The 121896-nt window shown below is 37.6% G+C and overlaps 9 protein-coding genes across 17 annotated transcripts; 5 read left to right on the top strand and 4 right to left on the bottom strand.

The window, feature by feature from the left end:
- Positions 1-340: 340 nt before the first annotated feature.
- LOC105388704 (carotenoid isomerooxygenase) lies at positions 341-7197 on the top strand. Of its 3 annotated transcripts, none has more exons than XM_048624776.1 (14): positions 341-478; positions 677-787; positions 1185-1296; positions 1918-2064; positions 2398-2508; positions 2643-2743; positions 2868-2948; positions 3033-3113; positions 3246-3370; positions 3724-3900; positions 4305-4461; positions 6041-6102; positions 6203-6301; positions 6599-7196. In XM_048624776.1, the coding sequence occupies exons 2-14, from the start codon at positions 685-687 to the stop codon at positions 6773-6775; spliced, it is 1533 nt and encodes a 510-aa protein (XP_048480733.1). In that variant the 5' UTR covers positions 341-478; positions 677-684; the 3' UTR covers positions 6776-7196. The 3 variants fall into 3 exon arrangements, with proteins under 3 accessions (XP_048480733.1, XP_048480734.1, XP_048480735.1); XM_048624777.1 differs by having other exon boundaries at positions 406-478; positions 680-787; positions 6599-7197; XM_048624778.1 differs by having other exon boundaries at positions 449-464; positions 6599-7197.
- A 1418-nt stretch (positions 7198-8615) lies between these two features.
- Positions 8616-20731, top strand: LOC105388703 (T-complex protein 1 subunit delta). The gene is made up of 11 exons (XM_038119146.2): positions 8616-8835; positions 9158-9210; positions 9301-9390; positions 13667-13834; positions 14125-14266; positions 14634-14842; positions 15240-15379; positions 15702-15906; positions 16329-16611; positions 19863-20068; positions 20478-20731. The coding sequence occupies exons 1-11, from the start codon at positions 8730-8732 to the stop codon at positions 20493-20495; spliced, it is 1620 nt and encodes a 539-aa protein (XP_037975074.1). The 5' UTR covers positions 8616-8729; the 3' UTR covers positions 20496-20731.
- Positions 9627-11452, top strand: LOC119691518 (putative nuclease HARBI1). The gene is made up of 4 exons (XM_038109152.2): positions 9627-10038; positions 10128-10414; positions 10538-10758; positions 10974-11452. The coding sequence occupies exons 1-4, from the start codon at positions 9833-9835 to the stop codon at positions 11343-11345; spliced, it is 1086 nt and encodes a 361-aa protein (XP_037965080.2). The 5' UTR covers positions 9627-9832; the 3' UTR covers positions 11346-11452.
- On the bottom strand, positions 10803-13597 carry LOC119691468. Its single transcript, XM_038109002.2, has 7 exons — positions 13019-13597; positions 12672-12915; positions 12540-12590; positions 12039-12104; positions 11884-11958; positions 11367-11631; positions 10803-10922 (listed from the first exon to the last, which is right to left on the bottom strand). The coding sequence occupies exons 1-7, from the start codon at positions 13240-13242 to the stop codon at positions 10873-10875; spliced, it is 975 nt and encodes a 324-aa protein (XP_037964930.1). The 5' UTR covers positions 13243-13597; the 3' UTR covers positions 10803-10872.
- Positions 20449-22876, bottom strand: LOC105388689 (mediator of RNA polymerase II transcription subunit 8). Its single transcript, XM_048624574.1, has 4 exons — positions 22617-22876; positions 22286-22531; positions 21845-21941; positions 20449-21499 (listed from the first exon to the last, which is right to left on the bottom strand). The coding sequence occupies exons 1-4, from the start codon at positions 22779-22781 to the stop codon at positions 21264-21266; spliced, it is 744 nt and encodes a 247-aa protein (XP_048480531.1). The 5' UTR covers positions 22782-22876; the 3' UTR covers positions 20449-21263.
- A 2268-nt stretch (positions 22877-25144) lies between these two features.
- On the top strand, positions 25145-28316 carry LOC105388688 (histone H2A-beta, sperm-like). 2 transcript variants are annotated; one of them, XM_011559642.3, is made up of 3 exons: positions 25145-25311; positions 25463-25676; positions 28078-28314. In XM_011559642.3, the coding sequence occupies exons 1-3, from the start codon at positions 25290-25292 to the stop codon at positions 28259-28261; spliced, it is 420 nt and encodes a 139-aa protein (XP_011557944.3). In that variant the 5' UTR covers positions 25145-25289; the 3' UTR covers positions 28262-28314. The 2 variants fall into 2 exon arrangements, with proteins under 2 accessions (XP_011557944.3, XP_037975075.1); XM_038119147.2 differs by having other exon boundaries at positions 25157-25223; positions 28078-28316.
- A 1550-nt stretch (positions 28317-29866) lies between these two features.
- LOC105388702 (cilia- and flagella-associated protein 44) lies at positions 29867-50002 on the bottom strand. Its single transcript, XM_038119166.2, has 41 exons — positions 49824-50002; positions 49142-49304; positions 48661-48815; positions 48182-48345; positions 47829-47959; positions 47511-47615; positions 46980-47129; positions 46707-46766; positions 46270-46512; positions 45742-45915; positions 45435-45626; positions 45193-45335; positions 44982-45109; positions 44697-44877; positions 44370-44535; positions 44137-44240; positions 43864-43966; positions 43599-43771; positions 43272-43481; positions 43062-43172; positions 42323-42491; positions 41764-41937; positions 41400-41597; positions 41079-41205; positions 40826-40925; positions 40509-40611; positions 40001-40120; positions 39407-39605; positions 38919-39075; positions 38474-38612; positions 38062-38264; positions 37511-37739; positions 37149-37253; positions 36869-36970; positions 33849-34003; positions 33086-33235; positions 32435-32576; positions 31781-31955; positions 31399-31509; positions 30876-31018; positions 29867-30666 (listed from the first exon to the last, which is right to left on the bottom strand). The coding sequence occupies exons 1-41, from the start codon at positions 49982-49984 to the stop codon at positions 29938-29940; spliced, it is 6747 nt and encodes a 2248-aa protein (XP_037975094.2). The 5' UTR covers positions 49985-50002; the 3' UTR covers positions 29867-29937.
- An 872-nt stretch (positions 50003-50874) lies between these two features.
- On the top strand, positions 50875-51723 carry LOC105388687 (electron transfer flavoprotein regulatory factor 1). The gene is made up of 2 exons (XM_011559641.3): positions 50875-51065; positions 51157-51723. The coding sequence occupies exons 1-2, from the start codon at positions 51024-51026 to the stop codon at positions 51364-51366; spliced, it is 252 nt and encodes an 83-aa protein (XP_011557943.1). The 5' UTR covers positions 50875-51023; the 3' UTR covers positions 51367-51723.
- A 2178-nt stretch (positions 51724-53901) lies between these two features.
- LOC105388686 (synaptotagmin 1) lies at positions 53902-77727 on the bottom strand. 6 transcript variants are annotated; one of them, XM_038119063.2, is made up of 11 exons: positions 77475-77727; positions 71163-71285; positions 67302-67418; positions 66287-66429; positions 66112-66204; positions 65699-65893; positions 65446-65622; positions 61190-61298; positions 59809-59942; positions 54773-54981; positions 53902-54666 (listed from the first exon to the last, which is right to left on the bottom strand). In XM_038119063.2, exons 2-10 carry the CDS (start codon positions 71281-71283, stop codon positions 54787-54789), a joined length of 1284 nt encoding a protein of 427 aa, XP_037974991.2. In that variant the 5' UTR covers positions 71284-71285; positions 77475-77727; the 3' UTR covers positions 53902-54666; positions 54773-54786. The 6 variants fall into 6 exon arrangements, with proteins under 6 accessions (XP_037974991.2, XP_037974988.2, XP_037974989.2 ...); XM_038119060.2 differs by having other exon boundaries at positions 61190-61307; positions 77475-77725; XM_038119061.2 differs by having other exon boundaries at positions 66112-66210; positions 77475-77723.
- Positions 77728-121896: the final 44169 nt, after the last annotated feature.

Here is a 121896-nt window from a genome sequence, read left to right as displayed (position 1 = left end):
ATTTAAATTAAATTTGTTACGTACTTTTTCCATGTTCTTTCGGCTTACTCATAGATCATGCCATTTTATTGCGATAGTTGCGATACCTGTATTCCTAGATAAGTACAGGAATATCTACACCGATCTTCCTCTCAGTAGAGAAACATAAGCAACATTAGTTAAATGCACTTGCATCACTAAAACGATTACACTCCCATTCGTTAATAAATCATCATTATGGCAGTCACCTGGGAGATGCTATAGGTAACCCTATACATGAAGCATGACGGCTTAGTGCACGGTGAAGGTCCCTCGGTGAAGGTCACGTTGTGGGGGGGAGGCTCGTAGCCAGGGGGAGGGGAGGGGAGGGGGGCGACCCCCCGTGCTACGAACTGCTACGCGGCTACGAACCCGCTACGAGCGCCAAGCCCAAGCCAGACGACTCTCGGTGCTCGACAGTGTTTGTTTGTGCCATTTTTTGCTAAGTAAATAATTTATTGTGAGTATTTATTGCGGTGGTTACTCACGTGTCCAACTTTTAAAAGTAGCTATAGAAAAAAACAAAGATATTTATATACCTAGCCTAGTTATAATTAAAATTGACGTGAAAGTATCGAGTTCACTTGTTTTTAAAAAAACTTCCTGCTGAAACATGAAGCTGTAGGTTGTTTCATCTTGGTTCTCCTGGTTGCTTCAGCAGCAGCCATGGCAGAGGAGGCGGTGAAGCTCTACCCCAACTGTGACCCCACGGTGTGGCTGCGGTCCTGCGAAGAGGAGGTCAACGACCCTGTCGAGGGTACCGTCACAGGTAAACTCGAACTTACAACAATATTTCAACTATTGCATAAAATAGAATGCTAGCTGTTATCATTAGATTCCTTCTGCATTGTTTAAATGTTAACGCGATAAGAATGTCTATTTAAAACTAATGGAGAGATGAGTCAGCACAGCAGCAACTGCATGAAAGCAAATTATGAATGAACCTGGATTCACAAAAGCAATGCTTAGGAGTTTAGTTAAGTTAGATCTTTCCAAAGTCAACAATATTATTTGTACGGAGAATCTTGAAAATAAATTAACCCCAGATGACACCCTGTTCATCTACGAGACACATCTAGGGGTTGTCCTATAGCCGCAAGTGGCCGCAGTTCGGGTAGGTAGGGGACTTGGCTTAGCTGTAAATCCTGAAGTATCTTTCCTTACAGGAGAGATCCCCGCGTGGCTGAACGGGTGCCTGATCCGCAACGGGCCGGGCTCGCTCAAGGTCGGAGACATGACCTTCAGGCATCTCTTCGACAGCGCCGCCCTGCTGCACAGGTGAGGGAGAGGAATCGCAGGTGGATGTGAGTTCGCAGTTCTTGATTGACGCTTCCAGAAAATCCACTTCCTACTTAATGCATTCGGACTTTTCGGACGTTATTTTTTTTTAAATTAATTATACTTTTTATACATATACCTAGTTAATTAATTACTTACCTACTCCTAATAATAAAAGTATAAGTATACTAAGTACTTATAGACCTAGATATAGTTAAGTAATATATAATATCTAGGTAGTTAGGTACCTCAGCGGTGAAACTTTAGAATCTAGGATTACATGTCTAACCACTACTTACCAACCTTTGTCATGCAATGTACAGGAGCTCTACCTACTTATAATTATAGTAGAAGCAGATGAATCGACGCATCATTGAGGGCGGTACCGAATCATTATAAATTACAGTCATGTTGCTTCAAGAATACCTATTAAATACCTACCTGTTACTAGGTGGTAGATAATAGGTAGGTACCAACAAGTCCAACTACATCTACATAAGTTACATACCTACGTAACTAGGTATGTAGAGTCAGTCAACACCACGGAAGGGAAGCGAACGCGGGACATTTGCCTGTGAATCCAGAGGGTTCACTTTATGAACATCGTCATCGTCTGTGCAGGTTCAGCGTGTCGGGCGGCGGCTGCTCGTACCAGTGCCGCTTCCTGCGCTCGCGCACGTTCCAGCGCAACCGCGCCGCCGCGCGCATCGTCGTCACCGAGTTCGGCACGCGCGCCGCGCCCGACCCCTGCCACACCATCTTTGACAGGTACCTAACTACCTACCTATTTACATGGACTTCGATGACTCTAATGTCACCCTTAACCAATAGTTAGTTGTCTGTAGGTATACTCATTTCAAAGTGAGAAGATCGAGATTTAACATTTTAACATTATAAATGGTACACTAGGATGTTCATTTGAATGTTGTTTCTTACTAATAGTCTATAGACTGCTATTTATTCAGTTTGCCTCTATGAGTATACTGTTGCCCTCTTCCCCTGATTCGTATAAGAGACAAACGTTAGGTTAGAGGTCACCAAGTTTGCCATAAGTACCACCTTATGTACTAAATCGATACTGACTGTACTGTTGTATTTCAGGGTCTCAGCACTGTTCCGGCCTGGTGAATCCATGTCAGACAACGCCATGATCTCCGTGTACCCATTCGGAGATGAGCTGTATGCATTCACCGAAGGACCAGTCATTCACAGGTAAACTGCCGTCGTAGGTAACTATAGTATCATGATTGCCTATAGGTACATGTACGGATATCGTATGCCCTAGCCATCGTCAAGCGAGGCTTGTTCACAAGGGTCCATAAGTACTAATAAAAACTTCATCCCAGGATTGATCCAGTGACCCTGGACACGTGTGAGAGGAAGAATCTGATGGAAAGCAATGTGGCTCTCGTCAACCACACATCCCATCCTCACGTCATGCCAAATGGTAAGTAGAGATGTGATGGTTCACCGATCATCACCACATTAACTAGCTTATTAATTGTTACAATATTACCTAACTATACTTAGCTTAAGATTTTCACTAAACTTGATTTTGACTTACATTACAGGTGATGTCTTCAACGTGGGCATGTCCGTCGTAAGGGGAAGAATACGGCATGTTGTGGTTAAGTTTCCTTTCGTCGAAAAAGGTCAGTAACTAGTTTAACATATTACGAATCACCTAACCTTTAACTACTTCTGAATATTTTCAGACAAAGCATTTTCATTTTCAGGAGATATGTTTGAGAATGCACAAATAGTTGGCAGTATAAAACCACGCTGGGCCCTTCATCCAGCCTACATGCACACTTTTGGTAAGTTTTGTATCCACCTCCAGAAATTTTACTGAATTGGTGCAATGAATGTGTTATACGTAGGTACTTGTACCTTTGCTGAACCCCATACATACTTACAATAGTTACAGTCTTGCATGTCTGTTGTTTCAGGAGTGACCGCCAACTACTTCGTGATAGTGGAGCAGCCTCTGACAGTGTCGCTGTGCGCCCTGGTGCGCAACCAGCTGCAGGACAAGCCGCTCGCCTCCAGCCTCAAGTGGTTCGCTGATCAGGAGGTAAGAGGACGTTCAACGTCTTCGATTTGGCTGGATGATCGTTGCTTTTATTTATTTAAACTTTGCGAGGGTGGTCTTTCAGTCCCATATAATCCTGTAAGTAATGTAGTGAACCACATCCTTCAGGGATTACTCGGCGATACGGCTCGCTAACTACCTATCACCTACGTGAGTGCAAAAACGCACAACTTTATTATTAGAACTTATTAGATTAGAGAGGTGAGCATAATTATGTATGTATATTATGCAGCTAGAGGTATGTGGACCACATCTGGTGGGCAAACACTAACCTAAGACATGCTGTTCAGTCTCCGAACCGCCCACTGCAGGCTTATAATGTCTTCACCTCACAGACGCACATAGTTCTCATCAGCCGCGCGGACGGCACGGAGCACAAGCGTTACCGCACGGAGAGCCTGTTCTTCCTACACATCGTGAACGCGTACGAGCTGGGCGACGAGCTGGTGCTGGACCTGTGCACCTACCGCGACCCGCAGGTGCTCAACGCCATGTATGTGGATGCTATGGAGGTACGTGTAAAACACAGTCGAACTATACATAAATAAGTAGATGATAAGGCTACGAATGTGTGTAGATACCTAACTGACTGTAAGAAGTGACTGAAAGATACTAACTAGATTTCCACGAACAGACGAAGAACATAAAAAATCTAGTAGGTATGTTTCAGTCACTTATTAGAGTTAATTAAGGAGCTTCTTGGCTCCGCTTGGATGAGTTCTATGGCCAGCTGTGGAATAATATTATATTCTTATTTACCGTGTCGGTTAAAGTTTACTTATGATAAAGCTCCTTGGCGCCCTATTGGGCGAGCCTGCCAATGTATAGCAGCTAACATGATTGTCGGGTAACATGCGGCTAACATCCTCTTTTCCTCTATGTCCTATAGCTGATAATATCTTGTAACATTCCTCAGAACATGCAGAGCAACGCAGACTACGCGGAGTGGTTCCGCGGACGGCCCAAGCGGCTGCGGCTGCCGCTGCAGGCGCCGCGCCTGGCGCCCGTCGCCGCCACGCTGCTGGCCGACGTCGGCTGCGAGACGCCCACCATACACTACGCAATGTGCAATGGTAGGTTGATGCAGATGTTGGTGTGGGATGGCATGGGCGTACCCAGGTAGGGGCAGGGGGGGGCAGCTGCCCCCCCCTAGCCCTTTCGAACCTTAGATTTTTTTCTATCATATGTTAAAAAAATGCATAATACCATATGAGATGCCTAAAAGTGTTAGGGAAAAATAATTAAAAGAATATATATTTTCCGTTTTCCCCGAAAAGTCGTAGCGCATTCGTGCTATCTGGGTTTCAACACCACCAACACACGACATTTGTGCATTACGATATTTTACTTAGGATACCTACTTGCCTGAAATAAAACTCAACAGAATATATTAATTCATCACTTTCTTAAATCAATCATTGCAACTAGGTATATCATAAAAACAAAAATTTAATTCAGAAAACTTAGCTTTTTGACTTATTTTTTTATTCTAATGATATAGTTTTGACTTCCATCACATAAATGACAACTTTAAGGGATGAAATATAAAAATAAAACATTATTAGCTGAAATCTTCAGTTTCAGTCTCTATTATTAGGTATTCTATTCTATTCTTTTCGCTTTCGGGGTGTAAGTACCTAGCCTTTACATAGACTTCCAAAAAAATACACGGGATCCAGGAGACCCAAACTTCACCAAATATCACCAGGAGGGAGGGGGCAAAAAATGAGAAAAACGACCTCACGTATTAATGGACGGCTCCTTGGACCATTTCCCACCACGCTGGTCCACTGCGGGTTGGCGGGTTCACATACCTAGATGTGCTAAATCTAGATATGCAGGTTTCCTCCTGATGTTTTCCTTCACCCTAATAGCATTGGTATACATTGTACTTAAATTCAAAGAACTCATTGGTACATGTCAGCGCCGGGATTCGAACCGCGAACCCTCATCTCTGGCGTGAGAAGTGGGCGCTCCATTTACTGTGTCTACGTACACCCCCTGCCTTTTTATCGGTGTATGAAATATATAGGTCAGACATAAGCCATAGTCCTACAAAATAACATTAATTTCTTAACTCGCCCGGTGTCAGGATCAACGCCGGCATTTTCGTCGCCTGCCACAAGCAAACTGACTTCAAATATCAACGACAATTTTTTTAGGCATTAACAACAATATGCACAAACGATGCGTTTCGGTTCGAAGCGATAAAAAAAGGTAAACCCTAAAAAAAAGAACAAAATCGAGCGCACATTCGTATCACTCAGGTTCGAAAGGACTAGAAGATAAAATAAACGTAAATTTTCATACCAAGTGGGAATTAAAAAAGTGATACCTAATTACCTACTCTGCGCAAAATGAAACAGGTATGACCTGCCCCTCCCTAGCTGAAATCCTGGGTACGCCCTTGTGGGATGGTGTGGTGGGATGAATAGTAGCGCCTACTCTGAAACTCTCTTTGTCGAAACGAAATCTTCAAATTCATATAGCTGTTGTTCAGTATCTAGTTTTTTTTAGATATTAATTTATAGCTATCCGATCATTAAAACTTTCAAAGTTTTTACTATCGACTCCATCATGTTTAACAATACAATACATTAATCAATATCTTCTAGGTATTTAAATTGAATCTGATTTTGATTATGATTTCAGGACGACCCTACCGCTATTTCTACGCAATCAGCTCCGATGTGGATGCGGAAAATCCGGGAACCGTAAGAATGCGGAAATTCACGCTTTACTTAATAATACTTTTAAAAAAAGTTTACTTACAAGTTTCTTTACCCTACCTCATATTAATTAATGTTGTTTCAGCTGATAAAAGTGGACACTAAAACTGGGGAGATGAAGACTTGGTGCGAAAAGAACTGCTACCCCAGTGAGCCCGTGTTTGTGCCTGCCCCCGGTGGCACGGTAAGTTTACTCAGCATTTCAAAAGTACGAGTATAGTTGCTAAACAAGCCTTAAGGTGATGTTCCACCGACGCGACGAGACGAAGCAAGACGAGGATTGAATAGAAATTCGTATGTATACACGAAAACATTCAATGCATTCCAAGATTTTTTCAAACAAATGACAATTCAATTCTCGTCTGTCTCGTCTTGCCTCGCCGGTGGAAAACCACCATCATAACATCTAAAATGGACCATCATAACAATTGATTATAAAATTACTTAGGTAACCTACCAAAATCTCCCTTTTAATTAACAGGAAGAAGACAGCGGCGTCCTCCTCTGCGCGCTGGTGTGGGGCGGCGCGCGCGACCGCGAGACCGGGCTGCTGGTGCTGAGCGCCGCCTCCATGGAGGAGCTGGGCCGGGCCGTCTTCGCCACGCCCTCGCCCGCGCCCAAGTGCCTCCACGGCTGGTTCCTGCCGCAGCATACTTAGAGTGTAGTGGGATTAAAGGATTTGATTTGTTAAGGCCAATCCAGGTTCTGGATTGTAGGATGCGTTGAGGCTGGTGAGAGGCAGTAGAAAATGGTATGTCTGTTTAGAAATAGTGGTTCAGCATCGAATTAACGCGTTTTTCGTAAGTTTGTACCTAGGTAAAAAAATGGCAAGAATGAGCCGATCAAGTTTTTTCAGTTAGAAAATTATATATTAGTTAGACTAGTTAGTTATACCAACCTATCTAAAATAATACAATATTTATATTAGGTATTATGTATTAATCATGTGAATAGCAGATCGGAGATAGTTATAACTAAGTAGGTTTTTATTTTTAGAAAGTAAGAATTTGTCGCACTTGATCACCAAAATAACGTAAGAAGGTTAGGGTAGGGTACCTACCTACCTTACCTTCAATTTTATTTGTAAATGTCCAGTACATGAATTTTGTAATAAGTCTAATAATAAGCTATTTTCAGCAAGTACTTTAGTAGTTAGGTACTACCATAGAATAACATAAGTACCTATAGTTATTTACTTGTTGTTCTATGGTGTAAGGTAGGACGTAGGTAAGGTAACTAGATAATAGTATTAATTAGGAGAATATCAGGTAGATTGGATTGGTTTGGTACTCAACTAAGTACTTATGCTTACTACCTACTTAGTATATTGTATGTATGTACAACAGAATAAAGGTAAGTAGGTACATTTTAAGCACATTAGAGAGAAAAATAAGATTTACATTTATTTATCGTATAAGTACCTAAGTTACTGATATCAAAGTAGGCACGACATTAAAATGATTAAAATCGTTATCATGTGATTGTATCTTTAAGTAGAGTCATCAATTCGCCATGGAAGTGATGAATTAAGTACAAATCCAGTCTCTTCACAGTAGGTGTTAGTGGTGTTATTTAATTAACAGTTAGCAGATCAAGTAATGGGAACAATGCATTTATTGCACACTTGTTTTAAAGTTTGTCCTTTCTAAATTTAATGCAGTGATCTCAAATTAAAATAAATATGAATCTGGAAAATTCAATGTTTTTTTTTAAATCTATTTTTATTTAGGGACTTTTTTTCTATAGAAAACATGTCAGTCCCATCATACCCTAATACAAGATAACACAGCTTACACTATTTTTTAACCTTAAACTAAATCTAACAAAGCTAAATAGTTTTTATTCTTATTTTGTTGTTTTGCGCGTTGCCGAGACTAAAAGATAACTCAACACACTGTAGACTACTCCGAGGATACACATTGGGTACATCACACTTTGAGCGGCGTAGGTCGGCGAGGATTAATGGCTTGTTTGCAGAGAAACCCTTGAAATTAAAATAGACTAACTACCTAGTTACCATCAGTATATGCGTTAGAACGAGTTTGTCATTGTGGCGAAAGAACACCGTTCCGCTCTAGTGCAAAGGCATCCTAACGATTGTCGGGGCCATGCACAGCGGGGACGCACTTTTCATGCACCTCATACTTTAAAGTTTAGATGCAGTTATTATTCTGAGAAAATTCTGAAACTATGATTTGTTTAGTAATGCTACTCGACACTAGATGGCGGTAAATAACATATCTTATAAGCTCAGAATAATAACTGAAATTGAGCAGTCTTTTCCAAACGATGTTAACGATGACTCTTGAGGTCTTTAAAAATATTGTACTGTTGGTTCGGTTTCCATTTAGGCCGCTGCCGTACCGCCGTGATAGGCTTTCTTATCTGTGCCGCCGTTAATATTTTCAGTTATTCATATTTATTTTATTTGTGAATGCTGTTTTAAGCCATAGACAAAGAAATATGTCAGCTGACAAACGTCATTTTGACAAATGTCAATGTCAAATATTTCTCTTCGTTCATTTGTTTACAGTCGGAAAATAAAATATATTTTGAAATCGGCTTTTATCTTTGTAATCCAGTGAATAAAATATAAATATATATTCTTAAAAATGGCTCCCAAAGCTGGTGGTGATTCTGCTAGAGTTAATTCGTCAGTATACAAGGATAAAAGCAAGCCTACCGATATTCGGCTTAGCAACATAGCTGCCGCAAAAGGTATTTTACATCTGTTATTTGTTTACTGATTTATTCTATAAAATACACCGTATATTTGCAAGGAATGGTACATAACGCTTCCTAATCTTAAAATAAATAAACCTTCATTGATAAATTTCTGAATTATTGTGGAAAAGTTCAGAATATAAACATTTTTCCTTAGCCTCTGGGCTGTCAAAATTTTTACTAGCACAAAGCAGTATGACTAATACTCCGTATCATTTTAATACGACTTCTCTATTATTCATTATGTGTATGAAGTATGAAAATCGCTTTGGGAATCCTACACCTTATGCCTAAACAAGTTTTTTTATTTTTTCAGCTGTATCAGATGCTATTCGCACAAGTCTGGGCCCAAGGGGCATGGATAAAATGGTAAAATCTTATAAGTTTACTTATATGTATCACTAGTAACAAAAATAATGACTGGTGGAAAATCTAAAACTATGTTCTATGTTCTTCTAGATCCAAGCTGCAAATGGTGAAGTAACAATCACAAATGATGGAGCTACCATTCTGAAACAAATCAGTGTCATCCACCCAGCTGCTAAAATGGTAAGTTCATCTCTTAAATATGATATAAACAAACAACCATTGAACACCTACACAAAATTCAGTTGGATTGTTAGGGAAAAACATGAACCATTCTATTTCTGATTACATGAAACTTAGAGTAACAGGAATGAAGTCCTTAAGTCCACCTGATTGTACATAATTACTTTTGTATATTGTGCCATAAAGAATAAATAAATGAAAAACTAGAATTATGCTCTGCATAAAAAAAGTAATATTGATGCCCGTTTTCACCAAGACATCCTAAATTTTAGGAAACTTTTAACTCATTTTAAGGATCTCCTAAGCGTAGAATGGTTTTCACCACTGACGAACTGTCACTTAAATCCGTTAGGGACTTCCTAAATTTAGGAGGTGGAATTTCGGCCTCATAAACGTTAGGTGACAGTTTTTGTGTTCGCAAAATATATTTTATAGCTACAAAATGAGTGATTTTATCGACACTATTGAGGCTATCGAATTGATCACAGATCGTGTATTATGGGATCGACCACGTATATTCCGTGAGAGAACGGATTACTTCCAAAAATATGACGACTTGGACTTTTTTAGAAGGTTCAGGTTAACTAAAAGAAGTGTCCTTTTCCTGCTAACAAAAATCGAATCAAAAATTGAGTTCCAGGAGGATAGGTAAGATTCTGATCACCTATAATACCATCGTGATTTTGTGAAAAGATTTACTTGATGTATATTTTAACATATTTATTATTTAATTACAGAAACCACTCTATTCCACCAATTAATCAATTACTCATGACATTGCGCTACTATGCCACTGGTAATCATTTACTCGCAATCGGAGATCTCGGAGGATTCAGTGTAGCCTCATGTAGCCGCATAGTTAAACGAGTCACTGAAGCCATCGTAAGCCTACGAGCAGAATTCATTAAATTTCCAGAGTCCGAAGAAGAACAGAGAAAAGTCAAATGGGATTTCTTTAAAATAGCAAAGTTCCCTAATGTGTTAGGCTGCATAGATTGTACACACGTAAGAATACAATCACCTGGTACGTAATGATGATTAATTTAATTATTACTTATTAGTAATCATAGAGAAAATTATTTTATTCTGAAGACAAATCAAACTTACCTTGGACTTTCAAAGACTTAAGAATATTTTTTTCTTTCAGGAGGCGATGATGCTGAAATTTTCCGTAATAGGAAAGGATACATGTCCATTAATGTTCAAACAATTAGCACTGCCCAATTATTAGTAACAGATGTAGTGGCACGATGGCCTGGATCAACCCATGATTCAGCTATCTACCAAAACAGCAACCGATACAATAAATTTGAAAGAGGAGACTACGGCTGCGGCTACTTATTGGGAGACAGTGGCTATCCTCTAAAGGTAAATTGTAGTAATAAAATGAATTAAATCAAACAAATATTTATTAAAATTAAGTACAAAAAATTATTCATCTCTAAATCAAACAAATATTTATCAAAATCAAGTACAAAAAAATTATTCATCTTTCTTCTTGCCCATAATGTTCTCAAGTGATAAGCCGCCTCCTGAAAATAAAAAAGCAAGACTTAATAAAAGTTGTTTTCTCCCATTTTCAGTCACATCTCTTAACACCACATGTACATCCAATCACGCAAGGCCAACAAAGATTTAATGAAGCCCAAATTAAAACTAGAAATGTTGTGGAACGACAGTATGGAGTCCTGAAAAGAAGATTCCCAGTTTTAGCTGTTGGTATCAGACTGAAACTGAAGACTGCAGTGAATGTTATACTGGCCTGTTGTATCCTGCATAACTTCTGTATATTAAACAGGGAGCCGGAACCCGCCAATGAAGGTCTTCTCCAGAACTTAAATGAGTTAATAGATAATGGGCAGATACATTTCCCATTAGATGGTGTTGCGGACCCAATTTATGGATTTCGAAGAGACCAAGTTACGGAATATTTTGAAAATATTGATAATAATTAAATGTTAAACTTTTATACTTACTTTGAATTTGTTTTAGTATTTCTACTTTTATTTCCAGCTCCTTTTCAGCTGTAGTTAATTGTATTTTGTACAAGCTATCTTTAAATATTTTCTCGTCCATCAGCAATTGAACTTTCAATTGTTCATAGGTCAATTTCTGCTGCTGAACATTGCAAAAGCTGGAGGTTATATTTTCCAGCGCCTCTGTTCTCTCATGCCTGGCACCCATTTGAGGTCGACGCCGTCTTGACCACAATGGTTGGCCTGTAGTTGTATTTTCTTGATCCTAAAAAAATATGTATTTATTAGTAAAAAATCATCATCATCATCACGACCCATCACATACATCCCCACTGCTGGGGCACGGGTCTCCTTTCAATGAAGGAAGGGTTTAGGCCTAGTCCACCACGCTGACTGTGCCAGTTGTTGCTTAACCTCAGTAACCACTTAAGATCACTAAAGCTAGCTCGACTATGGACACGTCAGTAAAAAATATCATGCATTAAAAATATTTGCAATGCTTATCTTTTATGCTTACCGGGATGTCTGTTAGTGGCATTTGTTGAGTGACACCGCTTGGACCAGGAACAGCATCTGGGATATTCATATTTGCCTGAAACAAATGAAGAATCTATTCAAGAAGGATGCTTTTTCTACTGTGATATTTTGTGTGTACTGAGCTAGGTTACTTACAGGAGTTGATTGAAATTCAACCAGGCAGCTGGGACCAGGAGCAACATCCTGTACAGTCATATTCTCCTACAAAAAAAAATAATAATTATAATGTATAAGTATGGGAGCGGTGGTAGCTCAGTCGGGTAAGCGCCCGCTTCTCACGCAAGAGATGCGGGTTCGAATCCCAGCGCTGATACCAATGAGTTCTCTTAACTTAAGTACAATGTATACCATCGCTCTTACGGTGAAGGAAAACATCGTGAGGAAACCTACATATCTAGATACGTGGACCCACCAACCCGCAGTGGACCAGCGTGGTGGGAAATGGTCCAAGCTTAGGAAGGCAGTTTAGACCTTGGGGATATGCACAAAGGTTCCACTCGAGTGAGCCAGGTGCAGGTACTTACACCCCCACAGAGAATAGAATGTATAAGTATGGATATTGTCAAATATCCAAAAAGAGATGTGCTGATGATGACAATGTGTAAAAAGAGATTAATCATAAATAAAACAACTTACCATTGGTACATCCTGCTCTCCTTCTCTTTCATATATCTCAACTTCTGTGGCCTGGAACAAACATTTATGTTAAGTTTACTGACCAGAAATACCCATCACCTAATTATTCAAATACAATTTTTAGTAACTTACAATATCATGAAACATACTGCTTTCTAGTGCCCCACTTGTAGGTATATCAGCATCACTGTCATTGACAGCTAGCATGCCTGAGCATGCCCTCCCCAGCAGGTCGCACGCCTGGTCCAAAACTGGATCGGATTTTACCGTGGATGGTCCACCTCCTGTGCCCATTACACCTTTTTTATTTTTTCCGTTATATATTTTGGCCTCCGTTTTTAATTTGTCCCACTGTTTCACCAGTGAATCTTTAGTTCTAAAACATACACAATTAAGTTTAAAAAAGTTAAGGAAAATTATCAACAAGGTTACAGCTTCATTAAGTTGCATTAGCGAGTAGCAGTAGTAATAATACACACCTGTAAGTTGAGCCACAACTATTAAATTTATTCGTTAAAGCATTCCAGGCTTGCATCTTCGCCATATTGGTGGTACCGTCCGTTTTTTTATTTAATATTGTGGACCGATACTGTGCTAATAACTTTATTAGTCTGTCCTTCTCTTCCATTGTAAAATTTTGTCCGCGTTTCTTCTTTTCTGCCATTGCTTTATTAAATGCTTCTTCTTCTACAGTGTGACTCATAAAGAAAATAACACGTGTGACTTGACCAACTCTCTATAACTCTCTTTTACTAACTAACTACTGTTTATAAACAACCAACTTTTGTTTATGAACAAAGTGTCAAAAGTGTCAACTGTCAACATCACAGATAATATTTATTTTTAAAAGCATAGACAATTGACAAGCAGCCATTGTTGACAGCAAAATGAATGAATGAAATTGAATCGGTAAAAATATAAAAAAATACATCACTATTATTTAGGTGATGGATTGCTAGGAAGATTCTAGCTTGGTGAAAATGAATTTACGTAGGAGGTGGATTCATGGAGTCTCTTAGCTTAGGGAACTTTTACATATGAGACTGTTTAGGATGTCTTGGTGAAAACGGGCATCAATGTCTTACTTTTATTCCAACATAAATATGATACATAAATATTGGTTGCAGCTGGTGGAGCTGTCAAGAGCCCAGGACATTGAGGCTGGGGACGGCACCACCACCGTGGTGGTGATTGCCGGGGCACTGCTCGACGCTGCAGAGAAGCTGCTGCAGAAGGGCATCCACCCCACCGTCATTTCAGACGGATTCCAGAAAGCTCTTACATCTGCTTTACAGGTAAAATTACAGATTAGATTAAATTTGTCGAGATTCATTAAAGAAAAATTATACAGTCTTAAGAATGAATGTGATCACATTCTAACCAGAACAAACATGATGTGTTATTGTATGTGTTTGTTGTTTTGAAAGATATTGGGCTTAACCTTGGTAAAGTTTGTAACACCATTTTTGATTTTTTTTACTTTGCTATTACCACAATATCATCATCAGCTCATAATCATCCACTGCTGCCCCTTGGGTCAGGGCAATGTTATTCAAGGCACTAATTCCATATTGGCATATTCCAGGTGATTGAAAGCATGGCCACACCTGTGGACTTGTCCAATGAAGAGGTTCTGCTGAAGGCGGCGGCCACATCTCTGAACTCCAAGGTGGTGTCCCAGCACTCCACTCTGTTGGCCCCTATCGCTGTCCAGGCCATCCGTACTGGTATGTTAACCTGTTATTATGTAAATTTTGTGTTATGCCAATTTTATTCCTATATAGACCAATTTTTAGGCTTTTTACTGTGTATTTTAAGCTATGTTGGGGCACAGCGTGCCACATTGTCATATTAAATACATTCATGCGATTTTCTGAGTGTGGCCCTGCATAATTTTTAGGCTTTTTACTGTGTATTTTAAGCTATGTTGGGGCACAGCGTGCCACATTGTCATATTAAATACATTCATGCGATTTTCTGAGTGTTTAATTATGATCCCATAGCCAAACCAATAATACAGTTTCCACAAAAACTATACACACATACAAGTAAAGCTTGATAGCCAAACAAATAACCAATACACCCCTATTCCAGTGATGGAGCCGATCGTGGGCGGCGTGGGCGCGCGCGTGGACCTGCGCGACGTGAAGGTGCTGGAGCGCGTCGGCGGCACCGTGGAGGACACGGAGCTGATCGCCGGCCTCGTCATCGGCCACCGCGCGGCCAACGTCAGCGGCCCGCACCGGCTGGAGAAGGCCAAGGTGGGCCTGATACAGTTCTGTATCTCGCCGCCTAAGACCGATGTGAGTTTGATGCTATTTTATTTTTGAGTGCATAAAATTAGAGGAGATTACGACTTTTTCGGGATGTTCATAATTGTTGAAATTGTTTATTCACTAAAATTTTACAATTATTTGTTAATGGTATTATTATTTATTAATATTAGTCTACCTCCATTTCAGAAAGGCATGTTTTGTCAAATAACGCTTATTACGCTCATACTTTTTTCAGGGGCTAGCCATGATAGTGAAGTTATTAATTTCATCTTTCCTGTAATGGTTGTAGTTATAGCATTGCTTCTATACCCGGAGGTCCAGAGGAATATCAATCTCTTGTTGCACCAAATTACAATTAACTTGGGTTTTTTTAAACCACCCACTGGTCTTTCATTATATTAACCGAGTTGTGCCCCATTACCAGATGGACCACAACGTGATCGTGTCGGACTACGCGGCGATGGACCGCGTGCTGAAGGAGGAGCGCCAGTACATCCTCAACATCGTGAAGCAGATCAAGAAGGCCGGCTGCAACGTGCTGCTCGTGCAGAAGTCCATCTTGAGGTTACTATTGCTTTTATATTAACTTAGTATAAGTATGGTTGTCTAAACGTGACCATGAAGCATTAAAAGCAAGCGTGCCGAGCCGTTCTACATAACTGGAGCTAGGCCATGAGTATGAGTGCAACGGAAGAAGTCCCGTGAGCCTTTGCATGGAGTGACTTAGATAATAGTACACTTTCACACCATATCTTACTGTGAATAGGAAAACTTAAAACCTAGCAAAGCCTTCGACGCTGATATCAGCTTGCATTTCCATACATTTTTTTTACACACACCATTATGAATTACAAATAGCCTTATGTTTATGTTACCAACATTACAGAGACGCCCTGAGCGACCTGGCCATCCACTTCCTGGACAAGATCAAGTGCATGGTGATCAAGGACATTGAGCGCGAGGACATTGACTTCGTGTGCAAGACGCTGGGCTGCCGGCCCATCGCCTCGCTCGACCACTTCACCGCAGAGAACCTGGTCAATGTCGACCTCGTCGAGGAGGTCAGCGAGCCCAGCGGCAAGTACATCAAGGTATGTGGTTACATGTCTACAGCATTATTAACAACTTTATATTCCTTAGATTTCATTCAAAGCAAAATGTAATGTAGCCCAATGACCGATTGCCTTAGGGCCAGTTTTTTGATCCTTAGTTAACTCAACCATTGGTCAAAAATGGCGACCATTATTAGTTAAAAACCGCTCAAATTTGTATGCAACTGTCATGCTTGACAAGTGACTTGACTAATGGTTAAAGTTGACCACGGATCAAAAAACTGGCCCTTAGAGAGCCATAGTGGTCATATGAAAAAGGCATAGAACACGGTATTATGGTGCTTATGCAGTGTTTCAGAGGTCTATGAGCTGCAGAACACGTCTTGTGTTGGCTACTTCCTGTTATGACTACTGGTCACAAGCAATCAAACTCCCCATAACCAAATCTTCTCCCTTCCCAGATGACAGGCATCCAGGGCGGCGGCAAGACGGTGTCCGTCGTCGTCCGCGGCACGTCGGGCGCGGTGGTCGCCGAGGCGGCTCGTTCTTTACACGACGCGCTGTGCGCCGTGCGCTGCGTGGCGCGCCGGCCCGCGCTGCTGCCCGGCGGCGGCGCGCCCGAGTCCGCCGCCGCCGCAGCGCTGGCTCGTGAGAGCATCTCCGCTCCTGGTGCTGATCATTACTGTCTGAGGGCGTATGCGGATGCGCTGGAGGTCGTGCCGTACACGCTTGCTGAGAATGCTGGTGAGTTTTGTTGGATTTATGCATGTATTTGTCGGATAATTTATCTAAAGCGGCAGCAGTAGAATTGCGTCCTGCACATACCGCGTGTTGTTGACGCACCTTTAGGGAAAGTGTCCTATAGGTCGAACTCTTGTAAAACCTAAGGGCCTTACCACAAAAACTTAACAGTATTTAACTGGTGTTTAGCGCTGTCAAACGCCTACAGAATCTGTCAAATTTCGTTTTAAACACTAGTTAAACATTGTTTAAAGTTTTTTGTGGTAGCACAGTGAAAGTCTTGGCACATTAAGGCCTAATTTCACACCATTCGGTTAGGTTAAAAATACCTTGGTTTGGTTACATTTTGGACCGTTAAAGTTAGTGAGTGTCCCACCATGCTAAATCACGGGGTTAACTCCCTTGATCGGGTGATAAACTTGATTGCTGCTGTGGGGTTCCGCTAAGACTTGGTTAAGACCGGTAACCAGGCAACGGGTTGTTTACTTGTGACTCATTCTGTCAAGATTCAAGATGGAAAAATGAACAGAGCCTTTGATAAACAATATACGAACTAGATGTTGTGTGACATAAAAAATGAAGCGAAATACTGTCTGGGTTTTATATAATGTCAAACCGAGATAAAGGATTTAATTTAATGTCCTAACCTAACTTGGAACCGCAATATAGAAACACAAATTGATGGCCCTACCTGGAAATCGAACCCGGGATCCCTGTGTGATGAAGCTGATCTTTCTACCACTAGACCACAGAAGTAGATATAAGAAGTTAAACCTAATGACTTAATGAGAACTATTGAATTAAGTGAAAAATCTTCTAACAAAATATTTTAAAACAAGACCTTACTTAGAAATTGAGGTGTTATTTGTTGAGTCCTTTCTTTTGCACTGACACTCCATCTAGTTCGTTGTATTGTTTTTCAAAGGGCATGGCGTAATGATATTATTTTCAATGACGGATGTCAAAAAACAACCTCGATAGAAATAGTAACCATGGCAACCTCAAAACCAAAAAGTTTGGTTGTTTGAGGTTGTTTGACATTATAGAGACATAGACACCAATTTCAATGAATATGACAGAATATTGAATGAAGTGTGAGTGAATGATTCACATAATGCTTGATTTATGAATGGTCTATTAGATTTTTGTCATGGGACTCATCCAATTAACAAGGGTAATAATCCTTAAACGCGTCGTCAGCAAATCCGTTATTGAGACTGTAACTAACAGAATCATGAGAAACCAGGTCTAAGGCCTAATTTCACACCATTCGGTTAGGTTAAAAATACCTCGGTTTGGTTACATTTTGGACCGTTAAAGTTAGTGAGTGTCCCACCATGCTAAATCACGGGGTTAACTCCCTTGATCGGGTGATAAACTTGATTGCTGCTGTGGGGTTCCGCTAAGACTTGGTTAAGACCGGTAACCAGGCAACGGGTTGTTTACTTGTGACTCATTCTGTCAAGATTCAAGATGGAAAAATGAACAGAGCCTTTGATAAACAATATACGAACTAGATGTTGTGTGACATAAAAAATGAAGCGAAATACTGTCTGGGTTTTATATAATGTCAAACCGAGATAAAAGATTTAATTTAATGTCCTAACCTAACTTGGAACCGCAATATAGAAACACAAATTGATGGCCCTACCTGGAAATCGAACCCGGGATCCCTGGGTGATGAAGCTAAGCTTCTACCACTAGACCACAGAAGTAGATATAAGAAGTTAAACGTAATGACTTAATGAGAACTATTGAATGAAGTGAAAAATCTTCTAACAAAATATTTTAAAACAAGACCTTACTTAGAAATTGAGGTGTTATTTGTTGAGTCCTTTCTTTTGCACTGACACTCCATCTAGTTCGTTGTATTGTTTTTCAAAGGGCATGGCGTAATGATATTATTTTCAATGACGGATGTCAAAAAACAACCTCGATAGAAATAGTAACCATGGCAACCTCAAAACCAAAAAGTTTGGTTGTTTGAGGTTGTTTGACATTATAGAGACATACAGTGAAACTATAAAGTCCTGAAATTAAATGAGGGCACTGCTATCTTTCATGTAGCAACCCTATATAGCGAAACATAACTGACTTTGATACTTGAAATTTTGACTGTTAACTTCCTACCTATTTATGTATTTTAAAAACAACTTACCATCCACAAAAAAGCTCTTATACAAGCTAGAAGGTGTTAATATGAAGGCTAATAGTGAAACCAATAAATATTTATTTAGATAAATAACGTTATTACAACTGTATAAAAAAACTGGATCTGTTGACGAAGGGCACACATAGTAAAGACATCAATATCTCTTTTTGGACGGCCAGTTCTGTTTCTTCCAGGAGTTAGAAATATTCCATATTTTGCCCTCTTTGGCACGCTGGTCCGATATAACTATAAAATAAAATAAAATAATCTTTTTGAGTTATACAATGCCCCCCAAATTCACACAATGTGAATTTAGTAAGTAAACAAAAAATATCTTCAAGTATCAAAATGTTAAGGTTTGACTCAACTGAAACCAGATGAAACCTACAATCAGTGGTATGTAAACAATGTTCGACTTGGGCTCTAAACCTAGGTTTATCGATAAATGAAGCGTTGGTACTAATAAAAAATTAGTAATTTCAATTTTTACAATGCTACATACCCGTCATAGACGCTGTACGAGCGTAAACATCCTCCAAAATCGACAAAATGTGTCCAGCTTGATGTTCCGCTAAACATTGTATTAAAACTCGATAAATAACTTCACTAGCTTAACTACGAATATTTTTCTTCATCTTCCTAATTGCAACCAAGCGTAAATTGTTGCTTTTATTTAGATTATCCTTATAATTAATAAGAAAATTCAAAAAAACAGCCAACCGCCTATTGACATAAACAATTGTTATGACTTTTATGTTTCTTTTCTAATGGTGCCAGGCTCCTGAAAATTTTAGTTCCTCAAACATTAATTTCAGGACTTTATAGTTTCACTGTAGACACCAATTTCAATGAATATGACAGAATATTGAATGAAGTGTGAGTGAATGATTCACATAATGCTTGATTTATGAATGGTCTATTAGATTTTCGTCATGGGACTCATCCAATTAACAAGGGTAATAATCCTTAAACGCGTCGTCAGCAAATCCGTTATTGAGACTGTAACTAACAAAATCATGAGAAACCAGGTCTAAGTTTCAAATATTTTGCTACGCCGTTGCTGTTTTACCCAGTCTGCTCAATTTGTAATGTCACCTTTCAGGTCTGAACGCGATCGAGACGGTGACGGAGCTGCGCGCGGCGCACGCGGCGGCGGCGGGCGGCGCGGCGGGCGCGGGCGTGAACGTGCGCCGCGGCCGCGTCACCGACATGCGCCAGGAGAGCGTGCTGCAGCCGCTGCACGTCACCGCCTCCGCGCTCGCGCTGTCTACTGAGACCGTGAGGGCTATACTCAAGATTGACGATATCGTGAGTATTTTCTCAAAAACTCATTATTTCCTGGGTTCAGAGCAGTATTTCACCTACCTTTATTGACCTATTGATAAAATACTACCAATAGTTTTCTGAATAAATATTGTATTCTATTCTGAAATGCTTAAGATCACTGGTACTGTACGGACACTGTGAGAGCTATGAGTCGTAGCTTCCCGCCTGAAAAGGTAGGTATATTGGCTACAGCCGCGTCACACGATTTCTGCAGCCGCTCCTACCCTCTCCGCTCTAGCCCTCTCTAAGTATCTCTAGCTAGATAGTAGTTAGCTCTTGCTCTTGGTTTGCCGAAGAAGCCACGGTCGCATATATTTTATGTAATTAACCACGTTCTCTTCATGCTATTTGATTGAAAATATATTTTAATATGTATTTTTATTTGTTTCAGATAAACACCTTGAACTAACCGGATTCTCTCGCTTTTTTGTTAAAAGTATTAATATTTTAGTTTTCACACTATACGAGCTTACAATATTAACAGTCTCCACTCCATTGCGGGCTCAATGAATCTTGCAAAGCTACGAGTATCTCTACACTATGCAAAATGCTATGTGATGTTTTCACAATTTTATTCTTTAGGTTATAGAATGCTAGCCGTTAACTTATATTGTATGGAATTAAATAAATAACTAATAAATCTAATTTTTGTTTTTCTTCTTATTCCTGTAATACCTAGGGAATACAAGCTTGCAAAATTAACTTTAAATGTGGTTGAGATTATATAGGTGGGTATTTGTATTATCTAAGATACTACCGACCACAAGGATAAAGCTACAAACAGGTGGCTTGTATTGAAAGGTTTTTTTATCTCTTATGTTTATTTACTTCTATCATCATCATCAGCCAATATTGATCCACTTCTGGACATAGGCCTCTCCCAAGGAGAGCCACAACACTCCGTCCTCTTTTTAATCCGTCCTTCTTGGGCCATCTAAATAGCAACTTTTCCCTAGATGTCGCGGGGAAGTTATAGAGAAAATAACATACATGTAGTGCTGAATTCTGTCAGGTCATGATATGCAAGACGCGTCTCATAAACGCTCCTATTGCTATGTATGCTGCCAATGAGGCTCAGAAAGAAAGAGATGGAGTCATTTACAGTATACAATAATATTTTATGAATCAAACTTATTTCTAACAGATTTTTGTTGTTGTAGGTACTTATATATAGATTTTATCGTTGGTATGGATGAATTTGATTGGCAGCTTTGATGTTGGTCTTGATAGTGGAAGGAGCCTTGGGCATAGTCTGTGAGGAGGGCCCCATCTGAGGAGTGGGCACTCGGGGGCCCATGCCGGGACCACCTACTCCTGGTACTATGGCAGGCATACCCAGGCGGAGGCCTTTGCCAGTTCCTACAGCAGTCACTAGCGCATGGGTGTCAGCCATGTTGTGTGTTGGTTGTATTCCTGAAACATAAAAATATATTATTGAATAGTTTGAAGTGAAAGTTAAGATCAATAGGTTTATGATCATATGCGAGATGTATACTACTCACAACTACTGAGTAGTGAGTAGTATACATAATTACATAGTGCAAAAGGAGAGTGCAAAAGGAGCCTACCCAAGTGATGCCCAAACGTTGTTGGGTGCATCCCTGGCAGTCAGTCTCTGACTACTGACCTAATCTGACTGGCTTTTTACCATGGTGAGAAACATTTAGTGTTTGTCATAGACATCCTAAGAAATCAGATATGAGGTATTACATGATTATCTACATAAGCCATAAGAATATTGCAAGAACATGAACTCACCAGATGCCCTCATGGATTCTCCTTCCCAGTTTTCTCTTTCTTTGGATATAATTTCCCAAACATGACTTACAACCTTTGTAAATTGTGCAACTTGTTTCTGAAACAATAATACAGATTTTAAGATCAATCATAAGAGATTTTAAGATCATCAATCATTAATAATACAATACAATACAATACACTTTATTTGCACCAAGAACAAAAATTACAAAAAAAACAAAACTTAAAAATAAAACAGTACAAAGAGGCGGCCTTATTGCTTATAGCAATCTCTACCAGACAACCTTTGGATGGAAGTGAGTGAGTCTATAATATTGATGAAGGAACCACAGATTGTTAACAATAACAAATTTTGGATTTAATTGAATAAAATATGGACATGAGTTGTCTTTACAGCTGCTATTTTTCAACAGATCTATGAACAAATCAAACTAAGCCTACCTGGGCTGTATCATAATTGAGAGTACTGGCTTTATGGTTGAACTGTTGCAGGCGTTGCTCCGCCTGGGGCTCGGGCTTGGTCCGCAGCAGGTCAGGCACCAGGTCGTGCGTGCAGGCCGGCACGCGGCCCTCCGTCATCTGCGCCAGCTGCTCGTCGCGCTTGCAGCCCAGCTGCAGCGGCAGCACCACCAGGGAACGCAGCTGAGGCGCTATTTCTGCTTGCAGAATCTTACTCAGCCCTGTTAGCTGTTAAAGTCCAGATTTAGTTAGTACACGGGAAACATGTATTTCCATTGATAGCATAGGAGTAGGTTAGCATTAAATTACTTACATGTCCTGATAGAATAGCGTAATTATCAAGAAAAGTTGGCCAATTGATAGTTTCATATTCAGTTTCTAATTTCGTAATAAGGGCTTGTATTGCAGTTTTCAAATCATTGACTCTATTTAGAATCGCTTGCAGTATAGCCTCCTGCTGCTTTTCTTCTCTCTGCATTTTTAGATAGGTCTAATTAAAATTTTAACGACGTATAAAAATGAAAACAACTCGACTCGACTCCTTTCGCTTTCGCTTTCGCAAATGTCATGAATGATTTGAATGAATGAAATGTCAATAAAAAAAATACACAACACACAGATTACTTGGAATACTTTTTAAGCCTATGGCACACCCTCCACTTATTTATTATAATAAAAGTTTTAATTTTGTGCTCTTAAGCAATAATGCATTATTATATTATAGGTAGGGTAAACTACCCTATTGTTGACACCCCTCCATTTATTGACACAGCGCGGAATAATTAAAGAAAACAAGACAACGCTTCGTTCTATTTAGTTATATTTATCTTTGAATGCAGCAGTAATAGTTATTCTGTAATGGTAACACTCGGCAGTCATTTTTACAGCAATGGCTGACCAATAAAACATAGACAATTCGTGCCTCTCCGTTGCTTCTTTAAATTCCGCCATCTTGGATCGCTTTTTGCAAAGGACAGTGGCTACTTTAGGAATAAATTTGCCAGTATTCATAAAAAAAATTGTTAAATTTGTTATTTGGATTGAAAAGGGAACAAAATTCCTTTTCCATTTCTTACCTCAAAAACCACTTATTTTCGGTTTTAACTTCGAATTTAGGTGGTGTCAATTATAGGTAGCCCTTTTGGTATATTTTCCTAATATTGACATATTGGGTCAATAATTGGAAGGAATGTTTTTTGTTTTCATGCTAATATTTTAGCTTTTTCCGGTAGTATATCCTATAATGATCACGTTGACAATATTTAATCATTTATCCCACACGAATTTCCAATTCATGACACAGTGTCAATACAGTGAAATCCAATTATCGACATAGTGTCAGTAATCTATTTCCCTATTATTGACATGTCTATATATAGGCAAAATGTCAATAATTACGCTCATAAACGATAAATATTTTTATGGGAGCTTACCATAAAAGTGGCAGTGAGAAGTGAAGCAGAAAAAAAACTTTTTCTACTTCACTTCTCACTGCCTTTCTGCAACCTATATGAAGTCGTCTGACTATCAGGTGGCCTGCCAACTGCTCTACGTCCACCTGTCATCATTTTGCCTGGCCAAAAGTGTCCTGCACACTTCCCACCCAGCTGAATCCACCTCGTAATCTGTTTAAACTGGGATTCTGACCCGGCGGGTAAACAATTATCAAGATTCACAAAATTTAATGATATCCAGCTGTATCGTTCGTTTCGATTGGGACACTGGACATTACCTTAGTCTTGAACATGTTTATCTACAGGCCAACCCTCAAGGATGCTACGTGTAGTTCTGCGAGCATAAACTGGAGATATCAGAGGCATATTCATGATTCTTCATCAAAATAAAGATGCGACAAAGCTACACCACACTTTTTCTTTGGCCTTTCTCTTCCAGCAAGTACTTACCAGGTCTAAGATCAGCCTCGGTTCTGACGGCCAAAAAGCATGCTATGTCACGCTTGCCTGTTCGTTACCTTCACTCGAGAACTCGATTACTCCAACTGTCTTTCTTCTTGGGTGGCTGGCCTATTGGCATCTCACATTGGATCTCTGATGGATTTATTACACCAGTTCAGTCCGCATTACGACTTTATATCGGTGGACCTGTTAGCCCAGCTGTGACCACGTTTCAGAACCATACGGCATCAGCAGCAGGACGCACTAGCTGGAACCTTTGAGAAATGCCCAGGAGATCTATGATCAGGAGCCTAACTCAGTGGCACTAGTCTGCTAGCATTAGCATTAGATGCAGTATATATGGTATGTCAGATAACTAGCTGATGACTATGGTATGTGACACTTATGGTGTTTCAATATATCACCGTGATATACCAAATAGAGAACCGGACCCATGGTACCCTCCCAAAGGTTTAATTCCTGTTTAAAACGGTTTTTATTACCTAATATCAAGTATGTCAATAATTGGTACAGGAGGTGTCATAAATTGGAAAACCCGTGTCAATAATTGGGAAATAGGGGTTCTTTCAAATTTATAGCTGATAATAAAAAACTAAGACTATAGGGTCATTGTTTTGACAAAAATATTATAAATGAATATACACCTGAGACCGCTACGGAAAAAATACCACAATACTAATATTTTATGCGTATTTATGGCCAGTTTTGCAGACGACTCGTCTTAAAGTGTCAATAATTGGGTAGTTTACCCTACAACATGCGAATCCGCGCTGCAGCGAATCTACAGCCACAGAGTACATTAATTATCTACAGCGCGCTGTAGATTCAGCAAATCCAGCTGTGACATTGTTCAAGTTGGCAGCACTGATAGAAGGGCATAAACAAAAATAGTATGAGTTTAGTTTCTCTATGGACTTATGGACAAACAAAAACGGCAAGAAATTCAAGAGAAGAGGTTGTTTTAAAATTTAAAAATTTATAGTTAGTCCTAGTCGTCCTAGTTAGTAAGTGGAATTATACAGATTTAGAAATAATACTTTATCTTAAATATCAATTAAATCTTTATCAAAATGACTGGACGTGCAATGCCCTGTAAGTAAAATATTGTTTAAAAGTACCCACATTTATGTATATTTAGAGAAACGGCTTCATCGTATACTGTTATTGGCTAAAGTTTTATTTAGAAGCTGAACTGTTAAACTCACTGTTTATTAATAAATATTTTTTATTTACCACCCTACAGTGAAGTCAAAAAAACGGGCCAAGCCCAAAACCAAAAGTGAAAGATCAGGGTTGATGTTCCCAGTGGGAAGAATCAACAGGATCCTACGTCATGGTAATTTCGCCCCTCGAGTCGGCAGCGGCGCTTCAATATACCTGGCAGCCGTGCTGGAGTACCTGGCTGCTGAGATCCTGGAGCTGGCTGGAAACGCAGCTAAAGAAAACGGCAAATCTAGGTGAGAGCCATTTTGTTTACGCAATCAGTACAGGTTCGTGCCCTTCCGATTTAGGGTTTCGTTTTTCCCGACCTTTTTCTGTTCCCGGGAAACGGGATTTTTTTTCAAGATTTCCCGGGAATTCCCGGGAAACGGGAATTTATTTTAAATCCTTGGTTTTGCTATTTTCGGATACAAAAAGTCAATTAAAACACTTACAATTAAATCAAATATACTTTTATCACTCGTATAGGTAGAAAAAAGCAAAAGTCAGATAAATTAACTTCTTTAACATGCCAAATCATTTGTTTTTCTTAATTGTAAGTTAAACAATAACAAAGGTATTATCATTAACGGTTTGAAAATAATATTATTATGACATATATTATAATTAAAATATAAAATTAATTACACATGTTTTAGAAAAATTAATTCATTCAACGATTTATCGCTCAACCTACTTCTTATTTTCGTTTTTTCTATGCGTTAGTAATTTTATAAAAAATAAACGCGGACACGCGGACACAAAACGGGGACATAAAAAAAATATGACAGGCGTCACACTAGCGTTAGCTTTTACATACTCTTGGTCACATATGTAAAAGCCTGTAAAAGCCGATCAATTGTTTAGTTTTAGGCAGGCGGTAGGACCAACAGATAAATATAGATGAAAATATTGAGTCAGGAAGACGTGAAACAAGGTGATGTAGATGAGTCATTTATCTTTGCAATGCAGCTGCGCTAAATCAATAACACGTATTATTTTCCAATAATTTACAACAAAACCGAGTTTCTGATCGTAGACGACAAGCCTACCGATAATTTTTTTTTGGTTTAAGGTAGGAGAAACAGATAAATAAAGATGAAAATATAGCATAGAATCGATTAAAAATCAAACCCGGGAATTCCCGGGAAGACGGGAACGAAACCCTATTCCGATTACTTCTGGCTGTCACTCTTGGTCACTCTGGCTGCTGGCTATTCATTTCCAATGGGGACTACCGTTTTTTTGCTCACCAGTTGGCGCCACTGTCGACGCAGGTCAAGAGGTCTAGCTGTCAAACTTATCAAAGGCGACTTTATCTATTACTTATACTGTTTATATTATAAAATCTTGAATCTCATAAGTTTAGAAGCGTCCGTAGCCGAGCTGGCTTCAGTGATCGTAATTGATCACTGAGGTTAAGCAACAACTGGCACGGTCAGCCGTTGGATGGGTGACCGATTTCAAGTGGTTCTTTTCTGGACGCTTCCGTGCGAAGTCCGAAGACTGTACGTTAAGCCGTGGGTCCCGGTTGCTGCTTCGGCAGCAGTCGTTAAGCCTAGTCAGAGGCCTTCATCATCATCATCATCAGCCAATAATCATCCACTGCTGGACATCCTCTCCCAATAAGGAGCGCCACAACACTCGGTCCTGGGACTTTCTCATCCAACCACTACCAGCTTCCCGCCTAAGGTTGTCAATCCAGCGGGCAGGAGGGCGTCCCACGCTGCGTTTGCCTGTTCGTGGTCTCCACTCGAGAACTCGTCTACCCCAACGGTTATCGGTTCTTCGGCAGATATGAGCAGCCCACTGCCACTTCAGCTTGCATATTTTGATAGCTATATGTCGGTAACCTTAGTCCTCTGACGGATAACCTCATTTCTAATACGATCCATCAGAGAAACCCCAAGCATAGCTCTCTCCATAGCACGCTGAGCGACTTTAAATCGGTGGACCAGTCCTACCGTCAGTGTCCACGTCTCTGCACCATACGTCATCACTGGCATGACGCAGTGGTTGAAGACTTTTGTTTTCAGGCTCTGAGGCCTACGGGCAGCTTGAAAACATCTGATAGTCGGGTTGCCCACTTACCCTAGAACTTCAGTGCATTGTACTTATGTACTGTATTCAAAAACGGCGATACAGCTCGTGACCTATCACGTGAGTACAAATGTACAGCGAAAAGCGGGTGACTGGCTTGCGAGTCACCTCGGACTACCCCTTCGGGAATTACAGCCGTGAGCATATGTATGTCATAAGCTTATTAATTATAAATAACTATCATCATATCGATTTACTATGCCGCAATGTTGTGCAGTTCCGCTATGTTCGGAAATAAAAGGAGGACACGTCATGTTTTAGGGCCTCTTTTCCTTAATTCAGCTTTCATAGGGTGCATATTCATCGACAAATATCTATATTTGCGATAATTTCGCGAAATGAGATCACTTTTCAACAGGGAAATGAACGAAAATGTAATTTATTACGAAGCCCGCCAATTTATACGAGTTAAAACTAGTGAAAAGTTAATGTCACTTGACCTCAGTCGACGCCAGCGCCCCTAGCGGCAAAATCACACGCGTTACCCCCCATTGGATATCTATACCTACCCCATGATGTAGACATAGGATTATTACTAAAAATTTGTAACCGTTTCAGAATAACCCCACGACACATACTGCTGGCGATTCGCAACGACGACGAGCTGGACTTGTTGCTGAGCGACGTCACCATATCTACAGGGGGCGTGCTTCCTCACATTCAACCTCAACTGCTGCCCAGAAAAACGTTAAGAGAACATCAAAAAAGTCAACAACAAAACACTTCGTCCCAGGAATATTAAACAACATTAATTAATTAATCAGAAACAAGAATCAGAATCAGAATTTATTTAATAAAAAGAAATTACAACAATTAATATAATGATAAATTCGTAAATATATTTTATTATTATTGTGGTATTATGAAAATAATTTATTGAAACAAATTAGCTTTAGGTAGTTAAGTATTATAAATTGAATATATAATGTTTTAAACATCTCAATTTTTTTATTATGTAGCTCCTATTGTGATTTACCTTCGTATCCCCAACTCCATTTAGGTATTAAATAGGCTACTTGACGTATATCAAATTTGGCGCTATAAATGAGTATTTGCTGTAGTACAGTAAGGGGCAGATAAACTGACCCCCCTCAGAAGCATTGTTAGTATGAGAGGGGGGTCAGGTTTCTTTGCACCTGACCGTACCTTACAAAACCGAAATATATCGATTTCAGTACCTGCACCTTTTCACCAGCTGGCGTGAGCCAATAGAACCTTTTGTTCATGCCTTGGGTTTGCTAGACCGCGATCCAATGCTCGGTTTGTATAAAAGTACCGTCGGTGATGACAATGCAAATCGAGCATTGGATCGCGTTCTAGTAAAGCCGACCTCCTGCGGCCCTCGCCGAGGCGTGCGACGACGGGTGGATACCAAGTGGATACGCTGCTATTGGGTATTATAATGCGTTTTCGACGCCATCTAGTATCGAGTAGCATAACTATTAAATTACAATCGAGTGATTGTACTATAGTGAAGTGGTACATCTCTATCTCTATTTAAAGATCTTACAGTGCCACAAACTTATCTCTGGGTGAAGGCGCCTATCGGCGCCTCCCCCACAGTTAGGGTAAAGCTGAATAAGTCCCTTATGGCCGACTTCAGTAAATAGGTTTCATTTAAAAAAAAAAAAAAAAAAAAAAAAACAAACTTATCTGTTCCGGTGACACTGACAGCTCACGTAAATGTGTAATATTTCTCAATTCTATTAGATTTTAAGTTTGCCAGTAGTGGTAATTCGCTTTTGTTGTTTCAATAAACCCGTCTAATCTATATCAATATCTAATTCATTAGTAAATAATGAGTTATGGATCAATTTAGTTCGCTCTCACTGGAACAGATAAGTTTGTCGCACTGTAACTTAGAATAAGGTGTCCAACTTCCATTGCATTGGCCAACTTACAGACAATACGACACTACAACTTGTAATTTTGGCGATATAGTTAGGTGTATGGAAGCTTGGATAAATACCTAAAACGAATAGCCAAGTGAGGGAGCCGGTGGGGTACAGCATCAGACTCAACACATGTCACGTCTGTATGTGAGGGCCCCCTAGTGTTAATCCCGATTTACATTTATAATATCTGGTGTACATCTCGGACACGGCAATCGGACGAATAGTTACTACCTGTAATACGGTTGTTGTTTTGACCGGAACTGTATTACACTAGTATTAATACCTAATACAGCCGTTCATAAGTAAGGGCCACTTGACCAAAATATTAAATCTAGATTTAGTGAAAAATCTCTATTTATGGCATAAAAATTTATATGGACTGACGTCACGTACCTAATGATAGTGTGATAATAATTTGAAAACATGGTGAAAGCTAAAGCAAAAATATTGCATGATTACAAACTAAAATACTGTTTATTCGGATCATTATTCAAATTACCTACAATAATAAATAAAATTAATCTTAGTGAAATTCTTCGCCTCCTGACTCGTCATGCCCGGAGGCCTGTTGTGTTGCGGTATGATCTTCTTTAGAGGCCTGTCGGCTTGATGGCTGATCTTTGGATGCCCTTCGGCTTAGCGCATGATCTGATGTCTTGGAAACCTGTCGGCTTAGTGGATGATCGTCTTTAGATGGTTGACGACTTAGTGAATGTTCTTTAGAGGTCTGTCGGCTTAATGGCTGCTCTTCTTTGGATGCCTCTCGGCTTAGCGCATGATCTGATGTCTTGGAAACCTGTCGGCTTAGTGGATGATCGTCTTTTGATGGTTGACGACTTAGTGAATGTTCTTTAGAGGTCTGTCGGCTTAATGGCTGCTCTTCTTTGGATGCATCTCGGCTTATCGCATGATCTGATGTCTTGGAAACCTGTCGGCTAAGTGGATGATCGTCTTTAGAGGGCTGTCGACTTAGTGAATGTTCTTTAGAGGACTGTCGGCTTAATGGATGTTCTTTAGACGCCTGTCGGCTTATTGGATGTTCTTTAGACGCCTGCCGGCTTATTGGGTGTAATTCCTTTGAGCTTTGTCGTGTTGGTGGATCTACTTGCTTCAAAGATGTTCGGCTTGACGGATGATCATCCTTGGACGACCGTCGGCTTGGTGGTTCGTCTTGCGTGGAGGACTGTCGGGTTACTGAAGCTCTGCGGCCGTCCCCCGCGAGACTGCTGGCTCTCGATAACGACTTCACTGACTGCATGTGAAAAAGTTTATTATTAAATGGGTAGTTATTTAAAAAAAAACAAATTTAACGATAGCCTCCTTCCTTGATGTGATCACAGGTTTTTTATCGGTGAGATTTCGGAAGCAGCCAGCCATAAACTAAAGCAACTTTTCATTAAATGGGGCTGGTTGAGGTATCTTAGTGGGTAGTTATACGAACAATGGAAAGCGTAAGCATACCTCAACTTCTCGGTCCATGGTCTTCTGTACCTCTTCATCAATGTCCCTCGTCTCTTCCGGAGACAGCACCTGGGCCTGGAGGCTGCCCACGGCCATCGCCACCAGCCGGGCGAGGTCTTCGTCCGGAGCGTCGATGCCGCACTCTGGTGACAGAAATAATTGTTGTCTGACTGAAGGTATAGTCAAATGCCTGTAGTTTATGTTGTCGAGAGCTACAGTCACTATAATTATATCACGTAGTTTAGAAAACGGGTTGCTTGTTACTATGTAATACGGTGGCATTACATGCTGAAGCAAACATGATGAGAGCTCGCAGGAGTTTTCGGTTCGTACTTTTTTTCCTAAACAAAGTGGAGCTTAGTGTAACATAGCTTGTATTTATAGCGGAATAGCAGAAGTAGGCTGTCAAGGATAATTAAACCACAATAGATGAATATACTTAGACCTTCTTACGATAGAATGGTATCTACGCAAAGATAATATTAACAGTCATGTCAAGGTAGTTAAATATTTAACAACTCACCCTTGATTTCGCTCACAATATCTGGAATGCTAAGTTTATTCACAGATTCTGCATCCAATCCTTTATCACTCATCAATGAGTTCACAAGAGTCGTCATTGTTTCTTCAGTTTCTGAAAAAAATATAGGAAGTAGGTAAGTATTTAAGTACTTACAGGGTAAGATTCACGAGATACAATACTGGGTTTAGGGTTCCGCGAACGGCAACCAAAAATCACCTCATCTCTGCTGTCAAATAAAATGCAAATTCAGCAGGCTTTATATCTAGTTCTGCAGGTTTCCTTAGCGACTACTTGGCATGATTCTGCTTAAATTCAAGCTCTGGCGTCTGTCAACAACACAATAATAAATAGAAGAAGATCGAGAAACAGACATTAGCCACACCTATATCGGCCTGGCTGGCGGAGTGCAGCAGCGCGGCCAGGCAGCGCGCCAGGCGCACGCCCAGCCCGGTGCCCTCGTCCTCCGCGCCCTCGCCCGCCACGCCGCGCAGCGCCGCCTCCAGCTGCTGACGCAGCTCCAAGCTCATCTGCTGCTCTTCGCCTTGCACCGCCTCTACCTGAGGACAACAACTTATGTCATCATTACGACCCATCACGCCCCCACTGCTTGGGCACGCGTCTCATTCCAATGAAGGGTTTTTACGTAAGGGCTGTTATGTAAGGGCTGAATAAAGAAAGAAAATTGACTACTGCTCATCGAAGCTGATTAGTTTCATACGCTGATAAGTGTGTGAGAAATAGCCATAGAAAATGTGATCGGCGCCAGTAGCTTTTAATAACTAAAGCGCCGCCACCGATCTGACAGTTTCAACAAGATGGTCAGGTACTGAGGAATGTGTGCACCTAATTATAAAGTGCTATTAGCCCGGGGCGCTGCTAACCAATTAGGCTGTCTTTACGTGTACGTCTACTCAATAAGGCTATGCACTATTTTTTATGCATAAGTGATTCAGGATTATGATTACTTATAGAAAGGACGGTTGACAAGTATTCAGTATATCACTACTAATGTGGCCTTAGCCAAATCTCCACTAACATGGTCGTGGATAAGCCTGTCCAGCAACAGGGCGAGCGCGTCGAAGGCCTTGGTCTGCTTCTTGTAGCCGGCTGGGTCGCCGCCGCGCTTCTGCAGCCATTTCTTCACCAGCGCGTCTAAGACCTCGTAGCGTGTCACGTTTCTACACAGATACAAATATCATAAGTTCTAGATAGATTTGGAAAGTGGAAAAAAAAAATTAACCATCCCAGCGATGTCGGAGGCCAACATACACTTTGGGTCGCTGAGCCAGTGAAGTAAGTAAGTAGATATACATTGGCGCAGTACCAACCTCTGCTCTAATATTTTCCTCAAGTCCGCAATGTCCGTGAAAAACGCGTGAAAAACAAATCCTTGAGCATTGAGTAATTTGTCTCGTATGGAGCAGTACATTTATGCGATTTCAGAATGGGTCTGATACAGAATTTTACTCAGTCCATAGGGTAGGTACATTGACCTCAAAGAGAACGTCACTGATAATAATATTATGATAATACCCTCTAAACATTATGTATACTTACTCACCCCCTTATTCATAGAAAAGCTACAGAACGTTGTCAAATTGTTCTTTGACTGAGAGGGACAAAACATTTAAACAACTAAAACGTTCTTTAACTTTTCTATGAATAAGGGGGTAAATTTAAAACTCACCCCGAGAGTATGTCCGGCAAGGCGGCGGTGAAGTCTTCGAGCAGCTCGGGCGCCTCGGCGCGGTCCAGCCGCATGAGGTCCAAGCTGTCGTGCAGCAGCTTCACGATGGTCACGGACTGCTGCAGGTTCGTCGAGGAGCCCAGAGGCGTTCTGTGGGGTTACCATCACCAGACATTAGCAATTAACAATCGCTCGCTTGACAAGCGATCTGACGTTACTTGTACGTATCTGACACATGTTTGCCAGGCGACACTGCTTATGGATTTTTACGTTACGGAAGCTGATGAGGGAAGAATAAGTGAAGCATTCCCAACAGATTGTAGATGTTTTTGACTGTGGCCAAAATCTAAATTGGATCAGACAACTGCGAGTCCAACCAATTGACCAATTCATGCTCATACAACAGCGAAGTAGGTATCACATTTAAAGATTAGGTGACCATCCTTCTAAGTACTACAGATTTCTAAGAACCTATCCACTAACAATCATTTTCTATCAGTGCACGCAAACCGGCATAATCACGTGCACCTGAATCTCAAATCAATGATTGTTGTTGTTGACCAAAACATTGGGTATTTCCAATCTTATCGGACAGAAAGACGCCAATGACGATAATGTACAGTCACCTGCATAAGTAGCTATACACTTTTGTACCATGTCAATCTACCTTATCAACAAACCGCCAATGTGTGAATGAATGAATGGTGAGTTTGACAAAAGTGTATAGTTAATTATGCAGCCGACTGTACTAATGACGTCATACATGGGGAAGTATCTCTTGCCGCGGTACAGGCGGCGCGGGGGCAGGGCCAGGTCCACGGGGGAGGGGTCCAGGTCCGAGGGGGAGGCGGCGGGGGGCGGGGAGCTCTCCTTCGTGAGCGGCTTCACGCGCAGGCCCGTGATCTCGTCCTTGATTTCCTGAAACAAGGGTTTTGATAGCTGTATTATTTTATTTGTTTTGTTATAGTGTACCTATTCCTATTAACTAGCATATGCTATTTCTATTAGCCACCATTACAAATGTAATTTGTAATGGTGGCTGCTTCTAAAAATTACTTCCGTGAATTATACTCTCCTTATCTTAAACGTATGTCTTGAGTACCTAAGCAATTATTTTGGTATTTAAGTAAATACCAGATTTTTACATAAATTCATTTACTTATTTACTAACTAGAACTAGAAATACTCCTCGAGGTGCTCATCATAGTACCTACCTACTATGTTTTATAAAAAAGTCTCAACCCGGTAATACGAGTATAATAATTTTCCAGGTAATTGGGATTTACCAGGCATCTTTTAGGAACCACATCTCTAAGAAATTTGAAAGATCAGTATCTTATCGTAGGCATCAAGATATTGTCATTCTCATACGAGTAGTTTATCCGGAAGGCCTGCTATGGTGACATGTTTTTCATCTGATTTCAAGATTATGTCATGCGTCATGCAGATGGACTTGGCAGTGTGTGATTTACTAAATAAAATGTTTACACTGACTTAGTACGCACCTGATGGTGGTCAGTGCAAGATATATGAGCAGTATTCGTTTGGTTAAGGAAAAGTGCAGTTGTTAATTTTAAAACATGGAAATCAAAACTATTGACAGCGTGAAGAAAAAAAACGTGTTGCGCAAAATATTCAGTAAGAAAACACTGAACAGACGTTTGCCGATCACAAAATGGATCACTGAATCGTATAAATTATCCACATTTATACAAGACTTATTGGCTGGAGTGACGGTGGGAGCGACGGCGGTGGCGCAGGGGATCGCCTTCGCCATGGTGGCCGACCTCTCGCCGGAGTATGGACTCTACTCCCTGATAACAGGAGGTTTCATCTACACCTTGTTCGGAAACTGTAGAAATATGTCTGTTGGGCCCACAGCTATTCTATCAGCATTGACGGCGAAGTTTGTTCGTGGATTATCATCAGATTTCGCGGTGCTGGCGACCTTCCTGGCGGGCCTGGTGCAGCTGACCCTGGGCATCTTCCAGCTCGGCTTCCTCGTGGAGTTCATCTCGGGGCCGGTCATCACGGGGTTCATCACCGGAGCAGTGTTGCAAGTGAATTGCGGACAACTGAAAACTCTTTTTGGAATGTCCGGTGACGCAGGAAACACCTTTGTAGAGGCAATTGAAAATTTATATAGAAACTACAATACTTTGAATATTTGGGACACTGTTTTAGGGGTAGTAACGATGGTTATTTTGTTATTATTGAAGAAGCTCGGCGATGGCTGTAGCCGAAATGATTCTTCCCTTAGAAAAATAAGATGGTTTGCTTGTTTAGCCAGAAATACTATTGTTGTAGTAATAGGGATAGTGGTTGCTTTTATATGTTATTTAATATGGGGATCTGGCAGTGAATTGACAATCATTGGCGAAATTAGAGGAGGGATGCCATCATTTCAACTACCAGCCTTTAGTACGACAGTTGGAAATCAAACTTACGATTTTAAACAAATGCTTGAAACACTAGGACCTCAATCTATAGTTTTGCCTTTGATATCTCTTCTAGAAGTAGTTGTTATAGCAAAAGCATTCACACCGGATTCAAACTTTGATACAACTCAGGAAATTCTTGCTGTAGGCCTATGTAATTTCTTAGGTTCCTTTTTGGGCAGCATGCCAACGACAGGTTCATTTTCTCGATCCGCCATATTGAAATCTACCGGAGCGCAGACGCCCTTAGCTGGAGTGTTTGTGAGTCTCATCATCATTTTGTCTTTAAGTGTTTTAATGTCATTGTTTTATTTTATACCCAAATGTGTTTTGGCTGCGTTAATTATACTATCAGTAGCATCTTTATTGCACACAGAAGAAATGATAAGTATGTGGAAGACTAGCAGAAAAGAGTTTTTCGTAATGTTTGTGACAGTGATTGTATGTTGCACTGTTGGGTTAGAATATGGTGTAATTGTGGGAGTTGTATTAGATATGCTTTTTATTCTCTTTAAAAGTGCCAGACCCAGAATCAATGAATCAAGGATGAAGATTAATGGAAGAGACGTATTAGTGGTAGCACTGCCTGAAACAGTTTCATATTGCTCCGCTGAATACATTAGAAAGACTATTTTAAGAGCTACAGTAAATTTAAATATAAACTCCTTTATAATCATTGATGGCACAAACACATTGAGTGTTGATACCACCGTTGCGAAAAATATAATGGATGCATTTACAGACACATATGAAAATCATTTTCAAATTGTGTTTTTAAATTTTAATCCTGATATTGTAAAAATGATGTTGGAGCTGAATTTCAGACAGAAAAGTAAATTTGTAAATGGAATGACGGTAGAGAAATTGATAGAAAATTCACCAGGAAATGTTTAGTTCAGATTAACCACCAAAATATTGAATTTTAATGGTAGATATTATAAATCGCTGATAAGATCTGATCGAATGTGAAAGGTTAACTTAGACCTAGGTAACATAATAATTTATTTGTCGCATTTTGAACGTAGATGGTTCAGGAATAAAAGTTTTGGTGCAGCTATAGTTTTAAGCGGTTTATTTCTTCCCTCCATAACCTACCTACTAAAATGTTATAAAAATATACTAAGCGTTATTGATAAAATCCTCTTGTGGTGTGAAATAAGATAAGAACGTAAACGTATAAATAGTACGATAGTTTTATTATGTTACTAGTTTAATTCTAGTTTAACCTATGTTTAATTATTATATTAATAAACAAAGAAATTAGTGTTTTAAATCAAAAATACCTAGTGCTTGTATTACTTCAATTTTAAAAAAAGTATATTGAAATGTTTCATTGTTTACTTACCTGTATATGGTGCAGCTGCTGCGCGCGCACTATGCGCAGGCGCACCACGTCGCAGCGGTACTGCTCCGGGCTGTACGCGCCCACCGACGCCGACGACAGGGGCTGCAAATACGATTAGATTTATTATTGTGTGGTTGAGATCCGGGTTGTGATTGAGTGTGTTTGAGGTTTTATGGCAAAAACTTACAACCATTACTTAATTTAATATTATATGGTTACACCATAATCTGCGATGGAAAGATTCTATTATCAGAACGTAGCTATCGATTATTTTAGTTACCTTATTCGGCATGACGTCAGCTTGTATAGCGGCAGCTAGCCGCAGCCGTTCCGCTGATTCTTCCAAACACTTGAAATATAACTTTTCTTGTTCCGAGTAGCGTTTCTGCAAGTTACCAAAATTCAATTTGATATTACTTACAGTATGTGAATGTAACCAGGTACAAAATGCACCAACTAATTTGAGTGCTTAACAAAAACGTGATGCAGCATCTTGTGACGCAATCATGTCCACGGATGGACCTGCCACTATCACTTCAGTTATTTAGCAATTTAGTAAGTTTTCACATAACTTCTGATGCTATCATTCCAAAAGCCCCCGAGCGTCGCTTGCCTCACATCACAAGGAACTTTAATCGTTACCTTCCAATCCCGTATCTGTTGCAGCAGCTGCGGCACGAAGTCCATCGTGGCCATGTACTTGTGTCTTCGCGCCATTTGTTTCAGCAAGTCGTCCAGAGTCTTGTCGACTTTTCGCGGTTTCCCCAGTTTCTTCGTGAGCACGTCCTTCATCTGAGCTCTCAAGTCTTTGGCCGTCTCGTCCATCACCCGCAGGTCGATGTTCATGCGGTGCAGATGCGTGCGGTTGATTCTGAGAATGGTAATGCAATTTTATTTAGGATCTAGTCCTGCCTATGTAAAAAAATGTGACAACGACAAAGTAATATTGATCAACGACTGGGAACTACTTAGGTACAGGTTTCTAAGACCAATATAGAATAGCTTTGCTTTGCCGTAATAGCAGAATAAAACGTTCTATTCTCTGAACTACGAGTCATTTAGTTACAAACAAGCAATATTTATAGCAATAATTATAGCATTATTGCCTCGTTTTCACAAATATTTTGTGTTTTAACGCGAGTGGATTTTAAACATACTGTAATCGAAACAGAATGTTTATTGTCTAAACTGACTTCTGTCGTTCCTTCTGCAGCAGTATCTCCTGCTGCAGCTCCAGCACCCTGGACCGGAGCTGCTTGAGCACTCGCTGCGGGAACACCACGGCGCGGCTCAGCCCCTCCGGCCCCGCGCACTCCGCCAGCGCACGCGCACGGATCTGGTCGTAGCGCAGGACCACCACGGTGCTCACTTGGTTCAGGCAGTTTTGCTTCTCCAGCTGTATTGGGGATTTAAGTAAGTGTAATCATTAAGGTCAATAATAAAAGTTTCTGAAAAATAAGAGTAGCACTACGTTTTCAGAAATTCAAATGTTTCTTAAAAACACTATAGGGACCTACATAAAAACAAGTAAATTCGGATATGCGATGGGATTTGCGGGCCATTAGTATTAGTAGTCATTATAGGGCTATATTACCACATCCTTACCATAAATTCTTTTAATTCATTCTTTCTCTCTTCCAGTTGCACCGAGAGCTTCTTTTTCACTTTTTCATGAGCTTCAATATCTTTCTTTAGAAGCTCCACTAGACGATCATTTTCTATTATTTCTTGTTCTCGCTTGTGTCTGTTATTAGGAGGTACTTATCAATCTTTTGAAACATAATTTTGTTATTATTTTTAAATTAATTAGACATTCAAAAGTATTCAGTAGGATATATTTACAGACGTTACGCCAATAGCCGCGTTCCCACCTGTCGCAGGCCTCGGCGAGCGAGGCATGCCTCGGGTTTGCTAGAACGCGATCCAATGCTCGGTTTGTATGGTCATCACCAAGGGTTCTTTTATACAAACCGAGTGGACAATACTACGAACTTTAATAAAAATATCGATGGTTTTATTGAAGCTATGTCTAGTAAAATCCGACACTAACCTGCTGTTCCTCATGTCGTAAGTCTGATCGTAAATCTCTTGCTCGCAGCCCTCCGGACAGACCGTGGGGTCGAGCCGGATGGGCCCGATGTCGTAGCTGTCCAGGCTGCCCGAGTCCTCGTCCGACGATGATGACGATGACTCGGACTCTGATGTATCTGTTGAACATTAAAAAAATATAGTTAAGAATAACTAATTTAATCTATTAAACGTTCAATAATATCTACTGTAGAATACCTTTATAGGTAGTATAACTATGTTCAAAAACTTTCAGCTTCGATGGTTATTAGGTTGACTACCAACAACCCAATAAATAAGATATACTTATATGATACCGATATAAAATATACATAGGTCGATGAAAAATTACAATATGTATAACCACTACCATCAACCAAACGCACATTGTACCAACTTTCCGAGCATCCAGACTTGACAAACGCTAGTCCAGTTCTTATTTACGCCCGACAAGCAATACAGAAGACTAACCATCATCATCCAGGTCTCGCGGCGGGCGGTACTTCTTCTTGAAGATGCGTCTCAGGAAGTCGGCGAACTTGCTCTCCTGCACCAGCTTCTTGAACTGGTGGTGGATCTCCTCGCACTCAGCCTCCAGCCGCTCCCGTTCGTCTGCATGCTCATCTATGCGCTGCTCACAGTCTGCGATCTGCTCTTGCACTGCTCTCACCTAGAAGAAGGTTTGTGTATTCTGTGTGATTACATTTTCGGAGTTCCGTACCTCAAATCAGGAACCCTTTATGTTCACTTTGTCGTCCATCTGTCTGTCTGTCTTTAGCCGAGCGTCCACTGCCAGCTAAACCAAGTTAGTTCGCATTATTGAGGCAGTTTTTCATAAGTATTATGTGCGTCCACTGCAAACCATGCACTATGTATGAAAAACTGGCTCAACTATGAGAACTAAATAGTTTAGCTGGCAGTGGACTCTCGGCTTTTATCTCAATAACGCATGAAGTTGCAAAAGACACATATTTTGACTATTTTCATGCTCATTAAATTTTATACCTTCATATTTTTTCTTGACATCACTCATATTTCTGTCTTCAATCATGTAGCTATTCATACCTGCATCAGTTTCCCGTAGACCCTCTCGGCGAGCCGGTCCTCGTGCGCCTCGAAGCGGTTCAGCACGTTCATCTCCTGGTGCAGCTGGTACAGGTGCAGCTGCTGCAGCTCGTTCTTCTCCTGAAATACACCCAAAGGTTGTCTTGAAGAAATCGCTTTGAGTGATAAAACCGTCTTTTTGTACCTATGTGTTCGAATATAAGCTTTGTAAATTTTGTTCTTGTGTGTGTACAAATAAAGAATATTCTATCTATCTATCTACACCACACCAACAACATGAAGTTATGGAAACCAATCATATGAAAACGCGGACTCGGATGAAACCAATCGTACAACCTTTTTCTCCCGTTTCTTTAACCTTTTTAGATCAAGGTAGTGTGTAGGGAGAAATTAATCGGAATAAGGCACTCCTAATAGTTCCATATTAAAAATTATACGTGGCATTTTGAAATCAGATAGGTACTTGGGAAATATTTACAAAACATAAAATAATAATACAAGTACCTACCTGAACCCTAATTCGTTCCCGTTGCAATTGAACCAGCCGAGCATCAAACTCAGTAACTGCTGCTTCAGCATCTGCTATCAACATATCTTGCTCGTATAAATGCCTGAAAATAAAGAAATCACCGTAGCCAAAGCTTGCATGAATGGAATTTCAGGGGACTCATGAATAATTTTCATACATCATGCAAGGCAGTCATCCTTTCATATAAATCCATAGCACTAAATAAATAATACAATGCTTTAGCCATTATTTGGATCATTACTGAATTATTATAGAAGGTTAATTTTACAATTTTAAAGGATGTACAAATTAGGTACCTCTTTATACGCCGCTCCCGTACTTCTATCTCAACGTCCGAAAATTCTGCATCTGTTCTAGGCCTCAACATCTCCCAAGTGGCCGCCAGTGGTTTACTCTCTATAAAATGATTTGACTCATTGTTACCAATAAAATATAGTAAAGGAGTGTAATGTTGTTCGTACATGTGTGTCATTTGTGTCTACTTGTTAAGTAATTTCTATTTCTATATTTTCTAGAAGCAAAGAGGAAGTATAAGATACTGGAGATTACCCATAAGTGTGACAAATTTAGGAACTCTTGGCTCCTTTATTCTTGCCTGTGGAAACAGGGACTTTCTGCGATCCATTGAAGGTTTAGATCTGGCACCCATCGGTACTATTATCGGCTCTGGGTTCACCTGTAATATATAACTAGTAATATTAAACTATTATTGGACAGCATACTTAGCTTGTTTTAGCAGATATGCAAACTTTAATAGCATACTTAAAAGCGTATTTTAAAAGCTAAGTTAGTAAAAAAGCTCTAAGTTAAGTAAAGGCGAATATATCTTTGTCGCGCAAAAAAAACAGTCAAAATAATACATGTATATACCTTCAGATTTTTCTCTGGGAACTCCAATTCATAATCAATGGACGGCACAGGGGGAGGTTGCTTCACCAGTTTGGACGGTATTTCCGCCCTAATCTCCAGTAGGCGTTCTCCAATCTGCTTCATTTTAGATACCAACTTCACCTTGGCTTCTCGGAGCTCTAGAACCTTCTCGTTGAAACTTCTTTTGGTTTCGTAAACCTAGGGTGAAAGTTAACCATGCTTAGGAATTTGATTATAATCTATGTATATTCTAGGTTAACATATTGACATATTTATTGTGCCTAATATACAGGGTGTATTATTAACGTATTGAAAAAATAAATGCGGCAGCTTCTCTTTCGGCTTACTACAGCGTTTTGTATACCTCTTTCCTGGTAAGACACAGTCGCAACTGCGTGTTGTGTCCCGGCGGCGCCACGTAGTCGGGCTGCGTCTTCAGGACCCGGTTGCCGATGGTCGCCTCGGCCTCCCGCAGCGCCTCCTCGGCCCCGGGGGGAAGGGCGTTCGGGTCCGGCTTGCGGGACAGGTGCTCTTGCCACTGTTTACAACGACAGGACTTGGTAATTATTGGACAGAAGAAGTAAAAGTACTCCAGTAGCAAGAAAACGAGCTTAGCTTACCAATTAATAATATCGGATGAAATTTATAAATGCATATATTTATGGAATCTGTGGATATAACGAACACATGGGAACTAATAGGGCATCTTAACGAGATTAGAAATAGTGGCCTACAATTCAGACTAATAAGATAGACACATTATACAGGGTGCTTGTTTTTAAGTGGAGAGTTGGTCCCATAATGAAAGTTATAGGTACATTATAACGAGTACATTCACCTGCCAACGGGAAAGCCACTAATAAACAAGCACCCTTGATTTATGTAACTGGCTACTGTGTTGATTTAGAACTATAGGTAGTTACCTCCATGAATTGCATATGATGTCGATGTAGCCGCTGGTAGTAGTTGCGGATGGCTTTCTTCAGTGGATGTGGAGGCTTCGGGGGCAGCCCCAGCAGGAAGGACGCCGCGCGCGGGGCAGCCCAGGAGGGCCGCCGAGCCATCGGCTTGCGAGTTAATACGTCCGCGCGTCTACATCAACAAATACTTGTTAAAGGTGATTAAACCTATGGCGTACAGCAAAACTAGTTGCCCAATAAGCAGTTGTCATGCTGAATATTGTCATGCTGAATATTGTCATGCTGAATATTGTCATAGGCTTAGGTGGCCCCAAGTATCGCTGGAGAGATGAGGTGGAGAAGGATCTGCGCGAGCTCAAAGCGGACAACTGGCGAGAACTTGCACAGAACAGAGAGAAGTGGCGTCTTTTGGTAGCGGAGGCCAAGATCCACTTCGGGTCAACGAGCCATCAAGAGTGAGAGAGTGAGTGAATATTCTGAATATTGTCATGCTGAATATTGCCATGCTGAATATTCTAAGATTTAAGTGGTCGAGTGTCCGAACATGCTGTGCAACAAGCCAGTGCATGCAAAAGCCTAAATTTATGTGACTTACTTGGGGTCCTCATAGTTGATTAGATACTCGATGCTAGGCCTAACGTGGCAGCATGGAAATATACACAAATTATACAGTAAGTAAGAGGACGATGGGTCGAGGGATGTATTCGTAGGAAAGTTTTATAGATACTGGATTATTTATTACCGTCCTCGTAAAGCAGCCTCTGCCATTTTTTGGTGGACTTCAGCCAGTTGGTCTTCGAAATCTTTCGAAAGATTTTTTTGCCGCAGTGGTCGAAGTATTATACTGGGGTCCCTGAAATATGATGTTACACAAAGTTATGGTCATATAGTATAGAATAAGGAGGTACTTACGACAGTTTTGAATATGAAGCATGAGTTGCTTGTATCTTACCTGATAGCTGTAAGAGCAAAAGGGAACACATCCAGCATGATAATGTATCTTGAATGCATTTTATTCAACCCTATATTAGAGGCTTCCAGTTGGTGAGCTAATTTTCTTATTGTCAACGCTTTGGCTTCATCTAATTCATCTTCTTGTGCTTTCAAGGGTCTCGGATCTAAAGTTAAGTCAATTTGTTGCGAAACTGGCAGCAAACGGTTTCTAAAATTAGTAATTTATGTATTAAAACCATAATAATATGAATAGATAATTAATTAAATGATAAATTATGTCCCCGTCATGTTGACTAGAATTCAAACGGTTACATATTAAACTCACGCTTTAATAATTTTGTTGTATTCAAGGCTCAGTTGAGAGAGAGTATCTCGCATTTTTTTCTTGTGTGCATTAGCAATAGCCATCATTTTGTCATATTCTTCTTTTTGTTTTAACTCTTCATGAGACATCATTTCCCCATCCACCGTAGAAGGCTCTTGTGCTTTTTTGGCTGTCTGGAAAATATATTTAGCATAAATAGGAGTAACTATATCATAATAAATTATAATTATTAAAATCTAATTAATATAAATAGTAAAGTACTTACAATACTCTCAAAGCGTGGATATTCTTTTACTTCCACCAATGGCATTGGGAAGTTTACAGTATAGCTGAAAATATTACCATCTCTGCCGCAAGTGAAAAGTTTCCTGAAAATTAAAGGTATGCTTATTTATTACTTACAGTTTTTATGGTTTGATAATAAAAGATAAAATACTCTTTATTGCACACAAACATAGAAAAGAAAATAAATAGTACAATCGGCGGCCTTATTACTAAAATAAATGTTACTTAAAGCAGGATTTTTCATAAAACTTACCGGCCATCACAACTAAATTCCATTCCAGTGATACTACCTGTATAACGATCATGCATAGGAAGGTAGTAAGTATCAGTGAAGTCTATTCTCGGGATGGGCTGAGGCTGTAACATGTTATGAACGTAACATGTAAATATGTAAGTAGTTAGTAGGAAGATAAGTTGTTTAGAATGGTGAGATGTATCACCTACTGCCGGCATGACGTTGACTAACGTGATACCCTGATTGCCTACCTCTTCTTTGGCTAAACGTCTTCCTTTCAACTTCTTCATAAGTTTCTGCTTAGAAGCCACCCAGCTCTCGTAGTGGAATTTGGGATTATCCTCTTCTTTAGTTGGCATCCGTAGCATTCGAATGTAACCGTTATTTGTGCCCAACAGAAGATACTTCTTTTCACAACTAAAAGAATTACTTAAATAAATTTCATGTCCAGTTTACATAGAGTAGAGGTACCTACCTAATTACTTACTAAAGTAATTTTTTTAAGCCTGTAGCATTTCTTGATCTACATACTAATATAATATATACTTAATCAGGGAGAAATATAAAATATTTCTTACACAAAACGTAGAGTAGTGAGGTCGTCAGCCCAGGAATCTGGTATGGGGGCGTATTTGTGAATGTCAGGGTTTCCCGGCCTCACGAGCAGTAGTGCGCCGGTGCCTCGCTGCACCACCCACACACCCTCGCTACAATACTCCGCCCAAGTTACAGTTGGACCATGTTTATCCTCAGATTCCACTGAAATTTCAACAATTTCAAGCCTAAACCTTATCGAACAGTTATCGAATACTTTTTCCATATCGAACAGTTTTTTTTCCGCACCATAAAAAAAATGTTCTTACGAAGTTCAATTGGTCCGATCCATTCTTCATCATCATCGTCTTCTCTTTCAGCTTCATCTCTGGCTTTCAGGGCTTCTTCATCCAAACTAGCCAAATCTTCTTCAGTTGGAAATGGGCGGCGCTGCAAACTGTTAAACAAACACGCATGATGTAGTTAAATATAAGCGCCGTGCATGTTTGTTATAAAACATTATATTTTAAACTTACTTACATATGTTTTTTAATGATTACTTCCTTGTAGGAATCAAATTCCTGTTTGAAAGTCGTGATTTCGTCATATTCCTTTAACGGAACGTCTGGTAAAACTGCCTCCATAACCAGTCCTTCTTGGCCACATAGTAAAATGACTCTTTCCTGAAACAAATATTATACTTATTCATTAAAATGGTCACTTGAATTCATATAAAAACCAGTGTTTAGATTCTGTCTGCACATGTATTTCAACAACTTTACCTCTTCTGGTTTCCATGTCATGTGTTGGATATTTTTAGGGGTTTCAATAAACCCAAGTCGATGTAATTCAAAGGGCTTTCCCAATACTAATTGGTACATGAATATTGTGGTGTCTTCTCCACATGTGATTAGTAAAGTTCTTTGAAGGTTGATAGTTATTTGCGTTATTGCCTTTGAATGTGGCTTTAGCAGCTGTAAAATTAAACAACTAATTAATAACTGATAAATACTTATACGTAGACTATCTTATTATATGTATACATGTAAAGGTACAGTGAAATAATAAGGAAGAAAATAATATACGAACGGATATAGTTTCTATAACTCCAATATCTGTAGCGTCACCTATTATAGATCTATTAGAATGAATTGTGATTTCTATAAATGATATGTTATCGTGTATCCTTTCAGGGTGTAATAGTAAACTTCTCATGATACCATCAGCAAAACCAACTAGCACTATGCGAGACGATGGATCAACCTGAAAAATATAAAGGAGACCAATTAGGTCAGAAACAACAAAATGTTTAACAACAAAATACGTGTAGGTCTAGTTTGCAATCTGAATTCGTAGTGGGGTGGTGATATAATCAGAAGAAACGGTAAGAAACATTGGGTTTGAAGAGTTCTCTACAGTGGATATCAAAAGGCAAACGTAACGTGGACGCTCTCTAGCCCACTGGACTAAAGACCTTAGACAGGCTAGTAGGGAATAGAATAATGGAATGGAAAGGAAACGCAATTTAAAAGCTTAGCTGTGGAAGATTATAATATTCTAGTAGGTAATAATAATTAATAATAATATACTTATTATAGGTAAAATGAAAATGCTTACATCAACCGTAGGGTACAACAAGCACGTTATAGCCGTGGGGAACGTGTACTTCACCACCAGCGCATTCGTGTCTGTGTTGTAGGCGTGGAGACAGCCGTCCACCCCGGCGGTGAGCAGCAGAGGGTGTGATCTCAGGGTCGCCATGGCAACCACGGCGCCCGCGTGGCTCGTCATCACCTTCCGGTGCTCGCAGTGGATATTGTCAAGCTCCAACTCCACTGTCCAGATACCACCGTTGCCGTCCTGTTTGAAAGAAAATATGAAAAGAGTAAAGCATTGTGAGTGCAGCGCGGACACTCTCTAAATCGACGAACGCACAAGAATTGTGACACAATCGGCACGCTTCTATCTTCAATCTTTGCGACAATTCTTCGTTGATCGATTTAAAAAGTCCTGGAGTCGTAGTTGAATAAGTCTAAAAGAATTATTGGTCTTACTTGAGCGTACCAGAACATGTCTTTCTGGTGTTTCAGGCACATAATTTCACAGCCCGGGACCTGAAAAACATATCACTGAATACAACGTACGAAAAGTCCACAACATTTGAATGCAAGTCTTTGCAAAAGTTTCTACTGCCGCTATTCGGGTTCGTTATTGACGAAGATAAACGTCACTACTTAAAACGCCATAAATACGACGTTGGATTGGTGGAACGCGCTTTAAACGCGTTTATCGCCGTCGGTAACAAACCCGCTGCATTAAATCCTCACGCAAGTCTCCGCGACGGGGTTGAGTTCCACGAAGGGGTCGTCCTCGGGCGGGTCGGCCTGCTCCACGGAGTCCCAGTACCAGGCGCGCACGCAGCCGTCGCGCGCCACCGTCGTCACCTCGTCGCCGGCACCGCTCAGCATGAACTGCACCTGCGGCAATTGTAAAGGTAAATCGTATCGGACCAACTTTTACCAAACGAATTTTCATGGTATGGAGAAACGGCGTCGGCAATGCCGATGAAGTGGACGCACTTGTGTGAATGTCTCTACAAAGCATACGATGCGTCCGTTGCGTACGATGCCGAAATATGGACGTTTAGGTTAAGGGAACGTTACAGAGTAACCCAGTACTTAGAAAGTCCAATAATAATCATGGCTGCATGCACGCTACACTTTAATGAAACAAATGTCTGTATTAGCCCCTAAATTTAATACAGGCATGGGATTGGATATGGGAAAAATCACGGATATTAAATTTACATTACCTGAAAATATGGTAATGTAAATTTAATATAAATGTATGTAACATACGATAGGGGCTTGATGGCATGGCTTCCTGCCTCGCTGCGTGACTTCAATCTTCACGAGGCCGGCCTCCCACACCAACACGTTGCCCCATTCACAGCCTGAGAGCACCTAAAAAGATAACTATCATTATTATGCAGGTAGTGATTTTAGGTAAGGGGTAGGTAATAAAAGAGAATCATAAAAATACATAAAGTTCCTACTTTACAGGTTGCATATTCCGGTAAGGTATAATTCAATTAAGGGTGCATATCATAATACTTAATATATAACTTTTGTGAATTGAATTATATTTTAATAACTAGGTATCTGGTTAGAACATACCTTTTCATCGGGCATAGGATAAACACCAAGTACATCGCAGATTTCAGTCTTTCCAAACCTCCCCAGATCACCTTGAAGTTTTAGCCCAGTGAAAGTGTGCACCATTTTCCAAAACTTTATATGGCCTGCACCTGGAAAGATGGATTTTATGAATCTTTACCGTTCTTCTTCATAGATTGTCGATTACTGGGGTGCATCCAAAAAAAAGTGCATGCTTTTCGAATACATCCACTTAAGTAGTTTCAGTTCTAACATGTATAATATTATTAGGTATACATGATTAATTTTAAATTTATATTTATAGAAATAGATAATTTAGAATAAGTATACATATATGTGTACAATTAAATTACCAGCAGTCGTAAGTTGTCCAGGACAATACGGAGAAAAGACGACAGTATTCACATCGAAAGTGAAGGCGCTGGTTCTCAAGAGAATCTTGTGTCGCCTCCAGTTCCAAATAGTGATGTTGTAGTCTGGCTCCTTACCGACTGACGCTAGCAGTTCACCATTTGGGCTGAAATGTATAAACAAAACAGTCTCTGTATAGGCTTATTATAATATATCTGATGGTGATGGAGTAAATCACTTCAAAAAATACATTACCTACTCAAGTCAGTATAAGTTTATTTAAAACGATGAACTGCTTCTCTCTTCTTGGTTTTTATATCCTAACGACGAAAACTCTTTCAGACGCTTTTCTCTGCATGTGGAACTCGCGGAACTCAATGCGGTCATTCTCTAAATCGATGAACTCAATTCAATGGAATCCTTGTTCGTTGATTTGGACAGTGACCCCTTGACTATCAAACGGCGCTACAAATATGCTGACCTGAAATCCAGTGCCGCATAAGCGTTGGCCGTGCCGTCACGTAGAACCGCATCTATCTCCATCTGCGGCCACGTGTAGAGGAGGATGAGTGGCTCGCGGCGCCCCTCGCGGCCCTCCGCCACCGCCAGCCGGTAGTGCGGGTCCTTACGGTACGACTGGAGGGACGAGAGCGTGCTGGGTTAAGCTTTTGGTTGCCGGAGGGTTAGTAATGAACCGGCGAGTTGTTATGTCCCTTAGTATGCAGCATTTTCACCTTTAGAGGTACGGCAACAAAAAAAGGTGAAAAATAGTTTTGGGCATGTTAAATTATAGCTCTATCATAATCAGTATCAAGCATAACTATCAAATAATTAGAATTTAAAAAGTAGTAAAGAAGTAGATATTAGGTAAATTTGTGAATGCATTTATTTTGGCTTCTTCTCCATTCCGGGAAACCCAACCCCATCCCAACCAAACACCACCAACAAACAGCTCAACTTACAGCAATATATCCGATAGAGCCGCCGGTGGACGTGCGCCGGCTCCACGCCTGCCCGGTGCCCACGTCCAGGAAGCTGACGAGGCTGCCGGCGGCCCAGCACACCACGCCGGCGTCCGCGGCGCACAGGTTCAGCACCTTGCGGCAGTCGTAGCCGAACGAGTGACTGGCACAGGCTAAGGATGACTTATTTTTTTGGGAAAGTAAAAACTGTGTACATACTCTAAAGTGCATTGTATTGTTATTCTATGATTGTACTCATATAAAAACGGCGATACAGCGACCTATCACGTAAGTAGGAACACATGTGCAGTGAAAAGCGGGTGACTCGCACTATCCTACTATCACTATTCGTTTTTATAATGGCTTTTGACTCATGGGTCCAGCAAAAGACAAGTTTGTATCAAGATTGTAAGACGTCGGTAAAGTACCTAAGTAGGGAAGGTGGTAGCTATATCTATTGGACCTACATCTTTACAGACATTATAGTATAAGTTAAGAGGTACTTACATACGTATAATTAAGTAAGTGATAAAAATTTATAAGTCCAACGTCTTTTCTGCATATGAAAACCGAGAAACGAATTCCTATCTATCGGATCGAACTCAGCTAATAGTGAGGTTTCTCCTCCCAAGCCGAATACCCGGCTACTATTCTATCAATACCACCACTTAGCAAAGGATACTCGAACTCGAACAGGTCGTACGGCATGGAGGAATCTACGCTGGTCACGGCGCCGGACACGAAGTCTTCATCGTCGTACTCCGACAGCACGGACTCGCCCTCCCCTCCCCCCTCTTCTTCTAGGAACTCCTCGTGCACACTCTCGCCTTCCGTTGCCAACATGTCAGTGTCGCCTTCGCCTATATCGTGCTCATCTGCAATGTTGAAACAATCATAGTTTTTATAGAACTTAATATTAAGCGTAAGCGGGTCATCCCGGAACTTTTCTTATTCTTATTACTCTTCGACCAAACACTTAGGTGCAGTTTAGTGTTTTTTGTAGTACCTACTTGGATGGAAAAGTAAAGGGTTTTTTACTAACTTACCGGGTAAAGAAAGAAGCAACAGCAGCAAAGATTACGTGTTAAAAGTTTCTAGGTATGTAGGTACGCTACTCACCATCTCCATTAATAACTTCCATGATTTTAAAGTTTCTAGTTTTTAACCTTTATTTATTGACGCCTTGTTCGATATCGTAACTGATCGTAACATAAATAGCACAAATCAGTTGCTTAGCGACAGGGTCATGGGGGGCAAGGCAAAGGAAATAGTCCGGCAACTTTTTAACCATATTCTAAAGCTGCTTACAGCGGGTTTCGTTGACCTTCGTTGCTGCAATCTGCCCTGTATTAAGTATGATAAATATCCATTGTTGTGCGAACGTTGGGCGTTCGTTGGGTCGGTTGCAGCTTAAGAGAATCCATAACAAAGGAGAATCCACAATCCTGACAAGCTATAACGGCAATGATTTGAAAAGGATATACTTAGGTACTTACATAAGTTATTTAAGGTATAAAGGCCTATATTTACTGGAAGTTCAGATTTTGTTTGTCACATTTATATTTCGAGATAAAAAATATATCGTTAAAGTGTAAAGAAAAGGTTTTTAATATTATGTGATAAAGCGCCATCTTTTGTCGAGTAGCAAAAGCTAAGCGGTTATTAAATATTAAACGCTGGCAACACCAAACCTTAATCATAATCGATAGGTTTAATGTTGTTTGAAGGACATCTCTTTTTGACGTTTCAAAAGTTAAAATGTTGTCTGAGATTGTGTTGTTGTTTTGATAGTTTATTAATTTATATTTCTTTTGCCATCAGTGGACTATGAACTCTTAGAAAATAATATACACTATTTTTACCATCAGTTTTACAAAGTACAATGTCTCAACAAAGATCAGCTGTAATTAATTTATACAAGACGGTATGTAATCTATCCTATCCTTGAATTTATTGCGCAATTATCTACTTTCTTTAATAACAATAGCAATTACTACCAACTTATTATGTTTCAGCTCTTACACTTAGGTCGAGATTGGCCGCAAGGTTACGATCTATTCCGTAAGCGACTCCACAAAGTTTTTATAAAAAACAGTGAAGAAACTGACCCCAAGAAAATTCAAACCATGATCAAACATGGTGAATATGTAGTTAAAGAAATAGAAGCTCTTTACATGCTCAAGAAATACCGGACCATGAAGCGTAGGTACTATGACGAAAAATGACTTGAAAATTCAAACTGTAATTATTTTTAACATCTTGTAAAACCTAAGTTAGGTTCATACTTAAACTTGCCATGTAGGCGACCCTTTATAGTTTGTATCATTCCTTTTATGAATTCTCACAATTTGTTGAAATATCCTTTATAAATAGGTAATAATGCCTAGAAACTAGAGACCATTAGGTATACCTTGTTATGTTTGTATTAACATTAAGTATACTTGTAGGTAGGTAAGTATCATAATGTGATATTACATAAGAATCATAATGTGATATTTAAAACAACTAATTTGGAAATATATTAATTTTGTAACATAAATACTTGTAATGTAGCTAATAAACAAGACATATTGGCAAAACTATTTTTTTTTTCATTTTCGACAAACCCAGTTAAATTACTAACCTAAACTTATGTAATCCCTACATAAACCTATTTTTTTTATTTTAGTAAATATAAGAAATAAAACACGTTGTCTATTTAATTATATATTGTAGACATTTTTTATCGTTTACATAATTCATTACTATAATATGAAATCTCTTGTTAAAATAATTATATTTTATTTAAATAAAACATCTATATCGTATCTAAATTAATTGTAACGAAATGAGTGAATGATTTTTTAACAGGCGAGTGATATGACAATTTTTTATCAATCAATTCATAAAATATACATTAGACCTAGTAATTATAACAACTTTGTTCAATATTCGTTTAACACAAATTACTGTAACTCATCAGGCTATGTGTAATATTGTGTAATAGAGAGCTATTTGTTACACAAAACAAACTTCCGTCTATAGTTAGTAGTTAAATGGAATGCTTTATTCATAATCATAATTCATAACATTAAGGATTTTAGGATACATGGTAACAAATTTTTATTTCGGCAAAACTATTTAATATTATAAGATGTTTATAACAAACACGTTTTATTCTATACAACAGCTCAACACACCTACGCGCCGGGAACTCTCCCAACAGAGAAAACTCTTACCATTATCTTTTTATTATTAAAAGACCGTAAATAACAGCATGAAATATAAATATGGGTGCGCAATACCAAGTTTAACTTAATGTACCCTAAATATATTATTCATGTTTGTATTTCATGGCCTTAGGATTACAAATTTTATATTAAATAGCATTTGAAAAGTCTATATTGTCATATACTACTTACTGAGGCCTGACCGTAGGGTGGGGACGGTCTGAACGTTATATAGCATCCACAGGCAGACTCACAGGAGGTCCCTTGTCAAATATCAACCGGTTTCAAACCCTCAATTTACCTAAAATCCGTTAAGTTTGGGTTAAAATGGTACCTACGTAGACTTGTAGGTAAATGCCTATGACTTGGATGCTAAAAGCCCGATGACTTCACGAGTTTGCTAGGGCCCCTGTGAATCTGCCGAGTTACTTCTTATAGTACAATAGTTGAACGAATTATACCGAATCGTACTCTATAGCTACATGGTTCCGTGTGGTGCACTTCTATCTGTACTTGAAGCCCGACTTGTTTACTTTCTATATAAATATAAAGTGATCGTGAAATTTAACATGTGGTTACATTATATACACAGTTACACATACGATTGAGATCAACAACAGTCAAGCTTTAAATATTTATAATAGGTACAACATACGTTTGCTACTTTGTAAGTAGTCAGTGAGACAAATTAGTATGAGCCACAGATAGAGGACAGATTCACAGTTAAATTTTTATTGAAATAATTATAAACCAATATTTGTAAAAGATCCGTCTATTTTACTATGAATTCAAATTATTATCCATCCGTTGGATATCCAATTAGAGTTTTATTTATTTGTTCTAAACGTTACTATACAGTAACCTACACACACAGTGTGAGTGTGGTCGTGTATCGTAAACGATCATGCGAGATGAATTTGTTTACATATAATTATCGGTACAATGTGTTTTAATACTTTATTATGTGCTGACACAACTTTAAGATAAGTTCAACCTTTATCTTAGTGATAAAACAGCTTTATATTTAACTAAGTAGGTATATATTTTGAACATTCATAAAAATAGTTTATCAGATATATTTTATGTAGTCGCGCTGACCGTAACTTGATAAGGGAAGATAAACTTATCTCGTTACTTCAGCCACTGGTAATTATACCGTGGTTGATTGTTTTATTAATAAATCTACCTCCCTTATCACGCTAAGAAATGTTTTATGAAGGTGCAGCAAAACATTACGACTGAAAACATAATAACAAACTATTAAAATAATAGTCCTTCACGTACCTGAGTACGTCTTTAGGTTAGTAAATATCTAAATAGATATTTCGGTTAACATAGTTCAGACAACCTTTAAATGAAAGAAGGAAATATAAGTTATAAGCTACGCCTACCCACCTGACAAGGCAATACATTACAAGAGGTTCGCAGATATTGTGATGTAATCGGAGTTTTTTGTACATAACTACCTATTTATTCATAGTACTCACAGCTAGCATGACATAGGTAAGTAGGTACACAATACATCGCAAGCTGAAGTTAAACTTAACCCTTCTGATTTCATCTTTGATATTCCGGCATCCCAAGAGCAAAAAAATACCTAATTAGAGTTAAAAATAAATAATGTTATATTAAATATTTCAAGCACTGAATATTTTGGAGTCCCAATTCATAGCTGCCGTCTCAGAGACTGTAAGTCTGGGGACTTTCGAAGGATACCGATTGTCAATGTCTGCGACTGAAGCAAGGGCCATGTTCCTACTTCTACCAACACCTCACAACACATTAGCCTACGCTATATTGCCATCCGCCCTCTGGTTATAACGAGTATTGGAACAAACATAGAAACAGCGTAATGTCCCCCATCACAAGACAAAAATAAATAAGAATGAAAGCACACACCGCGCCTGAAACATCTTCAGGATTTTCCACATAGCAACATTATTAGGCAGCCAACTATTCCATATGAAATCAGCGTACAGCGACTATAACTGACTGTAATTGTAACTTCATAGGGTTACAAATGGATACATTTTCCCAATGTTAAATAGGATAAGTATTATGGTACAGTTGTGATGGAAGACATTTTAACTGTATTGAATCAAATACGGGGTAGTTTTCGCTAATGTTAAAGCTCCCTAAGATTTTCTGTAATAACAAATTATACTAAAATAAATAACACTTAAAGTTAAAATATTATTACACAAAGAAGCAGTAGTCGACGACCCGCGAACCGTTTGTGTAGTAAAATAAATATATTTATATTTGGTTCTTCGTTAGCAACGCGCCGCTCAGCTTTCATACGCCTCGTCCGATTAGCTACAAAAAACAACTGGAGTTTAATACTTTTAATTGAATATAGTTATCAATAAATATTTCAACTAAATAAAACAAAGCCAGTGAAAGTTCAATATTTAAAAAATACCTCATTGTGGACGTTTAATCCTTCTTCTCTCCATCTTCGGGGTCTTTGAGTGTGTGCCACTGCGCGATTGGACGACGAGGGCTGGCCAGCATGTCGGACCAATGGCGAAGCTCGGTGCCCGATGCGTTATAGCCGAGGCACACCTTTCCGATTGGCTCCGACGTTCCGATGCGGTCATAGTCCACCACGGTCACTACTAGGTTCACTTTCTGAAGGTCAAATTGTTATTTAGTATTATCAGGAAGTTAGTGTTAAAGGGTGCTGGGATTTATTGCTAAGGTTGCTAGTAAATATTAATTATTGCTAGTGATAGGTAAAAAACTAAGTTTTTATGCTTTTATAGTAAAAGGGTGTCTTTCCACCAGGGATAGTTGGTGCAAATTAACATGTTTCAGATCGACCGGTAGTGACATTAAACAGGAGCCTGGGAAAATTAAATGGGATGGTAGGTATATAGGTCTTCGCACATTATAACAATTCACCGGCGACTCGACTCTATGCTAGACATTGATATTTAAGCCCTGTGTCATATCTTCAAGGTTTAATTTCAAAAATGATTATAAAGTAGTGTACAACGAGTGGCCTACTCATCGTACACAAAGGGCGTCTTGCACAACAAAGTTAAATAAAATTTAATAGTTTTTCTCTTGCTCTGACAGTATAATGTCAGAGCAAGAGGTCATAGATTTAATTTTGATTAACTTTGTTGTGCAAGACACCCTAAGGGCGTCTTGCATAACAAAGTTAAATAAAATTAAATAGTTTGTCTCTTGCTCTGACAGTATAATGTCAGAGCAAGAGGTCATAGATTTAATTTTATTTAACTTTGTTGTGAAAGACACCCTAAATATAATTTTTTTAAATTAAACCTTGAACATATGACACATGACTTAAATATCAATGTCTAGCATAGAGTCGAGTCGCCGGTGAGTTGTTATCTCAGATCAACTACAAATAGATTCGCAATCGCCGTGTGCACTATTCTCTTTCTCACTCAAACCATAGATGTTGCCGACAAAAAAATAAAACCTAAATATGGGGAAATTTAACTTATCATAATAACAAAAACAAAACTTGAGTATATCGTCGGTTGATAGGAAAAAGACACTAAAGGCTAATTTTTCAATAGCCAGATAAAAGTTTTGCTGGGAAATAATTTTGATGCTGTTGCGTCTCAATGTTTCTCAATGTTTGTATTACCCAGATAACATTTATCTGAATATTGAAAAATCTGCCTTAGTGAGTTTTTCCTGTCAACCGACGATATAAGAAAAAAAACTTTACTCATACTTATTTGATTTCAATATAATTGTTTAATATACACAAACTGAGTTGATTGTATGATTCATTGTCTTCGTCCAATCGAAACAATCCTCTTCAAAATGTGCCGAACACAATTTTTGTATGTTTCTTTGGTTCCCAATTTGTGCGACCGGTAATGTCTATCCATTTTCTTGATATTTTTTTTCTGTCGGAAACCTATGAAGCAGAGATAAATGGATGAGCATGAGCATTATAATCGTGGGCCAAATATGTGATGGGGTTTTTTTTAAAGGAAACACGTATTTCGTATCAATACAATAAACTTTATATTATACAGAAGAAATCACACATAGAAGAAAAAAACGAAACGAACGTTTCCTCACAATGAGAGGCACCTCATTTGAAAGAGGAGAATGACTTCTACAAAATACAATCTTCACAAAAACCGAATTCGTGCGCCCCATTTGTAAACCCAACCCGAGTCCGTTACAATTTCTAGTGTTTTCTTTGCATACTATAATATTTGTGGGTAAAATAAATTTTCAATAACTTGCAACACCATGTGATTTGTTATGATATGGTACCTCGTAATTTTTACTTAAAACTGATACTAAAAGACCTTACAGTATTAAAATTAGTATCGTTTTATATTAAAATCGAGCCAATAGATAGTACTATGATGAATGTAAGCTTGTTAAACTTGATAGTATCTACTTACATGTGAAAATATATCTCATCCATCATTCCATCGTGTTTTCGTTCAATATGCTCTATACAACCGAACAAAATCCACCCACCCATGTCACACACTCGTTAAGTGATGATAATAGTCTAATAAACTTAATAAACACCCACAAATCACTAGCAAATCAAAAATAAATAGCATTTAGAAAATTTTGTTGTAACTGTCAGCCTTTGTTTGGCACAGATTTTTCATTTGTTTCATTGTTTGGCACAGAGAACTGACGTAAACAGGCGCCTCAGCAAAAAGGACAAAAAACATTTACAGCTTAACGTTTCTTTCTTACGCTTAATGTAGCTAAGCGTCTCTTTTTCGCAATGTCAGAACTGTCACGATTATACCCCTGTGGTTGTTATAATGTGCGAAGACCTTAAATGTCATTAAATACCATTCCATTACATTTTCCTAGCCTCCTGACATGATACTACACCCCTGGTGCAAAAATTCGCTAGAATGCTGGAAATAGTATAAATAATAATTGTAGCAATTCATAATGTGGCATGTGTTTTTATTTTTACCCTTCCTGATTACGAATAGCAATTACTATTGAAAATTTAAATGAAACAAGTTGAAACTAATAATTAGAAGTGCATTAATTTTTAACTGGTACCTAAATCTACGTACTATAATACTAAGATTAAAAAAACTACTCAGATAAAAAAATGTGAAGGAAATCGGTTCAGCGGTTTGGTAGCTACGCTGCCACAAACAGATACACAGTCTCATAAAAATTATAACACTCCCCTTTTTCCGTCGGTTAAAACAACTAAAGCTTCAACTCATGAAATCCTAAAACACAATTTTTGATTACCAAAGTTTCTTAGCGCTCGTTTTTGCTACGAGCTACGACCGTCGTAGTACGCTGCTACGACTCGTAGCCGTAGCGCGTAGCACGTCATCGCTCAAACTCACCATCGATTTCAACAAAGCTTGATAAAGGAAAGGAGCATCTTGTATAGTGCCACAAACTTATCTGTTCCGGTGACAGCGAACTAAATTGAAACATATTTCATTACTTACTAATGAATTGTATATTTTAAAACATTAGATGGGTTTATTAACACCGCAAGAGCGAAATAACAATACGAGCAAACTTAAAATCTTATAGAATTAAGAAATATTAGAGATTTATTTGAGCTGTCACCGGAACAGATAAGTTTGTGGCACTATACCTATATGTTTTAATAAACAGCTGTTATTATAATAATAAACTATAGCCTTTGATTACTAGTTAGAGTTCAGTAAAAAGATAAAACTGTAAAAAATAAAATCATATCAACTACTGATTCACTATTTCTGGGTTATTCAATGTTGTAGATTAGTTAAAATCTTCCAAATAGTGTACATATGTAGATAAAAGAAATAAGTATGGAAGAAGAGAGTTGTTTTATAAAAAATAATAAAAATGTAGGTAGTTTTTTATATATAGGTGTAAAAAGTCCAGTATCTCATTTGCGTAAATCTACCCAAGCATGTACTTCAGTCTTGTCCAGCGACATCTCAGCAAATCAGAACGATTATATACTTAAATTGTGCTTATATAAACAAGCCTCAAGTGAGAACTGGTTAAAATGTCTTAAAAATAATAAACTTACCTTCTTCAATTATACCTACTTATTCATTAATTATAAATAAATATACAAGGTATACACCAAAGCATTTGCATGCAAGAAGCGGGATAGAACGAGATAGATGTAGAGACAGAAGATTACGAGGAGACTGGATTCCTCAAACCATAAGTAATTACAATTTGAAGTCACCAAATATGCAGTTACGAGGAGAGATTAGTCGACACCACTTCAGTAGGAGACGCACCGTCGTAGTCATCAAAGCAAGAGATCGAGCCCTGATCTATGAAACATCAAAACCAAACATCGGTCGGCTTATATTAACTAATATTATAACATTAATTAATACAAGTTACACTGCTAAATGATTGATAATCACATTTCATAAATCGGCTTTGAGTTAGTACTGTAATCTTATACTGAGACTTCACGTAACTGAAAAGTATTCCGAAATCGCAGTGAAAGATCCACGAACATCTTTGACCAATTTCCTGCTTTGAAAAATACAAACGAGGTTAGGAATGGAAAGAGACGTGGGTATGGATATTTTTCCAGTTAGAACTTTGACCATGCCACCATTTTAATTTTAAAAGAATATCCACAGGAAACAGGAAATATAACACAAAAGCATAGAATTAAATATTTATGAGCAAATCAAACCTTTTACGTAGGTTGAATTTGAACAAAATAATTCATTAAATTCCTGCTTTAAATGTTATATGTTAGGAATATAAGGACGGGAACAGTTGGACTAAGTTCATGAACAATATAGAAACCAAGCACAGAAAACAAACACAAGGATTCTACTTCTAAACAACAAAAATGACAACATTTACTGACAACAATGAACACAAACTTTCAAACATCCACTGATATTATTACATTATGAATGAACATTAAACAGATATGGTTGGTTCTATAGATGATACGATTAATTAAATTATTTTTGAACAATTGCTCCATTTTTGAATACATTTTAACTTGTGCTAGTCTGTACGTAACAGCTACAAAACTAAATAGCTGTGATTACTGATTAACTACAATAAATGTAAAATGATAATGAATTACTCAAACGTCATGAAACGTTATGTGTTTGGAAATGCACAAATTAAAACTAATATGAATACACGACTGAAATAAATTAAATAGTGTATTGAATCGGAGATGGAGCGTGAGTCGGCGGTGGCCATGATGAGGGTAGAATGAATGGAATGACATAATGTGTAGTCCGGGATCACGGGGAGGCTTGGATGCAAGTGGTGTATAATCGGATAAATACGTATAACATCCCAATTGACAACATTGTTTACAATATACACAACATCAATGATCTCCCAGCACAGACATATTCTGGGCGAAGTGAGTTGCAACTTGTGTTCGGTACTACGCAGTGAGACGTCGCCCAGAGTGCTGCCTGGGCCGGGAGGCGGGACATCAAATTTCGTTTGAATCTCAGCTCGCACCTGTATTTGTTCGAATGGCACTTCAAAAGTAAATGACTCGTTGTAATAGGGATTCAGTGTACACTTCTTGATACTCGTTTTCTTCTTCTTAAGACGTTTGCCATTTTGCATGAGTGCTATCTTTACATACGGATCTGGACGCCGAATCCACCGAAGATACAGCATATGAAAAGTAGAAATGGTTCATGTTAGTACACAGCATGGCAATATTATGACAACTTAACTAGAGAGTACCTACTTGTGAATGATGATACTTGCGGAACAATCGAGCTAACAAAGCACTAACTGTAAACTACATTGTCGTTGTGTCCATTCATTTATAAATCAACTCTTAGTTCATTAACAAGGGAATTTTCTCCTTCTTACTGTTGACCAAAAAATGGACATTGATTGGTCGTGATGTAGTAAAGTAAAAGTTTTTATAAGTAACTAAAGTATTTAAACGTAATGTTATCCTGGTGGGTTCTGAAATATTCTTACATCCAAATTCATAGAGCTTTTCGTCACTAAAAAAACGTTTATAAATAAAGTTGTGTTGAAACTCCTCTAAACTGAAAATACGATCTATGAATTTGGGGCATAGTTAATTACTATCGTGCTATATGAAAGCCGACACTAAGAACCACGTGCAAAAACCGTTCAAGTCAGATTTAGGCGATAAAAATATACTTAAGTACTAAAAATAACATAATTACAAAACATAAATATTGGTATCATTAGGTACTTATTAATGAATCAAGTTATTGTTAATATTATATAATATTGGCAGTTATATTTTCCATTAACAAGTACCTACGGCCAAAGTTAAATATAATATACATATAACTAACACGACATTAAAAGCATGAAACATGAAGCAGATAATGTACGTCATGCAATGTTCGTTGCTGAAACCCTGCACTGAGTTGTTGTGAAATGTAGTGCATGGAGGAAACTTTATAATTGTACGAGTAGAGTTATAAAATGTACAAAGTAGGCACATCATGACACACGTGTTAAATTCAACTCTATTTTCTGTGAAACACGGTGACATCAAACAGAAATATGAAATACTAAAACTTTTGAACTCGTTCATTTTATGGCAGTGCATTGGCTTACTCATAATATTTTAATAAGTAGAGAACATACCTTGTTCGCAACGATAAGAATCAATGAACTTGTCTAGACTCAAGTTCTTTATAAGGTTATTGATATTGTTAGTGCTCCCACGGTTAGTGAAGGTAACGAAGGTAGTTTAGTCACCACCAGACGTAGAAAGTGGAAACCGCGCGCTAAGTAGGTACAAGTAGGTAATACATTAGACAGTCAGTGTGTACACACAGGTAGGTAGCGGCTACTACATACAACAACGATAAGCGTGAAAATGCCATGAGCAGGGTACCTGACAATCCTCCCACGTCCATCTTCTTCAGGTTCTTGGCTTCCAGAATCACAACAGTCAGTTTGCCAGCCGTCGGCACATATCGCAAAGAGAAACATATGTCTCCCAACTTGTTATCCTGCAATATACATAACGATTATATAGTTAATACTAATCAATAGGTCTCAGCCAGTGTTTCAATTAATAAAAGTTCTTTGTTATTTAAAATTATTTGTAAATTGCAAGTTTATTTTTTAGTGAAGTTTAGTTTATCATCAGAAAAGCCAGACAGGCCACCGATTGAAGTCAGCAGTACAGAACAAGAGAATGGATAGTTTCGGACCACATAAAAGTATTAGGTAGGAGTAGGAGTAACTGATAGAGGGCGAGGAGGGGGCATGAGCTCCCTTCCCCGGGGGAGGACGCACATATACTTCAGTACACAAAAATCAAAAAGAAATTAAAAAATCACTAATAGCACCGTGTGGTCACCTAAAAGCGTATTCATGTTTGAATCTGGTTGGCTGCTACAGGCTTCCAGTATCGAGTTGCTAATGTTTTGACAAAATTAACACTAGGTATCTTTATTCGAGCCCCTTAACTTTGACTACGGCATTTGTGGAAGGACTTTTTCAGACGGAATGGATAGATAACGTTAGTTTGTGTGAGAGGAGAGTCCCCACGCAAAGCTAGAAGGCTCGAGGTATCGGTAGTCAACTGGCAGTCTACAACAGCGCACGTGCTTGGAACAGAGAGAGTTCACATCATAGAGATGCGCAAAGGTTACAGATTTTGCATCTAATTGTTATGCACATTTGACGAACACTTTCATTACGTATCGTATAACGTTTTAGCACAAATACATCGTTTCATCTAAGACATCAAAGTACACCATAAAAATATTTGGTTCAAACAAAAGTAAAAATAACACATAAAAACAAAACAGAAATCTTTTCAAAAACAATACGTAAAAAGCAGTAGGTTCTGCTTAAATAATAAATATCTGTATTTTCGTAACTCATTACGATCTGTTGCCGAAATGAAGCCAATTCATGTTTTTAATAGTTGTTACACCCAGTTCAGATCATTGCAGCCTACTGCCCTTACCTGACCGCCCGCCCTGCGCCCCGCCACCGGCGCATAGCGCGCATATCGCGGCTACAGAACGACCATTTTAGTAACAGATCGCAATTGCGTTCATATCATAACGTGGAAAATATATATACTTACATACATTATATAGTACAGACTACATAGTAGTCTTCCACTGACGAAATCAATGCCATGAATACTGATAGGTTTGCGAGCTAGTGCCGGTTTATTTCCCAATAGGGTAGAGGTACATGCATTTTCGGCATTCGAGTCGTCAGTGGAAGACAAGCTGCGTGTAGGTACAGATATAGAACACATACCTGTGATCAGCCACTATCAACTGTGACGTACAGACGACATCAAACGCACACTAGTGGAGGGCAGCGCTACCTCACCTCAATGGGCCTCACTCACTTGGCTATCAAGCAATTAAATTGCACACAAGTATTTTATAGCTTTTGGTCCGATAGCTAAGCTTAGGTCTTTCTTTCTTTCTTTAATGTTCAGCAAGGCCCAAAGAAGTGCAGGGTGAAATTTTATAAGTGAATAGGATATAATTGTAATCAGATGTTAGTAAAAGTCTATCAAGAAACCATTATTGTATCTACGGTCCTTTTTTCGTACGTAATATACGTACTATACGTACGTAGTATAGTATTGATAATCCGTAAATGATTTTAATAAAATTAAGTTGTCTGAAAATAATGCGTTCAGTGTTTTATATAATACCTAATGTATTAAAGTTCCTAGAAAAGAAACAAACGTTGGTAAAGAATTTGATATAAGTTTGTGTGATCATGATCAATGTTGTATTCACCTATTTAATTTCACCCTTAGTTGGTAAACTTTTATAAATCGATTAAATATTTTCACGTCACTCGGCAACTTTAATACTTTAGGCGGAAATGTTTTGAAATGATGAAAACTTTTCTTTTCAGGCACATAGATAAAATATGTACAGAGTAAGTATATACTACATATTTTAGATTTGCCGATTAACTATGACTATATTTATCGATTATTTTCACAACAATCGTGCAACATTTATGGTGTTAGTGGTGGAAACCCTCGGCAGATATTCTGTAACACATTAGTAGGTATCATTATAATTGCATTGCATTGTCCACCAACCCGCACTTGGCGTGGTGGACTAGGCCTAAACCCTTCCTTCACTGGAAGGAGACCCGTGCCCCAGCAGTGGGGACGTAATGGGTCGTGATGATGATGATTATAATTGCGTCGTCACTATAATGCAATCATAAAATCTCATTTAGGTACGTTATAATGGTCAGTAAGTACCTAATGTAATATTTTTGTTTAGATGAAGTTGAAAATTATATTTGTTTATAGTTTAGAAAAGTGACTGGCTGCGTAACTATGTGTGTATATAATATGTACATCAAGAACACACCCACACATGCACACAAGCAGTAGCTTCAGTCCTGTACCCTCTCCTATATAATTTACCAAATTCACATCAACATACAAACAATAAGTAGTGATACCACAACTGTTATTCAATCTGAACTATCAATTTAGACTGGTTCAACCAATATTGCCAATTCATAATACTCGTATTTTTGAAAACACGGAAATTTCAAAGTGATAATTCAGAGATGTGACAAACATAAAATAACACACATGCAACATTCCCCAGCCGCAACTCAAAATTCATCATAAATGTGGGATGGACACGAAATAAGAACTTGAATTATGTAAGGTGACAGTTGGGTAACAGGTGACGAGGTAGTGAACACTGGGCGGAGCCTACACCTGCATCGGTCCCTGTCAGAGACGGGCTCTCGGGTGTTAGAGACTGGCCCTGCACTGCCGGCAGTCCGAGGCTCTAGCGGACTCGGTCTCAACAAGTGTATGTATAACAATGTACTGTCAACGCAATACGTGGCTTAGTCAAGAACGACTGATATTCAATTTGGATGTGTTTCAAAAAAATACTTACGTGAATGATCATTTCGTTTTTGAAGCGGCATGCAAGATTGTTCAGGACACAATCATACACAGCCAAGCAGAGAGCAGAGAAAATATGGAGAAAAAGAGAAAAAACCAAGTAAATACATTTTTGCTGTCGAAATTAATTTATTAGAAAAATAAATTTTGATTTAATCAAATTGTTGTTGAGGTTAATTGATGTCTATTAATGTAAAAGTTCCAAGAATAGATATATTTTGAATTTTTGACATCAACAAACCTCTGATAAAAAGTGCAGTTAAATTGAAAAATATCGCCCTCACGGAAAAATAATATTTTCAAGTATTGCTTCATTTATAGTATGGACGATTGGCGGGCAATTGTACTATATTTTTAGTAACGATATATTATACTTTTCTGAAAGGGCGATGACAGTAAGTTATACTAGGCACTAAGCCGGCCAAACACAGTCTCAAAGGAGCTTCAGGTTCCTGCTCCTTGCTTGAGTCTGTATTTCGCCAGTTCCGCCTAAGCTATGAAAAAAGTAAAATAATATACGTATTCCTTGCACTCTGCTAATTTGTTGAAATGCATTATAATTTGCGTTAAACTTATCTAAATGACGAAGCAGTATATTCTTAAATATTAAATTACCAACAAGGATAAAGTTGGTAAGAGTCCGTTTGATGTGATCTGGGTGTGACGATGCTTTGTATCCGTATTCCAATCATCATTTTTTGCAACATGAGTCTAAGTAGCACATAATTAAATGGGTGCTTTCAGCGAAAAAGAAACAATAGACTGAAATTCTTAGAAAATAAAAAAATCATTTGGGCGCCTATTTACTACTTCAAAGCAAGTAAAACCAACAAACCGTGTTTGTTTTATACAACTTCCTTGTCTTGTTGTCTGTTAAATTGAGAATACAATATCGCCACCTAAACTGCCTAGTGTAATGCGGTACTCCTGAAGCCTACTACTAGTTCAATAGGAAAACCTGCCATAAAAGTTATTACCTCAAGTGCCGTCGTCCATTCACTGAAAGCAAACCTTCAACAATATATTACAGGACAAGGGTACCCTGTCAAACCAGTACCTTTCTAGGTACTTGTACAAGTTCGCATATTCATTGGTCCATAGACTTGAGAATCGAAGTGACAGATGGTAAGAGGAAGCAGAGTTTGTAGAGATATAAATGTCGGAAGTTCTCTTGTATGTGTGGGTATGTATGTGTGTGTGTGTGTGTGTACGCGCACCTGGCCGCCCTCTCCCTCGACGCTTTGCAGCTCGCGCCACTCCTCGATGGTCTGCGCCAGGTCCACTTGACACAAGGGGACCTTCACCTCACCGATCTGGTCGTGCTTCGAGAACCGATCGAAATCGAAGATCGCAAACACTAGCGTCTTGTTCATCGCATCCGCATACGGCACGTTCTGGATAAATATATTTTTTAATCACGAGTCAAATGAAAGCATATTAAAACCGGGTTTGGTAGGTTTGTAAACTTGCCTTGAACACGAAGGTTTCGTTGAATACCGGACTGAGGGTCTTCCGGTGGACCTTGGTCTCGAACTTCTTCTTCTTGTCGGGGAGCAGGTAGACCTTCACGTAGGGGTCGGAGGTGCCGCCCATGTCCAGCGCCGGCAGCTCCTCGGCCTGGATCACCGTCACCGACAGGCTGTTGCTGTTGAAATCGTACTCCAGCTGTTGAGCGCAACGAACCATTAGAATCAGTGCGTGTTTCCGTCACTTCGTTATAAATATCCTTTTATAAATCACACCAAGTAGCAGTACGGGTACTTACGTGGAAGCGAAAGGCAGGAGAATCTAGATTGAAAGGAACAAGGATAGCGAAGTTTACATTGGTTACGAGGAAGACATCGACACACACGACACAAGCTGTGACGTCACAGCGCACAAACCTTATATTGCAGTTTGCCAAGTTTCTGTTCCTCCTTCTTGGCATCGCCATCGTCAGGTTCTTCGGCATTCTCCGTCAGCTCGTCCATGTCAGGCTGGACCTAGAACGTTTTTTTCAAATTTCATATTAGTTAGCATATTGTGATAATGAGGGTGACGATAAGGCGTGCGAATCACCTTTTCCTTGTAAGCGGAGCCGAGGAGCTGGACCGACTTGAGGTCGACGCCGCCCTTGCCCTTCTTGCCGTCCTTGGAGCGGCGCTTGCGGAAGCAGCGGCGGATGCAGCAGAAGCACACGCCCAGCACCACCACCGCCACACCTGGATAGAACGACTCCACTGGTTGCTATACTGGGCTACATTGAGTTTTATTAAACGGCAGACAGGAAAACGAAATTGGAAAAATTTTAGACTTGTAGAGATTGATACCCAAAAAGAATTAAATATAATTTATAAGCTTACTTTAGTAAACTTCAATAGGCTTATTATATCAAAAGGAAAGCAAAGAAGAAAATATATTATTGAAGAAAAAAGTACCTGAGTTATCGTTATAATAATTAGGTACCTATCTTATAATTTAGTTGTGAAAAATAAATAAAACATAAATTATTAAGTTACGACATGCCACTCAGACTACGAAATTAGGAAAAATTCTGCTCTTTTCAAGTAATTAATAATACTAGAAATTTCTTAAGAACATGCCATACCTGTTAAAATGGGCAAATTATACCTTCGCAGTTGAATTTCCAAAATATTAACATTGTCAGTGTAAGAACACCTATACTTACAAGTTACAACAGTTACGATACTATAACTATGATTGTGATTGTTTCAGCAGATTTTCATTTACTTAGGTTTCATTCAAGTTTTAAATAAGCTTGAATGAAATAATAGCATTGAGAATAACTTAAGCTTTGCAATACTCTACATACTCCACAATACCTATGTGCAAGTTGGTATGTTAGCAATCATCAACGTCGACATCCACCGAGGGACGAGCGAGATAGCATCCGCCCTTCCATTTTCAAATAGATATGTTTCTTAAATATAAAATACGTCCTCATCTGCCAGTATGGCGGCCCTCCATATTGAAATTGTTTCTTAAATATAATAATATTTTTTCACCGGCCAGTATGGCACTCTACAATATTCAAATTGTTTTGTTTCTAAAATGAAATAATAAATATTCTCACCGGCCAGTATGGCAACGAGCTGCCAGGTCTCCATGTGCATCTTGTGCGCCAGCTCGGCCGCCTTCTCGCCGATGGACTCCGTGGGCACAGGCGCCATCGTCGACCCTGCCTCCGTCGCTGTAGGTGCAAAATTTATTGCTTAGAATACGGGAAAGGTAGTAAGTAGTAAATAATATGTAGATTAAGATTGGAGCCAGTTTTTTCATCAATGGTTAACTGAACCATTGGTAAAAATTGCTACCATTATATAGGTAGTTTTTTTTTTTTAAATCTATTTTTATTTAGGGACTTTACCATTATATAGTTAATTACCATCAAACTTCGTATACAATATACATGTATCTTTCATGCTTAGCAAGTAACTTTACTAATGGTTAAAGTTAACCACGAATAAAAAAACCGGCCCTAAGTAGTATACTATACAGGATGGCCCAAAGAGTGACGTCCAAAGGAAAATGTTTGATTTCTTAGGTCAAGGGGTAGCCAAATCACCCCAATGTATGTTCAGCAATTTTTAGTAGTTTAGGAGTTATGATTTTTTTAACTAATTTTCTACGAAAATCGACCTCAGTGGATCAATTATGTTTTATTATTTTTTTGGATAACTTTTTTAAATTATTTTTTATTTTTGTGTCATCCTCTTTAGTTGTTATTTTAACCATAAAAGTTTCAGCTTCCTAGCTGTAATGTAAGTTAGTTATTTTTATATCGAAAGTTCAAATTATATCATCGAGCTAGACTGCTCTGAATTTTCAACTTGAAATTAAAAATTGAACTAGATATTCTCATGGTCCCTTTAATAATTTTAAAAACTCCGCAAGGTTCCAAAATAACATAAAAATAAAAATAAACTATTGCTTAATGGGGTATTATTTGCAGAAAACAGCCTTCAAAGGTACTTGGGTGGAAATTACCTCATTAGTCAATTGTTTCAGAAAGTTGAACGATTCCTGTTATGTCATTACTAAGGACTAATTTCAGTTAGAAAATGTATCAAATTAAAGGGAAAATAAAATTATTTACTATTATTTTTTATTTAAGTTACATTTTTTAATGTAAATTCTTAGTAAAATGTTTAAGTCTAAGTTGTAAGATTTATGAGATAATTGTATTATTAATAATAAATAAATAAACTCAAATAATTCTTTTACAAATTTACTCACAATAAATTTTCAAAATGGCGACCTCCCACAGCAATACACTACCTACATCTACGCAAGAAATTTTCTTTAAGTCAAAAAAGTGACAAATGTAAAAAATATGACATCTGTCAAAAAGTTAAACATGTCAAAAAAGTAACTTTTATCAAAAATGTGACATCTGTCAAAAAGTGACATCTGAATGAAACAGCGTATAGGCGACTTAAAGAAAATTTCTTGCGTAGATGTAGGTTGTGTATTGCTGTGGGAGGTCGCCATTTTGAAAATTTATTGTGAGTAAATGTGTAAAATAATTATTTGAGTTTATTTACTTAGTATGAATAATACAATTATCTCATAAATCTTACAACTCAGACTTAAACATTTTACTAAGAATTTACATTCAAAAATGTAACTTAAATAAAAAATAATAGTAAATAATTTTATTTTCCCTTTAATTTGATACTTTTTCTAACTGAATTAGTCCTTAGTAATGACATAACAGGAATCTTTCAACTTTCTGAAACAATTTACTAATTAGGTAATTTCCACCCAAGTACCTTTGAAGGCTGTTTTCTGCAAATAATACCCCATTAAGCAATAGTTTATTTTTATTTTTATTTTATTTTGGAACCTTGCGGAGTTTTTAAAATTAATAAGGGACCATGAGAATATCTATTTTAATTTTTAATTTCAAGTAGAAAATTCAGAGCAGTCTAGCTCGATGATATAATTTGAACTTTCGACATAAAAATAACTAACTTACATTACAGCTAGGAAGCTGAAACTTTTATGGTTAAAAGAACAACTTAAGAGGATGACACAAAAATAAAAAAAAATATAAAAAAGTTATCCAAAAAAATAATAAAACATAATTGATCCACTGAGGTCGATTTTCGTAGAAAATTAGTTAAAAAAATCATAACTCCTAAACTACTAAAAATTGCTGAACATACATGGGGGTGATTTTGCTACCCCTTGACCTAAGGAATCAAACATTTTCCTTTGGACGTCACTCTTTGGGCCACCCTGTATAATACTAAATATGACCGATAACGCTCCGTAGCTAACCAAGTTTAAGTACTTGAAAATAAATCGTGGTAATAATTATTCATGACATCGATTCAAAATTCTGCCGAAAAAATAAGACTAGAAAAGTCCATTACATAAATTAAGGTAATAATAAAGCTTGTATAAGTTTTAAAACCTGTTGGAAAACTTAGCAGTCAAAGTTCAGAGTCTTGTTAACTAGGTGTACCTACGAATTACTTGTACTTCCTAGTTCCTACACGTGGCTCAGATTCAAGCATGGTGACCCGATGCACGTGCAGAATTATTTATAGATTAATAAAATAGGAGCGCAGTGCTCGAGGATGCCATGAAGTCACAACGGTATGCAAAAAGTATTTTCATAACTACGGACATGCTTTATATAATATAATAATAATAGGTGGGGACATCTCACACACGGCCATCCGACCCCAAGATAGGCAGAGCCTGGGTATCGGACAGCTGATATATCTACACAAATACATAGATAGATACATATTAAATATAAATATCAACACCCAAGACCCGAGTACAAATATTTGTCTTTAAACAAATATCTGCCCCAGCCGGGAATCGAACCCGGGACCTTCGGCATAGCAGTCAGGGCCACTAACCACTACGCCATTCGACCGGCTTTCTTCCGCATGTCATACATAAAAAAATATAAAACACCCTGGCTCTTTGTCGTCGCAGTTGTCACCTACAATCGCTATAGCGCCATATCATGATAAAGGAACAAGAGACATCATCCTTCGTCATGGTTGCTTTGTTTCCAATACATGTGGGCATACAAGACAAGTGCTAACCACTCAGACAAATTGAAGTCTGGATTAAACAGCAAGCTTTGAACAGGATGGGATTTCATCAAACAACTTATCATGGTACCCAAAGAAGTAATGTTGTATTAATATGTGTAATCGTAAATGTGCTTTTGTTTTTTAGATTAGTTTTAAATTTTGGTTGTCATTAAACCTTTCTATCGGATATTAATGTCCTGACTCAGAAATGCCTGAACAATTTTAACCCTGTAGAAAGAGTTGTTCTGTTACATCTAGACGACAAACGGATGCTGTAACACTATTAATATTGTGAAGATAATGAAACATTTTATGGTTCTACGTAGGTCTTGATAAGCTCTCGATTTCTCAGCTTAGAGAAAAAGTCAGCTGAAGTGGCGATGTGCCGGTCACATCTCTCGAAGAATCGATAATCGATGGAATAAGCGTGTAGTCTCCGTGCCTATGCAAACAAGGTAGCGTGGGACGAGAGACGGGGAGACTAATTGCGTTATCTGTCTGATAAAATATTGACTCTGTAGTAATAATTTGCCTCACATCCGGTGGCACGTGTTCCGGTACCTACTATACTACGGGTACGGGTATGGGTATGCCGCGTGCCCTGAACCTATAATAAATGCTTTTCCATCAGAGATGTACGTTTGATATACACCAATCCTCATAGCATAGTCCACCAGTCGGTGCTGGGAACGTATTTCTATCACATTTTTGAAGCACAGCTGAACAGCATATCTCTGGTGGAAAGGCACCCTATAGGTTCGATGCATGGAGGACCAGTGTGAACTTGGCAGCCTAAGGCCCTTGGCGACCAAATTAAGTAGGTTACTATTTATTATAGACTTTATATGACTGTGAAGGTAGTCTGATGAACTCACGGCTGGTGGCGTTGCCCCCGGCGGTGGCGGTGATGTTGCTGAGCTTCTCCATCGTCTTCTCGGTGGCGGCCTCCACGGCTTCGCGCCGCCACCGCATCAGCGACTGCAGTATAGGAGACATGTCTGCAACAAACACCAGAGCGTATAAATACTTGATTTTCTTGTCATGTCAGTAACAAATACGTAGGTGGACGTTGTAACTGTGGTGAAAGGATCCGCTAGTCAGATGCTGTTGTAGGTTTATTACGCAAGTACAGTTAATACGTCCCCAGGGAAGGATTCGTACACCTTTTCTTCTGGTTTTTTTATAAATATATGTTATGATGACTTGTATATTTAGATATTATATAGCATATATAAGTGTTTAGACCATGATAATATCGGTAGACCCAGGGACATTAATGAATGTAGCTTTTAATGAAAATAGTAAAGTTGCAGCTACAGGTTTGCGTATATGAAAGGCCTTTGTGTTTACTGTGCTAAAGCTGCTTCACAATAATAAAGACGTAAGCAATAACGATAAACTTTCAGTGACAGTTTTGTTTTGTTTGAAAGTTTGATACTTCTTATGCGAAGTTCTGAAGTAAATCTAATACGGGACAATAAACACTGAAGAGAGAATGTTTAGTATAAAAAAGTTGTGATATCCCAACACAACCAGATAAAAATGGGTGTTAAAGAAGTAATTGGGACATAGACTCGGGCGGAATATAAAGTGCGGCTGACGTCTGACGCTGGCTGCCTCGACTATCGACGTCTTGTACCACCCTGTATAGTATAGCTATACATGAGGTAATAATAAAATTGTTTGAACTAGGACTTATTAAGGCACTACATTTTTTTTTATAATACGAAGGATGTAGGTATTCGGGAAACTTTTCATCATTATTCTAACTGTGTTGTAACAATGCTTGGTTCTGTTGCCAGTGATGACGAATTGTCATATATCGATTTAAACCCTAAGTAGAGAGATATAAATGATTCAAAATTCAGATTCAGATGTATTCTATCCATACTATAAAAATAAGGTCATCCATCAGGAAACTATGGGTACAGAGCAACATAGTACTATTAAAATTGTTTGGCTGCGAGTTGCATGAGCTGATTCAGATGCCGTCCAGGCAGCCCGATAGTCATCTTTACCAGGGCAAATCTCTTGGAATGATGTCGTGGCGCTTTGTGGAATCAATTATGAAGGTATTTGATTACCTTTTCCATATAATATCATGCGCCTTAACCCTGAACTTGAAATCCTAACATGGTTTAACTCGAGCTAGGCCGATTTATGATATGTATTTACCACCTAAAAAGATAAATATAAGATATGTGATTGGTATAAAATATCACTTTTATAACATTAATTAGGATATCGATTGGAAGTCCTATTTATAGTACATAGTTAGTAGACGAAGGTACATAAATCTTAAGTGAACAATTAACCCTCTACATATGACTGTTACAGAACTCATATATGAGTAGGGTCATGTGAATTAAGCAAAGAACAAATATTTAAGTAGTACACATATTTTTTAAATCAAAATCTTAACCTGATTATCAGTGATCAATAGACAAAGTAAAATAATTATAAATAAATTAACGTTCTAAATAATTATCGATATAATCCATCTCATAATTTAATGTTACATAAAGTCTCGTTCCATTATGTTTTATTACATTTCCAATGAATTTACTTACAAACTGATAGCAATTATAAGTTCACCCTCGGTAAATTGAAGTTCCGAGAATGCCTCTAAACATCTATTGACCTCTAGAGATTATATAAATTTCAGTTCGTGTAATAAACGGGTTAACAGCATGAAACGTTCAGACGTATTTATTTCTGTAATACGAAGTATATTTACGTTATAAATATACGTCGGTGTCGTATCATATTTAGCTTCAAAAAGGTTCCATAATTCAAGTATTCTTTCCGAGGACGGAAGAGCGGATCGACACTTTTCAAATCAAGAATTAGCTACGAAATCCCGATCTTGCGCAAACACACTTTTAATTTTAACACAAAAATAATCAACTCCATAAGCAACTTCTGATATCTGAATCTTTTAAATGAAAGCTTCCAGCAATCCAGTGCATTTACTCAGGTCTACAATTAAGTGACAGTTTAATGGAGTCACGGAAGAAGCGTTTAAAACATCAAGGTACTTACGGGCACTTTAATCTGCCGCATGAAACTGAAGGCCTGTGGGCAGCCTGAAGCTGAAATCGATCGTTGGACGTGACCACTGACCTTATTCTACTGCTTGCACACTAGATCACCTCTTGCTTATTGTTTGGTACTGTAACTAGATTCGCGACTGTGGATCATTTCTGTTGGAAGATTTGGTGAGGAGCCACCGTGGAGATGGCTTGAGGAATGGCGGAGGTGCGCGCGCAGGCGATCGATGCGGCCTGCGCGGACCCGCGGCCCCGCGTCACGGCACCCACTGCCTACACATGTACGGCGCACATTGATACACACCACGAAAAGTCAATCGAGGATCTGAGCCACTAATGAATGGCTTATGATGTAAGCTACATAAGGGCTCAATGAACTTATGTCATGACTCAAATTGTAATTACTTCAATTAAATGTACTGAAGGCTAGTTTAATTGTGTTTATTAAACTTCAGATTAAAATATCGAATGCATAATTGTTGACTGGTTGTGTGCATCGTAGTGTAGATAATTTGATTAGCTTTTAAATTATGTAATAGCCACCGACTGCTTTAATACTATACGTATAAGGCTTCTTTTTGTGAGTCACTTCCCTTATGGGATTGTTCCGTTTTATACCGGGAAATGAAGTTGAGTTAGCGGTGAGGAATTGGGTTAGATATTGACTTTTGCACAAGATCCTCATTCAACCTCACACAACCTTTATCTTGCCCTTTTATTATAAATGTAATTCTAAATAAATTTAAAAATTCCGTCTTACTACCTATAGGTTATAGGTAGTAGTAGGTCTTCTTCTTTAATAAAAGAAATTAACCGTCTCCAAAAATAATTGCTTCAGTATGGCTCGAGTTCAGGGCTCACTCAATGAATCACTAACTAGAAAGACATGCCCATTAGGACATGCCCTTAGATGAAAGTTTTTCGGAAATGGGCATAAAGGTCAAGTAAAGTTCATGAGATCTACTGATATCTCAAAATAGCTCTTAAAAAATACACGATAAGTAAAAAAGAAAAATCTTTCTGGCATCCAAATTATTGTTGTTGTGGCGATAACTAAGTGTTTATAGAATCCCAATAATTATGATTTCAGCAGAGATTCAGCACTTTTTTACCCCTGGAAAATTTTGAACATGTAAAATATAATTAACTTATTTTTGAAAACCTAAATATTATAGATAGATAGATAGATAATTCTTTATTGCACACAAACACAGAAATTACAATAGAATATGCACAACATAGACGGTACAAATGGCGGCCTTATTACTAAGAGTAATTTCTTCCAGACTACCTCGAAGGAGAGAAATTATACAAAAGAAAAGGGGAAAGTGCAAAAAATTACAAACATAACTTATAAAAGGAAAAATTAACAATTATATAAAACTAGCTGTTCCCGCGCGCTTCGCTTCGCCTTAAAAAGTTTTCCCGTGGGAATTCCGTGATAAAAAGTAGCCTATGTTCTTTCCCAGGGTCTAGACCATATGTATACCAAATTTCATTCAAATCCGTTCAGTAGTTTTGGCGTGAAAGAGTAACAGACAGACAGACAGACAGACAGACAGACAGACAGACACAGTTACTTTCGCATTTATAATATTAGTTAGGATTAGGATGATACCTAATCTATACCTAGTAATAGGTAATATAAACTACATACAACATACTTATATACTTAAATATATACATACTTTTAAATATATAATATATATATATTTATAATGTTTTATAGAATTGATCATAAATTATTTCTTCATTAATCTAAATAGATATATTATTATCCACATAATACAAAAAAGCAGTAGCTGAGTTAATGCCTTTTTGACACTAATAAAGCGTACAGTGGATAGGAGATAGACCTATCAGTTTTGCAAAATCTTAGTTTTTGGTTTTCTCCTTTGATTAATGGTCGAAGGTTTTCTCTTGTAATTATGTTTTGTATTTACCAGCTTTGCCAACCTTTGTTAAATTTATATTATTTGTACGTATGTGTGTGCTGTTTTCAGTGTATTCTATTATATTTTATTATAATCACATTTAACTTATTGCCTTATCTTTTACATAGATAATTAAGATCAATACTCACGAGCAATAAAAAAGTTCTATTGACATATGGAACGTCAATGGCAGATGGAACTTTTTTATTTCTCGCGAGTGTACTATAGTTATGAAGCCTAGACTTTGTTAGTAATGACAGTGGAACATCGAATGAAACCTGGAAAACAGCCAGAAAACCTTTTTTCTTCAAACACGCTGCGGTTGCGGACGCGATCGCACGACCTTGATAATTAATACAAAGAATGGAGAACTATCCAATAGGACATTTTATGCATCCTAATCTGTACGTAAAATTCATAAACATGGTGAAAAACCTTAGTACAGCTCTACAGTCCACAAACGGTTGGTAACCTTGTGAAATTGTGAATACAAAGCTCTATACGATGCGCAAAAGCATCTTTTTCAGGAAGCATCTGTGATCACGAAGCAATCATTGGCTGTATTTGTAGCTCAATCTATTGATGAGTCAAAGATCCACCATGTATCTAGTATTTCTATAAAACCAGTTAGTCAAGAAATAAATAACTTGAACTTAAAATCATGTGGAATTTCATCAAACGCTAAACGTATTAAGTAGCCTGTCTAACGTCTGTCAGTTAGTACAAAATGTATTTAAAATTTAATTTCAATACAATTTTAAATACGTTTAGCGTTTGGTAAAAGTGACCCTCAGACTCACATTTTAATAAAGTAGTAAGTACCTTTACTAATCATAATCACAAAATAGCGTGGGAAGAATCCGCGTACGATTCATAAGATAACGTTATCTACTTATTTACATAAAGCACACATTGTAGCAGAAGCGATTTAATCGGTGTGTGAGTTTACATACATATAATATACTGATTTATATAATACATAGTTTATTTACAAAATTATGAATTCGTTTTGAAGATTGATCTAATTACAGAAAATCATTATGTAAAGAAAATTTTTGCATAATTTTGTCAATGCAACAGGCAGTCAAGTTACTGAGTTATTGATATTGATGTGCACGTGCAGACAAGAAGAAGAAATGGCTGTCATAAAAAGATATACAGGGTGATCATAATTGGACCGGCGCAAGTTTTTGGTGATGGGGGAGATCATCAGAATTATTTTCTTCTTTCATCTCCAAAACTATCACTTTTGATATGCCGAACACCTGTACTTATATTTGGTATTTATACGGTAAGCGATTTTTGACAATTTTAAAACGATTTACCTAGCATGTTACCCAATATTTAAGGACACCCAAAAGTTAAATTGTTATTTATCAGTCAGACCTTTTAGAATCTAGAACATCATCACAACGTTTTCAGTTCGCGATAACCTCACTGTGGGCTGCATAACATGTTCTATACTCGTAGTAGTTATTATATTCAAATATGATTACTTAAACTTTCATTAATTCACAGTTCATTTACTCAATGAAATTTTACGTACCTAAATAATTTGAGAAAAGTTTGAATTACACACAGCAGAAAAAATGTTAGAGTGTTGAAATGAAAGAAAAAGGAATATAATAGTTCACCTATTTCATAGTACCTACTTAGTACAAATGTAACTTGTTTATAAGTTTTTGTGTATTTGATTACATTAATTTTGAAAGCATACACCAGATATTCTTACTGCATATTATTATGTAAAGGCGTTATCGTATGAGAGAGGCTTCAGCGGACATGGGGAGAGTCCCGCGCATGCGCCCCCGCCTCCTTGACCCGAGCTAGCAGCCTGCTTCCTTTTCATTAATTCACCCATTAACCTTTAGGATTCAATTAAAAAATAATAGTTACTGAAATGGCTACATTAAATTTAGACTAATCCTTGTTGTATTAACCCAGTTATCTGAAAGATACATAAAATCTGAAGTTTCAGCAATTCAGATTTTTTTTCCTCCTATCATTTTTAATTCGTTGAAAGTTTGTAATTGCGTCTACTTCAGATACATTAAACGTACCTAATTGTTTCTCCTACTTATACAACAAAAAAATGAAACAAATACTACACCTACAACAGTTTCAGCTAAAGCCACAAAAGCCAGCTGCTGCGGTAGAGTAGAATAGAACGAACGGAAAAATCAATATACAACACAACACTCACCGTCAATACGTCCTTATTAGGTATGTTCACTAAACAGTTGCTGTCACTATATTTCTCTGACACATTTCCATAACGATTGGTTTTAGTCACAAGTGTGTATTTTAGTCGCGGGCTCAGCACGGCTATGCTTGGCTCGGCGGCGGCGGGCGCACTGGCGCGGGGGCGCTGGCGTCGCCTCTCATACCCCCCCTGAAGGTTACTACAAGACTCCACCTCGAATGGCGCTTAAAACCCTCCAAAACCTATTGAAACCTTTTATCACACAAAAGTGTTGCTTCTGTGTGTGGAGCGACCGAATTATGTAAGTTTCTGATGCGAGACTACTTGAATAAACTGCAACAATGCAAATAGTTATTTAATTTGAGTAGTACTTATCAGTGGAATTCAAATACTGAAATAATATGAATAAACATTGGTAATACTGCTGTAGTTGATAAGTGTTGAAAACAATCACATTGTCAGTGATCTACGAATGAGTGTGTAAAGCGCTACAGCCGCTGAAAGTGGTTAGAAGCCCTCATGCTGCCAAACTTCATTGATTTTCACAAGTGCTTTAATCTCTAAATCACATCGATGTCACTTTTTTATACAGTTCCATAACATAACAATTACTAACAGATTCTTCATAACTAATAGATAAATTTACTAAATATTGTATCCATTCGATAGCATTAAGAGTGACATACAGCAGGGTAATCTGCATTGACATTCATTGAGATTTACCTTCAGTTAAAGTAAAAGAAAGTCCGTTTTTGTTTTTAACTTTGATGTTCATCGTTTACTCATCGATGAATTCCATTTAGAATCATCTCTGCTTTTGTAAAGTACCTATATTATCTACAAAAGATTGTCGTGATGACACATTTTCAGCTGAATTTTAAATGTGCGTTAATGACCCCATCAAAATGAGGTCAATGTTACTTAATCAGTACGTGAGGACATGGATATGGGTTGATCATTGTGATGAATACGAATGTGTGTGTATGAATAAATAATATTTCGACTTCTTATAAATATTGGACTCTCCCACTTGTTACTTTAGATTTTTCTTTTAAAGACAAAAACAAAAATATGGGTTTCCTGTCTAGTACCTAGTTAAAATTTATATTTCTTTAAAAGTAATTAGATTTTTATTGGTGGATAAATACGTTTATCTAAATAAATGACGAACAAATTATAATACTTACACAATTTAAAAAAAAAACTTAGTTATAGAACTGGTTTTCTTAGCAGCCACAAGGAAGTTGCTTACGAGGACCAGTACTGCTACTCTTGACACGCAAGACGGTTATTCATATTGCGGTAATATTGCCTTCGAGTCATTTGGCACTCTGGAACACGATGGTAGCGCCACCTTGCCTACCGTATTTGGTGGTTTTCGGGTGAACTAGTCTAAATTCGGTTACGAACGCAAGTTGGTACTCTTGACCGCCATTTTGACAGTTGTCAATATTGAACAAACTGGATATACGCAATCGCTAAGGCAAGAAGAAAAAAGTAACTTTATTACTTGTATTTGTACTTGTGAGTGGCGATTTTGTGTGGTTTTGTGTGGTACTGGTATTTGAGACTAAAGATGCTGTGTTATGGCTTATTTAGCACTACGAATAGCGATTTAGCGCAATGCGCAGCGAAGAGATATCCGGAGGCGCAAAAATCAGCGGCGAATGGTGAGATATTTGGACGAAGCAGTGGAAATGGGACAGGCGGAGTTCGTCGATAATTACCGCCTCACAAAAGAACTTATTGATGAACTATGTGGAGACATAGAGCCCTTCATGAAGGAAGGGTTTAGGCCTAGTCCACCACGCTGGCCTAGTGCGGGTTGGTGGACCCCAACACAAGCAAGCTTGTGCTGAAAGAGTTTATTTATTTATTTGAAGACCAACAAATGATACACTTGTTACATACATCAAGGCTACATAAATAAAATACAGTACAGGCCTCTGACTAGGATTAAGGACTGCTGCCGAAGCAGCAACCGGGCCCCACAGCTTAACGTGCCGTCCGAAGCACGGAAGCGTCCAGAAAAGAACCACTTGAAATTGGTCACCCATCCAATGGCTGACCGTGCCAGTTGTTGCTTAACCTCAGTGATCAGTTACGATCACTGAAGCCCGCTCGACTACAGACGCTTCGATAGTGTCAACTTGACACTATTCACGACAGTTTTTGTTATTTTTTCCTTTTCATTCATTCTTTCACAAAGTCGATAAAACAGTTTCAAACAATCATAACCAAATTTTAAGTGAAACCGAATTGTAACCAAATAGACGTCAAGAGTACCAAATCTAAATTGAAATTGGTTCTGACTCGAGCACAATATTAACGCAATATGAATAACCTTCTTGCGTATCAAGAGTAGCAGTACAGGTCTATTGGGAGAAATAATAATTGTTAAAGTTCCTTCATACATAGCAAAGCTATGTTAAGTAAAAATATGTATTTGTTGAATATATCCAAATGCTTAAGTGCTAAATAAGTGGCTTTCGAGAGTGCGGGGGCGGGGGCGGACCGCGTGGGCATTAAATATGCGAGCAAATTGTACTATAATAAGAGGTGGATTAATTTTATTCTTAACATTATGATGAAATTTTTTTTCTGCGAAATATGAATTACGTGATGCAGGTTCCTATACCATAGCATTTTTTTCAATATTTAGGAATTATGTGATGATAATTATCTGTTTCAAAATCACTACTGACCACTGAGCATAAAATGCGTGTTTCTTACGTAAACATAATTTACCTAATATAATTAGAAATCATATACATAGGTATGTGATGAGTTATTTTTAGATTACGTTTAATAATATTACTGTTACTAATTGTTACTAACACGCTATGGACTATGTATTTTGGTCTGAAATAAATGATTTATTATTATTATTAATATCTGTAGTTGCAAGGAAATAAAATAGATGTCGCAAAAGTCGATTATTAACACGATACCAGCGCCATCTACTTGTATGAAAAAAATGCATGCAGATGGGCTACAGCACCACCGTCTCAAAGGGTGCTTCGGGTATTTTATGCGAAAAGGATGTTTGGTAGCGCTTCAGTTTCCAAGCGTTAACAATGTTTCTACACGAGTCTCAGAGATGGCGGTATTTCTTTGTATTTTTCATACAAGTGTCGGTGACGTGGAAAGGAATTCAAAAGTTTCATGATAGTTCCCACTAGAGGGAACACTGAGGCTGATAGGGCTCATGTTTTGTGTACAGAAGGCAGCCTAGACATTTGCTTCCCAAGTGCAATGTACAAATTTAATGGATAGATTAACTATAAGAATGCCGTACTATTACTTAACATTACTAAGAGACACTTGAAGAAGATATTAAATCTAGATTTAGTGTCAAATCTCGATTTAAGAAACGTCAACCCATATAAATTTATGGCTTAAATCGAGATTTAACACTAAATCAAGATTTAATAATATATATGTTTGTGCAAGTCTCCCTAAATAGCACAGTTATTATTAGCCTTGCCCAGGAGTGGGACAAAGTAGAGACGGAAAATAAGGAAGTAGCTATGTACGAGTATACCTATGTCATTTTCATTTTTGAATCAGGCATTGTAGGCATTTCCGGCATATTTAGCGTAAATATGACACAAAATGAGTGCATATTTTTTGTTTTTTTGTTACCATGAAAACTGTTTCTCCCATTTGTTGCCCGTTATGTTTCAGCTTGCAGCGATATGTTTTTCAATTGTTCAGCGCGTGTTTTATTCTTGTGTACGTAACTGACAGACAATGCGACTTCAGGACATGAAATTGGACTCATCCGTTATATTTGTAGCCGGAATGGCTCCTATTTATTTTAGCCTTTGTTGAGATGAAACTGAATCGACTAATCTATTGAAAGCAATTTTGCTTTGACATGATACATTTATATTATTTGTCTGTCTTCTACATATTATACTCGTTTACGTATGTGGTAAATGTTTAACGAGGATTTACATTTCAGTTATGAAAACACTATATTTTATTTAGTTTTGTTTTATGGTTGTGTACGAATTAACTCCCTAATAAATCTCAGTGGCTCTTCGTTAGTTTCTTTTCTATTCTTTGGAGGGGGTGTCGTGCGTACTTTTCACTCTCTCAAATGAAGCCTTTGTGCATATAATAAGTACCTACCTGTTGTGGAACTTCATCCTTTTATAAACCTGGACCTTTTTATACTTAAATTTCTTTTTTACATAATAATTCGAATTTGTATTTATTGTTCTTTAGCCGTCAGTGTAAATATTATGATTCATTATACGTTTTTGTTGACAGCGAAACCTGTGTTTTCCTCCAAATATCCCTTTTAAACTGGTTTATACAGTCCGCTAGTTAGTTCCCAATACTACCTAAGCTCTATACTGCCTCCCTTTGCTTGGCCACCACTCTGGTCCAATGCGGGTGAGTGGGTTCACACATATAGATGTGCAGGCTTCTTCACTTGCTACATACCGTCCAAAGAACTATAAAACTTCTCTAACGAATACCATCATTTGAACACTACACTATACAACATGTGTGTACATTTTATGTGAAATAAAAAATTGTAGTAGTAGAGTAGATGTTATCAGTTACACTTACACCACACGACAAAGTTAGTCTCACTAAAGCACGAATACAACTGGCTGGACCGAATTGGCATCATCATCATCATCATCATCATAATATGAAAATGCTGATATACAGGACTCCAATTCACGGTAAAAACTTTTAAGGCAAAGCAAAGTTCGCGGGCAGCAGTTTTTAAGTATGTAGAATATTTAATATGTTTTAGGATAGTAGGTTTCATCTCGCATACGCACACATACACAATGTGGCATAGCGAGACACACGGCAGAACCCATTTGTTTGAAATCGCTTTTCAAAAGTTTTGCCGGGAAGCCGATTTTAATAACTTTTAGGTATCCAATTTTCCCTGTATGTCTCTCGCAGACAAATCCAATACTACAGAGTGTATGAAGGGATAAAACTGAAAGGATGCTAAAAATAGATTTAGAAATGAGTTAGTAGCGGCGAAGCAATTGCGGGTGGGTGGTAGCCACACAAGAGCTACCGTTCGTTTTGTAACCCGCACCCGCGCCGAATTAACATACATTGTGGCTCATTCAGGAGCTGTAGCATGGCACGCACGATAAGCTCTGACATGAGGTTACACTCACTACCAAGGCAGCACGCTGGGCTACTTAAAATTGGTGGTGGATGTGATGGACGGTCAGTGTCCACGTTTCTGCACCATACGTCAACACCGGCGACGTGCCAGCCTATTCGTGCTAGAACAAGTCCCGAAACACTATATCGATAAAAAAACTCTGACTCAAATATGCGACTAAGACTGTTAAACAAAAATATATTTTTCCCATAAAAAAAGATCAGCACCGATATAAATATAAAGAAGAATTATTTTTTTGAGAGTTCTCAACAATTTCAACAGTCGTAGGGCAGCGCAAAATTTCGAGTTGTGCCTTTTCTATTTTCAACTGTTGACTTGAAAAAATACCAATTTTTTACAGGAATGAAGGTTTTTCGCCACCGCAGGGTGTAAAATATTTTCTGAATACCACTAGTATTAAAAACAAAACATTTCAGGTAGCTTTTAGGTAAGCCAGCACGTAAAATGTTGTTTAAAGAAAAATAATAATACATACCGGGTTAATTTAAACAACAAATGTGTAGACTAGACCAGTGGGTAATTCCGCCGTGCTCTTTAGATTTCCCAGAGTGCCCCAGACGCTACATAAATCAGTAGCTAATGTTTGAAAATAAGACTCTTGGGAAAGAATAATTTTTGTCCAATTTATTTTAAATAAGACAGTTTAAATACGAAACCAGACTTTAGGGACTTAGAGTGGAGATTAACCAAGATCCCGATTCCTTGGTAGAGGTCCAAAATTAAATTTTGTTTCTTATACATGCTCTGCTCGAACCAAAGCGGGCTTAATCTGTTTTAAACTAAGGTTAGGTTGGAACTTCGGGAATAAAGATCAACATTTCGTATTATCACTTTGATGTGACTTGGGAAATCAAATGGTGAATGTGAGGGGTGACTTTTGATTCATTCGGGAAGTTTGGGCTTTTACTTTCGCCATCTTCACTGTAAACTGTTTATGGTTATTCCTTAGACTCACGTAACTCTGAGCCATTGAAAATAGATACATTATTCCATGAACTTATAGAACTTTTATTACTTACCACTACAGCGAGTAAACAAAATTGTATAAAAATTCGTAAAGAGGTAATATCGTGTAGACAAACCTCCGTTAATCACTACAAGCCATTTTAATTCTTGTAAGTATATTGATAGTGTTTCTGTAGCTTTAACAGCCATGGTACCTGCCCTTGTTGCTTTATCCATGTTTCACCTCTGTGCTTACTTATATATTTAAATTTATTTTATTTAAATTAGTTTAAATGTCCCGGACAGGTACGTGGAGCGGCGGCGGCGGCCGCGGCTGCTGGCGGAGCCGGCGGCGAGGACCAACCTGCTGCGGGAGGCCCCCCTCACCCGCGCCCTGCGCGCGCTTAACATTGTAGCGGAGGGGTTGGATTTGTTTCACTGTTCTCTGGTCGAATTCAATAGGAATTGTTCATAAGTGCTGTGTTATGTTATAAATAATAAGATATAGGGTTTAATTTTAACTAAAAACTGTTTGCTTGCCTATCGCATTGGAGTAGCTGTAATGATAGGTTTTAAGTTATTAAATAAATAAATAAAAAATAAAATAAAATATTTTCGGAATGAGTAATATGTTTTCCGATGCAACTATATATATTGTGTCGCCACATGTCGTACATAAGCATTGCAAAACAAATATCGGACGACAGGAAAAAAACTACGACAGAATAAACATTAAACATACTCATTTGGTTCCGGAAATGCCACAGGTAAATAATATTATATCGCGAAGCGAAGCTAACGGGCAACAGCTAGTTTAGAATAAAACCTAACAGTGACCTGGCCTAGTTAAACGAAATGTTCAAGGGTAACATAATTATGTACTTATACTTAATCACGAAACAGCTCTTTACTAGCACGTACGTAATTTTAATTTTAAACGGTAAACAATAATTATGATGCTTTTTTTTCTATATAATTGCCGTCTCGCAGATGAAATAGCGTGCCTTCCTCACTTTATGAAGAAAAATAATGTTTTAACACTACTGTCACCGAATATCAGTCATAAACCAAAACATCTTACCTCTATTTATATTCATATTACACAGGTGTTTTAACCAGAACACCGGCAACATTTTTCATCAGGCCAAAACGGAATCCCTGCTTTCGTGTCATGTCGGCATCATTACGTCACATGACGTATTTAGTTAGCGGCGGTAAACAGGACACGTAGCTGGTAACGTAGCGGAGTAGATTTCACGTACTCAGAACAGGGGGTCACTTTACATTATAAAAAACTAGGTTTCAGAGCGCTCCTGGGCGAGCGAGAGAACGACTCTCTTCTTCTATCTTGTTGTATTAAACGTTCCGATTGCACGACAGCTATCGTTCACTCGTTTTTCGTCAGCATAGAGTAGCCCTCCAGGGTCGTCACTGTTGTCAGGGTTGTCACCTGTCTCGACGCGGGCGCGTTCATTTCCGAAAGCACGACGTCTACCGACGGTGTTCGTCACTGTGGCCGAAATGCAATAAGTATTACTACATTTGCTGAGGTGTATTGGTATTATGTGAGTAGCGTTTGCCATCCGTAATAATTGACACGTAGTAATACTTACGTTTCCTAAACATGGTACCGTCGTAATAATAAACGTTTGGGAAATGACATCATTATGTGAAACGGAGAAATAAAAGACTTGTTTGTCCTAGTCACAAATTACATGTAAACAAAATACAGGAACTTACTATCAACTAATCAAGTAGGTAACATGTTATTATCGATTGCTTGATTTAATAAAAGGAGATGGATACCATCACACAAAATGAGTGACGAAAACCGAACTTACTTACCTAAAAATTATATTTTTCGTCGGTACCTGATACGACGTACAACAGCAGCCGTGTCCAAATTTAGGTCGTGTTCGGTGCTTATGAAGCTATTCTAGCGACAACAGATCCGTGGTTTCCGCTATTTAATTCAGCATTAGGAATTTGAAATGGACCAAATGTAGTTTTGTCAGCAATCACATGGCATTCAAGGCACGTCCATTCAAACATTTGAAGCGAGTCGCACTCGCGCGGAGCAGTGATTGCACATCCTCCTTTATATTCAACTAAAATAGCGAACTATTACTATGCTCAGCACATTGTAACACATATTATGCACATAATGTCATTTGGTGCGCTGCATTATTTAGGTAAGTGGGTTTATTTTCACTCGGATTACCCTTTGTGAGTTCTATTTTATGTATAATTTTATAATTTATTAAGCGTAATAAGAAATTTATATATGCTTTGTATAAATTAGAACTACTCGTATTGCTTGGGACACACACTTAGACAAAACAGTTCTGAAATATTCAGTTCTTATTTTATCTTATTAAAAATAAGGAAGCGTTGAGGCTTCTTAGGCATTAGATTCTGATATTCACATCGTCCTAGGACAGAATCCCAAGTGTCTGAACACTCTTATTTCTCGGTCTTTATGGAATTATAGCGTAATTTTTCTACGACAGTTAATTTTACGTAATCATTAATAAACTTCGAAAATTGTTACGTACATAATAACACGCGTGACATGATTAAATTAATATGACAAAATGATCTGATTTTATGAACAGTGCTGATAAAGGAAAATTAATGAAATTCAGTGACGAGACGATAAATAATTATTGTTATGATCTGATGATGCTGTGTACCTATAAAAATACGAGATGGGTGGGGTTTGGATTGGACCAAATTAAAAATATGCACGCCAACCAATAGGTACAGTATATCAACCGAACGTAACCAAACCTAATGAGAAAGGGAAAATAAACAACATGATATCAAACTCATTTATCATGATTGCCAGGGTTTTTCAACTCGGTCGGGTTATTGCCAGCAGCACCTAAAGTTTGTAAGTCAGTTAGCCGGAGCTGCAAGCTTATTATCATCGAAAGACGCACCCGGTTTTGATGAATTCACTTAGGATTTGTTGGTGACGGTCTCCGGCGTAGTTGCTAACTCGGTTAGCCAGCTGAGATGTTGTGTATCTTGGGAATTTTTAAATTGATTAGCGTAAAGTCAGTGTTCGCTAATGTTGCCGTGTTTGCAATAATAACAAAGGATGTTTGTTGCATAACTTAAATTGAACACAGAGGTGGAAGAGGGTTTTTTATGTGATTATCACACATTTATAAAGCAAAATATAATTTTTATTGTGATACGGACCCGGAGTATCAAGTATTTATATCGTTGGAAAGGGTAAAGGAAGTTGCACTTTTTAAAAAATCTTTTTGCTTCATTGAAAAAGATTAAGCCTTCATTCCGTAAAGATTTCTTCAGGGGCACTTTTAAAAGGTTTTTCAAAGGAATGCTAAATTCTAAAAAAGTTTGTTAGACTCATAAAATACTTGGGACTTATTTTTCTGAATTGACGTTTCCTCTTCAACACCTTGTTAAATATTAATAGCATTTCCATTTAAAAGCAAAGTTGCTTAAAACAGCGTAGCCGGCCCGAGCCGAAGTTGTCACCAACTTTATTTAGTCTGTTTCATGTTTTATTATTTTTTAAACTTCAAATGTGTTGGTATTCCATTTTCAAATCACTATACCCACCTACTTTATAAGAAACAATATAAAAATAATACCTATATGAAATTAGGTTCAGCTCAAGTGTGCGTTCAATTCACGGAAACATTGTTATTTGTTCCTATCATGACCATCATCATCACAAGCCAACACGTCCTCACTGCTAGGGCACGGGTCTCCTTCCAATGTAGGAAGGGTTTTAGGCCTTAGTGCATCACGCGGGCCTAGTGCGGGTTGGTACGTATATGAATCTGAATTTCCCATAAAATTAGAAGATAGTATACATAAATAATAAACATTGAAGCTGCGGGAAAACCGTCTTAGGATACTATTCCTTGTATTCATAATATTTACAATAGGTATAAGTTAAGAGGTTTTAAGATTGGCTTTAAACCAGTATACACGAGTTTTATTATGTGTGACTGCCTTATCTCCAAAACCCCCTGCTACATATTTACAACATAGTTTTTTTTAGATTTACGCACTAAGTTTTATTCCACTTATAACTTTCTTATTAAACCTCGCACCGGTCCCTGTGAGCTCGTAATATTATATCCGCTATCACCAAACTCACTTCTATTTACCTTCAGTTAAGGTGTAAGTCTACTTTCTAAATTTTGAAATGTTTTGTTTCACTGTTACAACGAACCTCTAACTTTTTATCGCGTGAAGCGTGCAGCGTGTTATTTGTAGCCTCTACAGTCTCTACACGTACATTTTAGTCGGCTCACTCTTTTTGTCGCTGTTGTGGCGGTTTGAGAGGTTTTCCAACCCTCTCCCAAGTCGACAGTACAAAACAACTCTAATTCCGATGTAATTGAATCGGTTTTGGTACGCCTTGAAGACAGCTAGACGCGGTCGCAGTCGGACCACGACTCGCCTCAGTCCACAGTATCATATTATTATTATCCGTTTACGTCACGGAACTTAGAACTAAATATAATAGAGTTTGTTTATGAGAAAATTTTGCAGTGTCCAAAGTTTTGAAAGGAATTTCTTTTTCATGTTTTAGTTACAATTATTAGGAACTGTTAGAGAATTATGGTTACAATTATTTAATGAGTATAATTGTATTTGTGTGGTGTTTGGCCTTTTTGATAAGAGTTTGTTTATAGTTTGTTTATACGTCTAGACGACCGAATGGCGTAGTGGTTAGTGACCCTGACTACTGAGCCGAAGGTCCCGGGTTCGATTCCCGGCTGGGGCAGATATTTGTTTAAACACAGATATTTGTTCCCGGGTCTTGGATGTGCCCGTAAAATGGCAATAGGCCCGCCCCCTATTACATTGTGACTAACATAACACTCTGGCGAAAAGTGGGTGCAGCAATGCACCTCTGCCTACCCCGCAAGGGAGTACATTAGTACAAAGCGTGAGTGTGTGTGTGTGTGTGTGTGTTATACTTCTAGTTGTTTATGACTGAATATATGAATGGCTGAAACAAACTCTATTACAATTTCCCTAAAATATCATAATTTGATACTTGATATTAAAATAAAAGTAATAATGTTATTGACTCTATTTACTTAACTATGTAAAATATCGTATACATAGTATTTATAATGAAGTTTAAACACAATTCTCGATTCTTACCGACGTGTTTTTTCATCATTTGAAGAAAGTAAATAAAGGAGTAGTAAAAAAGCCGCAGAGAACGCGAGCCCGCTGAGAAATTATTGCACCTTTATAAGTATTTATGTAAATAAAAGCTAAGAGTGGCTTCCTATTTTCCCTTTGTTTTTTCCTGTTTAAATGAGACAGCTGAAAAGGGCTGGACATCTATTGTATTTTTGGTTTATACATCTATTCGAATACCCCACACAGCTTATGTGTTATAGGCCAAGAACTAAACTTCATTGTTGAGTATCAAAGGGTTTTTTTGTCTGCTCTTAATAAATAAAATACTGTTATAACTCATAAGCAGCTTATAAATTATAAATATAAACGACAGTAGAAGTCATACAAGATTCGCGAAACTTCGCATTCAAACGCAATGACTTTTGAAATTTCCACAGACGAAAAAAACTCAGCAAATATTAGCACAAAACAAAAGTTACGAAACATAATTTTAGTATTATAATTATACTGAGAGTCTATTTTCGTCCACCATCTGCGTGTGCAATATAAAAGGATTACTTTAAAAGTTTTAACTAACTGGGCTAAGCTCTGCAAACAAGGTTTCACTAATTGGTAAGCGGAACCGGAAAAAAGTTCGAAAAACACTTGCTGATAATAAGCTTTGCAGAATCTCTGCTAATCTAGCAAGCTTTGCGTTGGTCACTGGTATGTGCCTGAGCCGTTTCTTTCATATCACCACAAAAAGAAACATTATCTTATTAGTGTATTTAGTCAATAACCATTTTTTTGGAATAACAGTGTTTTATTAGTGAAAATGTTACCAGTACATAGGTCAGTACTTATTTACTATACTTTAACATACAATGACTTTCATATCACCACAAAAAACATTATCTTATTAGTGTATTTAGTCAGTAACCGTTTTTTTTGTAATAACAGTGTTTTATTAGTGAAAATGTTACCAGTACATAAGTCAGTATGTACAAAGCCCCCCCCCTACACAAACATGGCTAAACCCTAAACTACCTAACTGCTACGTAAGCTGCCTAATCGCTATGCATTTTTCCGCCTTAACAACCCTAACTGAAGTGAACGGAACGCTAAATGTGTTTTGCATTATTCGTTTGGCCAATACGTGATCGTCTAGTCTAGTGGTTAGGACTCTACATTGCCGAAGTAACACAAGTTCTTTTAGGAGGTTGAGAGAATCCCTAGCCTAGCTCATAATACCTAGCCTATCTATTTGTTAAGACAACAGAACAAAGTACAACCAATAATTATTTCTTAATATTACTATGATTTAGAAAGACAAAATTTATTAAAATAAATATAAAATTATGTACTAAAAATGGTTTGTAGTTAAAATAAATGGTATATATGAATGTGTATGTAAAATTATGTTATAAAAGGATTTGTGGTTAAAATAAATAGTATATAGGAATATGTATATGAAAAGATGTATAAAAAAGTTTGGTAGTTTGAAAGGAAGGTATGCCCCACCTCGCACACCCTATGAAGTTCGACCAGATCTATCCGCCAGACCCATTTACCTCTCTAGCCCACTGGCTCCTTTCAAACTGGTCTTGTTAGTATTTAGTCAATCTTTAGACATAGATCTATTGATTGGGATTCAGATGATGCTAATGATATATAATAGATATTTGGCACGGGTATCCCCTGAGCCTAGTTATGCACTTTGGACACGGACATTTCCTGAGTCTACTAATGCATTTTTTCGACACGGATATTTCCTGAGTCTACTTATATAAATAATATGATGTGTAATAATTATTTGGCACGGGTATTCCCTGAGCCTATATATGCACTTTGGACACGGACATTTCCTGAGTCTACTGATGCATTTTTTCGACACGGATATTTCCTGAGTCTACTTATGTATTACCTCACAGTACAATAGCTTCCAATAAAAGATATTATTAAAATATTATTACTCTCTCCCATTTCAGCTTGTGTCAAGGGCAATCCCTCAAATGTATCTCCAAGTTGTAGGTTTCAGAGTTATGTGACAATTAATATTTTATCAATGCTGACTTGTATCCGCCATGGAATTCCTACAGACCGTTGGAGACGGGACTTCCCTCTTCTCTTGGTCTCACACAGCACAAGTGCAACACTTATCAATAAATAACTGTCATCATGTCCTCTTGTATATAGTAGTTCAATATAAAGAAGAATTCAATTCAGCAACTGCTTTCCTTTACCCAAGCTGATAAGAAATCAACTCAATTCATTAATTAGTAGTAAGAAGGTTATGCACTATGAAAAATACTGTATATTGTCTTAATCAATCATATAGGAAGTTTAGTTAAAATATAGATGAGTTGGTGCTCCTATGGTCATCAACCAACCATTTGACTCTAATGATATAAGTAATTGAAGGTATTTATTTTATTTAAATGATAAAGTATAAAGTGAGAACAAAGTTGATGCTTCTATGCCACCATCAGACTCAATTACCATATTAAATTTTAATTTTGTTTAATAGGTATTATCAACTTCTCATCCAAACCCAAATCAACAATCTCTGAATAATTATGTAAGAATTGTTATAGCAAAATAGTCATAGTCAGCCAGGTTAGATGTATATAGTCTATGTACAAATATATATAATATTTATGTAATGGAAGGCCACATGTACGTTATTCTGTTGTCCAACATTTAACTAACCGTTTTTATATTAAAGAAATATAGATCTATGAATCCTAATGATCCTTGATTTATAAATTAAGCGCTTATATACTATACCTTCTTCATTCTATAACAAATAATACCACTTATCCATAAATAGCAAATAATTAATATATTGCCGATTATCAACATACAACCTCCTAGGTCCCTATAACACAGAGTTACCAAGTAATATTCCTCAACAAATTAAATACCTATTTATATCGCCATCCGTCATACAGAGTGATCAGAGTGTTTAAATTTGAAAACTATATCCATATATCCAGCAACCATGTCTCCTAAGTTCAATAGATACCGATAATATGCCAGCTTCATCTATATGATATATTATAATTTATACCCTGCCTCCTGCATAGGTATGCTGCTTTATCTATTCATAAAATAATGACACATAAAATACAGTAAAATATAAAATTTATTCAATAACAAGGAAGATGAATGGTAGAAAATACCACCAACCTGCTGCTTAGAGACCCCACATTTTAACCTATAAAGAATCACGCCATTCCGCCAACTCGTTCTGGAGATGTAGAGTCTCTTAGCTTTATTCAACTCGACAGCACACGATGAGTCTTTCCCTTATGCAGTGAGATATTAATTAATTTAAGGAAAATATAAATTTAAATTAAACGTGTCGGATCGAACGGCAACGTGAGTAAGTAATCGACTTCAACGTTTCATTGTTCCTATCAACCTATAATTGAAATAATTATTAATAATTTACATCTAAATTCCTCCTATAAATACCTACTGTAAAGCTAAGACAGCTTGTACGTCACGATATATTTTAAACCATTATCATCATCAGCCTTCTATCGTCCACTGTTGGACATAGACACAAGATAATTACTAGGGATTTTCCTTTTTCCTAGTAAGATATTAACTAAGTACAGGGAGATATTAATAAGTTATATTAAATGTGTCGGATCGAACGACAACATTAGTAAGTAATGGACTACAATGTTTCATTATTCCTGCCAAAAGCATAGTTAATAAGTAGGTAATTAATCAAAACCAGAATTTCACACATTACACAAAAATAACCTACTTGGCTTGAAAATGAACTAACAGTGGCTAGTAAATCTGCCTAAGGTACTTACCTGGGTCTCAGCCGCAGGAACCCACTCACTTATAAAAATACATTTTAAGCTTTCCCCCGCAGAATTTCGCATATATTCATAACTTAGTTATTCCCTCAGTTGACACCGTTATAAGTTTACCAGGAATGACCAAGCAAACTATTCAGAAAATTGGCATAATTTAATTGAATTAAAGATAAATTAACAGGGATTAAGTACATGAAGTCCTTAACTTGAACTCAGAAATAGCCAAAGGCTTGATGTTATCACACGAAGTTCTACAGGGACACCAGCCCCGACCCCACTCCCGAAATCCAATTTATGCAAACCCATAAGCCCCGCCCAACGACCCCTACCTCCGATCGACTTCTTCGATCGATACATCCCTACTAACAAGATAATTATTCCCCATCCTAACTACAGGCGGCGCCACTGAGCTAGAAAATAACACAACTATAACATATTTTAAGTAATAAAACGATGAACTATACTTCTAAAATTATCGATAATTAATATTATAATTATTTACTAATTTTAAGTCCTGAGTCTTTCTTTTACAAGGAGGTACGTACGTAGTACGTAATGTGTGCGAATCTGATATTCATAATAAAACTAACAACTGTGATGACATTCATTTCAATATTCAAATAATAATTAGGTTCCAGAGTCATATTAAAGACTGAAACATAATATAGCCGAATTTAGTATGATATCTATTATTTAATCTAAGCCTCAAGAAGACCACTAAGACTTGTTCTAGGTATCTATCGATTCGAACGACACAATACCCACCCCTAACATTACCATATTATATTAAGAATGAAAATGCGTCATCTAGTCTAAATGGACCTCGTTAGATGGCGTTAATGTCTACTTTGCTATATGGTTGTGTTTACCAACCAACGTATAACACTTCTTTTGCTTATAATAAAATCTATTGCAAATCTATCCATAAGTATTGAAACAATGTATAAGTCTGCTACGGACGGACTATGTTCCGTTACAAGTACGTATTTACTATACTTTAACATACAATGACTTTTGCATTTGAGATTTTCAGAATTTCATTTACAAAGTTGGTACTTCTTTAGATTTACTTTAAAGCATGTTATCCATTAAATATACAATTAAGTACACACTACCGCATCGACTATTTCTACATTGTTTTCTTTTTTACATTTTACTCCCCGAGCACTCACACCCCTTTAGCACGCATGCCTTGTATTAATGTAAATACTTATATATTACGTAGTGTTTATGGAATATACTGTACTTAATTTTCTCTGGTGTTATGTAAGTTGTAAACCTGATCAGCACGGGTTCATATTTAAATATAGATTTATTTAGGGCACAATAAAGGTACCTAAATAATCCCAATTAAATATCTGGCCTTCCGAGAATCGAACGTGGGATCTTCGCTTCGTAACGGCTCAACATAGGTTGACAATTATTATACAATGTGTTGTTTTTCGATCCCGACCAACTTTAAGGGTGTATTCTACGAGTGATTTCATCGAGAAAACACCCCAATAACCCCACTTTAATCACATGATACCTATATAATTTCTCTATTTGAACATAATATATTATAGTATAAGTACTCGTATGCACTAAACCTACTGTAACACCTGATAGCATAATTTATTGTTCATTCTGTTTTTTATTTATTTAAAATTTTTAGTAGATTTTTACTTTATACCTACCATGTTTTGATTTACTGGATGTTTTTTCTTATATATTTTTTATTCTATTATTTTTTTGTTTGAAAAGGCACCTCTGTCTGATTTCTTAATTCTACTACAAGAACTAAACAAACTGGAGCATGCTGAAAAACAGCGTCGTTCTGAAACAAGCTTTCAGTCGACATTGCTGAGCATGATGCCATTTGCCAGAACTGAAGTACCTACTTACCTATTTTATTATAACTCTTATGTTAATTCTAGTTACCTACTGTCCTTGTTATAAGAACTTAATTGTTATGTGTTTAGTTTTTACTATAGAATTAAGTATTTTATGTAGTAGGTTTAATTTGTTTTTGGCAATAAATGCTATGTAAAATTTTACTTTACTTTACTTACTTACTTTACTTTACTTTACCAATATGTGGGGTCAAATCTCAATATTCTACAAATGGCGGCCATTTTAAAGTTTTGGATACTTGTTTTCATAAAAAATCATAAACTCGACTCGATCATAGACTCGACTCATAAAGTTATTATTCTCTGTTCATAGAATTGCTCCTTGAGTGACTCACTTTTGACTTACTATATGGGGTATACGCGTTGTTGCAAAAGTGGTATTCGAGGCCGAATGGTGACTCTGGAAGACATAAAAAACACTCTGGTTTTACAACTTCTTGAAATTAGCAACATCCTGCATAACCAAAGTACACTACTCCACTCGTTTGTATCATATATTAAGTGAGAAATACTCGTTTGTAACATTCTACTACCTAATTCAATAATAAAATCCCGGATGTAAAATGTATCCATGATTTACAGAAGCTCTTTTAATAAATATAAAAAATGTCAAGTGCTATTTAATGTCACATTACCTCCTCTTTACAAAATCAGGGGCAAAAAATAGACCTCTTTCACTGTCTAAATGACAACATTAAATGGGTAAAGCAGAGTTTTATACGGGGACAAGGGTTGGCAAAAACAACAAGATGATGTATAATATTATTATGAAAATGTTGAAATTCTTGAATCTTGAATAACTTTGCATTTATGTAGCCATGTGTACATATATGTATTGAGTTAGGTGTTGGGATGAGGTCGGGTGACCATCCGACGCGCTACCGTAAGGCTCCAATCTTGTTTCCCAATTCCCTTAATACACTGTCAACTTCGGATAGCACAAGCTGTAAACTTTGAACATGGACATAAGACCCTTTTGGTAAAGTTACAATAATTATTATTTTGTTATACTGATAAATACGACATAGGTAATAATGTAAGAAAATATCACAAACAGAATTATATATATTTTGTTCTGTTGGTATTTATACTATTTTACTCGTATTATACATACATTTTGCGTACATATTTTAGCTCTATAGGTATTGGGAGTCAACGAAAATAGAGTCCAAACGCTGAAGTTTCAGGCAGTGTTGGCAGCTGTCACAGTTCGGTGCCAACTGCCTTATCTAGCGCGGTCGACCCGGCTATTGCCGGAAGAAGGAAACTTGCCACACTTTTAATATTCTCAAATGAAAGATTGCCAACTGACTCCTTATTTAAAAATGCTGAGAACTTTCCCAGCTTCTTTTTAATAGACTTAAAAAAATAAGAAAGGGGATTGGACAACATAAAAAAGATATGCTATGCTAAAAAAAACCTTTTAAGATTTTGATATATAGGCCGCAAGAAATATATGTTTTTATTAAAAATATTTTATTACGATGACCTTATACATCTTAAATATTCCGGTACTATATTTGAAGAAAATTATATTGACGTAGAAGTAAAATCGTGAGGTTTGCTAGAATATTTCTCATTTCCGCCCTTATTTGAGTTGGAGCGAAAATATTTAATCAGGCGGATAATCTTGGCTTTTCGTACGTTTTTCTGAAGCGTACGCAATACGCATGTTTTATGCTCAAGTTATACATAGCTATATTTTGGGAGACTCTTTTTGCAATCCTTGTATTTGACCGTTTATTGCCACAGTAGAATATTAATTAATGTATTTTTCAATAAATGTCCATTACCGTAGATACGGACGAGTAGGTACTAACCGCTGCCTGCTTGTCTTGTGTCTGGGCATGGAGCCAATTCCTCATCACGAACTCACAAGCCAGCAGCATGCCATAATATTAGTGATCATTTTTCAATTAATTCATATTCATTCTATCTATTCTATTCATTTAAGTAACTATTTTTGCTCGTTATACATTGGTTCATAAGTTTATTTTTTAAAATTGGATAAATGTATTCTTTTTTAAGTATCCGGAACTCTTGTTACATAATTTTTACACGTCGGGATAAATTTTCCGGTTACACATTGTATTACATAGTCATTTAGACTTCTTTTGTCTATTTTCGCGGATATAAACAAGATAAATCGTGGCAACGTCTTATAAGTTTTACTAAAAATAATGTTCAAGTTTACTTGTTGTCTAAGTTACTTTCTGACTAGTTTTACGACTTGCGGTCGTTAAACCATGGCGCAAAGTGTGTTTTATCTCGACATAAAGGTATACAGACACATATTTTTAGTAAGTTGAGATAACCGTGTTTATTACATTGACGCATAAAGTGTAAAGTAGCGTCACTGAACCTAATGTGCTGTGCTGTAATCCCCGAAGGGGTAGTCAGAGGTGACACGCAAGCTCGCCACACTTTTCACTGTAAGTACATTTGTACTCACATGATAGGTTAAGATCTTAGTACATTAACAAAAAGTATCAGTACCTACATATTTATATTATTTATGTCTGTAAAGCTAACAATTTTGAATTTATATTAGCTATGATATTATGATACGATAGTAGCATGCTTCACATTAGTTATAAGCACATTCAGCACATTCATATAAGTGTATTTTATGTACTCTTATCTCTCTAGACGTAGACAAGATGTAGCGCCCGGAAGGTCACCATCACCATCCATGCGAGAACGCGTGTCACCTCTGAGCCTCACACCGACAAATGTCGTCGTGTGAAGAGCTCTACAAAACACGACATTAAACACAAAAAGATCCGTTGCGAAATACATTTTGTCAGAGCCGTCTATTCCCAGAAAGACGCCACAATTTAAAAGCAGCTCGGTCCAGAATTTCAGATGTGATAACTTCAATCCACTTGAGTGATGCTTTATAAAACTACTTCCAACTAAGCAACTCGGAAAAGTTGCCTGTTCAGTGTGATTATGGAAGCTGGAGTTTCAGTGGGGCTGAGAGGCAGGGGTTCGCGTGGCCTACATCCTCCACCCCGTATATTACAGCGGTGCATACACACTCCTCAATATAGCGGAGGGATCGCCGATTTTCCGCGCCATTACTCATGTGACAAACGGTGGTTCCTTGTTAAAATGTCGTTTTCACGGATAACGCGATTTTAAAGATCGGAATTCCTTTTACTACGATCAGCGCGTTTTTCCTCCGGAGGCAGGCTGTTGGAAAAGGTTTATGTTCTTCTGTATGAAAGTTGAAGTACTATTTGCTTCCTTGAAGATAGATTTCCTTGAGACTCTGCTAAGTGTTATTTCAGCTCGAGGCTGTGCTGAATGGATTTATTTTTTCTGTCTAATTTAATTTTGAACTGTTTTCCGGTGGAGATGTTTCTTTTGAAACATGAAGTTAATTCTGTCTGTTGATTATAGTAATTTCATATTATTGCATTTGTTTTTTTATGTATTCTACATATGTAATTCAGTACATTAAAGGGGTCTGTTAAAGTTAGAATATTTTGAGCCCCTATTTTTACATATTATTAATTTTAAAGACCGTAAAAGTCTTAATTACTCGTAAATTACAAGTAAAAATCAAAGGTTAAATTTTAGGACGTATTCTAACCTTTTTAGTTAATTACAGAGCCCGCACATTTATTAGCTCATACAGAAAGCATTAAAATTATTCCCTCTTTGTGTGGTGGCGGCGGAAGTGACGATGGAGGCAGCCACCGGAAGTGGGCGCCGGTGTGACGTCACTTCCTTCCGGTGCCGCTCAGAGCCGCGCGGACTCTAGCCGGCTTTCATGGATGAGAAAGAATTATTCAACGATTCATGGTTCCTCATACAAGTGCCTCTATTAGATCCTTGTTCCTGAACGGTGGTGATTGATGGATCTGGAGCTTGTCACAATTTGACGGTCTGTTTTGTTCTTTGTATTCTGCATGTATATGGATGATCATCATGATCTTTTGTTAAGTATTTTATACTGTATGGCAGAGAATAACGTAAAAATAGATGAAAAACTACTAGTATTTAGTCTGTGTCTACTGCTGAACAGGGGCGCGAGTCCGTTCTCGGCCTTCTTCATCACACCTCTACCACTAGGTACCGGCTACTTGTATAAGGGCTGATTTTTCAATAGTCAGATAATAGTTAGAATATGACGAATTATTCTGATGCTGTCGCATCCGAATGTGTGTATAAAGACAGTAATTATTTATTATTAGGCTTAAGTTATTATATGCAGTAATTGTACATTTTTAACTAAATAAAAATTCACCTATGCAGGCCAATGTACCTATGAAAATAATATTCCAATATTTATGTAATTATAACATTAACTCTTATTACAAGACAGTAATAACAACTATTTTATTCCTCAGATAACGTTTATCTGAAAATTGAAAAATCAGCCCTAAGGGTATATATAGTATGTAAATTGTAAAATTATTTATATTTCAACACAAATGATGGTCAGCACTCCCGAAACGAATGGAGAGCGGGTTTCACACGCTCACGTGAAAATTTACGGGACAAAAAGTAATTGCTTTGAGATGCGAAGAAAATCTGTTGAAAATGCTTTTCCTTTTAAATTTCCATAATTATACCATTAGCAGTTGGGACTTTGCTTTGTTTTGATGTTGATGGCTTTTGTGCCCAAAGTACTAAATATTTTGGGCAAAAATTTAATAGAAGGAAATGAAATATAATTTATCTGCAATTATATTGTAACACTTATGTACGTTATATAAGTACAGTGCAGGGTGGTGTAGGAATGTAGATTTCTTTATTAATTTTCAAGCTAACTAATACCCATTAGTATTTTTATCCAAAGGTGTTCGGAGAAAAGAAATAATTCAAATTATACGTAATTTTACTACCTCTAGATTTAAAAAAAATATACAACTAAGTACTTGTAAATTTTTGCTAAAATCCAAAAAGTAAGGTTTGTGAATGGTTTTTATTGTAATTATTTTATTTTTTACCTTTTCCAAAGTAAATAATTAAATATGAACTGTGAAAATGAGGTTAAATTGTTTATGAGACGTAAACGCAGTGAACAATGCCGTTTCTGAATGAAGGGCTATTCTCGTGTACTAACGTGTATGTTCGGATTATTTTTTAAGATAAAACTGAGTGTCTATATACCTACTCGACTTATCATATACCTACAGTGTTTTTTTGCTATTAAATTTGATTATGTTCCATCCAATATTTCAGTAAAAAACTATGAAATATGATTTGGATGCATACGTACATAGCATAAAATTCGCGGTATAGTGATATAATAATATAACATAGCACTCGTTTCTTATAATAGTCCTATGAAATGCGTTTCAGGAGAATGCAATTCTGGCATGTTCAGTTAGTTTCAAGCCGCTATTTTATTTCTTCCCCACTGCGTACAATTATTGAAATAAAGTAGGGTAATATGGGTTTCAGATTGCAGATGACGTAACGAGAACATGAAGGCGGCAAAAATGAAAGCATCGCGAGTGAGGCTTGCTGTGTAGCTATTCTGTTTTATGCCGCACCAGAATTCTCGAACGCATCTCATAAATCCTTTTTATATTACAGAGATACACCCAAAGACTTAGGAGAAAATCAAGGTAACTTTTTTTACGATGAAATAGAATGAGCGAGTCAGTATCTTATCTGGGCCACGGCTCCCGCTGAGCAATTTTCTGCGGTTCACTTCATTTCTTCCTTATTTGGGAACTATCGTTTCGCATCATTTTTTTCCGCATGAGTGTGGGGCTCGCATTGACAACCTCAGAATATTTTGTACAAAATATAGTAGATATAGTATTATACAAATAGCAGCAGGTAGCGTAAGCTAGTCTAGTAGTCGTAGTTAGTAATTTTGTTGTTTATTACATAAATATATTTTAATCTCGTTTTGTTGAGGCGATAAAAAATGAGGCATAGTTGTATAAAGGAGACTCAATATTTTGTGCAACATTGTGGTAATTAATTATCTTATTGGCTTATTAAAAAAAACCGAATTAAAAAAAACCACTAAAAAGTACAGTGGTGACAGTACAAATATATCTAAGCAGGATCTGTTCTTTTTTGAAATTATTTCTTACTTTTTAGTGTTTTTTTTGAAGTCGGTTTTTTTTTATTGTTTTTAGTTTATTTTCAATATTGTCAATCAAAATTAAGATGCAAATGATACCAATAAGTCTTACTAGTCAATACAAATCATTCAAGCCTAAACACGAGGTAGTTGCTATATACCGTTGAGGAGTTCCCTTGACTGCCTTCCGTTTCCATCATCAGATCAGCTCAAGGTCACCATCATATTTTTTTGTTATAAGAACTATATTTACGTTTTAAATTTCATTAGAATCGGTTAATAGGTACCCAAAATGGAAATTCATACCCGGTTTTTACCTCTTTACGCACCCTTGGGGGTGGAAAAAAATTCTGAAAAAAATTGAATTCTGAAATCTGAAGTAATCGGTGAACATACATAAAAATAACATAAATACAGACGAATTGAGAACCTCCTCCTTTTTTCGAAGTCGGTTAAAAATTACATAATATTTCGAAGACGGATGGACGGACAACAAAGTGAACTTACACGGTTGCGTTTTTACCTTTTGAGGTATGTAGAAAACTCAAAAATAAACTTATTGACATTGTGGTCGATGGGGCTTTAAGTTTTGCATGAGACGCTTACAAGTTTGCTTGGGTAGCAGTGAACGGTGCACCTTAAGTGTTCAAGTGTTAATCCTTCTGTGACGAACATGTACTTTACATAATTATGATATTGTGACTTCCTACTCTTAGTGCATACAACCAACTACCCGTTAAGTATCTACCACGACCGTATAATTCAGATACGTATGGGGACGGTCGTTTTTATTAAACGGTTGTCACATAAGTGGAGTGGGCAATAAATAAAAAAGGCGATTTACGAAATCCCGACATGACTCCGGATCTTCTACAGGGTGTTCTCAAGTTTTCCCGGGGTCATCAAAATTCGCTGCGCGTCCTCGCGATTGAATGTTATAGGCATGGAGACGCTCTCCACTCTGAGTTATATCTTTAGGCCTCAAATAGTTTCCTCATCCTATAATCATACCATATGTTTCGCACTTTATTGTTTTCTCACTGTTCTATTTGTGTCCTAAGAAGTGTTATTATAGGTATTTACTGTATGTTACAATAAAACAAACTTAAATCTCAATGCACTTATAGTTATTTCATTACTGTACTGGTATATGTACATACTGTTTTTTAATCATGATGTTACAGAAATATTGTTCAACACACAATAACAACACAGTGGCATTTAGTTTACGTACAGTCGAGAGCGAAAGGTCAAATGTTTTCTCCATATAAATGGTGGGTCGTTAGAGTTGGGCTCATGTCGTGATTTGGTTTGCTAACTAGAGTATGCCACGTCAAGCCCGACGTATTTGTGTGGGATCCTAGCCACTACTCTTGCACACTGTACGATAAGCCCGGATTTATTACACAAATGCCGGTTTAGTTACAAGTTTTTTTCCTTCATTTCCTGAATACCCAAGTCAGTGGTCATGCTTGCTATTGCAATTATAATAAATGTGACCCTTTTCATGAATAGGTAGGTATTTATTAAATTTTTCATACACGTATCAGTACATATTAATCGGTTTTCTCACATAACAGAACTGTAATTTATACTTACAAGTAGCCTTGATTGTGACACTTTGAAATTTAAGTTATAAGTTTTGTTAGTAGGTACTATAATTCTATTTGGTGCCTGCAGAATGGCCCGCATTATTAATAAAAGTACTTATACAAATTTAGGATCAGAAGTGGTTTTCTTAAAAATATTGTAGGTACATTACATACCTACATAAATCACAATATTCACTGAGTCTAGGAAGCTTTTGACTCGTTTGAGGAAATCTTATCGGTTGAACAAATAAAATTCAAGCAACATAATACTGCAAGTTTACATTTGCTCTTTATTGCCGGTCAACAAAAGGCTACGTCTCGCGATTGTTGCAACAATTGTTTTCTTACTCAACTAGTACGAAACTTGAATGCACACTTAATAAAATTTAAGTAAGAGTTGGAAGCTACTTAATGCACTTTTGAATATAAACACCGGAAAGTTACTCTCGGCTGGATACTGCACAATACCTCCACAGCCTTAACGTTGAATTTGCAAAACTAACTTCCCGCCCGACAACTTCTTGTGATTTATATTGAAACTAGCTTTTTGTCTGCGGCTTCGCCCGCAGGTGCTTTTTGTTTCGTCGCGGCGCTTCTATTGAACTGGGAGAGGGTTTCATTAGTGATCATGACAAAGATTGATGGCTATTAATAATCGAAGCTGTGGAGCCTGTATGCTAAATACATAGGTATTATGGTTAATCTGCATTTACACACACTTTTAAATTAATTTTGTCTCCGAATGAGTAGCAAGTAGGCAAGAATAATATAGTTATGATGGCTCTATTTCTTTTCGAACTTAAACAAGATTAGAGAGATTTGTTCTGATTTAATGAATGTATGTTAATGCTGATAAGTAGGTATTATAAAATAATTGTTTTGGACGACTTCATGTATATTTTTCTTATATTGAGCACAGTTAAAAAACGTAGGTACCTACTTAAATATAATTGATTTCCACGAAGTATCAATAATGGTTGTAAACGCAACTTTCACGCTATTGTGTGTCAAAATGTCTACATAATATACTTAAAAAAAACCCTACGCAAGAATTTGATGAAAGAGTTTTGGTTTAAATAGGTACGTTAATGTTTGGCACAGCTCTCCCTAGGAAACAAGTTCAATTGTAATATTATTTAACGGACGTTCAATAAGTTTTCGTGTGTATAATTACTAAGTATCACGCCGAAATAGTCTGTTTTATTTTATTTTATTTTCTTTGTAACTATTATATACAGAAGAAGTTTTCAATGAAATACACACAAACAAAATAAATCAGGAAAGCAAATCTTTCCGCACTTCATTTAAACAGTTTAATCTTCTTTTATTTCTTGTGGTTCTCGCCTTTATCTGTCCCAGTAATGGCGCAAAGATGAAGATATAACTCAAGCAGCTCTTCAAAAGATAATCATGGGGATCGTAAACAGGGGAAATGAAAGCTCGGTAATTTTGATCCACCGTACTCTCTGTAGTACTGGAAGTACCTGCTACGGGTGTGCACTCTAATGGCACTCTGCTCTTCACTTGCTTAAAAAAATCGGTCAGGAGTAGTCAGGACCATTACGGTCGCGCTTTGAATATGTTTTTAACTAGGTTTTTTGTGTCTGGTGCCAGAATGTTTCCTCCAAAATATTTATTATTTTCTTATAAGTAATGTGTTTAAATAGATATTGCTATAGAAGCAACAGTAGATAACCATACTACAAACCTATTCATTCAACTAGTTATGTAGATCTTTTCAGTGAACTCTTTAATTGTAAATGGTATGCTATGTTTAATATTCATAGTGTTTGGCCTCTGTTTATTACAAGCAGTAGTCCGATTCAGTATACTATTTGACTGCGCAGGTATTAAGGAAACTTAATCAATTAAAACTTAGTGTGTGTGTTTCACAGTTGCAGCCTGCAGCCTACTGAAAATATTAATTTTGCTCAACTGCACCCCGCAGCGAGTTTACATGAGTATTCTGAGTACGCACTGAGACTGAAGATGGCAATCGTGAAATGTATTATTCCAAACTTTTTCAATTCGCTGGAAGTCTGCACAGTAGTGACGTCACAGCACGCTCAGCCAATCAGCGCTCGTGTGTGTAGCGGCAAATTGAAAATCTTCAGAATGTCAAAAGAATCAAATAAGTAGCAGCTACTTTATCGTTTTTTTGTTTTTTGTTTTGAGAGTTGTGCTTGTGAATAGAATGTAAAATACATGGTACCGGCTTCAGGTTTCAGTTCCGCGTGGTGTGAGCAGTTAATTCTATTCTGACATAGATATTATTATGCATGGTGCACGAAAGGAGTCCATCTCGTTATTTACCACATATTCCTGATATACGTCCGGCGCACCCTGGGCAGTCAGCGACTGACGTTAACGTGACTGGCACTATGTATGTCGCAGGCATCTGGTTTAATCTCCTGTTTGATTGAACCGCTAGCCCGTTCATTGGATGACGCTGCTTAGTTGTATGACTAGGCCGAACGTAGATTGCACAAGCGTCACAAAACGTCCAACTAGTTAGCTGACTTAAAATCAGTCAGGTGGTGAACAAAACAAATATGGCGTCTAACAGCTAACAGCTGACACAAAAAGCACCTATATTGTTAGATTTTTGCAAATAAATTAGCTTTAAAGTGCGTTATTTTTGTTAAAATGGTGTGACAACATGGATTTATCTATAATTACGCCGCGGGCGTATAGTTTCAAAGAAAAAATTGTGGCGAAACTGGATAATTATGAACAACAATATGAAGGTACGTTTATTGTTATTGTTTAGTTAATTTGTGAGATAAGAGCTTTGTAACATAGTCTTTTTGTTGACTCTTGTCTGGTCATGTTCACCCTATCCAGACATTACAAAGTTGCTATACTATATCCCATTCAACGACTTCGCTGAATGACGTTCAGTCAAGACGTCGAACGTTACAATCAACGACTTGACGAGTTGTCCTTTAGTCATACAACTGAATAGCGCCATCCAATGAACGGGCTAGTGGTTCAATCAAACAGGAGATTAAACCAGATGCCTGCGACATGTATACAAAGTCCTTGGACTGGCCAAATCCGTTCACCACCATGACAACCTCTAATCGTTAGTGTAGCTAGTGTTTTTCACCAATACGTTTGAAAGGGTATGTCTGTATTAGGTCTTAATTTAATTATGTGAATTGCATACGGTTTTTATGTATTAATTAATAATATTATTGCGAACTCAGCTTCATAAAACAAAAAGGATGTCACTTGAAAGTTAGCGCTACGGCTAGTCGTTGCAACAATTACCATAAATTGTTCCTCGTATAACCAAATTGAACGTTTGCGCGATAATTCAAATTAATTCGTACGTACCTGTTGGTTAATTACACGCGATTCACATTGTGACAAACGTACCTGATAATATTTAAATTAAACTATTTTGTGTAATTTGTTTAATCAATAAGCATCATAATTGAAAACTCTTGATTGGTTCATAAAGCTAACAAACAGTATTTATGTTACGTTATAATTAATCACTCAACGGTTTTATAACACAACCGTTCCATTACGGCGAACGAACGCATTTATTTATTAAATATAATTTAAAGTTATAAATAATTATATCTTTTTACATAATTTTCTATAGAAAAAGCAATCAGAAGGGCTAGTACGGGGCGCTATTAAGACGTGACAAAAGTTCTCCGTCGCGCTCGCTCTTGAGGCTGCGCGATGTGAGTGCGCGCGATGCAAAACTCTTGTCACGTCTTAAATGCGCCCCGTACTAGCCCTTCTGTAAGGAGGAAGGTGTTACGGATAAGATCTCGACTTTCATTCATCGTGAGGTCGTGGGTTTGAATCCAGCCATGAACATAAATACCAATGAATTCTTTAGAAATAATGAATTTAAGGACAATTAAATTACGTGCTCTAACGGTGAAGTCACGTCTAGATGTGTGAACCGACCCTCTTTGGACCAGCGTGGTGGGAATGGTCCAAGCTTATAAAGGAAGTCAAGAGAGCCGGATGTTCTAACTCCCCCACAAAGAATAGAATATAAAAGGGCTTAAGCTAGACATGACAAAAATCCCATATGCAAACCCAATGAGTGAAAAAAAGATTTAAATAAAAAATACATTTATTCTGTCACTCAGTTGTAGGTATAACACAAACCCGATTCTCCCATATTTATTTAGTTCACTTGTGTAATATCGTGTATAGAGTATTTGAAACAAGTGACAGCGGCAATCACCGGCGGAAGCGGGGGGCGGAGGGGGTGAGGCGGGGGGAGTATGTACAGAGAGGGGGGTCTATCATTTATGTAACTACCTCTTCGAGTGTTAGCATAGTGTATTCAGGAGCTGATTTTGTAGCTTCGAATCGTAAGTCGCACAAAGTAACACTTTAGTTACATAACGTTAATCGTTATCGTTAAATAACTTTGATATGGAAAATTATGGCATGTAAATAATGTTCATCATAGTTTACGGAAATAACGTAACGTGGTCTTTTCAATTCCTTATAAATAATGTGAATGCCTATTTATATTTTAATAATATAATTATAATTAAATAAAAATATATTATTTATTATTCAAAATTTACAATTTGACCAATACAATTTTTTATACATGCTTCGTCATAAATCTAGGTTTATAAAAATATAATCTAGGTTTATAAAAATATATACAAATTAAATTCAAATACCTACTTGTAATTATTATTAAACAAAAATTTATTACAATAAAAAATTGTAAAGCTATTTAGGAAGCTCACATCACAGTAGGTACTTACTTAGTTGGTTTAAATATATTTTACACAGTTCGTACTCGATGCTAAGACTTGGCTCTCGTGAAGCATCGAACCAGGAAAATGCTTTTAAAGTGATCTGATTAAGTGAAATATACGCTGAAACTTAAAGCCGTTAATTGATTTACTTATAAAGGCTGCTATTATTACAAGAGCTTATTACACGCTCTGCCGGGTATAATCGAGGAACATTTTGATAGTCAACTTTAATCTTTATTACTTTGGTGTTGGAGTTTAAAAGAGGTTTGAACAAGTTGGGATAAGTATACATTAAATTGAACTTATATTAATTAATAGTGTTATAATTTGCGCATTAAAAAAATCTCTAGTGGTAGGTAATTCAAATATCGGTAAGCTCGCCTACATCATATGTGTTATTGTATGTGGTTTAAACCGTGAAAATAGAATCTAAGACAGGTAGCCGATAGTCGATGGAGGAGAAAAGCAATGATGATGACGGTAAAGCTGGTTGCAATACATAATATATATTTCTTGGGTTCCGCTCATCTTGCATAATCTTTATTGACCAAAACTCATTTCGCATAACTCGTATGGTCTAAACTTTTTTGGCCGAACCATCACTTTGCCAAGACTTATGTGGCATAAGGCTCGTTTCGTCTAAAACTCTTTAGGCACAATCTTTAAACACCTAAGTTTCGTTTGCTCAAATTTATGTTCGTCTATACCTATGTATAATCTTGTTTCTCCTAATGTTATCTTAATAAATAATATATTAAGTATGTAGTAAATGTACAAATTGTGGTATTTTTCTCCTACATCCCGAAAATCACGATATTGTATGATCAAAAAATCGAAAGTTAACTACCAATATAATTATTACAAACCCCATGAGATCGAAACCTAAAAATAGGTGCGACGACGAGCAAAGCGAGGAGGAGCGTGTTAGGTGCACATGTTCATCAAAACCAAAGCGGAGCGCAGCGAATCGGAGCGGAGCGTTTTCCAAACAGCGGAAACAATACAAGGCACCAGTTTGCGCTATGTAGGGAGACGCTCCGTCAAAGTTAAAGCCAAACGAATATTATTACTTTGTATAAACCTAATAAACCTATGCCATAGCATTATTAGGCTATTCAAGATTTGGCCATACCATTATTAGGCTAAACAATGTTATGCGAAATAACTTTTTACTAAACGAGATTTATGCCATACGATTTTCGGCGTAACGAGACATTGACCAAACGTTACTATGCAATACGAGATTAGGCAAATAAATCTTATGCCAAAAAAGGTAGAACCATCGAATATGCATTTATCAATATTACCTAGTAGTTTGTAGAGAACAAGGAAGATAATATTCTCTAGCTTGCTTCGACTTCGACAAGTCACTTCAGCTTAGTCAAGTTGCCAGTATTAGGTTAGTTTCTGAAGGCGAAATCAACAATAGATTTCTACAGTGCAATGAATAATTTATGAATGATTAAGCTTTTGGAAGATTCTCGATTTCAGTACTAAAACTATGTACTTGTTTTTATTTACGGATATTGTCTCAGGTCTATTTACACGATCTCATCATCAAATCAAATATAGTAAATGAAATGAAAGTTTAAGGAAACTCAAATCCACCCAACTTAACTTATATACTCAAAAAATAATACTTAACAGTGTACTTATACATAATGTGAAAAAGTATAGTACTTAATGCTGCTTTTTAATAAAAACATTTTGGTAACGTATCTTCTTATTATGGCGTTTTTTTCACAAATTTCAATAGTTATTCAGGATCTGAGTCACCTTCTCTTAGTACCCTTTTTAGTTTACTATCAAACTTTTGCACGTCAACTGTAAAAGTAGACGTAGCTTTTACGTTCACTTATTTATTCGAAAACTCAGTAAAATTTGATACCTATATTAACTTTGTACATTTTATATTTTGAGTTAACTGACAGCCACTGTAACAGATGAGAAATCAACAAATTTTAAACCGATTTTATACTCCCCATTATAGAATCGTAAGTGAAGCGCTCGGCTTTGCGACGCTGGCTGTCGAGGAAAAACAAAATCTTCTTTTTATTAAATCGACAGTCGTGCCCTTCAGCGGTAACAAGTTGATCGAACAACATCAGTATGCAAGAAGGGCGATATTTGACAACGGCTCTTAAGGCGCCATCATAGCTCAGGGTAATCTGAACAACTGACTGGAATGATAATCAACTTTGGAAACCGTTTAGAAAATCAAAGCGAATTAACCGACGGCTTCTCAAACTTCGCTCGTTACGTGAAGACACGTTTAACATCTATACACGGCGCTTAGGCATAAGTTGCGGGCTATTAACTTTAGTTGTTTGCTATGTTTAACATAGTAACAGTTGTCAGACTCGTGTTTTTGAAAAACGGAGCGGAAATCTTTTACGGTAAAGTAAAAATAAGGTACTAATAATAAAAAAATAAAGAATAAGTAATACTGACTGATGAAAAGACAAAACTATTTATTAGGTATTTAACTATTTTATTTTGAACAAAAAAAAACTGCAAGATCGCTGAAGACGCATTAATTGAACAGGATCTCGGCCTAATTTAATTATTCCGCTACAGAATACTGAGCCTGAGTTCGATACGATGGAGCTGATAAAAAATTGCTTACCGGCGCCACTTAGGAAGAATTACGAAAAAGGAAAGGTGCCTTTCAGTTTCGGGGCGAGTCAGATAAAAAGTGAAAAGTCAGGGCAAATAAAAATGTAAAGTGCTACTACGGCCTCGGTTGATGGCGTTCGACCGCGACGCTCGCCGGCCGCGCTAACTCGCGACAAGAGGCAGCGCTGCAGTCCCATTTACGAGGATATATTGATCGCTTTCCGAGCGCACTAGTTTACTGCCATTCCACCTGGCATTGACTGAAGGGAGACAAGCTCTAACTAAAGCCCATGTGGAATAAAAAACGATCGCGGTATTCCAAATGAAACAAACGACTGTGTGGTAGTATACAGAGGACTTAAATTTTGTTGTCAATCGGCAACTTTAGGTGACAGAGCCATCAGAAATGATGATAGAGTGTGGTGAAGCACAGTGCATCGTTCATAAGATTTATACAAAAACAAACAAAAAGTAATCTCTTCTGGCGACAAATTCAGATGTAGCAGCAATTCGTTTACCCGAGTCCTTTCCCGAAGCTTGTAAAAGTATACGAGATCGATCAACCGTCGCTGCCATCGATTGCGGGCGCAATTTGCGCGCGTGTCGATCGCGGGCCTTATCTAAACGAGTTTATATCGAGTGAACGGGAACACCGATTCGAGTACTACTCGATTAGCGTTTGACGTTGACACAGCGCCGCGCCGCGCGCCGGTATCAATATATTGTCTGTCATGTAACACGTTTAGAAACTCACTTCTGCAGAAAACATTTGAATGTCGACAACCTATCGCTTTGTTGTAAGTTCTTTCATGTCGTTGAATAAGTACTTAAAAAAATAATGCTAAATATTTCTTGCTATAAAACAAAACAGTAACTTTATTTAATTATCTTGTCCCTCAGTTGTCTGCAATGTAACACTTCACAACAACTGTATTGTCTTTCTCGGGCTAGTATTATATATTCGTTAAGTCCTTCCCTTCGCGAGACTACTCAACTACTCGGCTCAGAGTATAAAACTGAAATGAAATGTGCGGCTTTACCCTTCACGCGGGCCCGACCCGCAGTTAACCAGGTTTTTTTGTACATTATGACCCTTTTCTTCGTAGGACATATAAGTGGACCGCATAATTTATGGCTCAAGATTTATGGATGTCTTAGAACCTAAATTACTCTGTAAGAGGAAGAAGGAAGCCATGTCATAAAGTTAGCATAAATCTCGGCGAATAAAGTTTAAATTGGTTGTTTTGTCGGCGTGTAGTAACTAGTAACACGCCATTAAACATTCCCGGAAAACGCGGGTTATTGATATTATAGTGTTGTTGGAAAATTATTTAAGATAGGTATTCTACTATTTTTTACTGAGCAAGTTTGAGCTTTAGTAGACAATATGAATAAATTCACAGTAATTTTGCCCTTATTTTATAGAATTTATATGTAACTTACTTAAGTACTTATATTTTAAATTCAATATAATAATATGTACAAGATTCAATTTGTGAAATAAGCAGCTAGGCTAGTAAATATCTTGGACCATATAGTTACGTATCACTAACCTCACTGTTTTAAATCCGCACAAATTCACTGAAAATAACCTTTTATTTATTTAGTCTACTGTTTAAGTAGTAGTTTTAGTAACAACTATACTCCCATTAATTATGTTAAAATTGTCTCTTCCATCAAAAGGTTATCTGGTAGAGATTGCTATAGGCAATAGAACTGCCTTTGTCATATTGTAATGTTTTCTTTAATGGTGCAAAATAAAGAGTATTCTTTTCTTATCTATAACCGACTTACCAGTTTTGAAATAACAAACGGTCCACAATAGTTATTGCTACAGACACTTAAAAACGTGGGATGCTTATTTAGCGCGAGTCGGCGCTGCACTCCGGACGAAGTGTAACTTATCGCGTAAGTTGGAGTTACACCCGCATCACCCATGCGCCACACGTTGCAATTTATCGACTTCGCTAAAATATCGTTTAAACTGCAAACTTTCATATTTATGAGCTCTGCAGGCCTGTTACCTCCTGTACCTGTCCGTATTTAGAAAATTCATGATTTTAGTACATCTTTTTCAAAACTTGCAGACTGAGAAAAATGTGTAAACTATTTGTTTGAACAATATTGCAGAGAGCAGCTATTTTCATATATAATGTTACACATTTGCATAAATATAACCTTTAAAGCTCCAAAGAGGACCCGACATAACGTATGAGGAATACGTTCCGACATTAAGAGCTACAAGTGTACAAGAGGAGGGACAAAATGTGCAATAATGTGTCGAGGTGTGTGACCATTTTTCTTGTTGGATCACACGCGGCCGCTGTAGTTGCGAGACGCAGAGAGCTCATACAGGAAGGTATTTTGTCCCCTCTTTCCTTTCAACGCTATGATTAATGCTTCGTTATTTTTCACTGGAACAGCTGCTACGTATTTTTTCTACTTTTCAAATCTCCACGGCGCTGTCGCCCACCTATTAGTCAAAGATAAAAAGCTTATGGTTTTCAAAATGTATTTTCTATTTACTTAGTCACTTTTGGTCGTCAACGGACTACGGGAAACTTTAAATTTGTAGGTGATTTCTGAAGAGTAAACAACTGTCTGAAATACACATACAATGATGGTGCTTTGAAGAGACCTACATTTTTGTACTTACCGCTAATATTCTTGGTTCTCGCGTTATTTTGGCTTATGCGGGGATCATTCGTACATGGAAATAATATCGAGTAAGAGGAAACGAGAACCGCCTTATCTGTGGCGAACAGCCCCGCAAATATAAATCAGAAAAAGTGATAGCAATTTATATGTTAAAACATCCACCGAGTGAGATCTAGCATGTGCCCAAAGGTACTCGGGTGGATTACTGGCGGAGTCGGGTGGCTCCATTCCACCGTTCCATGTGTGAGTACTTATTATAATAAAAACCTTTTCATACTTCGCGTGTGTTTACTGCACCACGTTGATACTGACTTTGTAGGAAAAATGAAAAACGTATTCTATGAGAACAAAGTATCGTTCGAAGGATTCGTGAAAAGAAACTCACCTGTGCAATATGAAGGCTCTGTAATATCGGGGCAAGGATATGAGATAAGTTCCATCTTATGACGTTCGCTCGGGCTTGGCGATCCCGTGTACTCGCTGTATTGGTTGTAAATATCGTTTTATAACAAACTCAGTTCCGTGAGGCTCTAAACTGACTTCGCCGATTAAGATACATGGCTCTATTAGTTTTGTTTTGTTTATTTAGTTTAGAGGGTAAAGTCAGTTTAAGTTTGTAAAGTTGGATATTGATTAGTGGTTTAGTGGTGTAACGCTGGCTACCAGCACGCACTGATCTGTTTTATCGAAGATGCATTGCGTTGATAAGCGCTGGAAAAAAGAGTCAGTACGGTAACCAACTTTCTACGTGCATAGGTTAAGCGCGTTCTGTGAAGAACATATGTTTCGTGTGCAGCGTGTGAGGTAGCCGTGTCCAGCGTGCGTGGTGGGCGTGTGTCGCGTGTCTCCGACAGTCACGGCAGAGCTGTTCCTCAGTTGTTTCATTTCCTGAGGCATCTGGGCAGCTCCGGGCGCTTCCGCCCAGTAATGGACCGGCCCCGGATTATTGCACTCTTTTCTTCTTCTACGTAATACTTACACAATTTCTCATCAGACTGAAAATTTACTCGTCTGTAAATGTATTTGTTTTCGTATCAAGCCCATTATTTTAAATGTTTTCGCAAAATATTTTACTTTCATTGAATATATTTATTCACCACCTGTAAATTGCTGATAAATACCTACTACCTGTTTATAAGTAGTATTTATGATCCTTTTCGTGAATTATGAAAATGTGTTGCGTAGTATACATTTATGTTTTAATCACTATTTCCACGAAACCTTTTGAGAATTATTATAGGTACCTATAAAAAAATATCCTTGAAATCATTTGAGTATTTATTTTTACTTCGTTATCCTGCCTCAATTTTAGTATCTCAAAAAAAATTATTAGAGGAAAGAGATAATTTTTTTTTACATCTACGCAATCTACACTAAACAGTCCAACAGTTTCATTGGTGTGAGCTAGCATGGTTTTAATTTAAACCTTATAACAATAAATCTACTACAACTTGTACCCACTCACACAAATTACAAATCAGTTTATTTGAAAGTAAAACAATGATATTGGAGGGAACATAAAAGCCGGCACAGTTAATATTGACAAAGAATTCTATGATTTCGTTACACGGTGGTTCCAATTAGTGAAAGCGTGGCGGTGGCAGAGCGGTGGCAGAGTGGAGCGGAGCGGGGCGGGGCGGCTGCGGCGGCGGCGGCGGCAGGATGCTATGAGCTACTCAGTGCAGACTACCACCATCTAGGTCCTATGTAATGATCTATCTAGTTAGATTGCCTTCCAGCTCCGTACACTGTGATGATCATATTGCGCCTCAGAACGGCTGTGGGTGTTCGCTTTGAGCGATTGCCTTGATATTGCCCACCTGTGTGCATTCTAATTATGCGCTATACATATTACGTATAATTATACGCTATATGTATATAAATATTATTATAAGAATACGTAGTATTGATTGATATTTAAAAACCATTCGGAGCGGGTGTAAAATATGTTAGATTTAGGCTATATAGTGAGTGTGCAAGAATAATTAATTTAATTAACTACGGTTGTTCACCACAACGAAGAAATTTAAGAAAACAAACCCGCTAAGTTTACATTTTAATTGTAATTTTAATTTATACATTATGGGCCCTGTTCTAAGGTCCTGGCCATTATCACAATTAATATAATTTTTATTATATTGAACAGACAAGGAGAATTAATTTAAACAACATTAGTCGTTGTACATAACCGCTTGAACTTCCCACCCGAGCTTATCTCGGGGGTCGTCCATCAACTACAAAATTACCCTCGCGATATCACCACCCTGTAGGTAATACTACAATTAAGATAACGGTATTATAAGTAATTGCGCACCTAATCTTATGTGAATGTGAATAATTTTATTATATCGTTGGGCAAGAGCAATAAAGTAAAAACTCTTTAGAATGTCGTAGGCAAAGCTTATCGACGACTCCTTAGTAGTCCTTAGTGAGTTTTATATTTATTATTGTCCTTGTCAACGTATCTCTGCATCCTTTGCAATGTACTTACATTATTTGTAAAAGAATAGTAAATAGGTATAAGAAATAATATTCAGATTTATTTTGCGGCACAATTCGATGAATCGATTCAAAGACCTTAATTCACATAAAATTACGTTACTTACGTATGCAGCCAAACTAATTTGATGATGCAGTTAATAAAGAAAAATCACCGTTTTGTTGTCAAGCTAGAGTTTTCCCAAATAAATTGTAATGCCAAACCAGGAATATAAAAACCCTGTATTAAGGGCGCTACATTCGCGTTGAGGACTACAACACTAAGTATAGTCATATCAATGTGAATTGGCCATGCTTAAATTTATAATTGTGTTTTTTTTTATGATTTATTTTGAAAACTGTGTCAGTAGCTAGGTGAGAGGATATATCCTATAGGTTCTTTGAAACTTAAGTATCATATGTACTAACAGTCTAACGGTGAAGGAAAACATAGTGAGGAAAACCACATTTAGATTACAGTTGTATAGGTATTTACTTTGTAGCTCATTAACGGCAATTTGAAAATAGAGAAATTGACCTAAAGGCATATTTGCTGAATTGGTTTTAAGCATTCAAAAGACAAGAGTGAGTGGCTTAATATTTTCCATCCTCACAGGAATTCGAGAAAAACTACATCTTAGCCTCGTAACTACATCGTAGGTTTGCACGTAGAATTATATAATAAGAAAGTTAAACCCATTGCCTGGATAAAATATGTGTAGGTATAATCAGTCAAAATTAGAACCTAAATATTCAACCGATATCATATGTAAGTATTCATATGCTATATTATGTTATGGTCAGATTGTGCCAATGCTTGAATTTCAGATGTCTTGGATTCGCTGTCGCTTGATGAGTCGCGTTCACTGCCATCAACATTAATAATCAATTTTTAAATTTCCGCTTCAATTATTGTTCCTCTGTTTCTGTAATTTTCTTCTGCTTTGTCTTTCTATAAGTATACCTTAAAAAAACAGTAGTCAATAAAAACTACAGTAATAGCTTACAAATTTGCCAAATTCATTTGCTCTTACTATACTATGTACATACCAGCCATTTTGACAATAGCATCAGTTATGTTATCAAGTGAAATAAAGTCCAATCTCACGGATTTTTGCTCCGACAAATACTTGTGTATGTGGTAAATTAGTTTCCTTTCACGGCTATGGATAGTTTTCGGCATTTAGAAACACAAAAAACTCACATAAGCTATAATAAAACCTACGCATTGACAGCACCACTGTTTGACAGCAATAGACAAATGACATTTTGAGTTAATGATACCAGTGCAAGAAAAAAGTTCTATTGCTTTTCCGCAATATGGCGAGGGTTTTTATATTCCTGGTTTGGCTTTATTATTACTTAATAGTCCTTTTCAAAGTTCCTATAAAAAGATATCAGTAAAAATATACAGAGGAAATTGACACAAAACAGACGAGAAATGAATGGGTCCCCTACGTTCTAATCTTTGATAGCAAATTGGATCAGAAACGAATGAAAGAACGTTGAACATTGCGCGCTGCCCCGACGCGACTGCGGATTACTGAACTAGCAAATATTGTATGGATACTAATAGAGAACTAGGTTAGCTCCAGGTTTTACTCTAATATTATTTTGCAACACCTAAGTGTCTTTGGTACCTATACAAATATACATATATTATATTTTACTTGTTCAGAAATGAGGTTATCCGTCAGAGGACTAAGGTTGCCGACATAGCTGTCAGGCCTATGTCCGACAGTGGATGATTATTGGTTGATGATTTGTACACCTTGAACAAACAAATCATTTTAATTTGAAACAAAATGAGTGGTCTCATAGCTTGGAGCGATTTCTAACGAGTTTAATATATTAGCAGCCGCAGTAACCCTAAACGTGACTGTTTTTTTTTCAGTGGGGCGCCATCACATAAATGATTTATAACTTAGTAGGGTTATATCTAGTACTAACTGGAGAGGCCGAATAGGAGTGATAGAATGGTTCCATGAAATATTATGTCCAATGATAGATCCGGATTACGAATCAAAAGGTTCACTGATTCACGTGGCTCTTTTCATCATCTGTGAAGAGGTCACTAATGGAATCATTTCAGAACATAATATTGATGACTTAAGCCCTATATATTTTGCTTAGAGTTTAGATGTGGTAAGATAAAATTTTATCTGGAGTTTATAATGTCTTAGTGTGCCGCTTGCACCGGGAAATTACTGAGCGAGAGAAAAAATAATTGAGCGACAGAAAATGGAGTCCGAGAACCAATTCTCAACCATACGCCTTTGGAGGCTGTGTCGACATACATTGTTTATGATATTTTTGAAATGATTCTTACAGGCGGCTGTATTTGGGATCTGGTTCTAATTCTCGTACGAAATAAAAATATCAAACTTGCAAAGAATTAACTACATTTTAACGATTAATTTTAAATAACTACATGTGGTACCTACTAACGGACATACAAATACGTTTGACAGGTGACTAGAGTCCTGAAAAACCTCATCATGTTTTAATATCGCAGTAAGGAGGTTTAATATCTACGTATAAACGTAAAGTGTCTCGTTTTTCCATCGTCTTTATTCAGCTAAACGGAAAAATCCTTCACTTTTGATCGTGAGAAGGGAGATTTATCACAGCAACAAAATATCCGGGGACTCGACTAGGACAGAGTAAAATTATACGAGTAACAGTCACTCTTCCAGCTCCAGTCGTAGTTTGGTATATGATACAGAGTAATGTCAACGATTCATAAACTAATGTAGAGCTTATGTAAAGCCCCATAAAAATCGGCATAACGAAAAACCTTACTCTTTATAAAACATAATTTTCCTAGAAACATCTATAGAACAGTATAATAAACCATCATGGACTAATGCGTTGACGTTAATAGTTTCTTGAGTAAAGTCTAACATACCCTTACCCACATGTTCAGCTATTTAAATCTTGTTGGAATAAGTTATAGATAGTAATAAAGTACTCACAATTAATTTATCAGTCAACTACAATTCGGAGCGACTGCTGCTTCGATTTTACTTTATTCTCGAGAAACTCGTAAATAATGTTCCGTTTATAGTCAATAACAAGCAGAAATACGAACCATTTATATTTGATTGCTCTTATAAGCTTATTTCAAATATATACAGTTTCAAATTGATGGATTGGGATTTAAATGTGGACTACAATCATAAGATCTTCATAATGAATTCTTAAATTAAATTTTGTGGTTTCTGTTGAACAATTCTTACAATTTACCTACACACTATTATTTTATTGTGCCCTTGAAATTTGGCCCAAATATTCAAATACTCTTTACCTCGTGCACCTTTATATTTTTGTAGTAAACATAACCTTAATACCGACCGACGGTGTTACAAACTTCTCACTCTATTCTTTCGGAATAGAGGAAATGTTCTAATTTCGCTGGTTCCATCTGGTGCCGGTTTCATTTCCTCTGGTTACATGCTAGTGTACACACGATTGGGTCTACAATTTGCTAGCACCTGTACTTTTAGACGAATAATGCCACCTAGTTTCAAAAAATATTTGCGTTGCCTTATATGAAAAGACCCAGCCCGCTCGACCAACGATCACGCTGCGTGTTGCATGAATTGTATGAACAACATAAACGCACGTAGGTATTTGCGTTTTCCGTGCGTTGAATTGTGCGTGTGTGTAAAACAATGTTCAGACACGTCTTACACACAGTATGAGAACTGCCTTAGGCAGGTAGCTGGTGGTGGTTGGAAGAGGGAGGCTGATTGTTTGATAAGCCTATTTCTAGAAGTAGGCAATTATTGGCTGATAATGGTGTAAAATATAATAATAATAAACGAAATAATTTTATCTGGATATATTCCTTTCTATTCTGGCTCCCAAATACCTCAGTAGGTACTTACTTGTCTTTGGTACAATGTACCGAACTAAGCAGACTATGCGGACAGAGGAACTAGGCAAACCACTTAAAGCAGCTTCCATTCCTATATAGATATCCAGGATACAGGTACAAATAGTAACCTCTTCTGAAAAGCTATTGCCATAAACTATACTGATTCTGTAAGGTGTTCGATTATATCATAAAATAATTCTTGGCATCTATTGCGAGGAATAAGAATACGTACCTATGCACATTTCACATTTCCAAGTTCCAGAGTATTGTTCAATCGAGCCTTAAAGTTGATCAAAAGCGTAGCCTCTAAGTTGTGTTGGTACATTATCGTTATGTTGGCACAGCCATCACAAGTTTATCCACGTACATGGCATTAATATTGCGAAACCAGTTTCGGCTAACTTAGGATAAACTGCCTCCGTGAGTCTTTAATACTAAACATCTATATTTATGTTACTTACTTAGTCTTCACTGTGAGAGTAGCTTTACTAATTACTTTAGCATGGTTCCCGTTTGTTAATTAGTGAGTAGTTAATACATGAAAAGCACGAGGTACAACTGAAAAAAAAGAGAGATATACGATTTACGATTTTTTTGTTCATTTGTTATTTATCAAACATCCTACAAGATAAATTTCGGACCTCCATTCATATAATAAGTACTTTGCAGTATTTAGGCAATACCTAGCTCTATTATAAAAGCGCCTACAGAAATGAATTATATTTTCCTACCAACAAGTCTAGCGCTGCCAACGCTCTTTGCTGAAGTCCCGGCTTTATATTTACTCTCGTATAATCTAAGCGGCGCATAAACCCGTACGTATCCCGTACCATCCATTTTGTCACACCCGGGCGCCTTACGGATTCTAGCACTAGCAAGTGACTCGAATCTTCCGGTGCTTATCTTAGTCAATGTTGGGTTTGAAATTAGACGCGCTTCCTGGAGGCTAAATGGCATTTTTTTCTGCTATCGCTGTCACTATGACCATGTTTTACAATGTTTGGTTAAATCTCTTTCATGGTGTTCTATAACGAACCCGTGCCGTTACTTTCCATTGCGATATTAAATTATCCAGCTCATCCATCCATGATCTGGTCTACGTGTCACTTAGGGACAACTGTAGTCCATGTGACAGACGTGGCCTGAGCATTGGCAGTGCCCAGGTGAACTTCAGCTTTGCGGTCTGTACTTCAGACTAGTAGATGAGGGCAGTTTGGTGTTGACTAGGCCAGTCCATATCAGCATAGCAAACCTTTAGTTTGGGCTTCTAGTTGGGTTCGGTCAAAGACCTAGTCTGAAGCACGCAAAGTTGTGCCGATCAGTTGACTTTTCGGGGTATTTTTTATGAGGACATAATATGTCGTAAAGTCCTTGATTGGCTCTATCGAATCTGTCAGCGAATTAACCCAATCAATTCGCCAGAAATGTAAATGTTCCTGTCATATTGAAAGCGATAGTGATATCAGGAAAATAAGACAATTACATAGCTGGTTATCTTGAAGTCGACCCGTCGAGAGTTTGGCAAATAAACAGTTCGGTCGTTGCGTAAACAACGCCGTGATTGCAGGATGGTATTAGCATTATGATCGTGCTAAGACTCCTTCCTGCGAATGCATTATGAATCCTGTGAGTTTATAAAGTTTTCGTCAGTTTATTCTGTACGTTCGCGGTAAACTAGTGGTATAACTGTCTACCTTATTCGCATCAAGGTTACTACAGTAGTTACAGTAGAAGTAACTTCTATGATGAATTATATAATCTGTGAATAGGATGATCTCACGTCATATACCTACATAATATTATTATTAGGGTAACGTAACGTACCAAGGGACATTTTCGACTACCCCAACTTTGAATGAAGCTATCGCAGCGTACAACTAAGATATTAATGTGAAATTTTCTTTATTCGGTAGGATATATAATCTATTATCACTAGTATTTGTGCTTAAGCTTTAGTGTGGCCAGATTTTATTAAATTAAGATAAAAGTAAAAATGCTTGTTTTGACCCAAGGTACGTTACACGTTTGTACCTTGGGACACTGTTTCCTGTAGCTTTGTACTATGGAAAATGCAAACTTCTAAATAACGCCTTATATCTCTATCTTATTTATTTACTGCATCTCTCTTCTGTCTAGTTTCACTCTGGCACTAATAAGAACAGAGATATAAGGCGTTATTTAGATGTTTGCATTTTCCATAGTACAAAGCCATAGGAAACAGTGTCCCAAGGTACAAATTTAATCGTGTCCCAAGGTACAAAAAAGCAATATTTAAACAAAATTTAAATATCTTTATTTTTAATTAATAGGAATCTTTCAGATAATTGCCATGTCATAAAATTAAATAACTGAAAAGTTATACGTGACATCCATGTCTTTATTTTGAGCATGCCTCAATGAGATAAAGCAACACAAAAAACTATACAAAAGCTACTTTTGACTCCAAAAAACTTCATACTGTCTTCACCACACACTAGATGCTGGTATGATCACGAGACTCACTAGTTTTGCTAAGCGAGTAAAATACTATGCCTAGGGTAGAATTTTAATGTGTTTATTTAGCCGGTTTTTAAAATACAATCAATGTCCCGAGGTACAAGCGTCCCAAAGTACGTTACGTTACCCTATAATATATAAAGCTGGATTACCACTGATCTATTCATTGACATGATTGTTCTCCCAGAAGGAGCTGTCGCGGTTTCATTAAACTATTTATATGAGTAAACGCGAATATCTGAACTGTTAATAACCGTGATTAGTACAAACATACTAATCACGGTGACGAACTGAATATGGGATATATCATAAACATATTAGTTACTTAATATCACGCACACGTGATGACCGATCAGTCTAATAACCTGATCGTCTGAATGTCAAGGATAATCCTGATGTTCTTAGGGGTTTCACCCCAGTGGCCTCCAACCTCCCCTATAGCCACCCCGTGCCTCGCTAGCAGGGTTGTTCCCTGGGACTGATCACATGGGATTGTTTCCCTAGCTTCTTACACTGATCACATGGGATTGATTCCCTAGTTTCTTACACTGATCACATGGGATTGATTCCCTAGCTTCTTACACTGATCACATGGGATTGTTTCCCCTGGCGCACTGAATATCTAATCTATCTATTATCACACGGTACGGGTACGGTATGTACCTCGTACCTCCTTTAAACCTTACATTATTAGCTCCTTAGTTTCCTTACTCATTATAAACACAATTGGTACATCAAGAAATCAAGTGTAGGTATAACTTATCAATCATAAACGAGATATAAAAGGTAAGTAGAAAGGTCACTTAGCTGCACACTTGCAGTAACTGGCTGTTGTCTGAACCGGGCCATCACGCCCGCCTCGGCTCCCCAAGCCTGGGCGCCTCGGCTCCGCTCCGCGGGGTCCTCTCGCACCCACGACACTGATA

This window comes from Plutella xylostella, chromosome 12, assembly GCF_932276165.1.
Source record: "Plutella xylostella chromosome 12, ilPluXylo3.1, whole genome shotgun sequence".
Lineage (NCBI taxonomy): Eukaryota > Metazoa > Arthropoda > Insecta > Lepidoptera > Plutellidae > Plutella > Plutella xylostella.
Note: the sequence above shows the minus strand (reverse complement) of the source record. Positions and strands in the feature narration are given on the sequence as shown.

Bases quoted from the DNA above. Each gene is read 5' to 3' on its own strand.
- LOC105388704 (XM_048624777.1), top strand. From the start codon at position 685: ATGGCAGAGGAGGCGGTGAAGCTCTACCCCAACTGTGACCCCACGGTG. The intron at 4,462-6,040 runs GTAGGTTGATGC...TTATGATTTCAG, and splicing joins ACACTACGCAATGTGCAATG to GACGACCCTACCGCTATTTC. The intron at 6,302-6,598 runs GTAAGTTTACTC...TTTAATTAACAG, and splicing joins TGCCTGCCCCCGGTGGCACG to GAAGAAGACAGCGGCGTCCT.
- LOC105388703 (XM_038119146.2), top strand. From the start codon at position 8,730: ATGGCTCCCAAAGCTGGTGGTGATTCTGCTAGAGTTAATTCGTCAGTA. The intron at 9,211-9,300 runs GTAAAATCTTAT...ATGTTCTTCTAG, and splicing joins CAAGGGGCATGGATAAAATG to ATCCAAGCTGCAAATGGTGA. The intron at 9,391-13,666 runs GTAAGTTCATCT...TATTGGTTGCAG, and splicing joins TCCACCCAGCTGCTAAAATG to CTGGTGGAGCTGTCAAGAGC.
- LOC119691518 (XM_038109152.2), top strand. From the start codon at position 9,833: ATGAGTGATTTTATCGACACTATTGAGGCTATCGAATTGATCACAGAT. The intron at 10,039-10,127 runs GTAAGATTCTGA...ATTTAATTACAG, and splicing joins ATTGAGTTCCAGGAGGATAG to AAACCACTCTATTCCACCAA. The intron at 10,759-10,973 runs GTAAATTGTAGT...TCCCATTTTCAG, and splicing joins ACAGTGGCTATCCTCTAAAG to TCACATCTCTTAACACCACA.
- LOC119691468 (XM_038109002.2), bottom strand. From the start codon at position 13,242: ATGAGTCACACTGTAGAAGAAGAAGCATTTAATAAAGCAATGGCAGAA. The intron at 12,591-12,671 runs GTAAGTTACTAA...TGTTTGTTCCAG, and splicing joins GCAGTATGTTTCATGATATT to GCCACAGAAGTTGAGATATA. The intron at 11,959-12,038 runs GTAAGTAACCTA...CATTTGTTTCAG, and splicing joins TTGAATTTCAATCAACTCCT to GCAAATATGAATATCCCAGA.
- LOC105388689 (XM_048624574.1), bottom strand. From the start codon at position 22,781: ATGCAGAGAGAAGAAAAGCAGCAGGAGGCTATACTGCAAGCGATTCTA. The intron at 22,532-22,616 runs GTAAGTAATTTA...GGACTTTAACAG, and splicing joins ACGCTATTCTATCAGGACAT to CTAACAGGGCTGAGTAAGAT. The intron at 21,500-21,844 runs GTGAGTTCATGT...TTTATGTTTCAG, and splicing joins AGAATCCATGAGGGCATCTG to GAATACAACCAACACACAAC.
- LOC105388688 (XM_011559642.3), top strand. From the start codon at position 25,290: ATGACTGGACGTGCAATGCCCT. The intron at 25,312-25,462 runs GTAAGTAAAATA...ACCACCCTACAG, and splicing joins GACTGGACGTGCAATGCCCT to TGAAGTCAAAAAAACGGGCC. The intron at 25,677-28,077 runs GTGAGAGCCATT...TAACCGTTTCAG, and splicing joins AAAGAAAACGGCAAATCTAG to AATAACCCCACGACACATAC.
- LOC105388702 (XM_038119166.2), bottom strand. From the start codon at position 49,984: ATGTTGGCAACGGAAGGCGAGAGTGTGCACGAGGAGTTCCTAGAAGAA. The intron at 41,598-41,763 runs GTATACAAAACG...CTTTCACCCTAG, and splicing joins TGTGTCTTACCAGGAAAGAG to GTTTACGAAACCAAAAGAAG. The intron at 34,004-36,868 runs GTAAGTAAACAA...CCCTTGTTTCAG, and splicing joins AGCAGCTGCACCATATACAG to GAAATCAAGGACGAGATCAC.
- LOC105388687 (XM_011559641.3), top strand. From the start codon at position 51,024: ATGTCTCAACAAAGATCAGCTGTAATTAATTTATACAAGACG. The intron at 51,066-51,156 runs GTATGTAATCTA...ATTATGTTTCAG, and splicing joins TAATTAATTTATACAAGACG to CTCTTACACTTAGGTCGAGA.
- LOC105388686 (XM_038119057.2), bottom strand. From the start codon at position 71,283: ATGTCTCCTATACTGCAGTCGCTGATGCGGTGGCGGCGCGAAGCCGTG. The intron at 66,211-66,286 runs GTGATTCGCACG...AAAACGTTCTAG, and splicing joins GCTCCGCTTACAAGGAAAAG to GTCCAGCCTGACATGGACGA. The intron at 61,308-65,445 runs GTGCGCGTACAC...TGTATATTGCAG, and splicing joins TCGAGGGAGAGGGCGGCCAG to GATAACAAGTTGGGAGACAT.